Source organism: Bos grunniens, chromosome 2, assembly GCF_055505025.1.
Source record: "Bos grunniens cultivar Pamir isolate PY7600 chromosome 2, Bosgru_T2T1.0, whole genome shotgun sequence".
NCBI lineage: Eukaryota > Metazoa > Chordata > Mammalia > Artiodactyla > Bovidae > Bos > Bos grunniens.
Genome location: NC_141166.1, coordinates 41799540 through 41911529, shown reverse-complemented (window position 1 = coordinate 41911529; position 111990 = coordinate 41799540). Strand labels below are relative to the sequence as shown.

Genomic DNA, 111990 nt, shown 5'->3' with positions numbered 1-111990 from the left:
TCATGCTAGATAAACTACCATGGAAGGTCAGCAGAGGAAAATACTACTTCCTCCTTTGGGGTATAGGAAGATCAAGATTTTCCAGATAAGGAAACATTTAAACTGGTGTCTGAACAATTGGTGAACTATGGCCAGGGGAGCCTGGCAGGCTCTAGTCCATAAGTTGCACACAGTTGGACATGACTGAAGCGGCTTAGCATGCGCCAGGGACATGGAAATGGGGAGAAAACTGTTGCAACTTGAACTAGGTAGATGAACAAGTTCAACTGAAATAACGAAGACCAGAAGACCAGTAGTTTAAAAAAGACAGAAGCTTTTCCCTCTTTCAGGAGCCACCGGGAGCTAATGGGTGACTCCACACACCCTCCGTCTTCTCGCTGTGAAATCCTTAATACACAGCTTCTGTCTCATGAAACAAATTCTCTGCTTCAGCCCCCATCAGCCTGTCTACTTTCCAGGAAGCAAGAGGAAAGCAGGAGACTTGGAGGGCCAATCAGCTCTTCTGAATACAAATCTAGCAGTGACATGTATCAATTTTTATCAGAGGCGTTGGTTGAAACTGTGTTGTGTGGCAAAGGAGGCTAGAAATTTAACAGGAATGAGGGCATATTATTACCAAAGAAGAAGTTTAGAAATGAACACAAAAGAAAGCTCTCAGTCTGCCACTGAGCTTATAGAAAAGTGCCTCTGGTAGGGTGTGTGATGTACCACTTGGACCTACTTTGAGAAATAAAGGGATTATGTAAAGCAGGAGTCCCGATGTCTGGGATCTAATGCCTGTTGATCTGAGGTGGAGCTGATGTAATCATAATAATAGAAATAAAAGTGCACAATGAATGTGTGCTTGAATCATCCTGAATCCATCCCCACTTCCAAGGTCATGGAAAAACTGTCTGCCACAAAAGCAGTCCCTGTTGCCAAAAAGGTTGTGAACTACTGATAAAGGGTTTATTCCTCTATGTTCTGGGAGGGGTGCCAGAAGACAGGCAGCAGCTGTTGGGCCGTTTGGAGGCTTCCCCTAATGAAGAAAACTGCCCTGCTCGAAGAGGCTATATCCAAAGATGGAGCAGTGCAGGGTTCTCAAGGTCCACCCCTCTCAACCCAACTCAGGATTCAGATGGGCTCCAAGAGCACCTCCTTTTCAGGGGCCTGCATGAAAGCTCATCTGCCTCTGCCCAGTCCTATTTCCATCACTCCTCTGCCACAGCTACAGAAAAGCACTCCTTAATAAAATTCTGCTCTAACCTCTGCCTTGGAGTCTGCTTCCCAGGGAGCCCCATCTGGGACAGTCATTAAGAGACTGATTTTATTGGAGCATAGAGTATATAAAGGGCTTCACTGGTGGCTTAGCGGTAAAGAATCTGCCTGCAATGCAGGAGACACTGGTTCGACTCCTGGACTGGGAAGAACCCTGGAGGAGGGCATGGCAACCTACTCCAGTATTCTTGCTTGGAGAATCAGTGGACAGAGGAGCCTGGTGGGCTACAGCCCATAGTGTCACAAAGAGTATGACATGACTGAAGCGACTGAGTACACATGCACGCAGAGTGTATAAAGTGGAAAGGAGAAACTGAGGAATGACCTGCAACTCTGGGTAAAGTTGTAGAGATCTTGAACTGTCGTGCATGGACTTGGCCATGGCAAGCAGGCCCCTGAGTCTTGGAAGAGTGGAAACTGTCTGGCAACAGTATATAAGATGGACTGTGAATAAGAGAGGCAGGAAGTGGACAAGCCAGATAGGATACCAGGACCACACCACAGATCTAGAGTAATAAAGAACTGAAGCAGGGTTTCTGCAATGCAGAAAGGAGTGGGATAGATCACATGGGTAGAATCAACAGAATTGGGGAAGCTGATTGTGGGAAGTATGAGAGAGAGAAGTTTGACACCTGGTGCCTGGAAGGATGGGGGATAATCTGGGAGAGATACTGATCTAGGGTGCAAAGATATCTTCCACCTCAGATCTGTTGGATTTGAGAAGCTTGAAGGAAACCTGGGTGAGGATGTCCAGCAAAGATATTGAAATGAGGGCACAGGACCCCTTAGAGGGGTTAGGGTGGAAATATTTACCTGAGAACCATCTACAAATATAATTTAAGCCATAAAATTGGAGGCAATTTCTCAAGGAGGTATCATCAAAAGGGAAAGGAAGAGAGTGGGGGAGGGAAAGGGCTGAAGATTGGGAGAAAATATGGAATAAATGCAGCAGAGGAAGAAGATTCCTTTCCTGAGACTGACACTTTGTGCTCAAAGGTTACTGATAGCAGGACTGGATTCTTGGTCACAAGAATTGAACAAAAAAGGGTGAATCTGATCCTCCTACTATAGCCATCATTCCAACTGATATGAAATCAACAACTGCTTTCCATAAAGGGCAACAAACAACTCAACTACCCCCAAAATTGTGAGCTTCAGTAGGATATCTGAAAAAATTTTGAGGAAAATAGGGATGTCTACACTTAAATAAACTTCTGATGATATTTCCATGTTGCAAAAGAATTAATTAAAATGAATAAATTAAAAAACTCTTACTTCCATGAATATAACCATAATCATACAATTTTGGTCTGAAACTGAGTATAAGCAGTCAGTATTCCAGAAACAAGAAATCAGAATGTCACTCCTCTCCTCTGTTGTTCAGTCACCCAGTCATGTCTGACTCTTTGTGACCCAGCGGACTACAGCATGCCAGGCCTCCCTGTCCCTCACCATCTCCCGAAGTTTGTCCAAGTTCATGTCCATTGCACTGGTGATGCCATCCAGCCATCTCATCCTCTGATGCCCTCTTCTCCTTCTGCCCTCAATCTTTCCCAGCATCAGGGACTTTTCCAATAAGTTGACTATTCTCATCAGATGACCAAAATACTGGAGCTTCAGCTTCAGCATCAGTCTGAGAATTCAGGGTTGATTTCCCTCAAGATCAAGACTGGCTTGATCTTCTCGCTGTCCAAGGGACTCTCAGGAGTATTCTCCAACACCACAGTTCAAAGTCATCAATTTTGGGGGCTCTGCCTTTTTTACAGTCAGCCCAGCTCTCAAAACCATACGTGACCACTGGAAGACCATAGCTTTGACTATATGGACTTTCATTAAGTTACATAAGCTCCTTTGCCACGACAAAGCAGTGATCCATGAAGGGGATTCCTCTACTTATTAGGAGCCAAATATTGATTTATCAACAGAGTAGTTTTGTATTAGGGTCAGCGCTGGGTTTCCCTAGTGGCTCAGACCGCAAATAATCTGCCTGCAACGCAGGAGACCCGAGTTTGATCTCTGAGTTGGGAAGACCCACTGGTGGAAGAAATGGCTACCCACTCCAGTATTCTGGCCTGGAGAATCCCATTCTGGCCTGGAGAATCTTCTGGACAGAGGATCCTGGAGGACTATAATCCATGGGATCACAAAGAGTTAGACATGACTGAGTGCTCGCGTGCGCGCACACACACGCACACACACACACACAGTTGTTTATTAATAACTTCATGGTAACTCTCCACAGAAAAACATCTTTCCTGGGCCACTATGACATAAATGCAGACAGTTGGCATAAGGTGAAAAAAAAGAAAGCTGGTAATTGCTCATGAGTCTCAAAACTACATTTTCAATGCCACACAGAGAGAGATGATGCTTAAGGCTTTTTTTTTTTTTTTTAATCGGGCATTTGGTAGTTTGAGAAACTGAGTTGAACTTAAGAAATAAAAGGAGCCAATCCAAGTAGAAACTCATGGTTACAAGTAATCAGAATGGCTCTGTACATCACTGAGTGCTCAGAAAGTTGTGTAACCTCTACTTTCATGGCAATGTGTTGCTTGGAGCCACATTTCATTACTTATCGTTACAAAGAAATAATTGTTTTGTTTATTAAAGTTAAAAAAACTCTCAGAAAGCTTTGTACTCAAATATTTATATGAGACCGAACTCTCAGATGAAAGGAGGGAAATGAAGTTAATTCAATCCATTTTTGCTTTGTTCTCAGGATCTATACCAAGTAGGTAGCTGCTCACATAAAATAAAAAGACTCTGGCTTTTTACAGATGAATGAATTACAGATGGATGACCATGGAAGAAATCTGACTAGTAAAGTCTGAGCAATTTACAGAATTATTTGCCAGAAGGTAAACAATTTGTATATCCACAGATCACATATCACCGATATTAGCAGCCTATTATAAATATTTTATGACAAAAAATCATCTCTGTTTGGGTAGGTTCTTGCAATAATTTGACAGCTAAATAGCTTCGCAGTTAGTTTGGTTTCAAAGCTTTATATATATTTACTTTTATTATAGTGAAAGAGAAGTTTAAAATTTGAATTCCTTGAGCAAAAGAGTGATTGATATCTAAAACTGAATTTCTTGCCCAAAAAGTGAAAGTGAAAGTGTTAGTCACTCAGTTGTGTCCAACTCTTTGTGACCCCCTGGATTGTAGCTCACCAGGCTCCTCTGTCCATGGAATCCTCCAGGCAAGAATACAGGAGTGGGTAGCCATTCCCATCTCTAGGATATCTTCCTCACCCAGGGATTAAACTCCTGCATTGTAGGCAGATACTGTACCATCTGAGCTACCAGTGATTGACAGATAAAAATGATATTGACATCTTGCTTTTGAAACAAGAGGATTTTTTTTTCTACCATAGAAAAATGAAACCCTGAAAGCATCTCTGGCAAAATAATCCCAACCTCTCATAATACTACTCTTCTTCCTTTCTAGATTTTACAAAGGCCTGAGTATGTGTTAAGCTTTCTATTTACTGTGAGAGAGACTATTTTTTACAATGTGTTAAATGTATTACTTGTTCTGGGAATCAGTTTTGAGAAAGGGAGAAGCGTCGTTTCAGAAAGCTACTGGGATCCTGGTTCTGAACATCAGTTCAACCACGGTGATTTAGAACTAAGCTAGGTCATATTGGTAAATATGACTTTTCAGAAATGGTGAGAGAGAGAGTTTGGGTCTATCAGCAGAGGAGCATAGCTTTAATTTTGTTGTGTTTGCTCTGATTTTCTCCTCTGGTCTAAGGTTTTATGTCTGAAACATTTATACCTGAAGAAGGTAATGAAGAGGTTCAACAGTATTTACAACCAGCAGCTCCTAGAGTGTGTCCCAAACTGCTGCGCATTCAATCCACTGTTTAATACAAAAGCTCCAGGTGTGTGAGCTTCTGCTTAAAACTTCTGGTCTTAAAGCAGATGGATGCAGTGGTTGTACAATAGATCTTTTGGACAGTTCTCTCATAGACGTCTGCTGCCTAATGAGGAAGAGGTATTGAACTGAAAGCTCAAGAAATTTGCGGCAAAATCAAATTTCTTTTTCTGCTGGTGATGACAAGCTATGTTGGGTATCAAGTGCAGATGTCATGTTTGGGAGCAGAGGGGATCAGCTTTCTGATAGCAGTTCTGGAAAAATCATGAACTTATATATGATAAACCGTGAACTTATATATAATAATTTGTAAACTTCTCACTAAGATTTAATCAATGCCCTTTGCTGATGTCACTATTTTTTTGCATGATTATCAATTCAAGGCCATGTGTGAATGTATGCCCCAAGAGTGTGTTAGGTATGAAACTTCATATAGATATAGGATCCCAGGATAGGATGGATATACATACATGTATATACATATGTTTGTATGTATGTATATATAGATATAGATATCGATTTGAATATGTAACATTCTCTTCTAAATCTATGCTAATAAAATTGTGTATAAATTTAAATTCTCTTAGGCTATTTCCTTCAGATATGTCAGAAGCATGCGACCTGTTAAAAGAAATTTATTCTTCTGAAGATTTTTTAAGGAAGAGGTGAGGGGAGGGTTGCAAAGAACCCTGATTGCAAAGTGGCTGAATGGGGAAATGGTGTATGATCTCCACTTACTTTGGTAGGTTTCAGTTGCTTCAGATGTGTGTGCCTAATGACACTTGAATTTGGTTGATACAAGTCATTTTTATAAGCACAAGGGTCTGCAATTTTGTTCTAATGAGTTCTGATGCAATCTCAAAGCTTGCATGGATTGAAGATTTTTAAAGGTTAGAGGACTGAAGTCATTTGTGCTTTAAAGTAAATTTTTCCCCTTCAGTCTCTATTATAATACATGATTTTATTTCCTTCATTTCACTTTTGCTCTTTTAAATTATCTTGTTTATTTGTTTACTTAAGTATTGTCAGTCTTTCCCAGTAGAATGTAAGTTCCAAAAAGCAAAGACTTTGCTTATTTTGTTCATTGATATATATCCCCATGCCAATGGCAACCCACTCCAGTACTCTTGCCTGGAAAATCCCATGGACGGAGGAGCCTGGTGGGCTGCAGTCCATGGGGTCGCTAAGAGTCAGATACGACTGAGCGACTTCACTTTCATTTTTCACTTTCATGCATTGGAGAAGGAAATGGCAACCCACTCCAGTGTTCTTGCCTGGAGAATCCCAGGGACGGTGGGACCTGGTGGGCTGCCGTCTATGGGGTCGCACAGAGTCTGACACGACTGAAGCAACTTAGCAGCAGCAGCAGCGGCAGGTCATTTCAATAATCTCCTTTCTGCTCAGGAAGATGGTGTGGATGGACTCCCATGTCTCACTGTCCTCACCTCACTCCAGAGAAGGAGCACAAGGATGAGACTGCTGGTCCAAAAAGAACAGTGTCTCTTGTCATCTCCAGAGGGACTGGAGTTCAGGGTAGGGCATGGTATATTTGTGATTTCCTAGTTGAATTTGGTTGCTCCTAGTTTATCAGCACCAAATAAATAACTAGGTGATCTAATAGGAGACATTCTAAATAACCAAAAAATTATACTACCTTTAGTGAGTGAATTTTTGCATCATTTGTTTTATATGAAAAATGAACATTAGCTTAAGGTTTTTTTTTTTTTTTTTTTGCTAATGTGTTTTGTCATCATTTATTTCTTCTCTGACATATTCCTTTTCTTTAGGTTAATCTGAGTTTCTGAAATATATAATATTTATTTTTATTAGAGGATAATTGCTTTACAATGTTGTTTTGGTTTCTGCCATACAGCAACTTGAACCAGCCATAAGTATGTATATGTCCCTTCTTTTTTGAGTGTCCCTCCTACCCCTACAGCCTCCATCCCACCCCTCTAGATCATCACAGAGCACCAAGCTGAGCTTCCTGTGCTCTGCAGCAGCTTCCCACTGGGTATCTATTTTACATATAGTCTTGTATATACATCAGCACTACTCTCTCAATTTGTCCCACCCTTTCCTATCATTAGTCCATCAGTTTTTTGTATGCAAGTATATATTTATTTCCCACCTATTTCTTTATTTAAAATTCTGTGAAATATTTATGAACCTACTACTCAGTGTGGTAATAAGAACATTGATGGTAGCTAACATTATCTATGTGAAACTTTTCCTTCTCATCCATTTTTTGGACTTCTCCTTCCTGATGTAATTATTACTTGACTCATTATAATCATTTCATTCCCATTTGAAACATACATAGTTATATATTTTTATGTTTTCCTAATAAATGTGTTGCTGTGTGTATGTGCTTAGTCATGTCCAACTGTTTGTGATCCCTTGAACTGTAGCCCACCAGGCTCTTCTGTCCATGGAATTTTCCAAGCAAGAATACTGGAGTGGGTTGCCATTACCTACTCCAGGGGGGATCTTCCCAACTCAGGGATAGAACCCAAGTCTCTTGCATCTCCTGCATTGGCAGGAGTGTTCTTTACCACTGTGTCACTTAAGAAGCCCAAATGTGTTGTTTTAGCTATTTTAACTTTACAAAAAGGGCCTGAAATTTTGAATATAATCTTTGCAGACTTATATTTTTCTTCTCAATAATATTTATAAAACCGTAAAACCATGGTGTTCCAACTAGCTATACTCCCTTTTAACTGCTGCAAAATAGTCTATTGGGTAAACATACTACATGTTATTCATTTATTCCCTATTTTTTGGCATTTGAGTTGTTTCTGGGTATTTTCTATATTAGTGTCTCTGTAAACATTCTTACAGATATTTATCACTGTAAAGTATAAGAATTTCTCTGGTGTTTAAATTGAAGGGTATAATTGCTTACTCATTGGATGTATCAATGTTTAACTCTTTTCTACAGTGACTGTACCACTTCTAATTCTTAATTTCAGTTATTTGCTGAACTCCCAGATTTCTAGACATTTATTCAATTAATAAATTATTACTGCAAATCATAAGATAATAAATTACTAAAGCAGAAAACAATTTTGAGTTTATCCAATTACTGCTAAGTCATTTCAGTCGTGTCCGACTCTGTGCGACCCCGTAGACGGCAGCCCACCAGGCTCCCCCGTCCCTGGGATTCTCCAGGCAAGAACACTGGAGTGGGTTGCCATTTCCTTCTCCAATGCATGAAAGTGAAAAGTGAAAGTGAAGTCACTCAGTCGTGTCTGACCCTTAGCGACCCCCTGGACTGCAGCCTTCCAGGCTCCTCCATCCATGGGATTTTCTTACTCAGGCAAGAGTACTGGAGTGGGGTGCCGTTGTCTTCTCTGTTATCCAATTGGACCCATTTAATTTGCTGAGAACATTAATATACAGGAGAGATGAAATAAATTGCTCAAAGTCCTAGAAACAAGGGGCTTTCAGATCTATCACCAAGTAGTTTAGCAACCATCATTGCATTCTTATCAGCACTTCTGTTTCTCAAATATGTAGTGTTTGGTGAATAATATTAAAACTTCTGTTATTTGGTTAAGAAGTTAAGACTTAAAAAAAATAAAAAAGTAAACAGCAATGAATTTATCTCAATTTAGCATCAAAATCAAATTTATTCAACGCACAGTTTTCCATCAGCTTATATTGCTTTATGAGGTTAAGTTTGCTGATTGTTTCCCCCCAAACCATTCCTAGCTCTCTAGAAAAAGCACTTTAATATCTTATATACTGGAGCTGTTTTCCCCAGGCTTTGCTTGTATCTATAAATGACCATGTGACCTTGTTGTAGTCAATGAATTAAGTTTTATTCCACTGATGAAAGTTATAGAAGTGCTTTCACTTTTTTGATTAAAAATTAACAGAGGTGACTGGGCTGAAACAACCCTTCCACCTACTTTCTGCCTTGAATGTAGATGTGATGTCTGGAGCTGTGACAACTAATCTATGAGTCCAAAGAAAGGTTAAATGAACCATAGACATGTGAGTCTGATGTCCTTAACTACCATCAGCAACCACATGTCTCCAGATTTATAAGTAAGAAAAATAAACCCTGTTCCAATAAGCTACATGGTCAGATTTTCTTTTACTGGTAGTTTAATGGATTCCTAGTTAATATACCATGTTACAAAAATGATCTCAAACTACATTTAGGATGTTTCTCTTTTTCCAGTGACTGAACATGAAAATCTTGTCATTGGATGAGAAAAATGCCCCGCCCCCGTTTCAGGGAAAATGATATTTATGTTTATACTTAGCATCTACTTTTAGATTATAGTCTTTTTTATCAAGAACCCCATTTCAGAAGATGTGTCCATAATCACATCAAAACAATACTTCCATTCAGCAAAAATATGATTTAAAAAAAAAAAAAAGAAAACTAGGCACTGAATAAAGGAAAAAAAAAAACCCTAAATTGACTGACGGACATTTTGATTTCTTTTTCTAGATACGAGAAAGAAATTTTATCAATGCAAAGTTGACTAATGATACTCACTATTCCAGTCTTTGGTTCAAAATGAGACTACTATTCTCATAAGTAAATTCAACCAACGTTAATTAAGAAGTTATCATATGTGTGTTGGACCCTAAAGTTAGGAATGGTCAGACACGATTCCCAGTCTGAAGGAGCGCTCTGCTGGTTAGGGTGGGAGGGGGATAATGAGGAGGGACAGATAAGCATGTGTAACAAATAGAATAAGAATCTGCCTGCAATGCAGGAGAGCCAGGTTCAATCCCTGGGTCAGGAAGATCCCCTGGAGAAGGGAATGGCTACACACTCCAGTACTCTTGCCTAGAGAATTCCCTGGACAGAGGGACCTGGCGGGCTACAGTCCATGGGGTCTCAAAGAGCTGGACATGATTGAGAGACTAACATAATGGAAGAATGAGCATAATTGTATAGGGATTTAGAACAGAGTAGAGTTAAATGCCTTAGATATGCGTAAGTCAAAGGAAAGTTCCTTATCCCAGGAGCCCTGCTCATACCGTCAGCTGTTTTATGCCTTCAACATATAGGTCTATGTCCTTATTTGTCGTTTTATGGATATTTTCTTCTTGGCAGAAGTCCTTAATTGTCAGTAGACCTCTGGCTTTCTGAGCTGTGAATCCCTTTGGTCCCCCTATTGTGCTGAAGTAAAGATTTTATGTTGTTTTTTGACACTCCATCATAACTGGAGTCTTAGGGGAAGAACTTACTATTGCTGAAAGCTTAGCCCTTTTTCTTATTGCCTTGGTATGTAAAGCAAACTGAAAACAAGTCACTTGTACTGTAGTCTCCTTTGGAAATGAGTAGCCCAAGAGACAGGACAATTCTGTAGAGCTAGTACTTACAGTGGTCATTTTAAAGTGCTGGGGTTATTGCAAAGACATAAACTCAACATTTGACAAAGCCACAAGAATCCATATGGGCCTTGCAACCTCCTGGAAAAAAAATGGGAGAAAGATGAATGCATATTGGGAAGTACCCTAGAAAGAAATTACAACTAAACCTGTTATCATAACCAGAGTATTTTCATTCGTATAAATAGGAACAAATATGAATGAGCCATTCTTGTATCCCTGAGTAACTTTCCTTTTCTGCACATTTTAGAATCAACGTCCAATATCATCTGACTACTTTACTTCAACTTGACCTTAGGAATTTGATGACACTTAAAAATTGACTCATCCACTTACCCCAGTGGGCATTCCAGGAAATTGTTCTTGTTTATTGCCACCTTCAAATGATGGAAAAGCATAAAAAAGTGAGAGAAAGTAATTATTTTTACTATCTGACCCTAAATGTTAAAGAAACATCCTATTCTTAAAGGCTGGCCCCATCATTTGCAAATTAATGCACTGTTGAAGATGCAAACTATCTATATAACTGCTCTCAAATTTCATTAAAATTAGTTGGAAGTCCTTTTTAATGTCTTTGAGAACTGCTTCAAGTGGCAAAAATCAGAAAATCTGCCCATGGGGCATATTCGGCTAATTGCAATTTACTTTTTCCACTAGTCATTCTCTCGCCCTGGGCTGCAACTGCACAAAACTGAAACAACTCTGTGGATAACAAATGCCAGTCAAACCAGTTATTTAGCATCATGACTGAAGCCATGAAATTAAAAGACGCTTACTCCTTGAAAGGAAAGTTATGACCAACCTAGATAGCATATTCAAAAACAGAGACATTACTTTGCCAACAAAGGTTCGTCTAGTCAAGGCTATGGTTTTTCCTGTGGTCATGTATGGATGTGAGAGTTGGACTGTGAAGAAGGCTGAGCACCAAAGAATTGATGCTTTTGAACTGTGGTGTTGGAGAAGACTCTTGAGAGTCCCTTGGCCTGCAAGGAGATCCAACCAGTCCATTCTGAAGGAGATCAGCCCTGGGATTTCTTTGGAAGGAATGATGCTAAAGCTGAAACTCCAGTACTTTGGCCACCTCATGCGAAGAGTTGACTCATTGGAAAAGACTCTGATGCTGGGAGGGATTGGGGGCAGGAGGAGAAGGGGACGACAGAGGATGAGATGGCTGGATGGCATCACTGACTTTATGGACGTGAGTCTGAGTGAACTTCAGGAGTTGGTGAGGGACAGGGAGGCCTGGCGTGCTGCGATTCATGGGGTCACAAAGAGTCGGACACAACTGAGTGACTGATCTGAACTGATCTGATCTGAATTTTAAATGACCCATTGGTTCCCCGAATATTTTTTAATGAGTCAGAATGGTGATGTAATGGATTGATTCCAGATATAACTTGTGAAAATTATTCTCTTTGTAAGTTGTATCTGCCATACGCTTGTTTTGAGGGAGCCAATAAGGGAATAAGGATAAACCACTGTGAAGAGAATAGAGAGTGACGGTCAGTGTATGTGTTTGCGTAAGCATGCTGTTTAAGATAGGTAAATGACAGTCAGTAAAGCTAAGCTTTGGAAACAGAACCATGTTCTAATTCTTACCAACCAACTGACTCAAGGAAAATCCCTTAACAGCAAACTGGAGGAAAAGAGAGTAAAATGTGAGACCATGCACAATGAAAATAATGTTCTATAAAATGGAGTTGCTGATCAAGTGTGTATCATCTTTAGAGAGCATCTAGTCTGTGGAAATGAAACCACAGGGATAAAATATCAAGCTAAGCATCTGTATATGTTTAACAGAGTATTAAATATTTCATTCAAATGATTTGATGGTGGCTTTCTTATCATTGAAGTATAAGAATTAGTGTGACACTTTCCTCTTGGAATTGTTAGTAAGTTTTAGGTTGAAAATACATATTTCTTTCCAAAGAATCTCTCTAAATTGCCCTAACCAAGGAAGTTTTAAATGTATGTATACAACAGAGTATATAGTTATTAGGATCTTCTAAATAAAAATATTCATAAGGTGACTACTTAAATTTCAAGTGTAAGTTGGTAAACTGTATTTAAGAGAAATGTTTCATCAAAGAATTATTTTCCATTCTGGCACTATAAAAAGTTTTACTGAAGGTCAAAACTTCCAGTTCCAAGTAATTATATTGAAAATGAAAAAGTATACAAGCAGACAATAACTAGGCTTTTAGAAATATTTATTTTTAAAGTCTTAGCTCCCATTAGCAAGAGTTGTCCTAGCCTTTCTTGTTGTGATGCAATGTCACCCACCCTCAGCTGCTATAAAGCTGGAGTAACCATTTCAATTCATTATCTTATAATATTTATTATTATTATAGTACAGGCTGGTAGCTCAGTTGGTAAAGAATCTGCCTGTAATGCAGGAGACCCTGGTTTAATTCCTGGGTCAGGAAGATCCCCTGGAGAAGGGATAGGCTACCCACTCCAGTATTCCTGGGCTTCCCTGGTGGCTCAGATGGTAAAGAATCTGCCTGTGATGTGGAAGACCTGAGTTTGATCCCTGGGTTGGGAAGATCCCCTGGAGAAGGGAACACTATCCACTCCAGTATTCTGGCCTGGAGAATTCCATGGACAGAGAAGCCTGGCAGGCTACAGTCCTTGGAGTTGCAAAGAGCTGGACATGACTGAGCAACTTTCACTTCACTTTCATAGTATAGGTGGGGCCCAACTACAGGGATATTTACCTTCACTCCACCTCAGCGACTCATTTCAGAGGTTGTGCTCAGAATACAGAGCTACTCTGCTCTAAAATCTGAAGCCTTAACATCCCTCTTCCTGACTAGCACCTTTCAGTACCCTCTCTTTTACTCCGCTCACACTTGTTGTTTTTTTTTTTTTTGCCTTCAACAAGGTTTCAGTTTTCATTTCCAATGAGTCTTTTATCTCTCTACTCCTTTTCTCTTCTCTTTTTCTAATCTATGTATACCCTTGATTCCTTCACCTCCCTCTCCTTCATCAGCATTTACCCAAGAAAGCACTAACACTACCAAGATAACCATGACAGTTCTTTTCTCCTATGTTCAGTCAGATGAGCTGAAGGAGGAAAATCATAACTAGCATTTACTGAGCACTAGTTACCTGTGGCACCATCCTAAGTGCTTCTTATGTATGAACTCATTTTATCCTCACTAGCCATAGGAATATTTTTGCCCATTTTACAGGCAAAAAACCTGTCTCACAAAGGTTAATTTGTACAAAGTTATTATATCAAATCAAAGACACTCTCAATTATAGACGTCTCATTATTTTAATAAAGTAGAGGAAAAATGTTGCAATTCTGATTGTAAGGTGCCATCACTTGATAGATACAACCTGATTTCAACGATGTTTTGTTAAATGTGAAAATTTGTATCTAAGAATCAATAAAATATGACACATGCGGGAAATACAGAGCAAAGGCAGGCAGTTTGGATCTTCATCTGTGTGCTATTCTGCCTCATAAAAACCACACAAGTGTACAAAACAGTCTGTTACAAATTCATGGTCTCAAACTTTGGGCATTTAGTACTTTCTTTAGTCTCTGTCTCTCTTTCCCTTGTCTCCTCTCTCTCTTCTTTTCAAAGATTATTCCAAAGCCTTTTCCCTCTTCTTAATTTCCTTACTTAATATGTCCTCCTGTTAATTTTTTTATAATGATTATGGACCTTACTTCATTAAGAAAATTGAGACCACTCACCATGATCTCTCTCAACTCCTGTTCCCCCATCCAAATACTATACACAAATGTATCCATAACCAGAGGGAGCCTTTCTTTCTCCTTGTTCAGAGAGCAAGCTATCTTTTCTGTAAAATGCTGGCTCCTTCTTATTCCCTTATCCTATTGTTTCTGTATCTTCTGAGATTGTTAGTTGTTCATCTTTGAATTTCAACTCCTCCTTTTCTGTGGGCTTCTCTCCCTCAGCCTGTAAACATGACTAAGACCCAACACTAACCTCCTGTTCCAATTCTTCTTCCTCTTCTATTCTAAGCTTCATAGAAAGTGCTTCCCAGGGGCTGTCTGCATTTCCTGGCTTTATTTTTTCTGCCTCAGCTCACCATTTCTCCCCCCAGCCTCAGTCAGAATGTTTCTCAATGAGCAATTTTGTGATCTATTTTCCAATGGAAAGTGCTTTGTCTTCATTTGATTGACCCCTTTTTCTGATTCTGTGTGCTGTGATTTGTTCCTTCACTCTTCATGAAAGTCTTAATCTCATTGGTTTCCAAGGCACCACATTCCCCTGTTTCTCTTAACTCTTTTTCTTAATCACTTAAATATTGGCATTTTCCAGGTCCTATCCTTAGGCTACTATTGTACCCACTTTAGTACAATTAAGCTTATGAGGTTTTTAATTATTGCCCATAGGTTGACAAAATCCCAAATCCAGACATTTTTTTCCCCTTAGTGCTAGATAAGTATACATCTTTAGTCCCCTCTTCTTCCTTGCCTGTTCAGCCTATCCATTTGGATATCACTCATCTCAAACTTAACATGCTGAAAAGCAAATTACTTTTTTAATTGAAGTATGGCTAATTTACAATATTATATTAATTTTAGATGTACAATATGGTGATTCAAAATTTTCAGATTATAGTCCATTTAAAGTAACTATAAAATATTGGCTGTATTTCCTGTGCTGTAAATATATCCCTGTAGAAAAGAAAATTCTTGAATTCTCTTCCCCAAACCTATTCCTCAAACCATTTTTTTCTGTCTTAACTTATGGTTCCAATCTTCCATTTGCTTAGTGCCCAAAATGTGAAATCATCTTGAATTTTTTTCTTGTACACTACATCCAATCTATCAATAAATCTTATCCTTTCTATCATCAAAATATATTCAGAGTCTGATCATTTTCACCAATTGCACTGCTACCATCCTAATGTACCCTGGAGGAGGGCATGGCAACCCACTCCAGTATTCTCGCCTAGAGAATTCCATGGACAGAGGAGCCTGGAGGGCACCAGTCCATAGGGTCTCAAAGAGTTTACCACAACTGAAGTGACTTAGCATGCACACACGCACCCTTATCTAAGCTGCTATCACATCTCATCTGGATTATTTCAGTAACTCCAACTCAGACTCTCTGCTTCTGCCGTTGCTCCCCTCTCGTCTCTTCTCTATTGAGCAACCAGAGTGGATTCCTGGCCACCTTTCTGACCTTATCTCCTACTACTGTGCCCAGAAAGCACTTTTATGACACCACATATGTTCCAAGGCCATTATGCTTCCCTTATGTTCCTCCTGGAACATTCTTTCACATGTATATGCATGACTCTTTCATGTTAATAAATCTTTATGTAACTATCTCTTATCAGGAAGGACTTCTCAGTATTCTATATAAAATAACTCTTCCCCATCATCCTTTCCTAGTCCCACTTCACATTTTCTTGGTGACTCTTTGTTTTTTCTTACCATCACTGACATATTACACATATACTTTTTCCTTGGGTTTTAAAATACTAAACCCTTATTATTGACTCATGGTATATTTGTTTATTTAATTAGCCAGTTGTCAGTTTTTGATGCATAGCTATAAGCTCATCACTTAACATAGAAACTAGAAACACAGATCATTATATATTTAATTTTAAAATTAAGATGTAAATTTTCCTCTCCCACCACCACCACAGTGTCAGTTCTATGAGTATAAGGATTTTGTTTTGTTCCTTCTGTGTACACAGCATCTAGAATAGTACCTGCCACAGGCACTTGAAAATAAAGGAAGCACTGCCTGTTTATTACATACCAACATTTTCAAGGGTAATGTGTCTTTCAAGATGTCTAAAACCAGAATTAACCTTCCACATCCTTATCTCCATTTTCCTTTCTCTTTCTACACTCCTTCCCTTGACTCTGCTCCCCAGAAGCACAGAATTTCTTTGAGCACTCCCTCCATGCCTTTGCTCATGCTAACTTCTCTGCCTGGAGGAGACCATTTCCCACCCCAATGGCCCCAGGACACCTGTATAACTCCTCTCCAAGAAGCTCACCAGTCACTCCCTCAAAGATGCCATCTCTGCCCCTTCCTTTCCCCTTTCCTTTCTCAGGGTTCTCCCATGCCAGTCGCTGTCCCTTGTGCTCACACACTATGCTTCTCTATGTTCTCCAAGAGGCTGAGAGCTCCTTGAAGTTCAGGAAGCAAATTGAAGCCTTCACCCATGATCTCTTCCAACTTCCTCAGAAGATAAATAGAAACAGACATTAGTATGCCTGGTTCACAGATTGCGAAATTAATTTCAGAGGAGGAGAAAAAGTCCAGAACCCCTCAGGAATCCTCTTGAGAGCTCTTTATTCCTATCACTTGGGTAGAGGGAACATTCCTCTTGTCTTTGGTAAATTTTGCTATAAGCCTGGGTTCAAGCCTATGCTCCTCTGGAAGGTAACCATGGATACTGGTTTTGAGCTGACACAAAAACTTTCAGTTAGTGGAGGCTACAAGTGGTTTTCAGGCTGCCTAGAGAGTTTTGGGGTGAAGGGACAAAACCTGGAAACACTGACAAAGGTAAGACCTTTGCCTTGGGCTCCTGGTCTGGATATATTTCATTTAGGGTGGGCCCTAAAGCTCAGCTTTAGGGCTTCCCTGGTGGCTCAGAGGTTAAAGCATCTGCTTGCAATGCAGGAGACCTGGGTTCAATCCCTGGGTTGGGAAGATCCCCTGGAGAAGGAAATGGCAACCCACTCCAGTATTCTTGCCTGGAGAATCCCATGGACAGAGGAGCCTGGTGGGCTACAGTCCACGGGGTCGCAAAGTGTCAGACACGACTGAGCAACTTCACTCTTCACTCTTCTAAAGCTCAGCAGAGTCCCTTAAAGGTGACAGGTCTGACTAGGATATTAACTAGTTTTGAGTTGAAAATCAAAGAGAATCCCAGACATTTCCTCTTCTTGGGAAGCAGGACCCTCTCTGTGAGATCTGAAGCAGAGTGTTGATGCAAGCAATACCAGCTGCAATCCTGGGCTCCTGGGGTGATCCAAGACAGAGTCTGGAGACAACAGGTCTCCTGTCCCCAGTCAAAGGGAGCTTCCAGCGGCAACTTGTCCACACCCACATTCTTGCCCCCAAAGTGCGTTTCTTTTCGCAGCCCAGGACCACAGGCAGGTAGGAGATATTCACACTCAGGGCATCTCCTTGAGGCACCTTCATCTCCTCTGAGCCCTTACTGACGCCTGGGAGGGCGCCGAAGAGCATTCTCCCTCCTAGGGGTCTTGGGTCTTCCCTGCCATCACTTTAATCTCAAACAAGGCACGTCTGGAGAGTAGAGATCTGGGGAGCCCCACTCACTCATAAACGTGCTCGTTTCGCCTCCCAAGGCGACCGAGTTTCGCCTCCCAGAGTAGGACCGGGAAGCCAATCGCACCAACGCTCGATTGAGCTGGTGCAGGGTGGGTGTGGGTCAGAGTCAATGAAGTGTGTGCCGCTAAGCCTGCTGGTTTCCTGAAGCGAAATCTTAAGGGGAGGGAGAGAAGAAGAGGGTGTGGGAGATGGAATTGGGGGCGAGAGGTGCCGGCCTTTTCCCGGGGCGTTTTGACGAAGAGGCGCTGAGCACTCCCACTGCTTAAGAAGAGACACCGTAGCCACCAGGACGCCGAAGCTGGGGACCGTCGCTTGCTCGGGCAGCAGTCTGAGCATTTCCTCTCCACGCACTCCGAGGAATCCAGAGAGGGCTGCAAAGGTAAGTGAGGAGGGACGCCCTTCTGCCACCTGGGAGTAAAGCCGCGGAGTAAGGAGTCTCATGGGGCAAAAAAGACAGCGAGTGTCCCAGGCAGCTCCGCCCTGAGGAGGGAGATACGGTAGAACCAGGTTCAGGATCGAGACGTGGGGAGCACCCCGCGAGGCTTGTAGCAAAACACACTCAGGACCCCAGGGTTGGGGAACTTCCAGGCTCGGGGAAGACTTGAAAGGGAAGGGAACACTAAGAAGCCGAGGTGAGCGCTGTGGCGCTAGCGGACAGCGAATCCCGGACTCGCCAACTTCAGCACCCTGGACAGTGTCCCGCCCTTGGTCTGATAAACTTAGCATTGACACAGTTTTGACTAAGGAAAAACTAACTTTGCATCTCCTCGACTTTAATATTTTAGTTCAGAAGAGTTTGATTTTGTTCATGTAAATATCCTGTGTAAATAATCTAAAATACAGAGGAAATGAATAGCCTTGTATCTCAATATGCCTCTTCAGGAATGTGTCTATTCAAAGACAGTTTCTGAAATATTGATTTAAAGGAGATCCCCTGGAGAAAGAAATAATAACCCACTCCAGTATTCTTGCCCCTGGGAAATTCCATGGTCAGAGGAGCATGGCAGGCTACAGTCGATGGGATCATAAAAAGTTGGATACGACTTAGTGACAGAACAACATGTTTTGCTATTGTACAGAAGAGAAAGATTCATCTTATGGTGTTATCATTAAGCATTCTAATATAGACATATCCTCAAAACAATTCCCATGAGCTGTGCCTGGCTTCCCTTCATGATACTAACATCTAAAAGATTTGGAAATATAAGGTAAAAGTGAAAGTGAGCTGTATATAATCTCCTGCTTTTTCTTTAGGGCTGTTTAAGTGCGATATAGTCTGTGAAGATTCAGATAAGCCATTTTCAGGGGCAAATTATTATGTTAAGTACATTATTTCTCATTGGACTTGTCTGAAGTTAAAAGTAATTTCAAAGTGTGTAAGGATGTCTTGGTTTTATTGTAACAGGCTTTGAAAGCCAGAAAAGTTGAACAAGAGATAAATAATTTTTGTTAAAATACTTGAGATTTATATCAAGAAGAGAAAAATGAGAAAATACCATTTTTTTGAAAATTATGTAAAAATTACAGAACATTTTAGATGTCTGTAATATTAATTTTACAATATTTGTTTATTAATTCTCTTCTTATTGGTTGAATACATATAAGTATTATAAGTATATAGATAAGTATATATCCCATACTTTTAACCCACTGTCTTGTGTTTATTTTTATTTATAACATCTTACAATTCATATGCCTTTTTTAATAATGAAAGGAACCAGAATAGGAAAGCATTCAAGGGTAAAATATGTTCAAATTCTTAATTGTGTGGGAGTCTTGATTTAGGGTAGCTAGGCTAAATTATCCCACTCCAGTGTTCTTGCCTGGAAAATCCCATGGATGGAGGAGCCTGGTAGGCTACAGTCCATGGGGTCGCTTCACTTTCACTTTTCACTTTCCTGCATTGGAGAAAGAAATGGCAACCCATTCCAGTGTTCTTGCCTGGAGAATCCCAGGGACGGGGGAGCCTGGTGGGCTGCCGTCTATGGGGTCTCACAGAGTCAGACACGACTGAGGCGACTTAGCAGCAGCAGCAGCAGGCTAAATTATGGTATTATAGAACAATAAAGCCATGTAGCAAGACTGAAAAATTTCACTTAATACTCCTTTAAACTATATTTCTCAGTACTAGGGAAAAACAGCTTTATTTATCTTACAAAGGAGCATTTGTTAGGAATAAATCTTTCTTAATCTAAATATCATTGTTTTAGGCTACCTGGCTTGACAATGCATCATTTTAGATAAAGTGGGACTTGTGGAAGGTAAGATAAGCCTTTTCCTAGAGATACTGGTATGTTTCCATTGCTGGCACCAAGGTTCTTAAAGGACATAATTATTTTCTGTATTGAGCAGAGCACAAGTAGGGACTCATATGAAATATTTCCATCTTGTGCAGTTTCAGGGTCATGGCCGATCCTGGAAACAGAAGAAGGATCTACCACCCCTTGAGTCTCACCTGCTCCCTGCTCATTGTGGGAATGTGCTGTGTGTCTCCTTTCTTCTGTCATAGCCAGACAGATCTGCTGGCTCTTAACCAAGCTGATCCTCAGTGCTGGGAATCTTCTTCAGTGCTCCTCCTGGAAATGTGGAAGCCTCGAATCTCCAACACTGTTTCAGGTTTCTGGGATTTTATGATCTACCTGAAGTCATCTGAAAACTTGCAGCATGGGGCATTGTTTTGGCATCTGGCCCAACTCTTCTGGGACATCTATGTGGACTGTGTTCTCTCCAGAAACCACGGCTTAGGAAGAAGACAATTGACTGGAGAGGAAGTAAAGATCTCAGCAGTGCATCCACAGCAAACAGGGAGAAAAAAAGGTGGTCAACCCCAGGCCCCATGTCTCTTGAAAGGGTCCACCAAGTATGAATGTGCTGAATTGTGAGGAACAGGGAAACAGCTTTAGGGGAATCCATTGCCACACATAGTCTTCTTGGGGGTGAACCCAAAGAACACACAAGTGATAGGAAGATACATAACACTTCCTTTTGTAATTTGCAGTAGCTTTTTTTAAATCAACATGTTGTCCTCATCTTCATACTTCTGGTAAATAGCAGCAAAGAAGAATCAGATAGACAAGTAAGAAAAGACATGATTCCTAAAACACAATATCAAGGTATAAAGGGATGCCCCCAAATCTACTTTTTTTTTTTTTCAGTTAGGCTGAGCATTGCTAGTCATAACCTGTGTTTACTTGTTATGGAATCGGGAAGATTTGAATATAAGCCTGAGGAACACCTACAGCACACAAGCTCTTACCCCTTTTAAATAGAAAAAATAACCCAAATGTTTTCATATAAATGGAAGGACTCCTTGAGATTTACTTAGTTGATGATATAAATGGTAGAAAAATCAGCTGGCTTACAAATTCACTCTTCCTTGTTTTCTGAACAAATCTCAAATACGTAATTAACTTCCAGCAAGCTGAGTAATTAATTTTTAGAAATCTGGGACTTCCTACAAATTTAGATTTTTCATTGAATAAATATATATTCAAATATTACATGTAATATTTAAAAATATTATAATATGTAATATTTGAATATATGTCTTCAGTCTTACATATATTAGTCTTCTCTGGGGGCACTAGAAAAAAATTTCCTTTATAGAATTAGAATGAGGGTGAATGAAGCACTGTGAGTAAGCTGAGAGAGAACTTAGCCTTATTCATACTGTTTTTGTTCCTTTTTCTGTGTTGTTTTCAACCAACGAGCTTCTAAAGCTTGCAACAAAGGCTGTTCGAGTGGTAGTAACTGTTTATGAAGTAGTGGAAAACTGAAGAATAAAATAATTTTTTTATTTGTACATTTTGTTGTGAGAATTGTTATAAAATTGTAAAATGGAAAAATCTATTAAAATAGCAATTAACAGTGATAGTTCTAGATAAATCTTTTCTCAAGATATTGTAGAACCTTTAAATATTTAATTTGTTTTAATATCAATAACAAAAGATATGGTTAACTGACCCATAAAACCAGATAATCCACTGGTATTATTTATACATAAATTTATTGTTTTGGCAAGTGTTATTGTCACTTAAACCAATTTCATTTCCTAGAGGAAATATTCTTTCACCAGATTAGTTACTAAAGCAGAAGTACAAAATGAGTGTCTATAAATGCTGGTTGCCAATATTTTTAAAATATTTTGAACAGAGGCTGCCCAGATATTGACATCAGTAAGCACTGTATATTTTCTTCATGTGTACTGTAGACTTTTTATCCCACCACTCTTATCCTATATAGCTGTTGTACTCAAATTACTACCAGTATTTCTTGGTTTTGTATTTTACACTCACTTTGAATTACTTTATCTATAGAATAAATGAAAATAATAATGTTTGTGTTCAACTTAACACGAAAATAATCTATAAATATATCACATATGATTATATTATAACTAATATATTAGTTATAATATATTCCTGGTGGCTCAGAGGTTAAAGCGTCTGCCTCCAATGCGGGAGACCCGGGTTTGATCCCTGGGTTGGGAAGATCCCCTGGAGAAGGAAACGGTAACCCACTCCAGTATTCTTGCCTGGAGAATCCCATGGACGGAGAAGCCTGGTAGGCTACAGTCCACGGGGTTGCAAAGATTCGGACACGACTGAGCGACTTCACCTTCACCTTCAGTAATGTATCATGTACTATAATTCTGTATTATAATTATGTAGATATACATAGAATCTCAAAAAATGGTTTCAGTTTGCTTGTTTGCGGTAGGCTATCAAAATAGTCTGAGACTACATGTAATTTTCTGAGCACACTTCAACATTTCTATCTTTAAAAAAATCTAGTGGATTTGTCTTCAGCATTGGAAGTCACTTCCTTCATCTTGCTACAGAGATGCTATTGACCCAGCTGGTCTGAAAACTTTGCAAGCAGTAGGACTAAACATCTTACTTTATTGAAGTTTTTTTAATGTTTGACATAAACAATTGTTGCATATCAGGAAGTAAGACTTTCCATTTATACTGTATAGTCACAGTCAAAGAGGGTCTTGGGTCAAGGAGACACCATGTTTTAAAGCTAAATAGTTGCGGGAACATCGAGATTTTATCTCAAGAGGCTTGATTAAATCTCTAGTGGCTCAATTAGACTCTGCATGTACCTGCACAGATTCTCCACTACTTTTTTCTTTTGTCCCCAGGGAATTAATATTCGATCAGGTTGGGATGGGGTGAGCGTGAAGAGGTGTTTGTCCCCATAGTTCTCAGGAAAATTACATCATCAGAGCAGAAGAGAAGAACTAAAATAAGTGTCTCCATAATACACAAAAAGGTTCTTGCTATTTTGATGGCTTCAAGTTAAATAGTTTAAACACACTTGAATAGTGTTGCAATGAATCATGCCTTATTAAAAACACAGAACTCCTATATAACTTTGTATGTTAATATATTTGTTAATATTGAGTCAGGAAATAAAAAAAACAAGAGATATCAAATAGCTACATAAACTTGGGCAAGCTAATTGACTTATTTAACTCTTAGTTTCTTCATCTGAAAAAGAGGGATATGGAAAAATTTAGAAGACCCATAATGTCTCTTTAGGTTCTATGTTCTGATGTTCTGTGATCTGATAAAAAAATAAATGTATAAAAAGCATGGATTTACCTATAGAAAGAATCTGAAAGAGGTTTTTACTCCAAGGATAACTTCCTGAGCCTAGTGATGAGCTAGACACTGTGGTGCTTTATAACGATGATAAGCAGGAACAGAGGTGATCCAGAAATGAGAATTGCCAAAATTCTGAGAACTGAAGATATCATTGTTTGAGAAAAGACTCAAAACAGCATCATTAATTTGTCTAGAAAAATACGAGCTAATAACTGAATGTTGAAATATTCAGAAGACTGAAGAGATTATATCCAGGCTTAAGTACTAAATTATGATGGATTCTGTGTAGGCAGATAGGCAGAGAGAATGAGAGAGAAAATGATGAACTGATTTAGGAAAAGTGTAAGCTGTTAATGTTTATCGAGTAGAAAATAAAAGAGTTGAGGTTAACTCATGGGTTAGTAAAGGCTTCAATACAAATGAAAGGATTTTTAAGCATATCCTTGTTTGTATCAAAAATGATTCCTTGCTTCAACAAATCTTGCTCTGCCCCTGAGAGAAACAGAAAAACTTGCCTTCCTGAGCTTGGTAGTTTGGATGGTCTAGAAAAATTGTGTCTTTGCTTTCCTCTTTGACATGAAAATTAACATTTAGATTTATAATTTGATGATGTTTGCAGTTGGTGTCTAACTAGCTGAAAAATGTTTATAGTGCTTATTTTTTAAACACTAAGCAGAAGACAAAACAATGCTTTAGAAATACAAATTAGATTTACAAATGCTTGATTTTATACTTTACTCACTATAAGAAATTTTTTAAGTAGCATATTCAGAAATTACTTATCTAGAAATCTTTCTAAAGAAACATTTGGAGCTGTAGTCAACTTTGCAGTACAAGGTTCTTCACTGTAATATTATTTATAGTAATAGAAAATTGGAAATAACCTAAATGTCCCATAGTTGGGTAATGGAAAATTAAATTATGGCATAAAGTATGTATGCATAAAATTATGCTTCTCTTTGGAAGATTATACTATGGATGGTTTAAAGTTTTTTTTTAATTTTTATATTATATAACAATTTTTAACTTTTCTAGTCAGAAAAGTGTATTTTAATACATATTAATCCAATAGGAAATGTATTTCTTATAATCTACTTAATTCATATTATATAATTAAACTTTATAGGACACAAAATTTTGCATAAAAAAGAATTTACATATATACCTCTGCAATAAATTTATACAGAATTTTAATTGCAGAGTGGCAGAAATAGTAGAATGGCAGAAAACTTTCTTTGTAAAACCAAGTCATTGATGTTTAATCAGCCTGAAAATATTTTGGTGATCTAATGATTAGTTCCTTTTCTCCAATTTCAGGTGCCTATTCTCAGCAACCAAGAACCCCTTCCCTAAAGAAGAAAGAGTTGATTGAAGACTTGATAAGCCTGCATGTGCATAGGAGCAGATCGAAGTTCATTGGAAAAGCGACCAGTGGCCTGGAAATAAAGAGAAAATAAATCTAACCTCAGAGCTATGCACATCTTGGCATTTAAACAAATATATATATTTTTCTTGACTACTGATCCTTCGTTTACTTGAAATGGTGGGAGTGTAAAAAGATAAATATTAAGCCACATTCTCTCAGAGTACTTAGCTTCATTCTTTTAGGCTGCTAGCACGTTCCTTCAAATGGTGACAGTGCTGTCAGATCATCCCACTGCCAGAAAGAGAGCACCTGTGCATGCTAAGTTGCTTCAGTTTTGTCTGACTCTTTGCGACCCAATGGACTGTAGCCCCCAGACTCCTCTATCCATGGGATTCTCCAGGCAAGAATACTAGAGGGGATTGGCTGGGGCTACGCAGATTCTTTGTATTCATTTTGGTCACTGTTTTGGGGTGCTTGACATTGTTAATGAACTAGAGTGCTAGACATTTAATTTGAATACACTGCATGGCTTCAAAGACATCAGTCACTGAATTGCTTATGCACAGGCATATGAGACTATACTTACTAATTACCTGAATTTTGTTTGAAAGAATATTTTTTAATCTTTTGAACTGAGTGACTCAAAAAACAAAACGAAGCAACTGGTAAATAAAGCATTCTACTAACAGAAACAAAATTAATAAAAGCTCTGGACCCTAAGTAATGTTATTGAAGTCTTTTTATTTCAATATTCAGTGTTACCATTAATGATAATCCAAACTCTAACAAAATAGCAGTAAGTATAATTTTTTTCTCCACTTGGTATATTTTCTATTGTATTAAATATTAAGACTGTAATTGATAACACTTTGCTTTGAAAAACAAACTAAAAATAAAAACAGCATTATAAGAAAAGAACCCATAAAAATATTTTTCCTCAAGATGACAAGGCCTGAATAAGGTTCATCGCAAAGAAGTCCAATTAGCAAATTTATTTGAGTTCCAGACACAATGCTATTTTTATCTCTAATTATGCTCATCTCGCCAGTCATTTCTGACTATTATAACTGATGGTTGAAAACCAGTTTGAATTTCAGCTATGTTAGCAATTCACTTGCTTTTCTAGATCCAAAGAAGTCTCAGTAAGTGTTTTCACTGAAGGTTTAGGGCCTCCTTAAATGATAAATCTTATCCGAAGGGTTAATATTAGAAGACATAGCTGCATCTGAAGATTCACCAAATCGTGAAAATGGCGGAAACAAGTCTGGGGAAGGAAGTGAGAAGGGGAACCAGCCTCAGCTTTAACTTGATTAGAAGAATGAGCACATTAAGAGCGGCCATTCTTGACTACCTTTTCTAGAGGGTCATGCTTTTACTTCTGTGCTACTTTCACTAATGTCTTACATTAATTTCTTAAAAAGTATCACATAAACTCACTATCTGTTATACATGGTTGAAGAGATGCCATTCTTGCAAGGCTTGCCCCTTACTCCTCCTGCACCTCGGTACTACACCAGCGGGGCTGCCAAGTTTTTCTGATGCTTTGTGAGCCATCTAGTCTCTGGTGCTGTCAATCCTGTCTTTGTAGAATGCAAGCATTGGTAGACAACATGTAAATACATGAACATGGCAGTGTTCCAATAAAACTTTGCTTGTGGACACTGAAATTTGACTCCAAGTCATTTTCAAGTGTTAGAAAACATTATTCTTCATTTGACTTTTTCCAATTATTATTTTTTTTAAATGTAATAACCTCTCTTCATTCACAGCCAGCACAAAACTGGCAGTGGGCAGATTTGACCCTTGGGCTGTAGTTTGCTGACTGGTGCTCTGGGGCATCCTTATCAAACTTGTAAGGAACAGATGGGAGGAAGTAAGAAACAGTGAATATGCTGAATAACAAAACCAAAATTAAAAAAAAAAAAAACAACCTCATGTTAGGCTGAAAAGCAAATTCAAAAAGATTAGAATGAGATTGAACAGAAGTAACAGTCCTAATCCTACCAGGTTGGACATTATTTCACTTTGGAAACATTACTAGAAGTTATGGATCATATGAAAAAGAGCACACAGTCTCTCTAAATGTAATATGAACTGCACATCCAGACAATAGGTGAAATAATGGAACCAAAGCAATTTTTGTTGAAAGTTGAAAGCAGTGGTTTAGAATACAGGCTCAAGAGCTGGGTTCGAACCTCAACTTCATCAAGTAGTGACCAAACGACTTTGGACAAGTTACTGACCATTTTCGTGCCTTAATTTTCTTATAAAATGAGATACCTATTTACTACTAGGTTTGTTGTGAGGTTTAAATGAGCTAGTACATACATGGTGTGTAGAAGTTAAACACTCTCACAGTTAAAAAATGTTAGCTACTGCTTTGAACTTTATTCAGTTAAATACCCTAATCATACATACAGAGGAGGGAAGCACACAAGTACTTTGATCAAATTCATTGAATGTGGGATTTTAGTGAGAAACATTTATGTTTTAAAATAAATTTATTTTGAGATAATTGCTGAGACATACACATAGTAAGAGATAATATAGAGACATCCTATTTACCCTTCATCCAGGTTCCCTCCATAGTAATATCTTGCATAACTATAGTACAATAACAACCAGAGAATTGACATTGGTAGAATCCACAGAGTTTATTCAGATCTGACCAGTTCTGCATGCACTCCTGTGTGTGTGTGTTTGTTCTTTGCCAAGCCTGTTCTCCAGCAGAAGCATCTGGGCAGAAAATTAGGTCATCAATTCAAAATTTAGATATTAAAGAAGATAGTTGCACAAATTCCTGTAGACCACATGCTTGAATACGACTACCAATGTATTCAAAGAAAGGGCCTCTATTGGAAGTACAGCACAACTAGATTTGAATTGCCTCTCCTTTCCATTTCCCTCTACCCCTCCTCACTCCCAAGGCTTTACTCTGAAGAACTAAGACACAAGAGTAGAGAGATTAAAAAAATAAAATTTTCATCGTGCTTCATACCAGACTATCAAGAAAGAGGTAGAAGGTTTAGTGTAGTCAGTACAGATTTTGAAAACACATTTTGTCATCACCTTAAGGGGCCTTGGAATCTGGGTTCCTTTTCACTTCAGGTTGGTCAAGGTAATCTGATCAACAAGGGCAGAGAAAGCCCTGCACACTCGCTCAGCTCCACAATATAGGTCCAGGTTTACTGAAGATTGCAGGTCTGAAATCAACAAACAGGAAAGTCCTGCAGAGAAAGCACCTGTAGGTCCTTAAACTGATCTTAATAAAGTTCTAGCACAGAGAAGAACTAAAATTCATCTCTCTTCAGTTCCTGGTGGCAATGCCCTTTCTCTAAGCTAGCCTGAAAATGAGATGGGTATCATTTACCATGATCAGTTACCCACTGAGACAAGTTGTGGTTCTTAAAGAGAATTTTCCCATAGGTTCAAGCAAAATTCTGGGTAGCCAGAAATCCCACTCTTGAGCAGCGGTTTTCAAACTCTGGTGTATGTTGAAATCACCTTTGTTTGTTGTGTTAGTGGCTCAGTCATTTCTGACTCTTTATGATCACATGGACTGTAGCCTGCCAGTCTCCCTATCCGTGGAATTCTCCAAACAAGAATACTGGAGTTGGTTGCCATTTCCTTCTCCAGGGGATCTTTCTGACCCAGGGATTGAAGCTGGGTCTCCTGCACTGCAGGCAGATTCTTTACCATCTGAGCCACCAAAGAAAACCTAAAATCACCTGGAGAGTATTAAAACAGATTGCTAGGTCACAGGCTCAGAGTTCAGATTCAGTATATACGAAGGTTAATTTTATGTGTCAATTTGAATAGACTGTGGTGCTTGGATATTCAGTAAAACATTTTTCTGGGTGTGTCTGTGCAGGTGTTTCTGGATGGGGTTAACATTTGAATGAGTAGACTGAGCAGAGCAGAGTGCCCTCCCTGATTAGGTGGATGGACTTCATCCAATCAATTGAAGGCTTGAATAGAAAAGGTCTGAGTAAGAGAATTCCTTCTGTCTGATTGTTTTCCAGCAGAGACATCAATTTTCTTCTGCTTTTGGACTCAAAAGGAGACATCCGTTCTGGAGAACTCAGACTGCTATAGTATATCAGGGATGGGACCCAATAAATTGTGTTCCTAATAGGTTCCTGGGTGATACTGATGCTGGCCTAGGGATGATGCTTTGAGACCTCTGCTCTATAGTTACTGATTAATGGTTTGAGTGGTCCCCTATGATCTATTGTAATAGGAATCGTGCTGTAGAAAGATCTTCAGTTTGGCAGTTATCAACCAAAAAAATGTATATGCATAATTTTTAGGCTAAAAGTTCCACTTCTAGGAATTGATCATACAAACATATTTACATATGAGTACAAATATATATGCTATAAGGATACTCACCAAAACATTCTTATGATAATAAAAAATTGGGAGCAACTTAATTACACACCAATAAGTAAATTACTGTATGTTTATACCCTGGGATATTATGTAGCACTTTATAAATGACATTGCTCAATGTCTAAGGTACATTGGCAAGTGAAAAGAGCAAAAACAAGTACAATCTAATTTATGTTAAGAAAGTAGAGACACATAAATGCAAAGAAAAAAAGTCTGAAGAAAAATTCACTAAACTGCCAACAGTTTTTACTTCTGAGAAACAGGTGCCAGATCATGATGGTGAATTCATTTTTAAAAAGCATGTGCACTTGGTCATTTTAATTTTATGATGAACATGTTGTATAATATTGTTTGTGTAATTAATAAAAATAAGATTGCAGGAAACAAAAACTTGGAAAGGCTTATTTTGTTAGTTATACACTTCAGTTACATGATTTATTTTGGCTCCATCTGTGCTGTTTCCTGTTGAACATAAGAGGAGAGGGTTCATGCCTTATTTTTTTTTTTTACTGTTTATTCTCTAATACTGCTCCAGAACTACAAGAACCTTGAATAAATAATATTCTATTGCCCAAATAAAATCTTGTCCAGAGGCAAACTTGTTTTAGAATATTCTGTTTCTCAGCCCATAGTTATAAAAACTTTAAATACAGTAATAAAAAATAGAGAAATGACACTCCATTTCATACATTAAAAAAAAAATTTAGTTGTTATTTTTTTTTAAGTTCCAGTCCCTTGAAATGTTAAAATAGCCGAAGATATACACTTAGAGCTGACTGTGGCTCAGATCACCAGCTCCTTATTGCAAAATTCAGGCTTAAAGTGAAGAAAGTATGGAAAACCATTAGGCCAGTTGAGTATGACCTAAACCAAATCCTTTATGTTTATACAGTGGAAGTGACAAATAGATTCATGGGATTAGATCTGGTACACAGAGTGCGTGAGGAATTATGGACAGAAGTTCATAACATTGTACAGGAGGCAGTGACCAAAAGCATCCAAAAGAAAAAGAAATGCAAGAAGGCAAAGTGGTTGTCTAAGGAGGCTTTACACATAGCTAAGGAAAGAAGAGAACCAAAAAGCAAGGGAGAAAGGAAAAGATATACCCAACTGAATGCAGAGTTCCAGGGAATAACAAGCAGAGATAAAAGGCCTTATTAAATGAACAGTACAAAGAAGTAGAGGAAAAAAGTGTTATGAGAAAGACTAGAGACTGCTTCAAGAAAATTGGAGATACCAAGGGAATATTTTGTGAAAGGATGAGCACGATAAAGGACAGAAACGGTAAGGACCTAACAGAAGCAGAAGATATTAAGGAGAGGTGGCAAGAATACATAGAAAAACCGTATGAAAAAAGCTTTAATGATTTGGAAAACCATGACTGTGTGATCATTTACCTAGAGCCAGACATCCTGGAGTGTGTCAAGTGGGTCTTAGGAAGAAGCATCACTATGAACAAAGCTAGTGGAGGTGATGGAATTCCAGCTGAGCTATTTCAAATCCTAAAAGATGATGCTGTGAAAGTGCTGCCCTCAATACACCAGCAAATTTGGAAAACTCAGCAGTGGCCACAGGATTGGAAAAGGTTCATTCCAACCCCAAAGAAGGTCAGTGCCAAAGAATGTTCAAACTACTGCACAATTGTGCTCATTTCACATGCTAGCAAGGTAATGCTTGAAATCCTTCAAGCTTGGCTTCAACAGTATGTGAACTGAGAATTTTCAGATGTACAAGCTGGACTTAGAAAAGGCCAAGGAACCAGAGATTAAATCGCCAATATCCGTTGGATCATAGAAAAAGCAAAGGAATTCCAGAGAAATATCTACTTCTGCTTCATTGACTATGCTAAAACCTTCAACTCTGTGGATTACAACAAACTGTGGAAAATTCTTCAAGAGATGGGAATACCAAACCACCTTACCTGCTTCCTGAGAAACCTGTGTGCAGGTTAAGAAGCAACAGTTAGAGCCAGTCATGGAATAATGGACTGGTTCAAAATTGGGAAAGGAGCACATTAAGGCTGTTCAGGTAGGAACAGAAGGAGAGGCACATGTCCTACTACCTGCCCAAATCCTTCTTGTTGGACTCCATCTTGACTGAGCAATGCATGTGCCACCAGGAAGGACCCTGAGTCAGAATGATTGGCTAGAGTCAACCCAGAAACTAATCCCATCACCATAAAACCCAAGACTGTGAGCCATATGGCAGAGCAGTTCTCCCGGGTTCCTTTACCCTCCTGCTCTCTGCCCGGCACCTTTTTCCAATAAAGTCTCTTGCTTTGTCAGCATGTGTGTCTCCTCAGATAATTCACTTCCATGTGTTATACAAGAGCCCACTTTTGGGCCCTGGAAGGGGTCCCCCTTTCTATAAGAGGAACACGTATGAAATCAGTGTGCATGGGTGCATGCTAAGCTCTTTCAGTCAGGTCCAACTCTTTGTGACCCTATGGACTGTAGCCTGCCAGGCTTGTCTGTCCATGGAATTCTCCAGACAATTCAGCATGGAATAGGTTACCATGCCCTCCTGCAGGTGATCTACCTGACCCAGGGATCGAACCTGTATCTCTTACATCTCCTGCATTGGCAGGTGGATTCTTTACCACTAGTGTCACCCAGCAGTCCAGAGGAAACTGCAGTGGGAAAATAATTCACCTGAATGTAACTAACAATCTATCTGGGCTCTGAATGAATTAAGGATGTGAGAGAAGGCTATCAAAATAATGGGTACAGAGGTTTAAACATATTAGATTGTCTAGTCTGTATTACTTTTCTGGCAATGGAAATACTGAGCCCATGCATTCCTTATAAGAATAATTAATTAGACAAGCCAATATATATTGAATATTTACTCTGGACTAAGACCTCTCTCTTGAGCTCCAGATTGTACATGTTGATTGCCTCTGATATTTCCATTTGGTTATTTCCAAGCAGTTCATACTTAATGTGTTCAAAACAGAACTCCTGATGAGTTGACCTCTGTCTCAGCTTTCCCAGCTTTCCTCATTGCAATAAGTTTATAACCTTCCACCCAGGCTAAGCCATTGTCACTTGCCTAGACTATAACAGGCTCTCATCCCATCTATTTACAAACCCTCTTGCCCTTCAAGTCATTTTCCACACAATGTCAGTTTTGTAAAAACATAAATCTACCCCTTTCTAAATGAATGCCCAGTATCCAACACAGTTCTTAGCACATAAAGTTCAATTAGCATTTGTTGAATAAATGAATGATGAACCAACTAGACACATTTTTTCCTACCTTCATGGAGCTTAATGCTAGAATTCTGTGTACCATTTCCTATCAAGGATTTTCATATGTATGCATGTATGTGTGTACATGTATGTATGACAAAGAGAGAAAGACTCACCAAGACTTCAGTACATACTCGTAGGATTCCTAGGCAATATATCTACATATACCTTCATGGCTACTTTTGAGAAGTCTGCTTTCTGAATACTTGAGATAAAGATCCAGAGTTGCTTAAGCACTGCTCTTTATTTTTCTACAATCTGCTGAAGTTCAAGCTTCATTTTCTGATTATTTAAAATAATAGTTTAGATGACGGTTCTAGGTGGGAAAGAAAGGAAATGGAATAATTCTCCCACATCCCCCTTAACCTCGCCTCCTCACCCCATCATCACTTCCTTGCTTTGCCTTCTCATCCTTGAAACATGCTGTGGTAAATAGAAGGCAAGGGGAGATGGAAGAGAAGTAGGGGAAAGAATTTCAGAGATTTACATAGGAAATTTCACTCATAAATGAAAAGAAAATAATTTAATGAGAAAGTAAGACCAGAGTATGCTGTCCTTTTTTTGGTCACTATAAAAAGAAATAGTGTTAGATGCTCTTTCAAATCTAATTTCTTTACCGCAAGTTTGAACAAATCATTTGCCGCTGATTTTCAATCCAACATTTGGAATTTAAAGAGGTTTGGGGAGACCCTTCTATACACTTCTTTTCCAGTAAGTTCTGAGTCTCCTGAAATTCTACTATCCTAGATCTTGATACTGAATGACTCTACTCAGTTATGTCAACAACTATGCCCAAACTGCAGAGAAGGCAATGGTACCCTACTCCAGTACTCTTGCCTGGAAAATCCCATGGATGGAGGAGCCTGGTGGGCTGCAGTCCATGGGGTCGCTAAGAGTCGGACACGACTGAGCGACTTCACTTTCACTTTTCACTTTCATGCATTGGAGAAGGAAATGGCAACCCACTCCAGTGTTCTTGCCTGGAGAATCCCAGGGATGGGGGAGCCTGGTGGGCTGCCGTCTATGGGGTCACACAGAGTCAGACACGACTGAAGCGACTTAGCAGCAGTAGCAGCAGCATGCCCAAACCGACCATGAAGCTTGCCATTTTTGTTGCATCTCCTGCACTGGCAGGTATAGTCATATAAAGTTCATCTTAATTTCCAAAATATGTTGACTTCTTAGCAAAGCTCCAACTCAGAAGGCTAGTCAGCTACTAGGATAATCACAACACTGAGTGAATATATTGATAGTCTGAGTAAATCAGTATGTTACAAACTATAGATCTTTCTGGTTTTTCTAACAATTCTCAAATAAAAAAATTAAAAATTAAGGCAGTAAAATGATTAGAAACTTCCTGCTATTATCTGATGCATCTTTAACAGATAGAAATAAAATAAAAATGACCAATACCTTAATTCAGTTTGTTTGTCTTTCCACATCTTCATAAGTGTGGTTATCACATTTCTGTCTCTGATTACATTTGGTGTGATTTTCGTAGGCATGCATAGATTATGTACAAATTACAGGGGGTATTTTTATAATCCATATCAACAATGGCTAAATTGAGTTTGCAAACAGGATTATAGTCGATACATCACTGAATGAGGATAAAAACTTAATAAGAAACATTTGAGTAAAGAATGGCAGTGTTAAACAAATGTAAAAAGTAGCCATGAAGGTATACATAGATCCTATGCTTAAACACCTCAAAGAAATTAAATTGATGTAAAAGAAATAAAACAATAAATTTAAACCTTAGAGTTAGTACTTGCTGAATTATCACAAAGTATACAATGCAATATAACAACAAAAAGGGAAAGGTGTACTTTCGTGCTAATATCATAAGCATGTTTGTATAATAATTCAGGCTTCCTGCAGAAGCATCTCAATGGTGCTACTGTAAATGGAAACAGGTAGATTTTTTGAGATATATATTTTTTATATTATCTACGAGATTGGATAATGCTAATCGTATCTTTTTACATTATTACATAATCTGAATTTAAAAATAAACTTTGCCTTTTTATGATTTCCCTTTTAATGATCTAATGATGGGTGTATATATAGATATATCAATATATATGCTGCTGCACTCAGTACCCCTGACCCTGCAGCAGGCCACCATTGACCTGCACCTCTGCTGGAGACTCCAGGACACTCAGGGCAAGTCTGGGTGAGTCTCTTGTGGGGTCACTGCTCCTTTCTCGTGGGTCCTGGTGCATACAAGGTTCTGTTTGTGCCCTCCAAGAGTCTGTTTCCCGTGTAAGTTCTGGTGGCTCTGTGGTGGGGTTAATAAGAGGACTTATGCCATACCCAGGTCTGCTGCATCCAGAGCCCCTGCCCTGTGGCAGTCCACTGTTGACCTGTACCTTTGCAGGAGACATTCAGACACAGTTCTGGCTCAGTCTCTGTGGCATCTCTGGGTCCTGGTGGGCACAAGGTTTGTTTGAGCCCTCTGAACATCTCTGGCGGGTAAAGGGTTTGATTCTAAATGTGATTTTGCCCCTCCAACCATCTTGCTGGGGCTTCTCCTTTGCCCTTGGATGTGGGGTATCTTTTTTGGCAAGATCCAACATTCTCCAATCAATGGTTCAGCTGCGAGTTGTAGTTTCAGAGTTCTCGCAGAAGATGAGCGCATGTCCTTCTACTCCACCATCTTACACCAGTATACAGAGCTGGGATATTGTCTCCCAAATACGTGTAGCAGATGTAGTCTGTTAAGAATCTGAAATAAACCACATTTGTGAGGGCTAACCCAATATTTTTAATATTTTAAAAATCAATAGCTTTCATAAATTCAATTGGAGAAACAAAAACAAAAAATAAAAATGGGATGAGTATGTGAGATCCTAGAAGAGTTTCTAAGATAAAAACCACATTTTAATGTGAAATTTTCCTAAAAAGGTCTAGTGGATATTGACTTTATTTTAGAATACTCATCATGACCCCAGTGATGTTTAGATGGAAATAAGTGGGTGGAATCTTGTGTTGGCCTAAGAATCAAGCAAAAGGAGTTCTCATCTAGTCTTTGTCTCAGGCAGTCTGAGCATACTTCTGGCATATTTGTGATTTTACTTTCTCTAATACACGATTATAACTCCAGCTCTCTTCACAGTAGATATTTTTAGAATTACCCAGTAATTACTTCATTGACTTGGCTCTACCAAGTTCAATATATAACTGACATTATCATGTTCCCATCTTACAGCTCACCAACTGCGATCGTGTTTCCCTTCCTAAATTCTTATACTGAAGTCCCACTTCCATTATCTCCAAGTGCGACTATATTTCTAGATAGTCTTTAAAGAGTTAATTAAATTAAATGAACGTTGTGTGGCTGGATCCTAACCCAATAGGAGGAGTGGACTTATAAAAAAGAAGAAATTTGGATAGGGACATTTTGTTGTTTTGTCACTAAGCTGGGTTTGAGTCTTTTTGGGATCCCATGAACTGGGACTATAGCTCACCAGGCTCCTCTATTCATGGAATTTTCCAGGCAAGAACACTGAGCAGGTTGCCATTGCCTTCTCCAAGGATATTCCTGACTCAGAGATCAAACCCATGTCTCCTGCATTGGCAGCAGTTTCCTTACCACTGAGCCACCTGGGAAGTCCATTACAGAGAATGCATGGAGGAAAATGCTGTGAAAACACAAGGAGAAGACAGTCATTGACAAGCCAAGGAGAGAGGCCTTAGAAGACAACAATGCCGCTTATACCTTGATCTCCAGCTTCTAGCATCCAGAAGTGTGAGGAAAAACATTTAATTGTTTAATCCACCTGATCTGTGATTCTTCGTTATGGCAGTTCTAGTAAGCTAATACATCAACTCAGAAATACGTGGGGAAGGTCTTCTCTGATGCAAAAAAATGAGAATATTAACCTTTGTTTTATCGCTGGTCTCTAGATGACTCACTCCAACATAAAAGATCTTAAAAAGAAAGGGATGTAAATACAGATATAGATATATTAAGATGACAAAGTCTTCTATAAATAAGACAATGTCACTGCAAAACAGAAGAAATAGCTATAATAAAGAAGTATTAATAAAAAGAACCCTCGGATTTAGCAACAAGCACAGCTTATAAGGGTGATGATGATAGTGTTACTTGTAGAAACATTCATCAATTATCCTCCAGAGAAAGACTATCATTTTTACTCTCATTTTAAAAGGGTCACATCAGGCTGCCCAGTTACATATATGTTTTAGTACTATTGATAACGACAGTTGCCACAACAAAATAATAGCCATTTATTGAGTTCTTGGTATGTGCCAGGTGCTATAATACAATCTCATATGGCTTATCACCTCTAAGGCTCACAATAACACTATCAATTAGGCAATACTAGAAATCAAATTCAAAGAGGTTGTGCATGTGTGCTCAGTCGCTCAGTCGCATCCAGCTGTTTGCAACCCCATGGACTGGAGCCCATCAGGCTTCTCTACCCATGGAATTCTCCAGGCAAGCATACAGGAGTGGGTTGCTACTTCTTACTCCATCAAAGAGAATATTAATGTCCAAAAGACTAACAATTCAGTTACTCACTAGATGAATTGCAGCTGTTGGGCTAATATTATGGACTCAAGAGTTTTAAAAGGCAGCCTGACCCCCTGGCCATCACAATCTCTAGTGATTGTGAGAATCTTACCAGAAGGCGCTTCTGGAGTGCAGGCATCTGTGAGTTTTGACAACAGTTCTTGCAGTTCTTCTTCCTCTAGCTCATCCTTCCCCTCCTGGATGTTCATTGCCCCTTTCCTTTCCACTGGTGCCAGAGCAAGACTGGTCATTTCGATAGGAGGAATTTGGGGGATGTCCTGCAGCCGTCCTTCCTGGGAACTGGGCAGGGCACTAGAGGTTTCCTTTGAGGTCTTCTGTGCTCGGCTTTGTGCCCTGGGGCTTTGCACTGGCCTCGGCTTTGAGGTGGCCTCTGGTAATTCTGAGTTTGGCAGAGCATGTTTTGCAGGAGCTGGACCTCGGTGGCTTCCATTAATCACAGTGGACCTAGGAAGTGTTTCCTGTTGTGAAGCATCCTCAGTGGAACCCTTGATTTGGGAAGAATCTCCTCCCCTTTTCTGAAATCTTTCTTCACCCCTTCCATGGTCACCCTTGGCAATCACATTTTGCCAGGAAAAAGATGAACGATGGAGGGGCTGCAACATTGCCTTGGTAAAGAAAATTTTATTTATGAAGAAATTAACATTTTTCTTACTTTTTCATTATGTTTTAAATTTCAATATTTCAATAGGAAATTTTAATGCAATATTTTCTTTTTTGTCTCTACATTATTGGCAAATTTATTTTATGCTACTAATTCAATCGCACCCTAAAACTGTCTACAAAAGTGAGAACAGTTTAGATTCTAAAAAGATCACGGGGAATAATCATAAGGAATTTTGGAAAACTCTAGGTTCTGAAAGTTCAAGTTCTAAAATATCAAAGGAATATCTGAAAATGTCATGATATATTGGATAGATAGATAAAAATATTACAATAAAAAGTTCATAATGATCTACTTAGGTTTCAAAATAAGCCATAGGTATAAAATCTAGGGAATGTGCAGCCTGTAAAGCACAGGTCTCTAAGTGTAGTCCACAGACTCCTGGAGGTCCCTGAGATCCTTTCTAAAGCACATGGAACTATATTCAATATCTTGTAATAACCTTTATTGAAAAGAATATGAAAAGGAATATATATATTTATGTATAACTGAATCACTTTACTATATACTTGAAATGAACACAACATTGTATATCAACTATACTCCAATAAAAAAGAAAAAAGTATATCCTTGAAGGTGTAGCAAAAATTCTTGTTTTTCTCAGTAACATGTCTCCTTAATATTGTATGTGATGAAATGTGATGTATGCATAAAACATTTCTGATGTTTACTGAAATATAAAAATTGTCTCTTATGCGAAAGAATTAGGCTTTGGTATTTGGCAAACATCTTTTTCAAAAATGAATGAAGTGAGACTATTACAGTAAGGAAAACAATGTTCTCTGAGGACAATTTTAATAGCTGAGCTTTTAAGCAAACATTAGAATTTTGGAAAACTTTCATCCACTACCATGAGCTTGCCTCCATTCCAATTCCTAAAGACTTTTCTGACAAGATTCATGGTAATATTAATGAATATGATTTTTAAAATCTTGTATAATGAAATGGGTGAGCATTAGGAAGTTCAGCATAGCTTGGTAAATTTCCAACTGACCAATGTATGATGGTACAAAATCATGCCTAGATAGAAGATTCATTCAAAAAGCACAACAGAATATTGTGTCTTAATCAAACAGGGTGTAAAAGACATGTGGTTTCAGATTCAATATTGCAACCATTCTCTTATGAAACAATCATTTATTATGTTTTGATCTGGTATCAAGGAAGATCTCCAATTTTCTGAAAAGGCTACTAAAATGCTTCTTTCTTTTTCATCTACAAATCTGTGTGAGGCCAGATTTCTTCACATACTTCAGCCAAAACATCTTGCAACAGACTGAATGCTGAAGCAAAAAAAATTCAACTATCTTTGTGAAGCCAGACAGTAAATAGATTTGGTAAACAACATAAAACAACGCCAGTCTTCTAATTAAATACACGTATAAGAATATATGGGCTTCCCATATGGTAAAGATGGTAAAGAATCCACCTGCAATGCAGGAGACCTGGGTTCAATCCCTGGGTTGGGAAGATCCCCTGGAGGAGGGCATGGCTACCCACTCCACTATTCTTGCCTGGAGAATTCCATGGACAGGGGAGCCTGGTGGGCTATAGTCCATGGGGTTGCAAAGAGTCGGACATGATTGAGCAACTAACACACACACAAACACAAGAATATATAATTACTGTTTAAAACATTACATTATATAATAGGTTTATATTTTCATTTTCAAATTAGTTAAACTTATTTTAAAGCCACTTATCAGTCTTAATTTTGATTAGGGTAAACAGCAATAGATATAACCCACAAAAGCTCTCTGGGACTCTCAAAAAATTGTAAGACTCTAAAAGGGGTGCTGAGACTAAAGGTTTAAGAATCAATGCTACAAAGTACCTCTTTGCCCCAAGTCTACTGTTTGTAAATGGTACCCATGCTGTTCTCTCCCAGTGGTACCACCTTCATAAAAGTGGAAGATATCATCTGGCTGATGAAAGGGGGAGTTGATTAGGGTATGGAGAAAAGTGGGAAAGGGAGGAGGCTGATCAGAGTGAGGGGCAAGAGCCTCATGCTGCAGCCCACTCTCAGCCCAAGGATTCTAGGTCAGACCTCCAGACGGTCCAAATGGCTAGTGTCTCCCACATTCTATACCTGTAGATCCTGTCTCATTAGCTGCAGCTTGGTCCACAGACTGTCCTGATTGATTGTGAGTTCCTGAATCTTTGTATCATATCTGCAACTTTTTTCTTCCTGGCAGGCGTATATGGCTTGCAACTTGTCTTTGTATCGGTTTAACCACTTTTTAAGGAGCCTGCAAAGAGGACAGGTCTGAGTGGCCTGGAAAGGCAAGACACCAGTATAGCAAGATGCAAGAGCCCTAGCGAAATGTACCCCAGGTCCTCTCTGTGGGAGAAGGAGCTGGAGAAGCCTGGACTTGACTAATAACACCTAACATTCATTAGTCCTGCTTTAACCTGTTCACCCTGTACAGCTGTTTCTCATGTCTACTATATATGCAGTTCTCCCAAGAATTTCAGTGTTTTTAGAGGTGTTTTCAGAAACTCATCATGCTTGTTATGGACTACTTTTGACAGCATACCTTCAGCAGCTCCTTAAATGTGAATATTGACTTTATTCATTATCCTTCTGTCCATAAATACTCCATTTAGAATGACGGCATGCGTGTCATGGCTAAGTACCTAACATCTGACCAAGACCACAAGGGAAGGAACAATCATGCAATTTGTGAATTCTGGGTCTGTCTTGGCTTCTCATCCTAAGTCTAGTTGTTCATTGGTTTCAGAATAAATCAAGTAGTCAGAGTAATTCTTTCATAACATGAGGGAGGTCATGTTACTCCTCTGCTCAAAGTCCTCCAGTGTTTAGAATAAAGTCCTCCCTCTTTATTTAGAATAAACCGAAGTCCTTACAGAGGCAGCCAAAACTTGATAAGATGGCCAGGATTTCCCTTCCCTCCTTGACCTTATCTCTAATTTCTCCTGCTCACTGACTGCCCTTCAGTCACACAGAGCTCTTGGCAACTGCTTGAACTCCCCTCAGAGTTGGCTCTTTTGGGCCCCTCCGTCTGGAATCCTCCTTCCCCTAGGTTTTTGCTCCTCTCATCATCTTTAAGCCTCCACTCACCATCATACCCTCAGTGAGGCTCTCCCTCACTGCTCTACTTGAAACTGCAAACCAGAACCCCCAACCTCACCTCCATCGTCTCCCATCTCCTTCCCTCGTCCTTCCCATCTCCTTGTCTCCATGGATTTTTGCCACATCTAATTGCTACAGAACATGACACGTTCTAGATTTTGACTTAGTCTCGAACCTTCAGACTTCTGGATAGTCACTTTTATGACACACTACCTGGTTTACTGGTTACTTCACTCCTATTTTACTTATTCTATTACTTAATACTTACTTATTGTGTCTTTATTCTGGCAACTTTTTTTTCCTATTTCACTTCTTGTCATATCCCCAAACCCAGTCCTAAAACAGTTCCTGTTACAAAGTACATATACAACTAAAATTGGCTTTTTAAAGTACAGTCTTATTCTTTGATCAGTACTGTTCTATTTGTGGAATTTGTGGAAATTGGCTCCCTGGTAGGAAACAAAACAAACATTTTCAGTGTTAGAGCCTTTGAAATTTTTAATTGCCACAGATATTGGAGAGGTCTTGGAATTTAGCTGGGGTTCATATCCAAAGCAGACATCTCTAAAAGATGGCCCTCAAACTTCCAGATAGCCACACAGGTGGAACAAGAGTCTGACTTTAACATCTTTGATTGTAATTAGAATTTCAAGTACATCTTTATGATGGACTTTTCAGAAGAGAGTCAGCTAAGAGATTTTCAGACAACAAAGAAACATTCTCCAAAAGCTTCTCTAGACAGTATTTTCTATATGTACAGTGTTGTGCTTGTTATGACCAGTAATGACATCCATTTTCTCCTGTATTGCCAGTCACTGCCAATCCCTTCCTCCTTTCTGGCCCATCCACCATGTTTCAACAGCTCATAGACACACATTCTCATCTTTGACAATCCAGGTGAAAGCAGGGAAAGCCTGAATTTCTTTTCTGACTCTGTTTTTTTTTTTTTTTTAATGGAGAAATTATCATAGTTTCTGGTGAACATAATTTACCTAGTGCCCATATTTCTGGGCAAATATTCACTGATAACATGGTTCAGATTATTTGAGAAATAATTCCCTTCAAATGATCTGAAATCAGTCTTTATAAATTAGATCTTTATATGTAGTTTTGCTTTCTGAAGTTAAGGAGCTTGAATCTCCCATGTAGGAGGCCTTCAAACAGAACACAAATATTCACAAGGCAAATTAATCATGTACAAAGTCGTGATAGTTACTTTCCTTGATCAGCACCTAGTAGAGAGTAACAAATAGCTAGCTAGTAATTGGATGATACTCTTTCTTGTAATGTAGCCTGAGACTACATTGCTCTTTAAATAATCAGTGACACAATGCGGGCTATTATTAAACTTACAGTTGACTATATTATCTCAGGCCTTTCCACACTATTTACTGTGAACCTGGGCCTATAATTACAGGATTTACATTTAATCTTTTAAAATTTAGTCTTTATTAATTGCCCCACCATTCCAGACTGTAGCATCTTAGAGATTTAAGACTCTATTTTGACATATTATTTATGCCTTTTGGTATCACGTCACACACATTTGTGAAGTATGCTCTCTACTATTTTATTCAAATCTTTGATGAACACAATGGTGTACACAGGAACAAAGATAAAGCCTTCATATAGATTTTACTCATTAGTGAAGTTCACACTGGTATTCTTTGTGTTGATAGACACTTGACTAGGAGACCAAAGGTGTATGAAGTATATAAAATGGAATCATTTAGTTTAACACAATAGCTTGAGATACTCTTATTGTGTTTCAAAGGACAAATCATTCCTTGCGTTTCTGTATCCTGCTGTCATTCTTTAAGACAGAATTCTTGGTTCAGTTATTTTAAGAATTAAATTTCAAAGTTTCCTTTTTATTTCTTTATTTTGTGTTTCAAAAATGCCTTTTTATTTCTATACTATTTTCCTTAAGTTTATTTCTAATTTACTTACCATATCTTCCAGATGGTCAAGCTGGATTTAGAAAAGGCAGAGGAACCAGAGATCAAATTGCCAACATCCGTTGGATCACTGAAAAAGCAAGAGAGTTCCAGAAAAACATCTATTGCTTTATTGACTATGCCAAAACGTTTGACTGTGTGGATCACAACAAACTGTGGAAAATTCTTCAAAAGATGGGAATACCAGACCACCTGACCTGCCTCCTGAGAAATCTGTATGCAGGTCAACAAGCAACAGTAGAACTGGACATGGAACAACTGGGAAAGGAGTACGTCAAGGCTGTATATTGTCACCCTGCTTATTTAACTTATATACAGAGTACATCATGAGAAATGCCAGGCTGGATGAAGCACAAGCTAGGATGAAGATTGAGGGGAGAAATATCAATAACGTCAGATATGGAGATGATACCACCCTTATGGCAGAAAGTGAAGAAGAACTAAAGAGCTTTTTGATGAAAGTGAAAGAGGAGGGTGAAAAAGGTGGCTTAAAACTCAACAATTCAGAAAACTAAGATCATGGCATCTGGTCTCATCCCTTCATGGCAAATAGATGGGGAAGCAATGGAAACAGTGAGAGACTTTATTTTCTTGGGCTCCAAAATCACTGCAGATGGTGACTGCAGCCGTGAAATTAAAAGATGCTTGCTCCTTGGAAGGAAAGTTATGACCAACCTAGATAGCATATTCAAAAGCAGAGACATTACTTTGCCAGCAAAGGTCTGTCTAGTCAAAGCTATGGTTTTTCCAGTAGTCATGTATGGATGTGAGAGTTGGACTCTAAAGAAAGCTGAGCACTGAAGAATTGATGCTTTTGAGTTGTGGTGTTGGAGAAGACTCTTGAGAGTCCATTGGATTACAAGGAGATCCAACCAGCCCATCCTAAAGGAAATCAGTCCTGAGTGTTCATTGAAAGGATTGGTGCTGAAGCTGAAGTTCCAATATTTTGGCCACGTGATGTGAAGAACTGACTCATCTGAAAAGACCCTGATGCTGAGAAAAATTGGAGGCAGGAGAAGGGGATGACAGAGCATGAGATGGCATCACCGACTCGATGGACGTGAGTTTGAGCAAGCTCCAGGAGTTGGTGATGGACAGGGAGGCCCGGCATGCTGCAGTCCATGGGGTCGCAAAGAGTCAGACATGTTGGACATGATTGAGTGACTGAACTGAACTGAACTGACATCACGAAAAAGATAAAAAAGATCAACATTGTTTTTAACATTAAATTATTTTTAAAAGTGTTGTTAAGCTTCTTTTAATGAATTATTATAGAATTTTTAAATGCTCCTTATCTATCATATTTTTATATTATGAAGCACATCTCATTATGTATATATGGGCATATATATGATGAAGCTATATTAAATGCTCAATAAATTTATTGACAGCATTTTTAATACATATTTATTAGCATATATTTATACATTAGTTTACTGAGCATCTACAAGATACCAATTATTGTGCCTGCAAACAAAGATCTTCCCTCGGGGGTCCTTCCTATTGAGGGTCAGGAATTCTGTCTTCTAAAGGAATGACAACAGGATACAGGGACTCCAAGAATGATCTGCCTTTGAGACACAATAAGATGGTAAACAGTTTCCAACCAACGTAATAAACCTTCGAGAAAGATGCTGCTAGAGAAGGTATACAAATTTCTATAGAAGCAGGTAAGACACACAAGAGGCACACAGAATACCTCACTGAAAATGCTTAAGCAAATTTCAAGGAATAAAATAAATTAAAACCTAAAACAATCTAACTATCCATGTGGTTTTTGTTATGTTTAACCACTCAAATCTCCCCATTACCTTCATATGGAATCACAGGATTTCTCCATTTAAGGACTATTTCCAGATTAGAAACAATGCAGTAAAAACTTTGCAAAATTTTTTTCTATAAAAGCAAAGTGTAATGCTACTGATGTGTCTCTGCTGTTAGTATTTATCCACATACATGGTTCCTACCTTCTGTCTCTATGGAGAGCATTAATGGATTTCTGGGTCCTCCACAGTTCATTCCTAACGCTGAATATGGTCTAGAGAAGCAAGAAATAGAGAAGATAAGTCTTTGATTTGAATTAAATCCATATTCCTAAAAATTCATAATAACACGATAATGATATTCCAAAAATTTTTCTTTTTCAAAAAGTGGCGAGTGTTTGTATGCTCAAAGTGCAATCACATCATCTCAGTTTTACATGAGACACTTTTCTTTAAAGATATACAAACATGAGTAAAATTTTTAGGTTTTAAAAATAAGTCACAATAGTCTTTTGCCTGAGTTTCGTTGCTGCCCAGAACATCTTCCCCAAAGGCATCTGCAAAAAGCAGCTGGATTATTTTATTTCTCTTGGCTCAAGAAATCTTTCACTTGTACCTTCTACTGAAAGTTTCTTATCTTTCCATTTCATGTGCACTGAGATTCATCATTTCTCTTTGCATTCACCGAGTCTCTTTGAGTTAATAATCATCAGCTCAGTTCTCATACAGGATTTTCTTACCAAACTTAGCTGCTTCCTGAACTGCACCCTAAGAGCCAGTCCTGACCTGACCCAGATTGGCCCAGGTTCCTGGGGCACCATGTACCAGTCAACAGGTCTGGATGGGAGATTAGATTTCATTATTCTACCTTGATAGGCAGCTGTGGCTATACTCTGTGACCTTCTCTCCTCCCTATAAATAATCTGAAGAGGGACTGGGCACTGGGGAACGTTCTTCCATAGAATAGCCTACAAGAGAAAGAGGGTGGGGCAGGGGAAAAAAGTGAGCTATAGACTTGAAGTCACATTCTCTGGTTGGGTACCTTCTCTTGGTGGCCCTTCTGAGTGACTCGTGCCTATCTACCTCTTCATTCAAATATTCGAACAATTTCTACATGCCTAGCATAGGTCACAGTGAATCAGTGAAATCTATATCATTAATATCAATGTTATCATATGATACATACCATCCTGCAATTGATAAGCATTAAAAGTTAGCACATATGGATGTATCATGATGTATCCAGAGAACAGGTATCATGACTTATTTAGTCACTTGCAATGGAAGGATATTAGGCTGTTTCCAGCTTTTCAGAATTAATCAGCAGTGTTGCAATGAACAAAGTGGTTCATACCTCCTTGTGCATATAAGTGCAAGTTCCAGGTTTTAAGATTTTTCCCCCAGATTTTTTAAATTTTATTTTATTTTTAAACTTTACAAATTGTATTAGTTTTGCCAAATATCAAAATGAATCCGCCACAGGTATACATGTGTTCCCCATCCTGAACCCTCCTCCCTCCTCCCTCCCCATACCATCCCTCTGGGTCATCCCAGTGCACCAGCCCCAAGCATCTAGTATCGTGCATCGAACCTGGACTGGTGACTCGTTTCACATATGATATTATACATGTTTCAATGTCATTCTCCCAAATCTTCCCTCAGATTTTAAGTTTAATAGATAATAGCCATTTGTCCCTTTTGGGCACACACACACACATATGAATATTTGAATAGTTGTATGTGTAGTATAAGGTCTGCAAGATATACCCCAAATTGATAACCTCAAACTAGCACTCCAGTACTCTTGCCTGGAAAATCCCATGGACGGAGGAGCCTGGCAGGCTGCAGTCCATGGGGTTGCTAGGAGTCGGACACGACTGAGCGACTTCACTTTCACTTTTCACTTTCACGCGTTGGAGAAGGAAATGGCAACCCACTCCAGTGTTCTTGCCTGGAGAATCCCAAGGACGGGGGAGCCTGGTGGGCTGCCGTCTCTGGGGTCGCACAGAGTCAGACACGACTGAAGCGACTTAGCAGTAACAGCAGCAAAAAACTAGGGACCAGATTTGAGCTGGGAATTGTGGCTGAAAAGGACTTTACCCTTATCTGTAATTTTAACTGTTTTAAAATATAAGGCAAACAGATCCAAGTCTTGTTTGTATAATTTTAAATGTTTTCAGTGCAGGAATAGAGGCGCAGACGTAGAGAATGGATGTGTGGACACAGTGGGGGAGTGGGCGAGATGACCTGGGAAAGTAGGATTGATACATATACACTGCAAACTGAGTGTTAGTGTTCGGTCATGTCAGACTCTTTGCGACCCCGTGGATTGTAGTCCACCAGGCTTCTCTGTCCATGGAATTCTCCAGACAAAAATACTGGCGTGGGTTGCCATTCCCTTCTTCAGATATATACACTACCACGTGTAAAGCAGATAGCTAGTGAGAAGCTGCCGTATAGCACAGAGAGCTCGGCTCAGTGCTCTGAGATGATCTGGAGGGGTGAGACGGGCTGGCAGGGGTGGGAGGGAGGCTTTAAAGGGAGGAGATTTATGCATACATATAACTGATTTACTCCACTGTACAGCAGAAACTAACAAAACATTGTAAAGCAATTATGTGCCAATTAAAAAACGATAAAAATTTAAAAAGTGAAACATACTGCTTTGTGAAAATGACTTTTCTTCCTCTTTTATTCAGAGCAGAAAGTGGAGCAGCTCTTCGTTTGTCCCCCCATGCATAATTCCAGCTCTCTGCAGGCCCTCCAGCCAGCCTTGTTGGGTGTGCCTTGAGGTAGTGTGAGCGGCTCAGCTGCCTGAGCTGCTGACGAACACACACAGACCTGAAAGACCACCACCCAGAGGCAGCTGCGCAGCCATTCCTTGTGGGCACAAGGCCCTCTCCACTCGCACTTCTACCCAAAACAACTGCATTATGGGAACTCTAATTTCTCTTTGATTGAAAAACATCACAGATGATCATATTTTGAAGACCTTCCTTAGGGTCTGACTGTACTGATTACGATGATGAAAGGAACGCCTAGAAGTGGAGTTACACACGGGAGGGCACATCAACAACTGATTGAAAACACGATAAAGTAGTTGCAGAATGTACGCTTAAAAAACAAGAAGCACTTCTAATCCCTTTGATGAAAAGTATTTCACTGGGATTTTGCTTTTTTAAGTTTCCTCTCTCTTATGTTTCTTTCACTTTCCTCTCTCAACTCTTCCCTTTGAAAATTCCTGAACATTTTCTTTATGTACAGATGAACTAATTTTCCCCCTTCCCCGACTTTTAAATTATAATACACAGAATCTTAGACTACTGAGTTGTCAAACTAAGGAATTGTGGGCAGAAGAAAGCCTTGTCTGTATGTAAGCTTTATTTTGAAGTTTTGGGAGGAGACTTATTATCTATGGACACTGGAGTAATTTAAAGATATCAAAATTGAATAGGCAGAATCCTCTCAAATTTAAACTTTACTGAGACAGTGAGCAAGACAGTTGTACATCACAGATAGCATGTGTTGGGGTTGGAACTGACCACTCTTTAGGGGACAACAGGTAAGAGAAAATTCATGTTCCTCAGCTACATGTAAATGAGGATAGGTTTGTATCTCCTTAAGGATGTCACTATGCAGTCTTCTAAAAATGCTGCAAACGGGCAATACAAATTATACTGTAATTAATTGCATGTACCACTGTTGCCATTAATTCATAGTTCTTAATGGATAGAAAAGTTATGATGTACTTGATCCTTGTGAACATCAGATTAACCTGATCTATCGTCTTCAGGAAAAGCTATGCAATTAAGTGTATTAAATAGGCCAAAGATAGATATGCAGTTTTGTATTTTGAGGGTATTACAGGTCTTCCTAACATATTTAGTTTGATCCTTCTGATACAAATGCCACTTTATTCTCTTGGGGTAAAAGCTGAGAATATTTGAGTTGAATTAAAAGAAATTTGAAGATTTGAAAAGTGAATGAAATGATAAGTTTAAAATATCTTTCTTAATTAAAATTGAAAATTGTGAAGCAGATAATTTTTTCAAGAAAATTAAATTATCAAAGTTAACTGAAGAAAGTATGAAGAAGTATGAAGAGATTATTAAGCCTGAAGAAACAGAAAAATTTATCTAATATTATAAAGATTCCAATGTCCTAGGGTTTTCTTGAACTTTGTCTATTTAACTCTTAAACTGTGAACTGAAAATTTTATCTAAATATTATAAAGTTTCCCATGTCCTAAGCTTTTACTCTTGAACTTGGTCTAAAGAAATAAATGGTCCTTATGTTAGATAAATTGTTAAGATGAATAATAAGTAGTTGCTTATGTGTAGCTGCTGCTGCTGCTGCTAAGTCGCTTCAGTCGTGTCCGACTCTGTGCGACCCCATAGACGGAAGCCCACCAGGCTCCCCTGTCCCTGGGATTCTCCAGGCAAGAACACTGGAGTGGGTTGCCATTTCCTTCTCCAATGCATGAAAGTGAAAAGTGAAAGTGAAGTCGCTCAGTCGTGTCCAACTCCTAGTGACCCCATGGACTGCAGCCACATGTGTAGCTACCAAATCTCAAATGCTCAAAACCAACAAAAATCATATTGAGTGAGAAAGAGAGACTATTCTGATTCATAAATAATGCAGTTCTAAATAAAAAATGAGCAAATAAAATCTAAAGTGTAGTTAGAGAATAATTCACTATGAACAAGTTTAGCTTTTAGTCCCCACAATCCCAGGAATATTTACTATCAGGGACGCTATTGGTGCAGTGCTTCCAAGAAGAGAAAACATGGAATATAAAACAAATAAATTCAAAATCAATTCTGACTGCATCCCCCCAAAAAACTTCTTAAAAAAGAAAAAGAAAATGACTTTCCCCATACTAGAAAGAATCTCAAACAGACAACTAACACCATAGTATTTAATGAAGAAATGCTAGAAAAAAGCCCCATTAAAGCTGATCCAACTTAAAATCAATGATACAAGCCTCATCATTTCTTGCATTACTCAATTTTGTTGTAAAAGATCCGGAGCCTCTCAGGACTGAAGACATGAAAGAGAAATGAGAGGTTTAGATACTAGAAAGAAAGAGACTGAAACAAACCTTTTGATTGCCTACCAAGAAGCAAGGGGTTCAAGCTAAACCAATATTTAAAATTACTAAGGGTTTATAAAGGCTTTTCTTTACAAGATAATGATTCAGAAATCCATAACCATAATCGATCTAATTACAAAAAAGGTAAAATTAGAAAAACCTTTATTCACAATAGCAACAAATGTGTGATACCCAGGGTGTCCCCAAGGAGAGACACAGAATGATAAGAAGTAAGCTACATATAACCTTTTACTGAGAGCTAGAAAGAGAGCTGAAAAAAGTAGAGACCTAAATACCACAAAGATGACAGATATTCCCACAACAACATATAGGTTTAATGCAAGCCTAAATGAAATACTAACAGACTAATCTGGCACCTTACAAATGATTTTAAAGTTTTCCTAGAAGAATAGTTGTTTAATAACAGTACTGACTCAATGGACATGAGTTTGAGCAAGCTCTGAGAGGTGGTGAAGGACAGGGAAGCCTGGCATGTTGCAGTCTGTGGGGTTGCAAAGAGTCAGACATGACTGAGTGACTGAACAACATCACCACTTTAAAAATAAGAGTGATGCCATCAAGATGGTGGAAAAGGAAGCCCTGGATCCTCCCTCCCATCAAGATACACTGATTGAACAACAATACAAGAACAATTCAGCTTCTGCCTGGAGAAGAAAGGAAAGGTCTGGACCATAGTCCACTATTCTGATTTTTTCTGTCTAACGCAGTGGCTTCTGTCTAACCTGTCTCATCACACTCCAGATGCCTTCAGTTCAGTCTCTCAGTCCTGTCCGACTCTTTGTGATGTCATGGACTGCAGCATGCCAGGCCACCCTGTCCATCACCAACTCCCAGAGTTTACTCAAACACATGTCCATTGAGTCAGTGATGCCATCCTTCATCCTCTGTCATTCCCTTCTCCTCCTATCTTCAGTTTTTCCCAGCATCAGGGTCTTGTCCAGTGAGTCAGTTCTTCTCATAAGGTGGCCAAAGTACTGGAATTTCAGCTTCAGCATCAGTCCTTCCAATGGGGATTCAGGACTGATTTCCTTTGGGATAGACTGGTTGGATCTCCTTGCAGTCCAAGGGACTCTCAAGAGTCTCCTCCAACACCACAGTTCAAAAGCATCAATTCTTTGGCACTCAGCTTTCTTTATAGTCCACCTCTCACATCCATACATGACTACTGGAAAAACCATAGCTTTGACTAGATGGACCTTTGTTGACAAAGTAATGTCTCTGCTTTTTAATATGCTGTCTAGATTGGTCATAATTTTCCTTCCAAGGAGTAAGCATCTTTTAATTTCATGGCTGCAGTCACCATCTGCAGTGATTTTGGAGCTCAAAAAAATAAAGTCAGCCACTGTTTCCACTGTTTCCCCATTTATTTGCCATGAAGTGATAGGACCGGATGCCATGATCTTCGTTTTCTGAATGTTGAGTTTTAAGCCACCTTTTTCATTCTCCTCTTTTAGTTTCATCAAGAGGCTCTTCAGTTTGCCTTCACTTTCTGCCATAAGGGTGGTGTCATCTGCATGTCTGAGATTATTGATATTTCTCCCGGCAATCTTCATTCCAGCTTGTGCTTCATCTGGTCTAGCATTTCTCTTAATGTACTCTGCATGTAAGTTAAATAAGCAGGGTGACAATATACAGCCTTGACATACTCCTTTCCCAATTTGGAACCAGTCTGTTGTTCTATGTCCAGTTCTAACTGTTGCTTCCTGATCTGCATACAGATTTCTCAAGAGGCAGATCAGGTGGTCTGATATTCCCACCTCTTGAAGAATTTTCCATAGTTTGTTGTGATCCACACAGTCAAAGATTTTGGCATAGTCAATAAAGCAGAAGTAGATGTTTTTCTGGAACTCTCTTGCTTTTTCCATGATCCAACGGATGCTGGCAATTTGATCTCTGGTTCCTCTGCCTTTTCTAAATCCAGCTTGAACATCTGGAAGTTCACGGTTCACCTACTGTTGAAGCCTGGCTTGGAGAACTTAGAGCATTACTTTGCTAGCGTGTGAGATGAGTGCAATTGTGCAGTAGTTTGAGCATTCTTTGGCATTGCCTTTCTGTGGGATTGGAATGAAAACTGATCTTTTCCAGTCCTGTGGCCACTGCTGAGTTTTCCAAATTTGCTGCCATATCGAGTGCAGCACTTTCACACCATCATCTCTTAGGATTTGAAATAGCTCAACTGGAATTCCATCACCTCCACTAGCTTTGTTCATAGTGATGCTTCCTAAGGCCCACTTGACTTCGCATTCTAGGATGTCTGGCTCTAGGTGAGTGATCATCATGATTATCTGGGTCATAAAGATCTTTTTAGTATAGTTCCTCTGTGTATTCTTGCCACCTCTTCTTAATATCTTCTGCTTCTGTTAGATCCATACCACTTCTGTCCTTTATTGTGCCCATCTTTGCATGAAATGTTCCCTTGGTATATCTCATTTTCTTGAAGAGATCTCTAGTCTTTCCCATTCTATTGTTTTCCCCTATTTCTTTGCATTGATCACTGAGGAAGGCTTTCTTATCTCTCTTTGCTACTCTTTGGAACTCTGCATTCAAATGGGTATATCTTTCCTTTTCTCCTTTGCCTTTCGCTTCTCTTCTTTTCATACCTGTTTGTAAGGCCTCCTCAGACAACCATTTTGCCTTTTTGCATTTCTTTTTCTTGGGGATGGTCTTGATCCCTGCCTCCTGTACAATGTCATGAACCCCCATCCATAGTTCTTCAGGCACTCTGTCTATCAGATCTAATCCCTTGAATCTATTTGTCACTTCCACTGTATAATCATCAGGGATTTGATTTAGGTCATACCTGAATGGTCTAGTGGTTTTCCCTACTTTCTTCAATTTAAGTCTGAATTTGGCAATAAGGAATTCATGATCTGAGCCACAGTCAGCTCCCAGTCTTGTTTCTGATGCCTGTATAGAGCTTCTCCATCTTTGGCTTCAAAGAATTATAATCAAAATGATTTCAGTATTGACCATCTGGTGATGTCCATGTGTAGAGTCTTCTCTTGTGTTGTTGAAAGAGGGTATTTGCTATGACCAGTGCGTTCTCTTTGCAAAACTCTGTTAGCCTTTGCCCTGCTTCGTTTTGTACTCCAAGGCCAAATTTGTCTGTTACTCCAGGTATTTCTTGACTTCCTACTTTTTCATTCTAGATGCCTTGGGACCACTGAAAACAAAGACAGCAGTTTGAACTAACACAAAGGTCAAAGAAAAAATGTCAACAGACACACAGACACATAGATAGACACACACACACACATACACACACACGACCTAGCACACTAACAAAAACTACAAATAACCTAATTTTTAAAATGAACAGAATTTCTACGAATAGACAGTTTTCCAAAGAAGACATACAAATGGCCAACAGGAACATGAGAAGACACTCATCAGGAACTTGCAAATTAAAACCACATGGGATATCACTTCATCCCTATTAGAACTGCTGCTACTGCTGCTGCTAAGTCGCTTCAGTCGTGTCCGACTCTCAGCGACCCCATGGACTGCAGCCCACCAGGCTCCTCCGTCCATGGGATTTTCCAGGCAAGAGTACTGGAGTGGGGTGCCATCACCTTCTCCTATCAAAAACACAAGAAGTAACAAGTGTTGGTGAAAAGGAAACCATTGTTCACTATTGATGGGAATGTAGATTGATGCTGCCATTATGGAAAACAGTTTGGAGATTCCTCAAAAAATCAGAGATAGAACTAATATATGATCCATACAGTCCATTTCTGAATATTTATCCAAAGGAAACAAGAACAGTAACTTGAAAAGATATTCTCACACCCATGCTCACTGCAGCATTGTTTACAATAGCCAAGGCATGGACAAAACCTAAATGTCCACTGATGGATGAACAGATAAGGAAAATGTGATGTATCTATATCTATCTGTGTGTATATAAAATATATAAATGAACCATAAGAAGGAGGAAATTTTGCCACTTGCAATAACATTGATGGACCTTGAAGGTATTATGTTATTTGAAATAGTTTAGACAGAGGAACAGTAATACTGCATGATCTAACTGGTATGTGGAGTCTTAAAAAAAAAAAAAAAAAAAAAAAAACCAGCAAAAACACCCCAAACCGAAAAACTGAGCACATAGATACAAAAATAGACCAGTGATTGCTGAAGTAGGGTGTCAGAGGCAGACAAAATGGATGAAGGTGATCCGAAGATGCAAACTTCCAGTTAAAAAATAAATTAGCTCTGATACAGCATGGTGACTATAGTTAGTAACATAGTTAGTTGTATATTCAAAAGTTGCTAAGAGAGTTGATCTTAAATATTCTTATTGAAAGAAAAACTTTGTAACTATGTGTGGTGGAGGTCATTGACTAGAATAATGGTGAGCATTTCACAGTTGTACATACATTGAATTATTATGTTGTACATCTGCAACTAATGTAATGTTATATCAATTTTATCTCAGTAGGAAAAACAAGCAAACAAAAATGAAAACTATCAACTTTGGGTTACTTTGTGAATTATCCCATGTGAGTTAAATTGATGGTGTGAAAGATCATAATGAATACATTTTGAATTGAAGAAAAAGAAAAACTTTGTTCTATAATATGCTAATGGTATCATAAAGCTAGAATGATTAAAAATGATTATTTTTCTTGTGTTAAAAATAAAATTAAAAGCAATTGAGCCAAATAGATGGCAATAAAACACATTCTTTAAAATGGTGAAAATTATAATATATACTAAAGAAACCACTACATAGAATTTAAAAAAGGAAAAGATTCATTTGAAGTGAGAGAAAACTGGTTATTTAAATGCAAAGTAAGAGTAAGGGAATACCCTCACTTTTTAACATGTATCAAAATAACAGCCAGGTATATTTAAACTTTAAATGTTAAAAAACAATCAAATAGTGTTAAAACAAATACACCTAAAAAGTCATTTGATTTCTTAATGGTAAAAACTTTCCTAGTATAAAGCTGTGTAAAAAGTCAGGAATGTTAAGATTGAGAGCACTTTCATAAGAATTAAAAATGTCTATATAAGAAGTCACATTATAAATAAGATTAAAGAAAATAACTATAAAGAAAGGTTCTGCACAGTTAAATTTAACATTTAAAAAGTTAAAATCCATTAATAAATCAAGCTGATGCATCAGTACAAATGAGCAGCAGACACCAACAGAAAGGAAATATAACTACCTTCTAAACTATGTGGGGAAAAGGAAGTTTCATTTCACTCTTAATCAGAGAAATAGAAATTATGGCAAATAAACTATATCCTCCTCCTAAACTTAACAAAATTTAAAATGTTAATAGTCAATATTAACAAAGATTCAGAGAGTTACTTGAACTCACTAGGAGCGTAATTTGGTATATCCTTTCTAAATAGCAATTTTGTATGAAGAGTCTTTAAAATGTTCCCACTTCTCATTTAGTTCCCACTTTACAAAATATACACTCATGAAATAAGTGGGGAGCCATGTACAAAGATCAAGTTACGAAGATTTCAGTAGTAAATTTTGAAATTATAGCAAAAGTTAGAAATAACCCAAATATCCAACAACAGAGGATGGGTTAGATAAATATTGAATTTTTACATTTAAGTAAAAAGTATACAACCATTAAGATGTTCTTGAAGAATTGTAACAGCAATGAGAAAACACCCACAATATAACTTACAGTTATAGAACTACATAATCAATACATTTTGCAGTATGATGTAAACTATATTTGAAATATTTGCAGAGAAAATAACAAACCAAAAATATTAACAATAGTTAGAGATTGATTGCAATTTTAATTTTGCTCTTTGCTTGTCTCTGAATTTTCCAAACTTTACAATAAATATGTAGCACTTTATGACTGGATATAAGCTATTTTAAGAAATATGTTCCTAATGGTGGATTAGAAGAAAGAAAACCTACTGACCTAGTTCTTAGCTGTGTTGATAATTTTGAAGCTCAAATGACAATAAAAACAGCTTGTAATGAGCTTCAAAAAAGAAATACGCTCCTAGATTTTTCCTTGATCATATTAGCACCTTGAAAGTATTCCCCAAATTAAGGAATGGCCCATGGCAGTTCACCACACCAATGCCAGTCCAGATTAATTGTGCTTTGGTTGTTCTTTTCCTCTTTGGTCTCACCTGGTGATGTGGGTTGCTGCCATTAGTTTGCTGAGCCCGAGATAGTCTTTGAGGCATTTGTTTGAAGGTCTCTGTGGCTGGTGTTTCTACCGGTTCAGTTGTATGCTCATACATTGGTACTTCAGATCTACTACACTGAATGGAGAGCCTGCTATAAAAGTAGAATTTTATGAGAGGTTTAATAATTTTTAACGATCAGGTGTGACATTGAGGAGAATCTTGTTAGAAAATGTTGTCAGTTATTCAATCTAATTAAAAAAAATAAGAACAAAGTAGTTCAGCTTTTTCTCTGTGCCCTCTCTCTTTCAACTGCTTAGTTGATATAGAGCTAATTAACCAACAAGAGGAACAAAACGTCCATTCCTATCCCTCCTGATAATCTAGAAATGAGAATGTAAAGAAGTTCAGGAATGACTACAGAAAATCTCCCAGGTCATCCTGTCCAGGTCAGATACTAAGGGTAAGTGCAGATGTGTGTTTATTACCAACATAGCTAAAAGAGCATAGCGTAGACTAGTTTAAGGTCAGGCATATTTCATTTTATACAACTGCATTTAATTTCTTTCCCTTATTCAAAAACTATTTAAAGCATCTTACCATCTTGAGTTATTGCAGACAAAAAAGACTTAAAAAAAAAAAAACAAAACAGAGAACTCCCTGCTCACAGAGAATTTACATCTAATGAACAGACAAATACAATCATTTATGACATAGTGTACTTATTTTTACAGAATCCAATAAGAGTATAAGAAAATAAGTGATTACTCTGTGGTACACTTCACTTATGTGTTTAAGAGGCTGGTACTTTCTGGTGAACAGATAACACATTGACATTTTAAGAACCTTTAGCTCTGCATATTGCTGTTCAGTTGCTTCATCATGTCTGACTCTGAAACCCCATGGACTGCAACACGCCAGGCTTCCCTGTCCTTTACCAACTCCCAGAGCTGGCTCAAACTCATGTCCATTGAGTCACTGATGCCATCCAACCATCTTGTCCTCTATCATCCCCTTCTCCTCCTTCCTTCAATCTTTTCCAGCATCAGAGTTTTTTCTAATGAACCAGCTCTTCGCATAAGGTGGTCAAAGTATTGCAACTTCAGCTTCAGCTTCAATCCTTCCAATGAATATTCAGGACTGATTTCCTTTAGGATGGACTGGTTGGATCTCCTTGAAGTCCAAGGGACCCTCAAGAGTCTTCTCCAACACCACAGCTTGAAAGCATCAATTCCTCGGCATTCAACTTTATTCATGGTCCAACTCTCACATCCATACATGACTACTGGAAAAACCATAGCTTTGACTAGATGGACCTTTTTCAGCAAAGTAATGTCTCTGCTTTTAATATTCTGTCTAGGTTTGTCATAGTTTTTTTTTTTTCCCAAGAAGCAAGTGTCTTTCAACTTCATAGCTGCAGTCACCATCTGCAATGATTTTGGAGCCCAAGAAAATAAAATCTGTCACTGATTCCATTGTTGCCCCATCTATTTGCCATGAAGTGATGGGATTGGATGCTATAATCTTCATTTTTTGAATGCTGAGTTTTAAGCCAGCTTTTTCACTCTGCTTTTTCATGTTTATCAAGAGGGTCTTCAGTTCCTCTTCACTTTCTGCCATAAGGATGGTTTCATCTGCGTATCTGAGGTTATTGATATTTCTTTGGGCAATCTTAGCTTGCACTTCATCAGTCTGGCATTTCTCATGATGTACTCTGCATATAAGCTCAATAAGCAGGGTGACAATGTACAGCCTTGATGTATACAGTTGTATACAGATGTATACAGCCCTTTTCCAATTTTGAACCAGTCTGCTGTTCCAAGTCTGGTCCTAACTGTTGGCTTCTTGATCTGCATACAGGTTTCTCAGAAGGCAGGTAAGGTGGTCTGGTATCCCTATCTCTTTAAGAATTTTCCACAGTTTGTTGTGATCCAGACAGTCAAAGTCTTTAGCGTAGTCAATGAAGCAGAAGTAGATGTTTTTCTGGAATTCTCTTCCTTTTTCTATGATCCAATGGATGTTGGCAAGTCCTAGCTTGGCATAGGGCTTGCAATTCCCTTTCTTCATCTTATTTCCACAAACACGACTCTGGGAGAAGGAAGAACAAGTTATCTCTATCATCAGGTGAAAAAAACAAAGTCCCCAAGGCCACTCACGGAGCTGGCTAAGAACAAGATTTCTTTGTCTTTCTGTCCTGGGTTTAAACGTCACTAATGTCTTCCAACACTGGATAATTAATTACTCCTCGTGACACTTCATACTCCATTCTAAGAGACCCATTGCCGGGGTCCAGCCCCGGCTGATCCAGGGAGAGATGAAGGAGAGACGGCGTAGGCGAGGATCAGGAAACAACTGCGTAATTAAACGTTAATTAAGATATAAAGAGTAATAGAATGAGGATAGCTCAGTGAGGAAATTCAGTGGAGAAAAGAGGCTGAGTAGCTTGGTTTACGCGGGGGACCAATAAAACTTCAAGACAAGAAGTTTGCACCACTTACGTAGGCCGCAGGCGTCCTTCTGTTCTCCCGGAGGAGACACTGAGGCCTCCCCGGTCGGATCTTAGAAGCCCAGGCATAATTAGTAAGCATGGTGGGTTCCGCGCTCCAGATGGAGACTCAGCCAGAGTGAGAGAGAGCACAACATGGGGAGACCAAGTTTCGGTGAACAAGGCCCGCACTTTATTTTCCAAAGTAGTTTTTATACCTTAAGTTGTGCATAGAGAATAATGGGGGAAGGGGTGGAGTCATGCAAGGACAGCAGTTCCTGGTTCTAATCGAAGCCAGGCTTTCAAACTTATCATATGCAAAAGTTCAGGTGATTTACATCATCTTCTGGCCCGGAGGCCTGTTAACATTTTAAGAAACTTATTTTTCTCTAAAGGTGATTATTCTAAAGTCAGGAGCCACCCTCCAAAAGCATTAGATAAAGTTGCATTCCTATAGGGCAAAGGTGTGGTGGGCTCAATCAAGAAAAGAATTAACTCAAGGGTCCAAGGTTACAAACATTGAGGCTACTACTTACATTTCTATACACCCATTATATCAATCAATACACTGCCAACGACACAGTAGGTAAGGAGTATGGAGACTTAGCAGCAAACATTGGCCCAATAAGTGAAAAACCCTTCACCAATACAATTTCTAATCAGTCTTTTAACTACTCAAAGGAATCTGTGTTTAGACAGTTTAGAACATCTCCTGCCTCTCACAGTTGGGAGGCTCTGAGCAATCACATGTGGCCGGAAAAACCTATTCAGGCAGGCTAGAGGATTTCCAAAGGAGTTTGTAGGTTGAAACACTGTCACACCTGGGAATTATTAACTGGAGCTGTAAGCTAACTCTTTTTTCAGAGAGAGGTAGTGGGGGACAGCCCCCCATAAAGTCAGAGGTGTAGGTGAGAGCACAAAGCAGAAAGTAGGCAGACTCTGGTTTGGGGGTAGATGCTCGAGAATTTCCAGGGGGACTCCTGAGGGTTGATCCCGCCTTTGTGTATGCCGAGCCTCCTTCCTCATGACCTTTGTCATGGGCGGAGTTCCTCACGCTGGCTCCAGGCAGTGATAGAATTCCAGTTGAGCTATTCCAGATCCTGAAAGATGATGCTGTGGAAAGTGCTGCACTCAATATGCAATATGCAATATGCACTCAATACGCAATATGCCGGCTCCCGGCATCACCCATGTTATCAATCTAACCATCCATCAGTTCCTCTATCATGCATCCACCCATTTTATTATTCAGTCCATCAGTTATTCAGCAAACATTTATTGAGCATTTATCATATTGAGATGCTGTTGTAAATTCTGGAAATACAACTGGGAACAATAAAAATTCCCTTCCCCGATGGAGTTTCCATTAAAGCAAAAAAAGAAAAAAGTGAAATACATAGAATGTCAGATGCTGATAAAATACTTTTGAAGAGAAATAAAACAAGGGAGGAGGTTTGGGAATGCCAGAGTGGGAACAGGGGCTAAAATGATAAATAGGTAGTCAGGCAGGGCCTTAAGGATGTGATGACATCTGAATAGACCTTTTGCTAGTATTTAAGAGCTAAGGAGTCCAGCCGTACAGAGAGGTGGTCTAAAGATACCAATTCTTTAAAGTAAAGGTTTTAAGTATTGAGATTGGGGGATACAGCTTAGTCCTGTGGTGAGGAGGGAGGGACAGAACTGGAGAACAGAGGTGTGGAGGGGAGAATGGCACTGAAGAGGTCCCCAGGGTGGCTCAAATATGCAGGAATTTTCTAAGTCATCTTAAAATGTTCAGTCTTTAGCTTAAGAACAATGGGAAGCTAATGGATGGGCTTAAGGCCTACACTAAGTTTGGGGGAAATAAGTGCGTAAAAGATCAGCCAGGCTTCTGTGGCCAAAAGAAATGCAAATGAGAGCATAGATCTTGGTGTTCTAACTATGAGAATGGAGGGATTTGGAGAAGATTTCAAATATGCAATAAATCCAGCTGACTAATCGTCAGAGTTTAGTGTTACTCTACCAGGGAAAAGTGAAATACATGGCTTGAAGAAGGCAGACGAATTGGTACCTGATATCTTTGCTTTTATTTTTAAATTTAAATTATTTGTGCTATATTAAAGATATACCTCAAGATGATATCCAGGACTTCCCTGATGGCGCGGTGGATAAGAATCTGCCTGCCAATGCAGGGGACATGGGTTTGATCCCTTGTCCAGGAAGATTCCACATGCTACTGAGCAGCTAAATCCCTGTGCCACAGCTACTAAGCCAGAGCTCCAGAGCCTGTGCTCCACAGTAAGAGAAGCCACCACAGTGAGAACCCCTCACACCACAACAAAGAGTAGCCCCCCACTCACCGCAACTAGACAAAGCCCGCACAAAAGCAACGAAGACCAAGTGCAGCCAAAAAAAGAGATGAATTAGAGCTAGCCAAATTCTCTGACTTTATGGATCCAGTGATAACCACCTGCTAGGTAAATGTGGTACAGGTATAGGCATGGGATCTAATTTCTAAGTCAATATGTATTTTTCCTTTCAAAGAGCTATAAAAATATATTAAATTACACCAAAATATAAAGTAACAAAATGACCACAGAAATAGGGTCTAGGATTGAGATGGAAATATGCTGATAGATGTCTGAGAAAAGTTTAGAGAATTACAGAAGAAATTAACAATTGAATATCAATTTGATTAAAGTGATCTATTTTTACACTTCTGATAGATAAAATAAGAGTGCATGGATTATCCTGGCTGTTTTCCTCCCAAAAGTTTGATGATCATAAGCCCATGGAAACAGTGCCTTTTTCTTGGTCTTTTGGAGTTTTAAATTATAAAGAAATAGTGACTTCAAACTTTAAGGTCATGATGATTTTTAAAAGGTTGTCTTTAGGCTGGTACTCAGGTGTGTGATGGACGATCTCAGTTACCAGGGTGATGGGTGTCCTTTGAGTAACCCTTTGGAACACAGATTGGCATTCTGAATTTTGAGGATTAACAAAATTCACAACTTTTAATGCAATTATTTCACTTAATGAAATATTAAACATATAGGAAAATGCACGTAGAGGGATGTTGACTACAGAATTTTAGTGAGGGGCAAAATTTGAAAAGAATCAAAATGTTAAGGGATTACTTCTAAATTATGGCACTTCTTTATAAGGATGTGAGTGAGGTCATTGAAATGATATTTTGGAAGCTACATGCTAAGTTGCTTCAGTTTTGTATGACTCTGTGACCCCATAGACTATAGCCCACCAGGCTCCTCTGTCCATGGGGTTCTCAAGGCAAGAATACTGGAGTGGGTTGTCATTTCCTACTTCTGGGGATCTTCCTGACCCAGAGATTGAACCTACCTCTCTTTCGTCTCCTGCATTGGCCGGCAGGTTCTTTACCACTAGCACCAATGACAGGACAAATGCTCTCCATTTAATGTAAACGGAAAAAAGAATGAAAATCTGTATCCACAGCATAATTCCTGACTTAGTAATACTGAAATGTGAACAGCATATGGTTGTGAGTGATGGAATGTGTCTTTCTTTTCCTTTTTTAAAATAAAATATTAATTCTGAATTAGGCTTTCCAAAGTAAACCAATGAAAAAGAAAGATGTTGGAGAAAGTTATTCAAATCCTCTAATATTAAAAGTCTCCTGCTGATGTGTGGCAGAACCAATACAATATTGTAAAGTAATTAGCCTCCAATTAAAATAAATAAATTTAAATTAAAAAAAATAAAATAAAATTATAAGGTTAAAAAAAAAATCTGTGTCTGTCTGGGGTCTTTAGTTGGGATAACTAAATGATGGGATGGGCCACTTAAAGGTAGTGTTGTCTCTTGTTCTACTTAAATTAAAGGTTGTTTCTAGAGGGGAACAGCATCTTACCCCTTCTCCTGCTGCAGATTCCCTGGGCTGGCTGCATAACCCCAGTACCAGGCTTCGGGTTGCCACCCTGCAGGAATCCACTCACCTGGCCTGTGCATGGTTAGCCATATCCTTTGGATTCACCTTGTCCAGGAGCCATTGCCTTCTCGAAGCTTCTTTCCTCCTACAGCGCCCTTGGAGCAGATTGTTTCTGGGGGTCCTGAGGATGAGTCTTGTATCATCCTTTGCTGACATCTGCTGGAATGGCCAACAGCACAAAGGGCATCAGATCAGCCTTAACGTGGTCTTCTTTCCTTACTTGAGTGGACTGGCTGCCATAAAAGTGTCTGAAATTATTTCACTAACTTTTATGTCCACAGAAAAATCATCTTACTTCCATCCTATCTGAACTTCTTCACGTTCTCTCTCTATTCACATACATACACTATCCATTTCTAAATTAAATACCCGCTAACTTCCACAATAACTTCTCTTCTGGAATGTGGAATTCTAAAACTAAAAGAGGATGTGAAAGAGAACTAAGTCTATGGATGCTAATTGGAGGGTTTCTTTGGAAATTTATTTCCAGAAAAATGTCCATAAATTTAATTTTCCATAAAAGTTCAGTGGATTCACAGGCCACCTGAAGTCCATCCATGGACCCCACGTGTAAGCCAAAAGGAAACAATGAGAAGTTTTAAAATGTTCAACTCTTAAAATCTAAAGTGTAATAACAAAATGACCACATGGTGTCAGTCTAACATCGATAAGACCTATTTTTCCCCAGGCGGGAGGATCATACACTAATAAACCTGAGAATCCGAGTTAATGAAGTTTAGTAAAGCAATATCCTCTGAAAATTATTTGGCAAGATTGAGGCACTTGACTTTTGTGGGCCATTCATGGTAAAGAGATCATGAGGGAAAATTGTCCACAGTAAAGGTAATTAGTCAACACCTTTTACTATTTGGAATTTGAGAGCAAGGCCAACCGCATGGAGAAACTGATTTCTACTAAGCGATTTCCGGAAAATCTTAAATGCTCTCTGCCTTAAAAGTATCCCATTTCTCTTTGTTATTATCATGAGCTGAATTCTCTTCCTGCATATTTATAGTTGTCTTTAAAATTTTTTTGAAAGTCAGCTATAAAATCTAGTTTTATACTGGCTCCAGTCAAAACTGAGATAGTAATCTTTCTCTTTTATTTTTACTAAGGGAAATATACTTGAATTTTAGTGCTGAGGAAAAGACATGTTAAAAAAGAAAACTTTTCCTGAAATGCAATAGCAGCTAGAGGCCTCGTTGCATCATTTTTTTTTTTTAACCAAACCAGAGTTTTAAAATTTTTAATCAGTATCCATTTCCAATGCCTCTCCCCTCTTACTCCTCAGATATTTTCTTGCACATAGTACCCAGTCAGTGGCTTCAGATTAGACTCTGGTCTATTGTCTCCAAAACGTTTTATTAAAATCTACAGTGTAAAGTATATGTATATTGAGAGATATATAAGGTTGAGCTTGCCACTTCTTTAATCTTAAATATTGTAATGTATGAAAGGAGTAGAATCTGTGGTCTTCCTGATGGGAACGTTTTTTTCATTGCTTTAGCTCTCACAGATAAGACTTATGAATAGTTTGGTACATTGCGTTAGATGTTACCTGGATGCAGTTCTCAACCACGGGATGAGACTTCTGGTGGGACTTGCCCTGAAAACTAGATAAGAAACACGCTTGGCAGATGTCAAAGTTGAGACACTTCAGACAGCGGTATCTGTCAATTAAAGTGGAAGTGTGACTTACATCACTATTAATAGGTGAGCAAAGAAAATATTATTCAGAAGAAGGAGCAGCCTAAGATAAATAAGAGGTATCTGAGCTATTGAGTGAGTATACAGCTAGATCTTCTTTTTATCATTTATTTTGTCATTTTTATAATATGACATTAAATAAATATAATTTTGTCAACGAACTATAGTAAAGAGGCCTGATTTATCCTCTCTCCCACCAAAAAATACCAAGTGTCTTTTATATGCATGGGACTGTGTGCAACAACCCTTAGGATACACTATGAAGTTTGCGGCCACATTTTGGGTAGCTGCACAAAGTGTTTGAGTAATTTCAATGCAATTGCCAACATAAAGAAACCTGGAAGATTTCCAAAAAGTTAGAATTCTAAATTCTCTTGAGAATTTGTGAGATGTGATGATATTGGACCTGCGTTCCTATGTAGTATTGGGAAAAATAAAATCATAGATAAAAGAGTCTAAAATAAATGTGTCATTTTTTAGGAATTTGTACATAGGAAGGAATACAGTGAAGAGCGGGAGTTCCTCATCAGCCAAGGTCCAAGTCCAAGGGAAGACGCTCAGTCGTGTCCAACTCTTTGCGACCCCAGGGACTGTAGCCTACCAGGCTCCTCCGTCCATGGGATTTCCAGGCAAGGGTGCTGGAGTGGGTTGCCATTTCCTTCTCTAACAGCCAAGATTGAGTGACAAACACAGCCAAGTTTGTTAACACATCAGCACTGCAGACTCTATTACGAACAGTTACTTAAATCGCCTGTCAGAGGAGAGGAGACACTGAGACATTCTGCTAAGGAAGGGCGTCTCTAGGCACTCAGGGAAAATGGTGTGCTTTTTGGGGGCTTTGCTGGTGAGACCACACAGTCAAGAATTAGTAACTTTCAAGGATGAATAGGATCATACCGTTTGTAAAATATCAGGGATCTATACTTTTTCCCAAACTCCAGTACTTTGGCCACCTCATGCGAAGAGTTGACTCATCGGAAAAGACTCTGATGCTGGGAGGGATTGCGGGCAGGAGAGAAAGGGGACAACAGAGGATGAGATGGCTGGATGGCATCACCAACTCGAAGCATGTGAGTTTGGGTGAACTCTAGGAGTTGGTGATGGACAGGGAGGCCTGGCGTGCTGCAATTCATGGGGTCACAAAGAGTCGGACACAACTGAGCGACTGAATTGAACTGAACTGAACTGATAGATAATTAACAATGTTGTGATTGTTTCAGGTGGACAGCATAAGGAGTCAGAAATACACATACATGTATCCATTCTCTCCCAAACTCCCCTCCCATCCAGGCTGCCACATAACATTGGGCAGAGTTCCCTGTGCTATATAGTAGGCCCTTGTTGGTTATCCATTTTATATATAGTAGTGTGTACATGTATCTCCCAAAAGTGAAAGTTGCTCAGTTGTGTCCAACTCTTTGTGACCCCATGGACTGTAGCCTGCCAGGCTCCTCTGTCCATGGGATTCTCATTTGTATCATTTCTTTTTAGATTCTGCATGTAAGGGATGTCATACAATATTTCTCCTCTATCTGACTTACTTCACTCAGTATGACAATCTCTAGGTACATCCATGTTGTTGCAAATGGCATAATTTCATTCTTTTTAATGGCTGAGTAATATTCCATTATATATGGAATATATATTCAATATTCCATTATATATATAATATTCCATTATATAAACAATATTCCATTATATATATATGCACACAAAACATCTCTATCCATTCCTCTGTGAATGGATGTTTAGGTTGCTTCCATGTCTTGGCTATTGTAAACAGTGTTGCAAAGAACACTGGGGTGCGTGTATTCTTTTGGAACTTGTTTTTCTCCAGATATGTCCTCAGGACTGGGATTGCAGGGTCATATGGTAGCTCTATTTTTGTTTTTTTACAAAACCTCCATACTGTTCTCTATGATGGTTATATCAATTTACATTCCCACCTACAGTATAGGAGGGTTCCCTTCTTTATCTATACCTTTTCCCCTGATATTTTAACTGATATTCAACTACAGTTTCTGTGACATAAAGTCGGGTCTTCCCCATCAGTGGCAACAATGAGCGAGGGCAAGGTGGGAGCTATTCCTTTAGGACAGTTCCTCCCTAGCCTCTTCCCCTCATTTATATACTTGTCTCGCCCCAGAAAGCATTTAAGTTTTCAATTCCCGTTTCCAAATTTACAAAAGTAAAACTATGACAAGATTCCTATACTCTTCAAGTTTTGTATCTTGCTGCAAAGACATGATAGGGAAACTTGAGGTACACTAACTAGCAAGATTAAGTACTGTGTGATGAAGTGCAGAGTGAGAGGCATGGAAAATAAATGCAGTAGGAGAGAGAGGCGAAGACACCTGGGGGTGGGATGATCTGATTAGTTTTTATGGAAGAAGTGAGGCTCATGCTGGGTGTAGAATGCTGGGTGGGAGATTAAGGTGAAGGAAATCCCAGGTAGAAAGAAGAGGAGGTATAGGTAATGCAGACTGGGGTGAAGAAGGGTTTAGAGCTTGTCACATCTATCAGACCTACAGATAACTCTGAAGAACAGAGGAATAAAAGGTTGGAATGTTCCTGAGGCCAGATGGCAGAAGGGTTTTTGACCAAAGTCATTGGAAGGCAAAGCAGGAGAATTCAAGTGCCATGAGACCAACTCTCACGGCCCTTGTTCACTGCTGTCCCTGACACCTAGACTCACAGTGGGGTATTAATAGAGTGTTGAAGGGCTATCATAGTAGCATAGAAAACATTTTTGAGCCCTCACTATGCAGCAGGCAGGGGACATGCATTGACATAGTTAATCCCCATGAAAGTTCTTTAAGGGAAGGCATTCTTATTGTTACCCTCATTTGAAGAAACCGATTTCTTTAAATCAATTCTTAAAACTCAAAGAGATCTTAAGCAAAAGCACAAATTTACACGATGACTTGGTAATGGTTTAATTGGGTTTTGAGGCCAGGGATACCATCCGAATGGAGAGCCAGCTATTTTAACTTATGTAACAGACCACCCAGAGGAGACTTCCCTGGTGGTCCTGTGGTTAAGACCCCACACCCCCAATGGAGGAGGCCTGGGTTTGATCCCTGGTCAGGGAACTAGATCCCAAGTGCCACAATTATGAGATCACATGCTGCAACTAAAAGATCCTGCGTGCTGAAACTAAGACCTGGTTAAATCAAGTAAGTAAACAATAAATAAATACACGTATATATAAGGGTTTCCCTTATAGCTCAGTTGGTACAGAATCTGCCTGCAGGTGAAGGATACCCGGGTTCGATTTCTGGGTTGGGAAGATCCCCTGAATAAGGAAATGGCAACCCACTCCAGTATTCTTGCCTGGAGAACCCCATGGACAGAGGAGCCTGGTGGGCTACAGTCCATGGGGTCACACAGAGTCAGATACAACTTAGCAACTAAATCACCAAACCCCGCCAAATGTATATATAAAATAGAATACAAAGGCAGGAAACCTGACTTAGAGTCACATGCCACCATTACTAGAGGACCTTGAAACAGAAACTTAAGTTCATGGTTTTGAAGATACCTGGTACATGGTAGGTTTTCAATGAACATTTATTGATTGAGTTAAATGAATGCCTTTGTTTCTTCAAGGAGGAAAATGGGGCTAGTAAATCCTGACCACTAGGCCTTGTAAGAGTGTGAAGTCACTCAGTCATGTCCAACTCTTTGCAACCCCATGGACTGTAGCCTGCCGGGCTCCTCAGTCCATGGAATTTTCCAGGCTAGAGTACCGGAATGGGTTGCTATTTCCTTCTTCAGGGGATCTTCCCGACCCAGGAATTGAACCCGGGTCTCCCGCATTGCAGGCAGACGCTTTACCATCTGAGCCACCAGGGAAGCCAAGGCCTTTGTAAAGTTTTACACAACTTTGAAAATTATTCAACATGCATACTCAGGGAGACGTGAAGTGTATAACATGAAGTATTTTTTAATAAGATGATGTGATGAGCCATCTTTACTGGCTGCTTTATTTGGCTTTACGGCATGGTTGCAGTTAGTTCCTTAGGACAATATGGTGACCCTAACCTTGGCTTCGCTCCTCCATGCTCTGAAACTACCGACAGAGGCATGAGAGCGGGTGCAGTGTGGATAACAAGCTGGTCTGTTGTTGATGCTTTTACTCACAAAGAACCCCGTTATTTCCCCCTAATCTCATTTCAAAATTACATGCTCTTCAGGAGTCTAAGTGTGACACATCCTGCTAAACTTGGACCCTCAGCTTAGGAACAATCTCTGGTCTTTCTCTCTGACTTTAGGAGGCCAAGTCTTGCCCTCTTCTTGCTACCTCCAGATCTATGAACACTTCTGCTCTAAGATGACTTTATGACACTCACTCAAAGTAAAAGCCTTGATGCTATAGCTGTGGTTTTCTGAGAGCCAAAAGCACAGGTTTAAGGTCAGACCTATAATGTATTCAAGCACTTTCTAATAAGCTCAGATGGTTACAGCTAAGAGAAGCCTAAGTCGTACTTTGATTCACCCAACCTTCTCTTGCTTACAAAGAAACTGTGGTCTGGAGAAGCTCATGGTCATGCCCAGATGACTCAGCTGTCTGCATGTATGAGAACTATACATTGCCTTAGATTTCTAGGACAAAAGATGGGCCACACAGAGGTGTTTCTAAGAAGAAATTTAATCTTACTATTAGCAGGTAGGGACACAACCTAAAACTTACAATATGGCATATTTGGCCCTATGCTTTTGCTATCTTTTTTTTTTTTTTTTTTTTGAGTGACCTGAGCAAGTCATTCACAAACTAAGAGTCCTTGATAAAATAAAAATAATAATACCTGCTTTATGTTATACATAATGATTTTGAAAAAAATACATCAATGTTAAATTTGTATTTTATGTAACTGCAAAAACGAATTCTGTGTCTGGCCCAGTACAGGATACAGTGTAACTGCTATGTAATACTTGTTTATTGAGTAAATGATTATGATATACTTGTAATATAGAAAATCATATTAATGTTTTCCCACTGCCCAATTAAAAAGAGAGTTTACTTTTCATTGTAGTGTGGATATTTCTTTGGTGTAGCTTGCCTGGTTACCAACAGCTGGGGCCATTGGTATGTTTTATTGTTTCAACTTGTGTTATTTGTGAAGTTTCTGTGAATGAAATTTCATTGTGTCCTCAGAATTCTCTGCAAAATCAATTCACTTTCTCAGCAAAATGAAAACCTGATTTCCAGTTCTTAGTGAGCTCAACAGACTTATTTTATATCAGACCTATTTTATGTCACTTCTCCTGCCCCTTCTGCGCATACCCCCTTTTTTAACCAGTTTTGAGTTCCCAGGTTGTCCTAGCTCGTCAGTTTCACCACATCACTAGCCCCTGTACACCTGGGTTCACCCACCATGGTGATGGTCACCCACTTGCCTGGCCCCCACTTGCTGGCTTCCTTCTCTCCTCCCCATCTTTAATAATAACACAAATTTTACTTCTTTATTGTTTTATTTAGAGGAAACCTACAACACCCTTTTCCTAAGATGGGATTTTGAGTGTCATCTAAAAGCCATGGAAAGATCTGAATTTCCTGTGTCCAAACCTAGCTTTCAAATCTGCCTTTTCCTCCAGGAAAAGAGAAGCTCTGGCATGAGCAGCTCCTATAAAGCCTCATCATTTGTTTTGGTTTCAAGGCATGTTCTCAGTCGCCTCCACGAGGAGGCAGCAGAGCATCACGGCTGCAGAGCAGGGGCTCTGCATTCAGTCCACAGCCTCAGCCACTTGCTAACCACGTGAGCTTAAGCTCAGGTTATTTAGCATCTCTGCTAAATAATAATAATACCACCATTAGGCATGATAACACCATTTTGTATATGGAGTTATAATGCTTTACACAAATGATCCATGTGAACCACACAACCTAATATTTGTTCAGCATTTAACAAATGTTAACAAGGTCCTATCGTACAGGGAATCATAGTCAATATACTATAATCCATAATGGAAAAGAATGCTTGTATGTATAACTGAATCACTTTGCTGTACAGCAGAAATTAACACAACACTGTAAATCAATTATACTTCAAAAATATTTTTAAAGAACAAAAAATGTAAACTGTTGTTATTGTTATGGTTAACTACAAAATATTTAAAAGAGTTTTGGTAACAAAAGACAAAGAAATTTCCCCTTAAGGAATAAAAATATCTACCGGTCTGAGTATGTGTTACTAGAACTTAATATTCCATTAATTATAGAAGGTAAAATAAAATATAAGCAGGATCACTCATACAGGAAATTATTATTCCCCACCCCCCCCACCCCCCGCCAAATCAGCTGAGTTCTGAAAGTGTGAATAGTACAACCAAAAGAATCTGGGGAGAAGAAGCTCCAACTCTAGATCCATTTGGAGAGTGATGGTCTGTGTAACAGTGATGAGTGACTGTACCTCAGTCCTGTGATGGGAAAGTTCCTGCAGATTCTACACCGAACAGGGTGAGTGGCCATTTCAGTGGCTGACAGTCGATAGCAGGTTGGGATCCATAAGAGGATGGGAGGCTCAGACTGCAACCAAGACAGGAATTTCTCTTCTTTGATTACTGGGCTCAACACCTGAAAAACAGTGGCACAGTCAAATATGTTTCCAAGCATGACTGCAATCTCTTGTAGAGATGAAAATGTATTTTCATCTTCTCTTCTGGCTCTGTTTCTGTTGACTCTGCTGAAGCTTATCTCATGCAAAGGTGGGGCAAGTCTACCTCCTGAATTAGGCTGTCTGGGATGCCTGTGGAGTAGTAGGTCTGTGATTGAAATGGGTCAGCAGCTCTGTCTGCCCCCAGTTCCCAAGGACATGTGCGTGGCACTCACCCCTTGGAAACAGCTGCGTGTAGCACTCTCCACAGAGCACAGAGCACGACTTTCCCCAACAACAGTTGGAATCTACAAGAGGCAAGAAACCCTGTGTCAGTGATTAAGAAATGGTGGCCACACCCGAGCAGTGGCACTTCTGACCAAAGAGTCACACCTAACTGGTGTATGAGGCTGGATGAGCTGTTTCAATTAGGCAAATAAGACATGTGTGGATTTTGTGCAGTATATGAATAGAGACAAAGAGTGAACAAGTGGGGAGAAGTGGGGCTGGGACGAGAAGAGTAAGAAGTTCTGGCAATGAGGGCAATACAGGGAGGGCTTCCGTGTTTCTCTTGTGACCCCAGTTAAATTATTTAACCTTTCTTTGCCCTTGGACTGCAAAGAGATCCAACCAGTCCATCCTAAAGGAAATCAATCCTGAATATTAATTGGAAGGACTGATGCTGAAGCTGAAACTCCAATCCTTTGGCTACCTGATGCGAAGGACTGATTCATTGGAAAAGACCCTGATGCTGGGAAAGATTGAAGGCGGGAGAAGGGGACGACAGAGGATGAGATGGTTGGATGGCATCACCGACTTAATGGACATGAGTTTGAGTAAACTCTGGAAGTTGGTGATGGCCAGGGAGGCCTGGCGTGCTGTAATCCATGGGGCCTCAAAGAATCGGACACGACTGAGTGACAGAACTGAACTTGCCTTTGTTCACCTACGAATTACATATAACAATGATATCATTTAAAGTTCAGGGCAGTTTTAAGAAAAACCTTTTCAAACACACATCATCTTATTTTAATAAATGCCAATTTTCGAGGCAGGGCAGTTATTATCCTTGTTTACAACAAGAAATAATTGAGATCTGATATTTTGCTCAAGGTAAAACAAACAAAATAGATGAGAATTACTATACACATGAGATCTCCCTCCAAGACTCTTTACTCTGTTAAGGGGTTCTCCCAAAGCTTTGTCACACCTGGACCTGATTTGTATTCCAATGGCTTGATTTAACACTACCTCACTCAGTGGTTTCTATCTTTCACTCAGTCACATTAAGGAGTTTAACTAAGGGACTGAGAACCCCCTGTGACTGCTGAGATGGCCAGGGACTCGGCCCTGACATTAACTATATGCACAGATACATGTACCTGTCACCTCCATTTATGCCCATTTGGTCACGTGTCCTAATTTCATGTCTGATGCCTTCTACAGCACAGATTGTCAGCAGGCATTGCTCCCAAGCTCAGGAGTAATTTCAAAGACCCCCCTGCTGAGTCCATCAACTCGAATAAACATTCTTCTAATCAGGAAAGTGGCACTTAGAACCACTTTGCTGACAATTAGCCAGGCAGAAGTCAACAAACATTTGTGTAATTGTGACAAGATGGCTTGTACTTTAAATTAATAATAACCCCATCACCAGCTGAACTAAACATGATGTGTTATTTGGCTTTTATCTGAAAAAATAACTCATTACCCCTACTTTGGCCTGTGAATGCTGATGAACTAACTGAACCACTTATTTGGATGATATCTTGAGCCCTGGGAAAGGGCTTTAGCCTCATTTGTATGGTAAGGAAATTGAATCAGATAGGATTCACTAGCCAGTTCTGGGATTCTGATATGAGTCAAAAGAAAATTCACTTCTGTTGTGGGTTTTAACCTACATTTTTGGCTCTTAAGTGTGTGCACAAAGATTTTGTGCCCATTTGACTAATTTCTTGCAGATAATCTAAGGAAGAATTAAATCTGGCTAGAGGGCCTGCAGTATAGGCAGAACACCACTTGAAATGATAATTAGGGTTCTCAGGGGGGAGGGGGTGGGATCACACAGAGGGGCCTGGAATTCTCTATGGGAACCCATCTCGGTGTTCTTAATGGAAGTCAATGGGATGATAATTTGCTATGCAAATCTCCACCTTCCTAACAGCTTTCTCAGGAGCCTACTGATGCATGAGGGGGAGACAGCCCTGCAGGAGCTGCCATTTCAGCAGCTCGTTGACCTTGGTTGAGCCTGAAACAAGGGCAGATTTTTAGGGCCTCTTGGGTGGGGAGCCAGCCTGGGGCCAGCTGTACTAGTGAGGAAGCGGCATAGGATTTCAGAAGGAAGATGCCCTTCCGTCCATCTTCTTTCATCACATCCACTTCACCACTTCAGTCTAACTAGACTGATTGCATAAATGGATGGGCAGATTTTCCCAGTCTCCCCCCAGAATGCGGGGATTGTTGAGGCAGTAGCTTCTTAAGACATGCCTGAGAGTCAGCAGAAAACTGGTGACAGGATCCATGTGCTGGGGCAACCACCAGAAGAGCTCTTTGAAAACTACATCTGAGATTTGAACCTTAGAAATGAAAAAAAGATCATTGCTCCACTTAAGAAAAATGAGTATCTTAAACGTTGTTTAACATTTACACAATAAATTAAATACTAATTATTGCAATCAGTATGAACATAAACTCTTAATATTAAGACCAAATCAAAGCAAGGGTAACTTTTTTAATTTTTATTTTTTTTGGAAAAAGTAATTATGTTTTATTTATTTAATTTTATTTTTCGGCAGCACTGCATGGCCTGCAGTGCATGCCAGGCATGCAGGATATTCCCGACCAGAGATCAAACCCATCCCTCTTGTAGTGGAAGTGTAGAGTCTTAACCACTGGACCACCAGGGAAATTCCTGCAAAGGTAATTTGGGTAGGTTTTCCTAAATCATATTCCTTGTCTGATAATCTTTCTCCTTACCCACCTCCCACTCTTACCGTAATAATCCCCGGTTCAGAATCCTTGGTTCTCCAGGATACCAGAATATGCCACCCCCAAATATAGCTCCTTGGCATATGTATTATTTTGAACTAAAAGTCATTGAGAGCCAATAGAGACAGAAAAAGCACTAAAAATAGGACACGGGTTTTCCTTTTGTAAAGGTAACTTACATTTATACAGTAAATTTATTTTTACCAATAGTGTCTCCCTCTACCTACCAGGAAGAAGAGGACTCTTAACAACCCTTGTTAGTGGAGAAATCACAGACTTAAATGTGCATAACAAACCCTACTAAACAACCCTGGTTCACCATAGATGATCTATTTCCCGATCATCTTCTCATAAACTTGCCTCCCCCACCTAGAAGCCCAGAGTCCCTTTTCCTTTGTTTACCGTAAAATAGCTTACAGGCCTGAGTTTTATCTACTTCTTTGAGTTACTCATCACTGGGTGTTCCCATGCACCATACACATGAATAAACTTTGGTTTGTTTTTCTCTTGTTAATTCTTTCACAAGTCTAATTTACAGGACCCAAGACACAGAACTTAAGATGGGTAAGGGAAAAAGATTTTTTTTCTTCCCTACAGTCCAGAACCAGGGGGGAAATGACAGAAAATTACTATAGTTTCACAGTGCAGAAAACCTAGTTCAAGGATTTTACAAGGGCTTGAAGAATAACAGAGGCATCCTTAAAGCAGGGGTGAAAGATACAGAGACAGTAATCACTTGTACACAAAATAATCCAGAGCCTACATAACTCATTTGCAGAAGATCTTGCTTGGTTACATCATTTTTTACAATTAAGAAGCATATTTACATTAAGGAGGTTAGATTCCTTACTAATTGGATGAAAACAATGTTATATTTGCACATTCTTTTTTTTAATTTAAATTTTATTTATTTTAATTGGAGGCTAATTATAATATTGTATTGGTTTTGCCATACATCAGCATAAATCTGCCACGGGTATACACATGTTCCCCATCCTGAACCCCCCTCCCACCTCCCTCCCTGTACCATCCCTCTGGGTCATCCCAGTGCACCAGCCCCAAGCATCCTGTATCCTGCATTGAACCTGGACTGGCAATTCATTTCTTATATGATATTATACATATCATTGAAACATATGTTTCGATGCCATTCTCCCAAATCATCCTACCCTCTCCCTCTCCCACAGAGTCCAAAAGACTGTTCTATACATCTGCGTCTCTTTTGCTGTCTTGCATACAGGGTTATTGTTACCATCTTTCTAAATTCCATATATATGCGTTAGTATACTGTATTGGTGTTTTTCTTTCTGGCTTACTTCACTCTGTATAATAGGTTCCAGTTTCATCCACCTCATTAGAACTGATTCAAATATATTCTTTTTAATTCTTAAAGCATAGAAAATGATGGAAATCAACTATTGAGTATTCAGGGCTGCATTTCATCTATGTGTTCATTAAGCACTTGTTAAAGCCTTAGTAGGCTTCCCTGGTGGCTCATCGGTAAAGAATCTGCCTGCAATGCAGAAGCTGCAGGAGATGCAGGTTCTATCCCTGGGTCAGGAAGATCCCCTGGATGAGGGCATGGCAACCCACTCCAATAATCTTATCTGGAAAATCCCTTGGACAGAAGAGCCTGGTGGGCTACTGTCCACTGGATTGCAAAGAGTCAGACATGACTTGGCACATAACGCATGCACACATGAAGACTTCAGTATCAAGCACTTTTCAAGCTATTGGAGATATAAAGATCACTGAGATATAATCGTTGCCCTTGAGAAGCAGCCTAGTGGGAAAATCACATATCTAAGACATGATTGCAATAAAATTTGACAAGTGCTATAACAAAGTTATTTACAAGGAGTTTAAGAAGTTTTCAGGGATGAGGTGACTAATATTTTGAGTAACCTGAAAGACAAACAGTATTTGTCAAGTAAAGGAGAGGCAGTGGTGTTGTGGACAGATGTACCTGTACAAGCCAGGAGTGGACCATGTCAGGTACAGCAAGGATTTTGATATGCAGGAGAGACAAAGCTGGAAGGAGTATAAGCAAAAATTAAAACACTGTGGAATACACAAAGGAAACCACTGGATAGCTTTTCATTGGGGATTATCTGAACCTATAGACATGTGCATCACTCTCTTTGACCAGACTCCCTTATAATTTTATAGAGATTAATGTCAATTTGTTGACAACTGATCGCAATGCAAATAATTTCTATTTATGGACTTGCAAATGAATTCTCTCCTGGTTGAGCAACAACTCCCACCCCTACCCAAGCCACTCTTGGGTCCACCTGCAAATTCATTACAACATTCTTAATCTATCAGTTTGTCTGTTCTTTAGTTATTTCTTTCAACTTGTTGTGACATCTTACTGGAGCCCTCTTATAGTTAATAAATAAAAAACTGAATAAATTTTTATATTTCTTCACTTTGAGTTACAAATATTTATTTGTTTGCATTAATTTTAAATATGTATAAGTATCATGATTTTACCTCTTTTTGAAAGTAGAAGATTGGAGAAAGCTTTGTTTGTGATACTAAGGAGTTTAGGTTTTATTCTATAGATAGAAATAGCCAATGAGGAATTTTAGACACTTACATTGACATTTGGAAGAGTCATTGGCTGCTGTGTGGAGGAAGAATTGGAGAAAGGAGAGGCTTGAGTTGGGCAAACCAGTTAGGAAATAATTGCAATAGGTCAGACTATACTCAGATATTACCAATGGCTAGAGAAGAGAAAGATTGCTTGGAGAACTATATCAAGATAGAATCGACACTGTAAAGAATAAGACCCTTTAATAATTAATATGACAAATATAACTGGAACACATTTAGAACTCTTGAGCATTAGAGGTTTACCTGTTGTAGATCTGTTAGTAGGTTTCTCAAAACCCTTCGAGTCATGCGTGCTCCCAAATCATGACCTCCCCTGTTATTTTCTGCATAGAGCTGAAAAAGAGCTAGACATATAAGGGGGAAGAGAAACCTTTAATTGAATACTTGCATATATCTTTGAAGAGCATGTGCTTTGAATCCTAAACACTTAATTTGTGGTTTTAAAGAGGGAAAGAGGAGAAAGTTATAATTCTTGATTATCCGCTTGCTATTTTGAAAGCTTCCCAAACTAAGTAACTTGAAAAGTAGTGAAGAGCCACTCACATTTCTATTTTTTTTTTCTAATTTTTGATAATTGAGCACATTGATGACAAACACCATGAGTTTGGTGAATGGTGATGGTAGTAGGGACTGCCTTAAGAGAATAAGAACTACTGGTGTCTGAATAATCTCTATACAAATAAATATAACCAAATTATGAATAGTTAGAACACACAGATCAACATTTTGGAAAATTCTGAGTTTTGCTGGGTACATGCTGAACCAGAGCTGTGTGGTAGTGGGGATATAGGAGTGAGTGAAGAAGGTCACGTGTTGGAGAGGTCTGGTGGTCACCACACTTCAGACACTCTAAACCCCTACTTACGTTACCTCTGTATTTTGTAAGAGGACTGTCCCCTGAGAGGGTGATCAGAGCAGCTGCTGCAGGTGCAAGCTTGATAAAACCCGTTCCTGTGCTGCACGGCAACAACAAAAAAAACAACAGAGGCAAGAATGGGAAAGGCAGGGTTATTCTTATAAAAACCATGACTATGAATGAACATTTCTGACATCATGTAACAAGTTCACGCTCTTCATGGTCTGTTTTCCCATATCTAGAATTTGACAGGACAAATAACTGAATAGAAATATTTCATCCTTCATGATTTCTTCATTCATGTGTTCAACAAATATTTATTGGGTGCTTTCTCGATACAAAGTACTACCCTAGGCACTGGGGACCCAGGGGTGCGCCCTCTCTTCCTGGACCACGTGGTCTCATTGTCTTTAGGGTTCACAGGTCCAGAAACCAAACAACAGAGACACGGACCAAAGGGCAGGCAGAATGAGCAAATCTGTATGTTAAAAAAATCTGCTTCTTCTCAGGTCACTACCTAGAGCCTCATCTCGCTGTGCCCACCAGCTATGCAGTTAGGAAAGCTACAGAACAATGTATCAAAGGCAAGTGGGTTGTTAGAGGCAGGCATTGAATATAGAAAGGACAGCCAAAAGCTTAATGCTTAAGGAGGCTGAAATCAAGAAAAAAAATCACCTGAGAACATATTTATATATTATTTGCAGGACAAAAAATAAACAATAAACTAGTAAGGAATTTGCCAAATGGTTAAACTGTCCTTGTCTCTAGGATGCAGGCTTTGGGGGTGATATTGCTTCTTCCTTACTCGTTCCTGCACTTTCCAGATGTTTTATATTCACTGCGAGTTTTTAAAAGTCCGTTCTACAAGACGAAGCCAACTGGGTCAAGACCACATAAGATAAACACAGCTGAAGTGGAGCAAAAAAAGTGATAAACTCGAGTTCAGTGAAACACACACACACACACACAACACCACTGACTCCAGAGCATGCATAATCAAGCCTTTGATAAGGTGGAAATGTTTATGTACCTTCCATGTCATATGTTGAAATCCTAGCTCCCAGTGAGAGACTATTTAGAGGTAGGATATGGGGAGATGACTAGGTCACAAAGGTGGAACTCTCATGAACTAGATTACTGTTACTATAAAAAAAAGACCCCAGAAAGCTCTTTCACTCTCTTCCACTATGTGAAGACACAGCCAGAAGATGGACCTCTGAGTGCCTGGAAGTGGTTTCTCACCAGACCCAAGTGTCTGCAGCTGCCTTTGATCTTGGACTTCCTAGTCTCCAGAACTGTGAGAAACAGATGTCTGTTAAGTCACCTGGTCTATGGTATTTTTGTATAGCAACCCAAACAGACTAAGACAAGAAGTCAGCCATATATGCACAGGTTATTCAAGCTTATCCCACAAACAGAAACTGATGAATGGTTATAAAGAAATAAACAAAGAAATAAATTACTGGGGGACTCATGTTGGGAAAGATTGAAGGCAAGAGGAGAAGGGAGTGAAAGAGGATGAGATGGTTGGATGGCATCACTGACTCAATGGACATCAGTTCAAGCAAGTTCCAGGAGATAATGAAGGACAGGGAAGCCTGGCATGCTGCAGTCCATGGGGTCGCAAAGTATCGGACATGACTTAGAGACTGAACAAGAAAAAGTGTAATTTTCAGTATCTATAGATGCATAATTGCCCTAGAAAAAGGTGTGTATGCTTCTCTAGAGTGGAAATGAAGTTTGTATGAAAATGTGGATTTTCCTTATCGCTTTGCATGAATCATTTATGTTAGTGAGGTTGATAAGCACGTACTTCTTTGTTCCCCTTCTGAATGAGTAATACATTTGAGGAAAACAAACAAAGAAGCTTTCTTAGACCTCAAACCCTGAGCAAATATTAGACATCCTTAGTTTGTCAATGACCAGAGGCAACTGCCTACCCCCTATTAGGTCACAGCTTGATCTCTTCATCCTCACCTGTCATACATTGCAGTGAGAAGGCTCAGAGTGAGTTCTGAAGCCCTGGGGTGCATCTGTCCTGGTTTTTCCACTCTGACTTTCTGGAACATCTCCTGCAGAGCCTGAAAAAGCTGCTGAACGGAGAGGGTGCTTTCTTCTGCCTCCCAGAGACTCTGATGTCGTAGGACATGCTGAATCAGAGAACTGCCAATCAAGTCCACTGCAGGAAGCAAAGGAAACACTGCATCATCTGTGATGGGAACAAAAGGCTTCAAAAAAGTAAACATCCTCTAGTCTATAAGACATTTTTTTAATGGCAGCTCTTTTTTAAGGGAGTTACATATGACCACAATTTGGATACAATGTATTAGTTGCTTAGTTGTGTTCCACTCTTTGTGACCCCGTGGACTAAGCCTGCCACACTCCTCCCTCCATGGGCTTCTCCAGGCAAGAATACTGGAATGCATTTCCTTCTCCAGGAGATCGTCTCGACCCAGGGATTGAACCTCGGTTTCCTACATTGCAGGCAGATTCTTCACCATCTAAGCCACCATCTTGTACATAATTCAGGCATTCCTATTCTGACAGTTGATTTGATTTTGGATAAGTGCGTTTGTTAGTGAAGGAAAGTTAGAACATTATTCCCAGTATAACCTCTAAGACGTGACTTTAAAGTAGGAAATTAAAAGGTAAAGAAGTGAAAAACTTGAAAACAGCTTTCTGAGGAAATTAGAATACTGGTGAAAAGTTGGGGAAAACATTTTTTATACTCTTTATTAAGTCGATTGAGCAAATTCACCATGCATGTTTACATAACTTTTTTTCCTAGTGCATAGCCTAGCTCAAGAAGGAATATTGTATGTTAAAACACAATTGCGTTACTTTAAAAGCCCAGTGATCTTTATAAGAGAACAGTTGCTGAATTATCAGACTCTTTAGGTCTCACCCTTGCCTTAGTAATATTTATTTTTTTGATCTTGGCCCTGTCAGTATTACTATCCTGGAAGGCACTTAATAAAACCAAAGTTGCTTACAAAAAATAATGGTTTATTTCTTACATATCTTTTTTATCACATTCTCCTAAAAATGTTACAAGGCAATGAAGATAAGGGAGAATGAAATAGAATCAACCCTATGGTTTCTTGCAGATGGAGAATGACAGACAAAATGAATAAACACCCACTCGTGCCATCTGAGAGATGGGGATGTCAGTGGCACCAAGAGCTGCTGGCATTTAAAATGCTTCAGCTTGTGCAGTGATAAACCCCGTGTTTCTGTCTACTTCGTAAATCAACCTCACAGATGAGAAATCTAGCAAATATAATAAAATTTTTTATTTGTTCTCTGATACCACTTTTAAGGGGAGAGTCTAAGGAAGTGAGGGGGTAGGTTTGGGGATGTGATTTTAATAAAAACCTGGCTGCAGGTGGTGGAGGCTGCAGACTCTTTTATTATTATTCAATCGCAAAACCTATCACCTCGGCCTGGCCTGCTGTACACAGGATGCTGTGTCTTCTGCTGAGAGTTCTATACTACAGCAAAACAGATAACAGTGGTGTCCATTAATCTCACCACCAGATTTGTGTAGCAATGCTCTCTAGCTCCCCAGATCCTGCTGCCTGGAGCTCACGATATGCTTTATCTTGGTGTCTGGGACTTTTCTTTTTGTTTTCCAGTTTTTGTGTGGCTATCTTCTATAGGTAGAAATTTCCAACTTCTCCCTGTGTGTACTGTTACTATTTCCCATGAGTATTATTTATATTCACTGTTTTTGATGCCAGGTATAATAAAAGTTCAAAAAGGTACATCCTCAAATTACATTGCATCAATTATAGGCATTAATGATGGAGGCTCATATAACATTGGCTGCTAACTATCTTTACTAGGAGACATTCTCCAGGAAAACAGTATAATTGAGGGTGAATTTTTTTGAGTGTATTCTTTTTTGTGTGAATTTCTGGAATTAGTGATTGGTCTATATCCATGAATAAAAAATTTTTAGGCCAAGAATCCCTTCTTCAAAGGGATTCTTTCACATAAGTGCAGTATGAAAGATAGAGAAAAACAGAATTGTTCTGGTGTAGGAACAACTTTTGGGTTGTCTTTTGGGTTTTCTTGGCTTGCTTGTACTTCCTTTTCCTGCCTGGCTGACGCTTTCTTATCCTACTTCACACCCATGTCTACGCTGTGAAGCAATTTGGAAACCACTAGTCTATCTAACCTATTAGGCAGAAAGTAATAGATAAAAAAATTTCAACCTTTATATATACATGTGTATATATATATGTTAAAAATTTCATTTAGATCTGCTGTAATAAATGTCATAAATCATTTCACATGATTTTTAAATGCTATATAAAACTTATTAGAAATCAATAATTTAGATATGCTGAATGCCTATTGTTTTTCATAGTCAGGACCCAAGTCATTTTGTTTTGGAGAATTCTTACAGGATAAACATATTACTATATTTTACCATATTTTGCCTAGTTATAACCATATAGGAGAAAAAACAGTGGCATTCAATCAGATAAAATTTAATGCAAAAGAGCAGTTAAGAAAATTCTCAAGAAATTTTTAAACTTTATGGCCTGAGGATTATTCATCAAAACTTACTTTTGCAGGTTCAGAAAGAGATGGGGGAACAGCTTAAAAATGCAAATATTAAGTGGTAGGGGGAATTTAGAAATGTTTATATTTGAATCTACAAGTTAGATTAAACTAACTTATCTTGTTATTTTATTTTGCATCAGTAATGGTATCCTGAAAAATAAACAAACAAACAAAAAATAATAATTCCAGAAACAAAGTAGGAAAATTTTTTTTAAGAATTAAAATTCTCGTCCATAAACAATTAGCAAAGCTGCATGTGGACTGAGTACACAGGAGTATCTTACCCACTTCATCTTCTCTGTTACAAGTAGGGTACATGCACAGGTCCAACCTTTTGGATTCAGCAGTCACTCACATGGGGGAGTTTTCGGTTCTCTGTGCATTTTACTTTATGCAGTAGGGTCAGGTTATTTCAATGTTTCAAGAAAGCCTGTACTTACATTGGCACAGGGTTTGCACTGATCGTAATTTGAAGGCTGTTCTGTAAGTGGAATTCTCAATACTATTAAGAGCATCTGTAAAGAAAACATGAAATATCATAGATAAAGGACTCTCCCATTAGATAAATCTTGTAAGGAAATCTGAGCAAGCACATTATGCTGCTTAGTCACTAAGTCATATCTGACTCTTTGTGGACTGCACCCCCTGTCCCCCAGGCTCCTGTGTTCATGAAATTTTCCCAGGCAAGAATACTGGAATGGGTTGCCATTTTCTTTTACAGGGCATCTTTCCTACCCAGGAATTGAACTCATATCTCCTGCATTGGAAGGCAGATTCTTTACCACTGAGCCACCTGGAAAGCCAAGAAAGCCAAGTAGCCTTACTTTATTTTGCAGGTGAGGAAAGTCTAGTACTAGTACTAAGTCGCTTTAGTCATGTCCGACTCTTTGCGACCCTGTGGACTGTAACCCACCAGCCTCCTCTGTCCATGGGATTCTCTAGGTGAGAATACTGGAGTGGGTTGCCATGCCCTCCTCCAGGGGATTTTCCCCACCCAGAGATTGAACTCATGTCTTCTGCAGCTCCTGCATTACAGGCAGATTCTTTAGTGCTGAGCCATCAGGGAGGCCCATTGCTCTTTCCTACCTGGGAGCAAATAATAATGTACTACAGTGTCCTTGAATTCTCTGGTGGTCCAGTGGTTATGGCTCTGTGCTTTCACTGCCGATGGCCCAGGTTCGATTCCAGGTCAGGGAACTAAGATCCCATAAGTTATGAAAGAAAAGAAAGTGAAATCGCTTAGTTGTGTCTGACTCTTTGCGACCCCATGGACAGTAGTACACCAGGCTCCTCCATCCATGGAATTTTCCAGGCAAGAGTACTGGAGTGGGTTGCCATTTCCTTCTCCAATAAGTTATGAGGTGCGGTCAAAAAAAAAAAGTTTCCCAGGTGGTGCTAGCGGTAAAGAACCCTCCTGCCAATGCAAGAGAAATAAGAGACATGGATTCGATTACTGGGTCAGGAAGATCCCCTGGAAAAGGGCATGGCAACCCACTCCAGTATGCTTGCCTGGGAAATCCCAAGGACAGAGGAGCCTAGTAGGCTATAGTCCATAGGGTCAATTTAGCGACGTAAACAGCAACACTGTCCTAGCCTGCAGGTGGCACTAGAGAGCATCCTCTGAGCCCCCTACACTAAGTAAGCAGTCCGCCAACGAGGACTCCTCTATGAAGCTATCCGCTTTTTATATAAAAACAAAATGACCGTGCTAAACAAAACAATAAGACAAAAAACTATCTGTAGAATATAAATTGTTAACATATTCTACTCATATGTACACACACATTAATGCATCTATGAAAATGACTGAAAATCTATCCATCCCTTCATTTAGCAGATTTTTATCAAGTTCTTGCTATATGACCCTGGCAGGAGTCCAGGCTCTTGAAATACAGCAGTTAACGTAATAGATAAAAATTCTTGCCCCGAGGAGCTTAATTGCTAGTGGCATTCATCAAAATTGTTAACAGTGTATATCTTTGAATGCTAGAATTCTTGGTTATTTTCTTCCTACTTGTCAATATTACCTAAATTTTTGGTGAAGAGCACTTTACTTTTATAATCAGAAAAGAATTATTAATATACCTTCTTTTACCATCACCAACATCACTACAATAGTGGCTAGCATTTCTGAGCACTTACCAGGCACTGAGTATGTATTCCCCCCTTTCACAGTGTAGCGAAGAGAAAGTGCTGGAACCATATCTAGGTCCATTCTTTCCTTTTTCCTTTGGGGAAACTAATTTACTTTTATCTTCAGTGTATTCATCAGATTAATAGGGATCACATTACATTCCTCCTGGGGTATTTGCATGATTTAAATAAGAAAATAGAGATAATTATCTCTCTTCCTTCTGCTAAGGACCTACAATTTAATTTGTTTCACTGATCTTTCAAGTTGGATTTTTGTTTAAGAGACATGTAACAATCTAAAAAAGGAACTTTTGATTGGTTAAGACTGAAATGATTAGTCTTCATTTCTAGAAAAAGGAAAATCTAAATGCCACTGACCACTGAACTCATATTATCTAGACTTAAAATTCTCAAATTTACAATAAGTAAATAAATAACCTACATAAACATGAAAAAAGTTCTAGTTTAACCATTTAAACTGATTTCATGACCCCAAAATGGGTTGCAATTCACACTTTGATGTTACAGGTGTTTGCTATTATTTTAGATGATGCTGATAGAAAGGGTGGTGGTGACCCATGAAAGCCCGTGATTACTCTTTCTCTGATTCAGCACTCCCACACTGCACAGCTGACCTCTTTCCCAGCCCGAGGCCTACTTTATCTTGTCTTATGCTCATTTCTCTCTAATGGCCAAACTTTGATGGGATCTTCTTGCCTTGAATCATCTGTGTCTTCAAAGGAATACATGATATATATTTGTTAAATGAATGTCTGAAGGAATAGTTGTAGAAAAAAAAAAAACCACCACAAATTTAGAAAGTATCTCTCAAGTTTCTACTATGTGTGAAAGCTTGCTTATAGAGACGTCTGCAGTTAAGTCAGCATAAAATAGCTATTCATGTTGATGTATGGCAAAACCAATACAATATTGTAAAGTGAAAAAAATTAATAATAATAAAAAAATAAAAAAGAACAGATATAACAAATAGGAAACAGTAAAAAAAAATAGCTATTCATATTTATTTATTCATTAATTTGCCCCCTTTCATGCACACAAAACACCAAACATTTGAGTGCCCATGAGGTCCCAGGTATTATGCTGGGTACTGAGGGCAAGCGGAAAATCAGGAGTTCTCAATGTCAAGGGAGAAACAAAATATGTAGGTCTATAATAGAGCTTTAACGGGATGGAAAGAGCGAACATCAACATTTTAGGAATCAATGAACTAAAATGGCCTGGAACTGGTGAATTTAAATCAGATAACCATTATATCTACTATTGTGGGCAGAAATCCCTTAGAAGAAATAGAGTAGCCATTAGTGTCAACAGAAGAGTCTGAAATGCAGTACTTGGGTGCACGCTTAAAAATGACAGAATGATCTCTGTTCATTTCCAGGGCAAACCATTTAATATCACAGTAATCCAAGTCTATGCCCCAACCAGTAATGCTGAAGAAGCTGAAGTTGAATGGTTCTATGAAGACTTATAAGACCTTCTAGAACTAACACCAAATAAAGATGTCCTTTTCATAATAGGGGACTGGAATGCAAAAATAGGAAGTCAAGAAACACCTGGAGTAACAGGCAAATTTGGCCTTGGAGTACAAAATGAAGCAGAACAAAGGCTAACAGTTTTGCCAAGAGAACGTACTGGTCATGGAAAATACCCTCTTCCAACAACACAAGAGAAGACTCAACACATGGACATCACCAGATGGTCAATGTGGAAATCAGATTGATTATATTCTTTGCAGCCAAGATGGAGAAGCTTTATACAGTCAGCAAAAACAAGACCAGGAGCTGACTGTGGCTCAGATCATAAACTCCTTATTGCCAAATTCAGACTTGAATTGAAGAAAGTAGGGAAAACCACTAGACCATTCAGGTATGACATAAATCAAATCCCTTACAATTATACAGTGGAAGTGACAAATAGATTCTAGGGATTAGATCTGATCTGTTCAGTTCAGTCGCTCAGTTGTATCCGACTCTTTGTGACCCCATGAATTGCAGCACGCCAGGCTTCCCTGTCTATCACCAACTCCCGGAGTTTACCCAAACTCATGTCCATCGAGTTGGTGATGCCATCCAGCCATCTCATCCTCTGTCGTCCCTTTCTTCTCCTGCCCCCAATCCTTCCCAGCATCACGGTCTTTTCCAATGAGTCAACTCTTCCCATAAGGTGCCAAAGTATTGGAGTTTCAGCTTCAGCATCAGTCCTTCCGATGAACACTCAGGACTGATCTCCTTTAGAATGGACTGGATGGATCTCCTTGCAGTCCAAGGGACTCTCAAGAGTCTTCTCCAACACCACAGTTCAAAAGCATCAATTCTTTGATGCTCATCTGTCTTCACAGTTCAACTCTCATTCCATACATGACTACTGGAAAAACCATAGCCTTGACTAGACGGACCTTTGTTGGTAAAGTAACGTCTCTGCTTTTGAATATGCTATCTAGGTTGGTCATAACTTTCCTTCCAAGGAGTAAGCGTCTTTTAATTTCATGGCTGCAATCACCATCTGCAGTGATTTTGGAGCCCCCAAAAATAAAGTCAGCCACTGTTTCCACTGTTTCCCCATCTATTTGCCATGAAGTGATGGGACCAGATGCCATGATCTTTGTTTTCTGAATGTTGAGCTTTAAGCCAACTTTTTCACTCTCCTCTTTCACTTTCATCAAGAGGCTTTTTAGTGCCTCTTCACTTTCTGCCATAAGGGTGGTGTCATCTGCATTTCTGAGGTTATTGATATTTCTCCTGGCAATCTTGATTCCAGCTTGTGTTTCTTCCAGCCCAGCATTTCTCATGATGTACTCTGCATATAAGTTAAATAAGGAGGGTGACAATACACAGCCTTGACATACTCCTTTTCCTATTTGGAACCAGTCTGTTGTTTCATGTCCAGTTCTAACTGTTGCTTCCTGACCTGATAGACAGAGTGCCTAAAGAACTATGGACAGAGGTTCATGACATTGTACAGGAGGCAGTGATCAAGACTATCACCAAGAAGAAGAAATGCAAAAAAGGCAAAATGGTTGTCTGAGGAGGCCTTACAAATAGCTGAGAAAAGAAGAGAAGCGAAAGGCAAAGAAGAAAAAGAAAGATATACCCATTTGAATGCAGAGTTCCAAATAATAGCAAGGAGAGATAAGAAAGCCTTCCTCAGTGATCAATGCAAAGAAATAGAGGAAAACAATAGAATGGGAAAGACTAGAGATCTCTTCAGGAAAATTAGAGATACCAAGGGAACATTTCTTACAAAGATGGGCTCAATAAAGCACAGAAATGGTATGGACCTAACAGAAGCAGAAGACATTAAAGAGGTGGCAAAAATACACAGAGGAACTATACAAAAAAGATCTTCATGACACAGATAACCACGATGATGTGATCACTCACCTAGAGCCAGACATCCTGGAAGGCAAAGTCAAGTGGACCTTAGGAAGCATCACTATGAACAAAGCTAGTGGAGGTGATGGAATTCCAGTTGAGCTATTTCAAATCCTAAAAGATGATGCTGTTAAAGTGCTTCATTCAATATGCCAGCAAATTTGGAAAACTCAGCAGTGGCCACAGGACTGGAAAAGATCAGTTTTCATCCCAATTCCAAAGAAAGGCAATGACAAAGAAAGTTCAATTTACCACACAATTGCACTCATCTCACAAGCTTGTAAAGTACTGCTCAAAATTCTCCAAGCCAGGCTTCAACAGTATGTGAACTGTGAACTTCTAGATGTTCAAGATGATTTAGTAAAGGCAGAGGAACCAGAGATCAAATTGCCAACATCCATTTGATCATAGAAAAAGCAAGAGAGTTCCAGAAAAACATCTACTTCTACTTTATTGATTATGCCAAAGCCTTTGACTGTGTGGATCACAAAAAACTGTGGAAAATTCCTCAAGAGATGGGAATACCAGCCCACCTGACTTGCTTCCTGAGAAATCTGTATGCAGGTCAAGAAGCAACAGTTAGAACTGGACATGGAACAACAGACTGGTTCCAAATTGGGAAAGGAGTACGTCAAGGCTGTATATTGTCACCCTGTTTATTTAACTTATATGCTGAGTACATCATGCAAAATGCTGGGCTGGATGAAGCCCAAGCTAGTATCAAGATGGCTAGAGAAATATCAATAACCTCAGATACGCAGATGACACCACCCTTATGGCAGAAAGTGAAGAAGAACTAAAGAGCCTCTTGATGAAAGTGAAAGAGGAGAGTTAAAAAGTTGACTTAAAACCCAACATTCAGAAAACTAAGATCATGGCATCCAGTCCCATCACTTCATGGCAAATAGATGGGGAAACGGTGGAAACAGTGACAAACTTTATTTTTTTGATCTGCAGATGGTGACTGCAGCCATGAAATTAAAAGATGCTTGCTTCTTGGAAGAAAAGCTATGATCACCTAGACAGCATATTAAAAAGCAGAGACATTACTTTGCCAACAAAGGTCCATCTAGTCAAAGCTATGGTTTTTCCAGTAGTCATGTATGCATGTGAAAGTTGGACTATAAAGAAAGCTGAGTACCAAAGAATTGATGCTTTTGAACTGTGGTGTTGAAGACTCTTGAGAGTCCCTTGGACTGCAAGGAGATCCAACCAGTCCATCAAAAAGGAAATCAGTCCTGAATATTCATTGGAAAGACTGATGCTGAAGCTGAAACTCCAATATTTTGACCACCTAGTGCAAAGAACTGATTCATTTGAATAGACCCTGATGCTGGGAAAGATTGAAGGCAGTAGGAGAAGGGGACGACAGAGGATGAGATGGTTGGATGGCATCAGTGACTCAATGGACATGAGTTTCAGCAAGCTCTGGGAGTTGATGGATAGGGAAGCCTGGCATGCTGCAGTGCATGGGGTTGCAAAGAATCGGACACAACTGAACTGAACTGAACTGATAATAGGCTAAACACATAGGAATGCAGACAGATAATTTCTCAGGGGAGATGAAGTGAGAGCTGACTCTTGAAGGAGAAATAGGGAATTTTCAGCGCATTAAGTTGGGTGAAGGGTTTGGGGGAATGGTGTTTCCCAGGTCTAGGAAGAGCTGGTGCAAAGGCACAGGGGTATGAGGACCAAGGAGATCAGGATGGCTGGAACAGAGAGCTGGGGGAGTGAGGGCATGGGGTAGGTTGGTATGAGTTCATTAAAGAGCTTGCAGTTTTCTTGCAAGCATGGGAATTTATTGATGTTGTTATTTAGTCATTAAGTCGTGTGTCCCTGTGGACTGTAGGCTGCTCAGGTTCCTCTGTCCATGGAATTTCCCAGGCAAGAATACTGGAATGGATTGCCATTTCCTTTCCAGGGGATCTTCCTTACCCAGGGATGGAACCTGCATCTCCTGCATTAGCAGGTAGATTCTTTACCACTGAGCCACCAGGGAAGTCCTTGTGGGGATTGATACAAACTTTATAAATCTCACTCCAGCAGTTGTGAAGAATGGATTACTGGTGAAACTAGAAATAAGTATTTATTTCAATGACTCAGGTCCAGATGATAGGATTGATCGTGATTCAGCCACAAGGAAAATTTAATGAATTTCAAAAGTAGCAGAAATATTACAGAACTAGAGAAATGACACATTCTCTGGCCCACAATGCAATAAAACTAGAAATAATCAATGAAAAGATTTTTTTAATTGTCATTGTGAAACATATTTTAAACATTTTCTAAATGTCATGAGGTCAATTTAGAAATCAAAGTTGAAATTAAGCACTATCTAGGGGCTAAAAAGATGAAAAAAGAATGACTAAATATCAATATTATAAGTACCTAACCTGCAAAACCAGAATAGTAATAGAATTGGGGGAGGGTGGGGAGGTGGTGGGAAATAGGAACTGGCTTTTTGGTAAGAAAAGTAAATTAAGCAAACAATTGACAAGAATAGAGAAGGAAAACATATAAAACATTAGAAATGAGAAAATCTTTATATTTACAATTACAGAGAATATTTTAAAATGGAAAAATGCTCTGTATAATTTTATACCAACAAATTTGAAAACATATATGAATAGAAAATAGACATCATCAAAATATACTAAAAATAGCTGAAAGATTAGTTACTACAGAAGATTTTTAAGGAGAAACAGTCTTCAAAAATAAACAACCATAAGAAGAGAGGGTTTTGCAGGCAAATTCCTTTAAACTTTCAAGGGATAGAGGAATTACTTTTAATCAACTCTTCTGAAAACTGGAAACACTCAGAAAACTCCCCAGTTTATTTTAGGACACTGGCATAATTGAAATACTAATATCTGATAAAGATTTATTGAAAAAATTACACTGTTATAACTGAGAGAAAGTAGTTAAATTCTGAGTTGAAGCTTTGAAGGAAATTCGTGTAACTGGCTAAGGAAAATTGTCTAATATGGAATTGTTCCAGTATCAACTCAAAAGTCTAATGTCTCATCTAAATATCCCCTAAATCAGATATATTAAAAAATAAACATATATAAGATGAAAGCAAAGATAAAACATATTATCAAACATTTTCAAGAACATATTAAAATTATGTTCCAGTATATAGAAAGATTTATTTTAGGAATTTAAAATTTGTTCAACAGTTGGTTTATATATTAAAAGAAGGAAAAAAAACTATTGAATCAGTGAATTCTCAGAATATATTGGTTAAATTCATCAGCCACTCTGATTTTTAAAAACTGATCTTGGTACATGATACATGGTACATGATCTCAGAAGAGAAGGAAACATACTTAAAATGTCAGAAATAAAAGGCAAATTTTAATAAATGTGATAGAAGATACCCCAGTTCAACGAGGAAAAAAATCAGCCCCACCCCACCAAGTCACCACTATGATCCAGCACTAGTCTGAAGCAGAGAAACGAACCACAGGGCATCAGGGCCAACTCTGTCCCCTCCAAATTGGGCCAGACAGGGCAGAATCTCTTGGCTAGATCTTGAAGGACAGCCCTCCAGAATGTCAGTATCAGTCCATTGGAGCTGGTATGTAATAATATAATAGGAATTTATTTGCTGTCCTTGTTTTGGAATTCTAATCTACAGAAACATAAAAATAAGAGCTATAAATTTCAGGAAGGAAGAGATTTATGGATGATCTCTATTTAGATAATTCATGATGATCATCTGCAAGTTGGCTGGATTTAGGACGACTGCTTGAGAATCAATAACTTCCTTTTATATCAGTGGTTTTCAAATATATCTTGCCTCAGATTGCTGATCTTACCCAGAGTCTGGAGGGCATCTGGGAATTGCATTCTAATCTCAGATGATGCTTGTGCTTTCAGTCCTGGAACTATACTTTGAGGACCATTATTTTAAACTAACAATAATTAGAACAGGTAATTTTAACATCCAAAAAAAGTCTAAAGTACATGAAACAATGTACAAGACCTTATAAAGTTTTATTGAAAGGCATTAAAGATAATATGAATACATGGAGACATCTATTTCCTCCATTCCTGGATATTCCTAGATAGGAATGTTCAATATCATAAAAATGTGAATTCTACCCCAAATGAATCTATAAACTTAAGCTAAAGTAGTGGTTGGTGGTTTAGTCCCTGTGTTGTGTTCAACTCTTATGACCTCAAGGTCTGTGGCCCCCCAGGCTCCTCAGTCCATGGGATTTCCCAGACAAGAATACTGGAGTGGGTTGCTATATCCTTCTCCAGGGGATTCTCCCAACTGGGGGATGGAACCCAGATCTCCTCATTGAGGGCAGTCTCTTACATTGCAGTTAGATTCTTTACTGACTGAGTCACAAGGGAAACCCCAAATTTAAGGCAGTTCCAACCCCTATTCCAACTATTATTTGGAACTTGACAAAACAATATAAAATTAATCTGTAAGAATAAATGCAGTGTGTGTTTATTTCAGGAAAAGATAGGGTAAAGGAATAGGAAAGAATCAGAAATTGACCTATGTATACAAAGGGTTTTAGCATATGATAAAGATGATATTTTAACTCAGTGAGAATCAACAACTTCCCTTTATATTGGTGGTTTATATCAGTGGTTTATACCAATGAGGAAATGAGTTTATTTAGTAAATAATGTTGGGACCACTGGATGCATAACTCTTTGGAAAAACATGATATAGGTACCTTAGTTCAGATCATAAACAAAAATAACCCCAGAACGTACTACAGAGTTAAACATGAATTTTTAAAGCTCTAAGACTATTAAAGGAAGAAATTTTTGGCGAGCTTGAGGTTGAAAGACTTTTTAAAGCATGATTATAAGCCTAAATCCATGGTAATATGTCTATAATTTAGTATGGTCCTATTTTGTAAATAATAAAAAATAGAAAAGAAGAACCCAATAAACACAATAGGGAAGGCTATCTATCAAACTTTATTTATCTGGGGACAGGAGTACATTATGAGAGGGGTTTAATGTTTTACTTTCTGTAACATGATAGGGATCTGAATGGAGCTAGGGAGAGAAAATTGCAGGGAAATATGAGGCATAATTTGCTAGTGAAATTGACAGGGATTGGTGGCTGATTGGTTGTGGGAGGGAGATCAAGTGTAGGAAATAATGAGGGAGGAAAAAGTTTGCACATAGAGGTGGAAGGGGGGTTCATTTTTAACCTCTGCGTTTGAGGTTTCTGTAAGACATCTGAATGGAGATGTCCAGTAGGCAGCTGGAACCCCCTCTCAGACACTTGGGAATCCAGAAATGTGAAACCTGGACTTGGCCCTCGAGGCCTGAGCTAGGAATGCAGGGCATGGTCTTTGGACTGCAGAGCCTGGAACTAGTGTGATCTGAATAATCAGGTATACATGTCGGTCAAGGTGTCTTTCTGAAAAGTCTTGGAGGTCAAGCAGAGGCCAGGTGAAAGATAAGAGGTCAGAATCAGAGAATGCTGGACTAGAGCCAGAAGGTTCCACACAGTGGGGAAAATAAGAAGCTTAAAGAGATTTCCTAGCATCATGAATAGCCATGAGAACCTTTTAGAGTATTGCTGTCCAATAGGAGAAATACAATATGTGTCAAATATGTCAGCTTAAATTTTTAGCAGCTACATTTTAAGATGAAACAGGTGAGATTAATTTTAATGTATTTCATTTAATCTAATCTTTGCTCAGTGGGTAAAGAATCTGCCTGCAATGCAGGAGATGCAGGAGACACAGTTTTGATCCCTGGGTCAGAAATATCCCCTGGAGAAGGGAATGGCAACTTGCTTCAGTATTCTTGCCTGGAAAACACCATGGACAGGGGAGCCTGGTGGGCTACTGTCCAAAGGGTTGTAAAGAGTCAGACACGACTATCTATCTTGGGTTAGATAGATCTACCAAGTTATTATTTAACATGTAACCAACATGCTGATGCTGAAACTCCAGTACTTTGGCCACTTGATGCGAAGAACTGGCTCATTGGAAAAGACCCTGATGCTGGGAAAGATTGAAGGCAGGAGGAGAAGGGGACGACAGAGGATGAGATGGTTGGCTGACATCACTGACTCGATGGACATGAGTTTGAGCAAGCTCTGGAAGTTGGTGATGGACAGGGAAGCCTGGAGTACTGCAGTGCATGGGGTCTCAAAGAGTCAGACATGACTGAGTGACTGACTGAACTGATGTAACCAACATAAAAATTATTAAGATATTTTCTATTGTTACTGTCTTTTTTATACTTGTAGCACATCTCATTTTGGACTAACCATATTTCAAGAGATTGATAGCTACACATGGCTCAGATTAGGAGAATACTGGCTGGGAGAGGAGAGCAGTTCAGGGTGCTGAACAGGTGTCAATTTTTGATTCTGTGTCTGGAGGTCAGGGTTGCTATTTGGGATGGGATAGAATTTAGGAGTCAGCAGTGCTGGCTTTGGGCAAAAGCATGTTCAACTATTAGGTTATCTAAGAAGAATGCTTTAAGTGAAGATAAAATTAGGCTAAGTAACAGTATGCCTGAGAAACATAATCACTTAAGTAACAGGAGGAAGAGAAACCCAAGAGGAAGGACTAGAAGGGAAAGCCAAAGAAACCAGCAGATAGCGATGGTACAAAGGTCAAGGAAGGTGAGTTTCAGAAAGTAGAGACAAGTCAATGCTTCAGTACCTGGAAGCCACAAGGAGATCAACTATGGGCTAAAAACTAACCTCTGTGTATGATTAACCTGACTATTGAAGGCTCCCTAAGAACAGTTTTATGGGAATGTGGGGGCCAAAATCAACTGCACAGGGTTGTAAAAAGACAACTCTTTCAAGAGCCTTACTCTGAAGAGAGCCCAAATCTTGTTTTCAGAGGCAGGAGAGATTCCAGAGACTGGGTCAGAACAGGGAGTCAGGAGAGAGGGTGAAGTTGAGGGTCCAAGAAGCGGGATCCAGGTGGTATTTCATACAGCAAAGTCTGTGTATAGACTAATCATATAAGGGCACATACCTTAGCCATTCAGCATCCATTCATCTTTCTTCTGGTGAACAATCTCCCCCTAATCTTAGCCCATGAAATTCTAGTTGTGTTCATTCCAACGCTCCTGTTTCCAAGGGGAGCATGTGGCCTGGCCAATCTGATCAGTGACTGCATCATTGCCCTCTGCAGACATGGGCACATAACCAAAATCAGGCAAGGAATACACCAATGAAACTTGGATCAAGGACTCTTTGTTTGAATTACTTTTTTCCTCTTGAACTTGGAATCAGAGATTGAAGTGGTAGTTACTCTCTCGTCTGGGTATATAGCTTGAGTGTGCAATCAGCACACAAAGAAGAGTAGAGATGAACTGGGAGACAGAGAAAAGTCACACCCTAGTGACTTTTTCTAGGACCACAGCAAGCTAGTCCTCCCTTGGGTCATTAATATAAAAGGTAATAAGGCCTCTTTGAGCTATTTTCTCCCACAAGCAATTGAAATATAGCTAACTGATACAATCCCTGAGGTAGAGGCAATGGTTGGGAGAAGATACATTGGTGAAGGAATTAGCTCTGGGGAGAAGCTCATTCCTTGAGAGGAAGAAAAATATGGAGATGATGACGGCTAGGGAGAAGAGGGCACTCTAAGGGCTTCTGTTTTCTTTTTGAAATGAGGAACAAATTCACTCAGAGTTAGGAGGAGATAGTGAGCAGAAAACTTGAGGAATGATGAAGATTTGAAATTGTTACAACAGCCATTGAGAGAGGTGACCAGTCACACACTTTGGAAAGAACTGCCAAGCAACATGGCATCTCTAATATTTCCTGTGATGACAAATTTCAATTAAATAGACTTTACACCCTAATGCTTACTTGGAGGCAAGATTTCACATGCAAACAAGCTTTGAGTCCAGGACTGACTTGTATTGATTATGCTGAAGGGAAGACGCCTTGAGGAAAATAAAGCTATTTTCAAATTTATCATCAGCTGATTACCATAAAACTCAGGCAATTGGGAGTAAATGGTCTGTGTGCTAGAGAAGTGTTTGTGACTAGAAACACAGTAGGCCCTAAACAAAACAAAACAAGGAATTATTGGGGGGTAGGAGGGAGACTTCATTGATTCAAAAACAGGTAGCAGGATAAATTATGGTGATTTTAATTCGTTCCTTGTTCTCACAGCAGTGGAATAATTAAGAGAATGAAAAGGCAATGTTGCCATGTCCATTTCTGTGTGTGTTCCAAGGCTTAAGTTCTCTTAAGTCCTTACCATCTTTTCAGGGGCCAGTGCTTAGGGGGCCACCCCAAATTCAACCCACTCAGGCCTTAGTATGAAAGGCCCATCCAAGAATCAATGCCATCCATGCACAGGAGAGAATCAAAACTACTACATCCATGCACAGGAGTAGAATAAACACTACTACAATTACATGGACTAAAATCAGGGGGATGTTGTTCTTCCACAACAAAATAGGTGCACTGCTTCACCAGAAGAAACTTGACTAGATGCAGGATGGTCAGAAGAGTCAGGTGCCTCTGAGAGGGACTTTTCTGTGGTAAATATCACCTGACTGGATCCCCCACAGCCTGAATCTCAACCTCTTCCTTTGTCCTGGCCCCTCAGCCCTAACCCATATACATCCAGACATTCTAGAATCTCCCTTGCCTTTGAAAACCAATCTTGATGTTAGTGTTGTTCTAGCTATGACTCTCTTTTTCCCTGGGGTGGAAGAGATGCTAATACCTGGACAGGCAAGTGGGAGATGCCTAACTGGGGTTAAAATCTGTGGGCTGATTCCAGGGCTGCTCTTACTATTAGTAGCAGTTTTCTGGGTGGAGGGAATGACTGTATGGTGTAACCAGGGAGACCAGCCACTAGGCTTGGCAAGGATTTCTGCGTCCAGTCTTGACATGGAGTCCCATGTCTTCAAGCGGACCCCAAAGCCAAAGGCAAAGAGCAGGGTGAGTGGCAACCACGACGCCACTTCAGACCAGATGTTTTGAACACTTGAGACCAGATTTTCAGGATTAAAATCTGAGCTATTTCTGTTATGAGATGGCTGCTTCCCAAACAACTCAGTATAAATTTCACACCAAGCGATAATGACTTGATTTTGGTTCACAAAGTACTGTTTCGGGACTTCCCTGCTGGCCCCGTGGTTAAGGCTCCGTGATTCCAATGCAGGGGGCACAGGTTCAGTCCTTGATCAGGTAACTAAGGTCCCACATGCTATGGGGTGAGGCCAAAAAGTAAAAAACAAACAAGCAGCTGTTTCTTGCCCTTGGGTGTTGTGGCTTGAAGTCCTAACTGTTCCACCTGTTACATTGAGTGCTGGGCACTATTCTAAGCCACTCAAGGGTGTTATGGCACTGAACCAGGGCAGACCCACCCTTGAGGCCTTGGAGCACACCTCTGGCCTGTTTCTAAACATACACTGATTCAAAGATCAATATACAATCATGAGTCTCGCCCCAGGGAATGAAGTTGGTTTTCCTGTATTGCAGGCAAATTCTTTACTATCTAAGCCACCAGGGAAGCCCCAAAGACACCTACCTCTGGGGAATGTGGGCTGTGCCGAAAACTGTCATTAAACAAGATAGCTTATTTTAAAAGCCTCCATATTTTTAAAATTCTTTTTTGAACAGGTATAACCATATCAGAGACCTACAGTTTAACCCTTTTGTTGTTTACTATTTCCTGATGTTTTAAAAAGGCTTAGCTTTCAGTTACACGACTAAGAAACTTCCCTTTCACTTTTCACTTTCATGCATTGGAGAAGGATATGGCAACCCACTCCAGTGTTCTTGCCTGGAGAATCCTGGGGACAGGGGAGCCTGGTGGGCTTCTGTCTGGGGTCGCACAGAGTCGGACACGACTGAAGCGACTTAGCGGCAGCAGCAGCTTTCAGTTAAGAGTCCAGTGTTAGAGAAAGGAAGAAATCACACCTCTCTGCTCCATGTCTGGAGAAGGAAAACACATGGAGAGTGGCCACCATAGTGTGGAAACGACTTATAAAAATGTAATGTACAACATTGGTTTTCCTTTTGGAGAGTGGCCAAATTTTGTGCCCTGATTCCTCTCAGATGCACCAAATGAACACAGAATCAGCAGACTAGGATGTCTGCAGGTTCCCAGATGCTGCTTGTGGTGGAAGAGTGATTCTATGGCTACTCTACCATCTGGCCCATCACACTCCTGTCAAATTATGTTTTGCAGTGTCATCTGATGAAGCTATGCAGCATAACATGGCAAGCTGTGATAGAGTACATGGGGAAAATGAATGAGCATCCCAGGTGATTCACCAGCAGTCCTGCTTCCTCAAGGCTTTTTCTTCTTCTTTTTTTTTTTTTTTTTTCTCCTGCTGGTAGGAGAAAACTCAAGAAAAGAAGAGAAATTGCTGGATGTATCAGACCCAAAGCTATAAGCAAAATAATGTGCAATGTTCAAAGAAATAATAACATAAGCTACATATGGTCTTGTTCATGGAAGCAATTTAACTGGGAAACAAGTTTTGCTTTAAACGACTCATATTTTTACTTAGCCGAATAAATATGTGTCATTTTCTACAGATACTAAGAATGGAATAAAAATTCCTTTTGGCAGTCCCTCATGTAGTTGGATGATCCAGAAAGAGACATTTTAGGCCGGTTGTCCTCCAAGTGTGGTCCTAGGTGGGCAGCATCAGCATGGCCTGGGAACTAGTTAGAAATGCACGTTCTCAGTCCCCACTCTGGATCTACTGAGTCACAGACCCTGAAGGTGGAGCCCAGTATTTGAAAAAACCCTCCAGTGATTCTGGTCCAGACATACTAGATGTAAGAAAACCCCCTCAGGGAGAGAAAAGTGGGCTTTGAATACATTATCTACTGCTTTGTGTGAAGCTTAACTAGTATGAAGGCCCAATTTTAGAAATCCAAAGATAATTGGAAATATTCAGAATGCTGTTTTAGATAAATAACTTAGGAGAGTGTAGAATTTTATGTAAAACAAGCCAAGTTAATCTAGATTTTAGCCAGAGGAATAAGGCTGCTACTAGATCCTGGAATAAAACTATCACATGCTGATCGTGGGTCTACCCTGGCATTCAGAGATGCTGGAAGAAGAGGGAATCAGTTTTCCCCTGTCCATATATCAAATGTTAAATATTCATATAGTAACAGCTGTGAGCTTTTTTCGGAGAAGGCAATGGCACCCCACTCCAGTACTCTTGCCTGGAAAATCCCGTGGATGGAGGAGCCTGGTAGGCTGCAGTCCATGGGGTCGCTAAGAGTCGGACATGACTGAGCGACTTCCCTTTCACTTTTCACTCTCATGCACTGGAGAAGGAAATGGCACCCCACTCCAGTGTTCTTGCCTGGAGAATCCCAGGGACAGGGGAGCCTGGTGGGCTGCCGTCTATGGGGTCGCACAGAGTCGGACACGACTGAAGTGACTTAGCAGCAGCAGCTAAGTCACTTTAGTCATGTCCCACTGTGTGCGACCCCATAGACGGCAGCCCACCAGGCTCCCCCATCCCCAATTGGGGATGTGGACCATTTTTAAAGTCTTTATTGAGTTTGTTAACAATATTGCTTCTGTTTTATGTTTTGTTTCTTTGGCCATGAGGCATATAGGATCTTAGCTCCCCAACCAAGGATTGAACCCACACCCCCTGCTGTGGAAGGTGAAGTGTTAACCACTGGACGACCAGGGAAGTCTCTTTCCCAATTTTGGCCTCACGTAGTACTGTAAACTTACCCCTGAAACTAAAATACCTACAATGATGTCATTTTAATTATAAAAAATGAAGACATATATAAATGAGATAAGCTATTTTGTATATTTGAATAGCAATTTAAAATGAAATTACATTGAGATCAAGTCTTTGTTAAATTATTTTTGGTGCTTTGGGGACCACAGACCAAATAATCAACATATTATGAATTTCTGTTTAGAAAAAGGAAAAAATCTTCTCTATCCCCAACAGTTTTTTTATCAGCCAGGCATTTGCCAAATGTCAATCCTTTGCAACTTGGAAGTCTGTGTTGTTTGCAAACTGTGCTCAGAAACTTAACAATAATACTTACCTTGTTTATCTGGGTCCATTTTAGGAATTTCCTGGAATGACAGTTGGGAAGAAGGTCCTTGTAACTGGAAACAAACCAATATTTTAAGCAGGAGGTTTTGAAGTGATCAAGTGGGATAGGAAGCAAACAGACAATTAAGCAAAGTCCTTTTACCTGTGGCACAATGACTGCAAGGTGTTCAGAGACCCGAAATCTCCTGGAGGATAAAAAATAGGAAAGCAGGGAGAGGCTTTTTATATGGGTCCCATCTCTAGGGATTTAGAGCTGTATCTCAGAACCTGGAAACAGATCCTTAAACTAATATGGTGAACACTTAGAACTTTTTTTAAAACTGAGATATAATTGACATACAACATTATATTAATCCAAGGTATATGACATAATGATTTGATATATGTATATATTATGAAATGATCACCACAATAGGTTTAACATCATCATACTCAGTTATACATTTTTTTTTATTGTGATGAGACCTTTTAAGATCTACTCTCTCAGCAACTTTCAAAACAATACAATATTGTTAGCTATAGTCATCATGCTGTAGGTGAATACTTAGAACTTTTGAGACATTATAATTTTAAGAGTGGACTAGAAACTCACTTCAAAAAAGCAGAAATCTACTCAAATTTTGAAGGACAAAATTTGAAGCTCTCAATGCTTGAATTTCTAATAGCACCATATTAAATAAGTCTATACATTAAATATGTGAAAAATATTATCTACTTGAACATATTATTGCATATATGTGTGCATTTATGTGCGTGTGTGTATATGGAGTATGTTTGCTTTCAACAAAAAGAGTAAGTTATTTTATAATAAAACCTTAAGCAGTTCTAAGAGTAAGGCATTTCTAAATATGAGCAGTTGAAAAATGTTTTAAAAAGTTATATGATAATTAGGCTTATAAAGGACTTCTCTTCTTCTTCTTCTAATGAGTGTATTAATTAAGGTACAAATTATTGGGCAGATAAGCAATACTTTACAGAGAGATACCAAAACAAAATTGATTTACATTATTTCTTTAAAAATATGATAGCAACAGTTATAATACCAGACTTGCCCCAAAGCAGGAAAGTTCCAAATATAGTCAAGTAAGATTTGTTTTGAAAAGCTGTAGCAAGGGCCATCAGGCTAGAACTCTTTTGGTGTTTTCCTGAGCCCATTCTGAAGTCCTCAGGTAGGTGCAGAAGGGTCCAGCCTGCATCTTATCAACAATGCTCCTGGAAATCCAGTGTATCTGCCTCCATGCCAGGTCCTTACCTTCCTTAGTGTCCTTGGGGAATCAGTTTAGTCAAACATTCTGCAGTGGTTACTCAGCAGGTTCGGGAGAAGGACAAGTTGAGTACTAACAGATGGCCAGACGTGGCATTCCTATGGAGAGTCAATGTCCGGTTCTGACTGCCCAGCAATGACACAAGAAACTGACGTTGAGGCTGCCCTGTTTTAAGGGCTCACAGAAGTGCATTCATTAGTAATAAAGATGATGAATAATTTAAGGCCACTCCTACATCTCTGTTTCAAAGGGCTATTTCGTATTGATTTCGTGTGTGTGGGAGAGACAAGTAAAACTTCTTCTGTGTGCTGTCCAGAGCAGGGGTTACCATAGAGATTAGGAGACAGTAAGAATGGCCCCACATCCTGGGTAATAGCCACCTTACTAACCATCCCAGGTAATAAGAGTGACCTAGGAATAGAATCTAATTCATTTGATTATTAGTTCTTTTAGGAATACAGAGATAGAGCTATAGATTTTTTAAGGCACCAAATATGACTTTAAAAGGATAATAATAATTTATGAATGCACATTTCCTCTTAAGTTTTAAGTATAATCTGAAAACACACTTTTTAAATTCAAATTAAAAACATACCTGTTGTAATCCTAATAAGGTTTTGTTTTTAAAAATGATGTCATATGAACCCAAATATATTAGAACTTTACCGTTAACGTCACCAGGCGGCTGGAGACCTGTCTTTCAGAAGGGCTGGAATGCAAAGCATGGGTACATTACTCCAAGAGCAGTGCCCAGAGAGCCAGAACATCAGGGGGTCCTCGCTCCCAACTGTCACCGAGTCCAACCTCGCTCTGCTCTGAGAGATGAAGTGTTGAGGCAAGGAATATGACTTTATTCGTATTCTCAGCATGAATCTCTCAAAACAACATCTTATAGGGGTCTGGATACCACTTATATAGAATGGAGATGGGGGGAGGTGAGGAAACAAAGTAAAAAGGCTATTAATCTTGCAAGTATCTCCTAGAATGACAAGCCTCTAGGAGGGGATGCGGTAATTTCTTCCTTCCTGTAGCCATCCTTAGGTGAATGTAGTCCTGAACAAAGGCACTTTGAATTAATTTTCAGGCAAAGGGGTAGGCTTCCCTGGGGCAGGAGATTATGTATAAACGGTACCCTTTTAGTGGACAAAAGCAACAGGACGCAAAGGCTAAAGTAACAGATCCAAGATAGAGTCAGCATTGGCTCTTCCCTGTAACACAATTGATGCTCCTAAAACAATTATTATAACGAAGGAGGAAACAGAACAGGCTCTATCTTGAAAGCAGAACTCCATCTTGGGCCAGACTGTGGACTTTGAGCTATATGCCCAGTATCTATGGAAACAACATATCAACTGGAAAACCAGGCCCCCAGAAGGAAGAGCCCCAGGGCTCTCCATCACCTAAAGAATACCCTAATGATCTGTGTAACCGAATAGAATCATACATTCTATTATGCTTATTGGGGTATGACCACAGGCCTATTGATAATTGTCCCCTGTTAACTACCTAGGCTTAAGGCATATGAATCACGGGTTAACTTTGATTGCCAGGGAATTTGGGGAGGTGGGTTTGGGCATGTACACTTAGGTTATATAAGGTTTTCACAAAAACTGGTTGAGGTTCTTGGCTAAGAGGAGACTCTGCCTTGGGCCCACCGGTTTATGCATTCCACTATCTGCATTGTCCTTCTGAGTGAGTTTGTTTCCTGGAACGCGTGGCTACAACACATGGGCTGTAGCCGGTTAGGTTCCTCTGTCCATGGGATTCTCCAGGCAACATTACTGGAGTGGGATGCCTTGCCCTCCTCCAGGGAATCTTTTCAATCCAGGGATTGAACCTGCATCTCTAACATCTCCTGCACTGGCAGGCAGGTTCTTTCTTGCTATTGCCATCTGGGAAGCCCAGTATGGCCATAGTGCCTGTAAATCACAATTTTGTAATTCACAATGTCTTTACCTTCTGAAACAGAGTAGCTCCACCCTGAGGAAGCAGGTGAGAAGAGGGGTCAATCTGCCTGTACCAACACAACTTGCCCTGATTTGGACAGACTCCATACTAATCAGGTGACTGTTCCTTATTGTGATGGAAACAATTTTTTGAAGCAGCCAGTATTCTGTTTGATATCTGATAGCTCTTTATACATACATCTGAAGACTCTAACTCCCAAGAGACAAGAAGATCCTTGACACATCACACCCTAAAATGTGTAGGTAGTCCCTTACATAAATTACAGGATAATTTTATATACATATTTACATACATGATGAACTCTTTTAATAAATAAAGTTACCAAAGTTGACTCAAGAAAAAATAGAGAAAAGAGAACCTTTGGGCATTGTTGGTGGAAATATAAATCTGTACTGCCATTATAGAAAACAGTATGTTTAAAAATAGAACTACCTTGTTACCCAGCAATCCTACTTCTGGTATATATTCAAAGGAAATGCAATCACTATCGCAAAGAGATATCTGAACTTCCATGTAAATTGTAGCATTATTCCCAGCAGGCAAGATACAGAAACAACATAAATGTTCCACCATGGATGAATAGATAAAGAAGATGGGATGTGTATATATACAACAGAATATTACTTAGCCTTAAAAAAGAAGGAAATCCTGCTATTTGCAAAAATATGAATGAACCTGGAGGATATTATGTGAATTTGAAATGACAGACACAGAAAGACAAATGTCACATGATCTCACCTGTGGAATTTAAAAAGAAAAGAAAAAAGTCAACCTCATTGTAACAGAAAGTAGAGTGGTGGTTACAGAGGCTGGGGGCTGACGGTGGGGTTGGGAGGACATGTGCAGGGAAAGGGAGATATTGATCTAAGGGTACAAACTCTTTCTTCAGGCTTCTCTGGGGTCTTCCATGCTGTGCTTAGTCACTCAGTCACGTCTGACTCTTTGTGACTCCATGAACTGCAGCCCACCAGGCTCCTCTGTCCATGGGGATTCTCCAGGCAAGAATATTGGAGTGGGTTACCATGCCCTCCTCTAGGGGATCTTCCCAACCAAGGGATTGACCCCAAGTCTCCCACATTGCAGGCAGATTCTTTACTGACTGAGCCATGCTGGAGTGGGTAGCCTGTCCCTTCTCCAGTGGAGATCTTCCCGAGCCAGGAATTGAACTGGGTCTCCTGCATTGCAGATGGATTCCTTACCAGTGGAGCTATGAGGGAAACCCTGAGGTCTTCCAGGAACACCCGATCTGAAGTGGCTTCAACCCATAACTCCATTTTATTCATAACTATTAGCACAACCTGTGGTCATCTTGGTTCTTTATTTGTTAACTTACTATATTGGCTTCTACTAGAAAACAAACTCCTCAGAGGCAGGAATAAGAGATCTTTTGTTTATCTCTGTGAGATAACTGTGATTCATAATAAGAAATATGTATATTTGGATTTTGTCCCTTTGTTCCCTTTCTGGCATGCTCAGTGCTCAGTTGCTTAGTTGTATCAGACTCTTTGTGATGCTATGGACTGCAGCCTGCCTTGACATTTTCTCCTCCAGATGATCTTCTGGCAGTGAGCTCCTCAAACTCTTGGAATTTCCTAAGGGATGAAAGTGTGGAATTGTCTTTGGTTATGTTAATGAGGTGACTTTTCAAAGCACTTAAGGATAGGGGACTGGTTGCCAGAGAAACCAACCACCCTTTTAGCAGGTTGGAACTTTGAGTCCTACTCCGTTGACCTCAAGGGAGAGGAGAAGGGCTGAAGGCCGAATCAATTACCAATAGCCAATAAGGAGGGAAAACCACTAGGCCATTCAGATATGACCTAAATCAAATCCTGTATGATTATACAGTGGAAGTGACAAATAGATTCAAAGGGTTAGATCTGATAGACAGAGTGCCTGAAGGACTATGGGTGGAGATTCGCAACATTGTATAAGAGGTAATGATCAAAACTATTTCCAAGAAAAAGAAATGCAAAAAGGCAAAATGGTTGTCTGAAGAGGCTTCACAAATAGCTAAGAAAAGAAGAGAAGTTAAAGGCAAAGGAAAAAGGAAAGATATACCCACCTGAATGCAGTTCCAAAGAATAGCAAGGAGAAATAAGAAAGCTTTCCTTAGTGAACAATGCAAAGAAATAGAGGAAAACAATAGAATGGGAAAGACGGTGGCTCAGAGGGTGAAGAATCCACCTGCAATGAGGGAGACCTGGGTTGGGAAAATCCCTTGGAAGAGGACATAGCAACCCTCTCCGGTATTCTTGCCTGGAGAATCTCCATGGACAGAGGAGCCTGGTGGGCTATGGTCCAAAGGGTAGCAAAGAGTCAGACATGCTGAGTGACTAAGCACAGCATGCAGCACAGAGAGCTCTTCAAGAAAATTGGACCTAACAGAAGCAGAAGATATTAAGAAGAGATGGCAAAAATACACAGAACTGTACAAAAAAGATCTTAATGACCCAGGTAACCATAATGGTTACCCTAGATCACTCACCTAGAGCCAGACATCTTGGAGTGCAAAGTCAAAGGGCCTTAGGAAGCATCGCTGCTAACGAAGCTAGTGGAGGTGATGGAATTTCAGGTGAGCTATTTCAAATCCTAAAAAATGATGCTGTGAAAGTGCTGCACTCAATATGCCAGCAAATTTGGAAAACTCAGCAGTGGCTACCGGACTGGAAAAGGTCAGTTTCCCAAAGAAAATCAATGTCAAAGAATGTTCAAGCTACCTCACAACTGCACTCTTTTCACATGCTAGCAAGGTAATGCTCAAAACTGTCAAAACCTGGCTTCAATAGTACTTGAACTGAAAACTTCCAGATACACAAGCTGGATTTAGAAATGACAGAGGAACCAGAGATCAACTTGCCAACATCTGTTGGATCATCAAAAAAGCAAGAGAGTTCCAGAAAAACATCTATTTCTGCTTTATTGACTATGCCAAAGCCTTTGACTGTGTGGATCACAATAAATTGTGGAAAATTCTTCAAGAGATGGGAATACCAGACCACCTGCCTCTTGAGAAACCTATATGCAGGTCAGGAAGCAACAGTTAGAACTGGACATGGAACAACAGACTGGTTCCAAATAGGAAAAGGAGTACGTCAAGGCTGTATATTGTCACCCTGCTTATTTAACTTATATGCAAAGTACATCATGAGAAACGCTGGGCTGGAAGAAGCACAAGCTGGAATCAAGATTGCCGGGAGAAATATCAATAACCTCAGATATGCAGATGACACCACCCTTATGGCAGAAAGCAAAGAAGAACTCAAGAGCCTCTTGATGAAGGTGAAAGAGGAGAGTGTAAAGCTGGCTTAAAATTAAACATTCAAAAAATTGAGATCATGGCATCCAGTCCCATCACTTCATGGCAAACAGATGAGGAAACAAAGGAAACAGTGACAGACTTTATTTTCTTAGGCTCCAAAATAACTGTGGATGGTGACTGCAGCCATGAAATTAGAAGACACCTGTATCTTGGAAGGAAAGCTATGCCCAACCTAGACAGCATATTAAAAAGTAGAGCTATTGAATTGCTGACAAAGTTCCGTATTGTCAAAGCTATAGTTTTTCTAGTAGTCATGTACAGATGTGAAAATTGGACCATAAAGAAGGCTGAGAATTGAGGAATTGAACCTTACTAACTGTGGTGTTGGAGAAGACTATTGAGAGTCCCTTGGACGGCAGGGAGATCCAACCAGTCCATCCTAAAGGAAATCAGTCCTGAATATTCATTGGAAGAACTGATGCTGAAGCTGAAGCTCCAATGCTTTGGCCACCTGATGCGAAGACCTGACTCACTGGAAAAGACCCTGATGCTGGGAAAGATTGAAGGCAGGAGGAGAAGGGGATGATGGAGGATGAGACGGCTGGATGGCATCACTGACTCAATGGACATGAGTTTGAGCAAGCTCTGAGAGATGGTGCTACAGTCCCTGGGGTTGCAAAGTCAGACATGACTGAGCAATTGAACAGCAACAATGATTTAATCAATCACTCCTACAATGAAGTTTTCATAAAACCCTCAAGGGACGGGGCTCAGAGAGCTTCCCAGTTGATGAGCCCGTGGAGATTTGGGGAAAGTAGCATACTGGGGAGGGCATGGAAGTTTCATAACCTTTCCCCATATGTTGCCTTGTGTATCTCTTCCATCTGGCTCCTGAGTTATATCTTTTTTTTTTTTTTTTTAAACAAACTAGTAATCTATTAAGTTAATTCTTTCCCTGAGTTCTGTGAGATGCTCTAGGAGATTAATCTCACCCAAGGAGGGAGTCACTGAAACTGCTGATATACAGCCATTGGTCAGAAGCACTGGTGACAGTCTGACCTTTTGACTGGTGTCTGAAGTGGTGTGTGTGTGTGTTGGGACTGAGCTCTCAGCCTGTGGGATCTGAGCCTATCTCCAGGTAGACAGCGTAAGAACTGAGCTGAATCATAGGACATGCAGCTGATCTCAGAGACTACCTTAGTGGTGGGAAAGACCCTCACACATCAGAATTGGGAGCAGAATTATTCTCTGTATCCTGAGTACTTGTTTGCCATGTTGTATGAGCCATCATAAGCACCCAAGAAATGTGTTGGATAAGTCAGTCAGGAGAGACTAGTTAGCACTGTGTAGGAAGAGAGTACTCTGCCCGTGGTCTCAAACACTCCATATGGCATATGGCTCTACTGTGGAGATAAAGTTAATTAGAGTCTGAAGTTTTCAGATTTCCAATTCATCTAAAAACTTTTCCTTGTTCTGACTCCAAGTCTTCTGATTATATTCGGTGTCCCCATGTAGCTTGCATAGGAAGTAAACTCACTGTCAGGACTGTGGACATCTGGTATCCTTGATGGTTCTATTTTAAACCTAAGACTTATAAATTGGCACTCGAGTTCTGTCATTAGTCTTGGTTGGTTTTTTGAGGAGATTAATAGTGCCTGAGAACTATCCTTCTTATTGTGCAAGACTGAAGAGAGACTTTGGTGCTGGATTCTACCTAGGTAATATCACCCTAGAAGAAAACTAGCTCACTTCCTCGGAGACTTACATATACTTCAAAAAATAGTAATGATTGCCATTAGAATTTAGAAGAGAGGGACAAAAACATATACTGATCACCATTATGTCTCAGGCATTATTCAAGGTGCTTAGAAAAGATCAGAGAACAGATGATGACGCTGCCGTCCTAGATGGGAGATGGACATTGTAATTAGTTATAATACATGAACAAATAATAATACTGATTATTGTAAGTGCCATAGAATAAAATAAAAAGTAGAGCAGAATAAAGAGATTTGAGACTGCTGAGTATGACAGTATTAAATAGGGCGGCGTGTATAGGCTCTATTAAGTTGAGCAAAGACTTGAAGGAAGTGAAGGCGTTGGCTAAGCACCATTTAGAGAAAGAGTGTGCCAGGTAGAGTCTCTGAGGAGGGAGAGTACTTGGCAGATGTAAGTTGTAGTTAAGAGGCCAGGGTGGCCAGAGCCGAGTGGGAAGAGCATGGAAGAGAGGAATAAGAGAGATGTTCGTCGTTCAGTCGTGTCTGTTTTTTGTGACCCCCACGGACCGTGATCTGCCAGGCTCCTCTGTCCGTGGAATTTTCCAGGCAAGAATACTGGAATGGGTTGCCATTTCCTTCTCCAAGGAGAGATGAGAGATGCAAAGGTGAGGGTGGGGGTGGGGAGAGGCCATTGCAAAGATCTGATTTTCTGTTTTTGTTCAGTCACTCTGTCATGTCCAACTCTTTGCGACCCCATGGACGGCAGCATGCCAGGCTTCCCTGTCCTTGACCATTTCCCGGACATGAACTCAATGGTGCATGTTCATTGGGCCAGCGATGCCATCCAACCATCTCATCCTCTGACCTTTACCCTGAAGTAAATTGAGAGCCTCTACAGACTTTTAAACATAGATGAGATACTATTACCAAAAGGAATTTCTGGGTCTGACTGCTTGGCACTCAAAAGCCAATAATCAGGACAGGGTGGTGGAAAGCGGAGGGTGGAGGGTGGCAGACATCTGTCCAAAGGCCAACCTCCCTCCGCCCGACAAGCAGGGAGTGAGAGCTTTTATAGACAGGGGTGAGGGGTTACATGCAGAAACAGCACCATCATCTCTAACAGTCATCTTCAAATTGATCATCGGAGGTCTGACCAGCATCATCTTGATTGTTTTAGGTACAGTTAATCCTTAGTTCCAGGGTCCATTTGTTCCCATTTCTTTGTGGTCAGTTCTCAGAATTGTGGCACTCATGTCCTGGGTACAGTCTGGTCACCGTGTAATTAACTTCTCCACATAGTGTTTTGGCATCTATAAGACAGCTCACAAGATATGGCCCAGAATATTATCTATAGCGCTTGAGAAAGAACTAAAGGTCCCTGGTAGTGGTGGTGGTTTGGTCGCTAAGTCGTGTCCAACTCTTGCGACCCCATGGACTATAGCCTGCCAGGCTCCTCTGTCCATGGGATTCTCCAGGCAAGAATACTGGAGTGGGTGGCCATATCCTTCTCCAGGGGATCTTTCCAACCCAGGAATCGAACCTGGGTCTCCTGCACTGCAGGCAGATTCTTTACCAGCTGAGCTACAGGGAAGCCTTAAGTATGTTTGAATTGCACTTGGTATATATATTTGTGTGTGTATTACTTGCTCAGTCATGTCTGACTCTTTGTAACCCCACAGATTGTAGCCACCCCTGACTATGCTTAATGACTATGTTATTGTCATTTAGTCTCCTTTGACTGTTTTCCTTTGTCTCAGCATTTCTCACTTCTCTGATTAAACTTATTCTTTCACAAAAGCCAGGAAGAAGACATGCTGGGGTGGCAAGGACCATACAGTCCTGCTCCCTTTCAATACTATCTGATTTACAGGAGAATATTTTGGAGTTAGAGCCAATAGACTTTCCTAAGAGATTGGATGTAGAACGTGAGGGAACGAGAAGTAAAGGATGATTCCAGTGATTTTGGTTTGAGCAATTGGAAGGATAAGTTCTCCTTCACTGAGATTCTGTGGGAGGAACAAGTCTGAGGTGCGAAATGTTGGAATAAAAGAGAAATTTGGGACTTGTCAATTTATTTGCCTATTTGCCATTTAACTGGGAATTTGAAGAAAAACAGAGAAGTGTAAACTTTGGAAGAGCTGAAAGTCTGCAGATATTAGTTGGAGAGTTCCCTACACACAGACAGAATGTAAAGCCGTGCAACTAAATGGAATTATTGACAGATGAGTGTAGATAGAGAAGATAACCAAGGATAGACTCTTGGAGCACTCCAACCTTACAAGAGAAGAGGGGGAATTAGCAAAGGATACAGAGAAAAAGTGGGGCACCTCCTGGGATGAAGTAGGAAGAAAGCCATGGGAGTGCCCTGCACTGGAAGGCAAGTGAACGAAGAGAGGGAAATGATCCACCATGTCAAACACTGCTGATGGGTCAAATCCGTGTGAGGACTGAGGATGCATCACGAGATTTTTCAATCATCGCAATGATTTCTGGGGGCTGTGGATGAAAAGCTGACTTGGTGGCATTACTTGAGTGACTATTGCCTGCTGTTCTTGGGCAAGAGACACTAGGGCCTGAGGCCACTTTCCCTGAGACAGGTATTGTACCTAAAGGAAAGAAGGAAACCATGCCTCTGCAAAACCCTGCTTACGGCCCTTTGTATAGAAATCATGCTTCCTTGGACCAATGAAGTGAGAAGCTTGTGATCAGAGATCTCTGAGGGCTTATAATTTCTGCCCAGAAGAAATTAATCAAAGGCACAGAGCAGCTGCTCAGGCTTGGGAGGGTTATGGGCTTTGCTTCCAGCAGCTCAGCTGTCAGCGTGGATAACATTTCTGTGTCCTCTGCAGAATGAGTAAGCATTCAGCTCTGGGCAAGGACCATTTTAGAGGTAAAGATGCTCATGTTAAGGCCAGGAAAGGAGCAAATGAAGGTTATATACAACATTATTTCCCACCTGGCGGGGAGTAGAGGGAGGAAAAGGCTGTTTAATCTATTTCTGTCTGTTGGAATTCCATAATTTCCCTCTTTCTGAGATAAAAAGAAGTGATTTGTCCACGAGAAGGAAGGTCACCCCACTGTGTCAGACCCAAGGAGGCTTCAGCGAGATAAGACTCTAGGTAGGGCCAGTGGTCTGTGAGAGCATGGGGAAGCAGCAAAACTAAAGCTCAGAGGATTGTGCAGACCAATCTGGGTGGCATGAAAAAGTCCTAAAACACTGGGCTGGTAAGTGGAATCCTGTGGCCAGAAAGTGAGTGTCAGGATTATAGTTCAGTCACTCAGTCATGTCTGACTCTTTGTGACCCCATGGGCTGCAGCACACCAGGCTTCCCTGTCCATCACCAACTCCCGGAGCCTACTCAAACCCATGTCCATTGCATTGGTGATGCCATCCAACCATCTCATCCTCTGTCGTCCCCTTCTCCTCCTGCCTTCAATCTTTCCCAGCATCAAGGTCTTTTCCAATGAGTCAGTTCTTCACATCAAGTGCCAAAGTATTGGAGTTTCAGCTTCAACATCAGTCCTTCCAATGAATATTCAGGACTGATTCCTTTAGAATGGACTGGTTGGATCTCCTTGCCCGCCAAGGGACTCTCAGGAGTCTTCTCCAGCACCACGGTTCAAAAGCATCAATTCTTGGGCACTCAGCTTTCTGTATAGTCCAACTCTTACATCCATACATGACTACTTGAAAAACCACAGCTTCAGGACTATAGGTGTGGATAAAGGGAATTGGGGAGGCGGTTGACTTAGGAGGTGACTGCCCATTAGCTGGGACAGTGGTTATCCAAGTGTGGTCCCCAGATCAGCAACATCAGCACCGCCTGGGAATTTGTGAAGAATGCAGCTTCTCAGGCCCCACATAAGACCTGCTGAATCTGAGACTCTGCAGATGGGGCCCAGCAATGTGTTTTTGACATATTATTCTGATTCATGCTAATACTGAAAACTATTCGTCTAGGACTGAACTAGGCTGGTAACATTTACCAACTGGAACTGAGAACACTAAAAATATGAAAGTCAATACAGCTTTGGAACCTGAGTGGGAGAATTGTCTAAATTATCTAAATATATTTCCTATTTATTCCCAATAACAATAACAAAATAAAAGCTATTTCTCCATTAAGTTATATAGCTTTTGGCTGTTTAAGTAACAGAAACCACAACAGGAGCTTAAACTATGTTGTCATTTGTTTGACAGAAACTCTGAAGTTGATCCAAGGTTGGCTCTGAGGCCTTTTGAAGTCATTGAGGCCTTGGGTTCATGCATCAGGTTTTTTCTCTTGATATACTTCTACTCTCCTGGTGGTATCCTACCAGTGACGTCAGTCCTTATTGCCACAAAATGATCCTTCAAGCTGCAAACATTACATTCTGGTAGAAGAACATTTTGGGAGAAGGCAATGGCACCCCACTCCAGTACTGTTGCCCGGAAAAATCCCATAGATGGAGGAGCCTGGTGGGCTGTAGTCCATGGGGTCGCTAAGAGTTGGACATGACTGAGCGACTTCCCTTTCACTTTCCACTTTCATGCATTGGAGAAGGAAATGGCAACCCACTCCAGTGTTCCTGCCTGGAGAATCCCATGGACGGAGAAGCCTGGTAGGCTGCTGTCTATGGGGTCCCACAGAGTCGGACACGACTGAAGCGACTTAGCAGCAGCAGCAGCAGCAGAACATTTTAAACAGGAAGGAAGTAGGTGGAAGTCAAAGTGCTTTCTTCTTGCATATCATTCATTCATTCTTTTGCTCTCTGCCCTCCCCA

The 111990-nt window shown here is 39.7% G+C and overlaps 2 protein-coding genes across 10 annotated transcripts; one reads left to right on the top strand and one right to left on the bottom strand.

The window, feature by feature from the left end:
* Nucleotides 1-20209: 20209 nt before the first annotated feature.
* Nucleotides 20210-25491, top strand: FAM237A (family with sequence similarity 237 member A). The gene is made up of 2 exons (XM_086343895.1): nt 20210-20621; nt 24734-25491. Exons 1-2 carry the CDS (start codon nt 20210-20212, stop codon nt 24871-24873), a joined length of 552 nt encoding a protein of 183 aa, XP_086200021.1. The 3' UTR covers nt 24874-25491.
* Nucleotides 25492-27150: 1659 nt separating this feature from the next.
* On the bottom strand, nt 27151-82063 carry DYTN (dystrotelin). Of its 9 annotated transcripts, XM_086343880.1 has the most exons (11): nt 81899-82063; nt 78864-79065; nt 76901-76986; nt 76274-76374; nt 70660-70731; nt 70241-70404; nt 63679-63790; nt 62128-62276; nt 39737-39896; nt 37078-37591; nt 27151-27985 (listed from the first exon to the last, which is right to left on the bottom strand). In XM_086343880.1, exons 1-11 carry the CDS (start codon nt 81996-81998, stop codon nt 27882-27884), a joined length of 1764 nt encoding a protein of 587 aa, XP_086200006.1. In that variant the 5' UTR covers nt 81999-82063; the 3' UTR covers nt 27151-27881. The 9 variants fall into 9 exon arrangements, 8 of the variants coding, with proteins under 8 accessions (XP_086200006.1, XP_086199956.1, XP_086199940.1 ...); XM_086343830.1 differs by lacking the exons at nt 27151-27985; nt 76274-76374; nt 76901-76986; nt 78864-79065; nt 81899-82063 and adding exons at nt 42692-42769; nt 44667-44737; nt 55696-55846 and having other exon boundaries at nt 36096-37591; nt 70660-73798; XM_086343814.1 differs by lacking the exons at nt 27151-27985; nt 70660-70731; nt 76274-76374; ... (1 more) ...; nt 78864-79065; nt 81899-82063 and adding exons at nt 42692-42769; nt 44667-44737; nt 55696-55846 and having other exon boundaries at nt 36096-37591; nt 70241-70525.
* Between the last annotated feature and the right edge of the window lie 29927 nt (nt 82064-111990).

Excerpts from the sequence above, each read along its gene's own strand:
- FAM237A (XM_086343895.1), top strand. The coding sequence starts at position 20,210 with ATGGCCGATCCTGGAAACAGAAGAAGGATCTACCACCCCTTGAGTCTC. Across the intron at positions 20,622-24,733 it reads GCAAACAGGGAGAAAAAAAG|GTGCCTATTCTCAGCAACCA; the intron begins GTGGTCAACCCC and ends CTCCAATTTCAG.
- DYTN (XM_086343880.1), bottom strand. The coding sequence starts at position 81,998 with ATGATATTTCATGTTTTCTTTACAGATGCTCTTAATAGTATTGAGAAT. Across the intron at positions 76,375-76,900 it reads TCCTCTTACAAAATACAGAG|CTCTTTTTCAGCTCTATGCA; the intron begins GTAACGTAAGTA and ends TTATATGTCTAG. Across the intron at positions 70,405-70,659 it reads CACGCAGCTGTTTCCAAGGG|GTGTTGAGCCCAGTAATCAA; the intron begins GTGAGTGCCACG and ends ACTGTTTTTCAG.